We start from the raw sequence: 144,179 nt of genomic DNA on the forward strand, positions 1-144,179 counted from the left end.
GGGGCTTAAGGTGCCGCCCAGGACCGCCCATGTTCTCCAACACTTGCTGCTCCAGGACCGCCCAGCACTCCTTTTGCGGCTCGCAGCGTTCACGCCCAGCGCCGGCCTTCTCCTGCCCAGCTCACCTATTATTGGCGTCCGCAGCTCCGGGTCCGCCCAGCGGGCGGTGTCACGCCGCCCGGCGGATCAGTGTCCCTGAGGTTGGAGATGGACACCCGATCACCGGAGCGCAGTCCTGGGCTTTTCGGCGCCGACGCTGTCCTCTGACGCAGGCTTCCCTCTTCTGACACTGGCTCCGTATACACTGTCGGGGCGGCCGCCGGCTGACAGCAGGTCGGGACTCTCCGGTATGTGTGCACCTCTGTTTCCACTGCTGCGCAGCTCCGCCGTCACTAAGTTTCCCCCAGCACCGCTATCCACTGCTGCGCAGCTTCTGCTATCACTCCCTTCTCCTGGGCACTGTTCGTTTCTTCCGTTAACGGCTGGAGCTTTTATAAGATCATCCACGCGGCCCCCACAGTCTGCCATGGGCACGCATTCCTGGGGCTCGAGCACCCCAACTTTATTTATACTCAATTGCCACCATAATGTCCCCTCAAGGTTTTCCCCTGCAGCGCAGGAGGATTGGGGTAGTCTGAAGTCCTTTTGCATTTGTTATACATTCCGACCAGTCTAATATGTCACCATTGAGGGGTGTACCATGTCACATAACAGCATTGGTTATTCAAGTCACTCTCTGTGAGAGTCTAATATATTATTTCCTCTATGAGGGATTACAGTTCATTTTTTTAAAGTTATTATATATCAATTACCACATGTTCTGGTTATTACACACAACCCCCCTAGAAATTTGCGTGTCCCCACGCATACTTACATAAAATACTACAACTTATAAAACAGATATATAACAATTGCATACAAAGCTACTCTCTATAACGTAAGGGTAAATTACCTTTACTACTTCTCTCTGACCTTCTCAACTCTGGTACAGACACATCTATCTTTGACAAAACAATGCTATTCACATCATCACTTACAATTTCATGACGACTATAACATGAACTTTGCGAGCTTGAGCAACTAGTCCCCGTAATAACAGGCCCAGTCATAAGCATTAACATTGCCATGGGGTCAGTACGAGGATTGCCCCTTTCTTCTTCAGGGAATCGGATCCCCCTTTCAATTTCCTCTTTCGTAGTAGACGGTAACAGCTCAGTTGTGCACAATTTTAGTTGATTCCGATGCACCACACTATTGTATCCATCAGTTTGTCTCTCTATCCGATACGTGAATACATTGTCGTCTGGGACCCCTACAATTTGATAGGGCTCTTCTTCCCATCTGTCGTCTAACTTTCCAGAGCGGTGATTTTTCCTTTTCCACACGCGACTTCCCAGCGGTAAGGGAATCGCTCGGGCGTCTAAGTTATAATTTTGCTCTTGTCGCTGATGCACTGTCTCCATCTTTTGTAGCACAATTTCTTTAGCAAGTTTCATCCGATTTTGGTGCTCTTGTACCCAATCCGTTTCGGGGGGAAAAGAGTCATTTAATGCAGGTAACAGTTCCAAATCTTTAGGGAGCTTGCCCCTTCTGCCAAACAGTAAATAATACGGTGTGAATCCTGTAGAGCAGTGTTCGATGTTATTATATAAATAGGTAAGCTCTGGAAGGACACTTGGCCATCTAGATCTTTTTTCCATTGGAAGACTTCTGATCATCCCAATCAGGGTCTGATTAACTCTCTCGCACAATCCGTTTGTTTGAGGATGATAAGCAGTTGTCCTTAATTTCTTGCACTCATACAGTAGACAGAGTTCTTTAAACAATTGCGACTCAAAAGCAGCACCTTGATCTGTTAGGATGCGGTCTGGATATCCATAAGGACGAACAAACTTATTTAGAAAGACCGTTGCTGTGGTCTTTGCGGTCATGTCTTTCACTGGGACAGCCACTATAAACTTGCTGTAATGGTCGGTTATAGTGAGCATGTATTGGTACCCTTGCGAACTCGTATCCAACTTTACGTGATCCAGAGCCACTAGTTCAAGAGGATATTGGCTGGTGATAGGATGTAAAGGGGCCTTCTGCATTGGCCCAGTACCTCTTTTTCGGGAACAGACGGCACAATTCTGGCACCACTTTTCCACGTCTGATTTTAACCCTATCCAGAAATATCTACTTCTCAGCACGGCCTCGGTCTTTTGCATCCCAAAATGTCCAGATTCATTATGATATGCTGACAATAAATGTTCGACTTGTGATCTAGGCACAACTATTTGCTGGAGGTTTTGATGTGTTCCTGGATCGACAATGCTCCTAATCATTACTCCTTTCTTGAAATAGATTCTCTCACGATGCCTCAACAATTTTATTAACTCGGGGTCTGCGGTTTTCCTCTGTTCTTTGGTTAACCAGACGTCATTCTGTATCATACGCTTTACTTCTTGTATGGTGGAGCTTTGATTCTGGACTGCACTCCAATCAATTCCTGGAATCTCCTGATCCTCTTCTGTGGTGTTGACTTGAATGACATTCTGCCTGACTCTAGAACGACTAAATGGCGGAGTCTCTATATCTTCCAACTCATCCTCTTTCTCCGTTAACTCATCCGTGGGCAAGCGGGATAAAGCATCGGCAGCAGTGTTGGTTTTACCGCTACCATACTGGATAGTATAGTTAAAGTTTGCCAATCTCGATACCCATCTCTGTTCCAAAGCATTCAGGTGGGCCGTCGGAAGATGGGCCAATGGGTTGTTATCGGTGGTTATTATTACTTTGGCCGCGGCTAAGTAATTTTTAAACTTTTCAGTGATTGCCCAAACTACAGCGAGGAATTCTAATTTAAAAGTACTATAATTTTCGCTGTTTCTCTCAGTTTTTCTCAAACCTCTGCTGGCGTAGGCGATTACTTTGTTATTTCCATTTTCTTTCTGGTACAGGACGGCCCCCAGTCCCTGATGGCTAGCGTCTGTACTGACATAAAAGGGCTGTTCATAGTCTGGGTAAGCCAATAACGGGGCTTTCAGTAATGAAGATTTCAGTTGCTCAAAAGCTTCTTGATGCACCTCAACCCATCGCACAGGGATATTGCTTTTCCTATCCGCACCTGACTTTCCGCGTAAAAGTTCATGTAGTGGCGTGGCGATTTTGGAAAACCCTTGAATAAATCGTCTGTAATATCCTACAAACCCTAGGAAACTCCTAACTTCTTTAAGGGTTTTAGGAATCGGCCAATCTTCAACAACACGGGTTTTTTCAGGATCCGTTTCAATTCCATCGGCGCTAACTATATGGCCCAGATACTGTACACGAGGCTTTAGCAGATGGCATTTTGCTGGTTTTAACTTAAGTCCGTACTTAGTCAGTTGAGAGAGTACGTCATCGAGATGTTGCAGATGATCAGAATATGATTTAGAAAAAATGATGATGTCATCTAAATATAAGAGGACCATATCATAATTCCGGTGCCCAAGACAGTGCTCCATTACGCGTTGGAATGTCGCAGGTGCATTACACAGCCCAAATGGCATTCTGTCCCATTCGAAAAGGCCCATCGGGGTGGTGAATGCGGTCTTTTCTTGGTCCTCGATGGCCATTGGGATTTGCCAGTATCCGCTTGTTAAGTCTAACGTAGAGAAAAACTTGGCAGTTTTTAATGCAGTTAACGTTTCTTCAATACGCGGTAAAGGATAGGCATCCTTATGGGTTACCGCATTGAGCTTTCTATAGTCGACACAACACCGGAGACTTCCATCTTTTTTCTTCACTATCACTAACGGTGCTGCCCATGGACTACAGCTATCCCTGATCACTCCGGACTCTTTCATTTCCTCCAACATTGTGCGTACTGGCTGGTACAGAGCAGGGGGCAAAGGACGATGCCGTTCTTTAATAGGATGAGCTGTTCCAGTAGGAATATGGTGACAAGCTCCCAGGGCCTTGCCGAAATCGGATGCATGTTTACTAAATGCGGCACTATTTTTCAACACAACTTGGATCACTCCTTGTCTTCGTTCTTCTGAAGTGCCCTCATCACCAATCTTTACATCTTTCAACCAGGAACATTCAGTTGAGTGAGATTCATGCTCCTCGGAGGTTGCCCCCTGTTGCGCTACCGTTAATACTTCTCCTAATACTTCTTGGAACGTCACTTGTGAGATCTTAGCAACAGGACAATACCGAAACATCCGCACCGGATAAGACTGAGGATTTAGTATCCGAACTGGCACTCTTCCTTGATGTACTGAGACTAGAGCCCGGGCAGCCACAAATGGATTCTGGCCTTCATTGTCACATGGTTCAATCATTGCTTCATAGTCGAGCCCTCCTGGTCCCATTCGAGCCTTGCACCATACAACCGTTTCAGAATTTGGTTGAAGAATAACAGGATTCCGGTCCGCAATTCGGGCTTTTCCTATTTCCCCAAGCTTGTTAGCGAAATTTCTTTGGCCTTGTAGAAAACGAATGGTCTGCTGTAAGATTCTTCTTTCACCTGGCGGGACTAAAGATATCTTGGTCCTCAGGGCGTAAATAATCTCATCCGGACAGTTGCGTAGAACATTCATCCCAATGATGACAGGTGGGAAATACTCATTCTTATCAGTGGAGATTAGACAGCCCTGAGCTGGTAACTTAGTGTTTCCAATTTCTATCTCTGCTTCCCAATAACCACTACATGGGATGGGCTGGCCGTTACTTGCCACTAAATTCATCCAGTTAGTAGGGGGTGTGTTAATTTCATCCTTCTTCCAGTGTTTCATAAATTCGTCTAATTGAATTGTTGTCACTTGGGAGCCCGTGTCCAATAGCGCAGGGACTTTCACTCCCCTTATAGAAATTTCCAATGAAAGACACTCTCCCACGTAGTGTGGCCACCATTCCTCTGACGATGGACCTATTGCCTGGTCTCCTCCCGAGGGTTGGTCCCCTGCCTCGGGACCTCCGTGTTTAAAGCTTCCTGTTGACAATTGCGAGCAATATGTCCGCTCCTCTGGCACTTCCTGCAAATGGGCCTACCTTGAGAGTCAAACTGATCCGTAGGTAGCCTTCCTGTAAATCTAGGAACATCCCATCTTCGAGGCGGCATTCTTCGATCTGAACGCCACTCTTGCGGTCGGTTAGGCATCTGGTGTTGCTTAAGTTCTCTCAATTCTTGACAGACCAGGTCAAGGCTCCTGGTAAGCTGTGTCATTTGTCCCTCTAAGACCCCTACTCGGTCGGGTTGAACAGGGGCTTGCACTTGTTGGAGGACAGGAGACTCTTTGACCTTTGGCAAGTCGGCTTTATATACTGTGTGTTTTTTTTGTGGAACATCTGACTCATACATTTCGTCTGACTCAGAACTATCATCCTCATCCGGCTGTTCATCTTCCAAAATTTTCAGTACTGCCTCCTTGAACTCTAAAAACGGAGCACCTGGATTCTGAGATCGATACATCCGGAGTTGTTTTCTCACATCTTTACACCTGGCCCCTTCTACGAATACATTTGTCAATGTCTCATTTTCTTGTTGATTTTCCCGAGGGTCCAAAGCCTGTAACGTCTTGAGTGACTCTTGGAGACTCAACGCAAAATCTCTTAGTGTCTCATTGGGTAGTTGCTGTCTTGCGTAAAGTCGTTTCTTCAATGCCGCCACGGTTCGAGATTCAAACATGGCGACTAGTTTGTCAAAGATCCCATCGACGGTCTTGATTTGTTGGTCTGGCCATGACTTGACCTCCCTCTTGGCCGCACCCCTTAACTGTCCAATAAGCATTTGGACTTTCTGCTCCTCCTTCAATGGGTGGATGGTAAACATCGCTTGTAATTGGGATTTGAAGTCCTTAAAGGTGGTGGTGCCAGATAGTCGCACTTTGCCTGAATATGTGGGCATCCACGGAGCTCCATAATAGTAGGGCATTGTGATGGGCGAAGTTATCATCGTCGGGCCAGCCACATTTTCGTTAGGTACGCCTTCTCCTTGTGCTCCAGAAGCTGACGCTTGTTCCTGAGACATTTTTTTTTTCTTTTTGTTTTCCCCTTGCGCACAATTAACTATTCGTATCCTGTTCGTGACGCCACGAAAATTCCTGTGTAATAAACTGGGATTCTATTGTAATGCTCTGTTCCTTTCTGTTTTGCAGATTAGCTCTCCTTCGCAGAATTCTCTCAAAAACTGTTTTTAGTACTGGTAAGTATATTAGTTTTATTTTCCGAACAAATGTTGGTTAGCAAATTTACAGTATACAAACATATGGGTAAACTTTCACCTTTTGCAGAATCATCCAATGGTAAATGGTTACTGCTATCAACGTCATGTACAATTAACTTATACTGGCAACCCCGTGGAGTTGCTTTTGTAGATATGTGTAGAACTGCTGTGCTCCTAACTAGATGCTTATTTAAATCACTAACACGTTAAATACACTACCAACTCTAAGGTAATACGTCAAACTTAACTCTAAAACATTACACGGTATTACACCATACTTCTTTACAGAACCATATACTGCAAGTCCCAAAAGGAGTTTCATATGTATAGGCAAAAAGTCTTAACTTAGTCCAATTCTAATTTACTACAATGTTTCTGGGGCCCTCAATTACTCCCCTTTGAAGACTGGAGCATTCTCTATACAATGCATAATCCTGTGTGACAGTATGACACGTCCCTAATCCTTACTGGGGACAACCGAAGAAGTATGTATCTTGTTCCTTCTTTTATTTGTAATCCAACTTTGTAATACTCTGCTTAATCCTGCCTAATTTCCCTTTCAGATCAAGTGCTATTTGTTCCTGATGGCGTATGGAACTTTATTACAGGCAAGTGTGCTGATATTCTCCTCTCGAAGCTGTATCCTTTCGTAGCAGCTGGAATGCGACTATAAATAAATATATTTCCTCAGGTTAAACTCTTTACTGTCTCTGCATTATAATGAACATGCTCCCTCTTATAACCTGAACCAGGCTTGGTTGACTTCTCACACTGTTAACAGGCTCTGTCTGGTCTGTGCTCAAAGATCTGACAATCTTGTCTGTACAGGTGGCTGTATTATGGCTGCTATTATTGAGACTGGTCAAAGGTTATTGAACATAGGTTGCCACACAATGTCCAAAACTGTTTTTAGAAGTATGCTAACCAATTAGGGGACCATAGCTGTCCGTTGAATGCGGGGTTACTATCTCCCTGTTGCGCCTATACTGCATTCACTATAGTCTGTATTTCGCTGCAGCACGGGCAGGTGTCTGTCTAACACTTTCTCTCCGCCTCCTTGCTGCGTCCTATGCTGACAGTTGGCCTGCTCCTTTTTTCTCTAGGCCTAGCCTCCGTTACCACCCCCTCCAGGACAGCTGGGCCCAATTACTTGCCGGGAATCTAGCCGCGCCTCCCTGCTGTCCACAGCCTGCCTTCTGCTATCAGACTCACTGTTGCCGGGGCTTAAGGTGCCGCCCAGGACCGCCCATGTTCTCCAACACTTGCTGCTCCAGGACCGCCCAGCACTCCTTTTGCGGCTCGCAGCGTTCACGCCCAGCGCCGGCCTTCTCCTGCCCAGCTCACCTATTATTGGCGTCCGCAGCTCCGGGTCCGCCCAGCGGGCGGTGTCACGCCGCCCGGCGGATCAGTGTCCCTGAGGTTGGAGATGGACACCCGATCACCGGAGCGCAGTCCTGGGCTTTTCGGCGCCGACGCTGTCCTCTGACGCAGGCTTCCCTCTTCTGACACTGGCTCCGTATACACTGTCGGGGCGGCCGCCGGCTGACAGCAGGTCGGGACTCTCCAGTATGTGTGCACCTCTGTTTCCACTGCTGCGCAGCTCCGCCGTCACTAAGTTTCCCCCAGCACCGCTATCCACTGCTGCGCAGCTTCTGCTATCACTCCCTTCTCCTGGGCACTGTTCGTTTCTTCCGTTAACGGCTGGAGCTTTTATAAGATCATCCACGCGGCCCCCACAGTCTGCCATGGGCACGCATTCCTGGGGCTCGAGCACCCCAACTTTATTTATACTCAATTGCCACCATAATGTCCCCTCAAGGTTTTCCCCTGCAGCGCAGGAGGATTGGGGTAGTCTGAAGTCCTTTTGCATTTGTTATACATTCCGACCAGTCTAATATGTCACCATTGAGGGGTGTACCATGTCACATAACAGCATTGGTTATTCAAGTCACTCTCTGTGAGAGTCTAATATATTATTTCCTCTATGAGGGATTACAGTTCATTTTTTTAAAGTTATTATATATCAATTACCACATGTTTATATAGTAAATACCGTAAGTTAATAAACTATGGTCCCTCATAGAGGGAATAAAATATTAGAAACCAGAGACCTTTTTACAGAAAAGTATGTGAGTGTCATCAGAGACTGTTAGGTGAACTGAAATGCCCCTCACTTTAGGCATATTGGACTAGTCTGTTTGCTTAGTCCATGCGAAGGAATCATGGACTGAACTATTTCTCCTGCCACATAGGGGAGAAAATCTCTGAGAACAGCCACTGTGAAGTACTAATAAAGTTGGGGAGCTCATGCCACAAATCCGCATGCAGAGGCATAAAAAAAAGGCAGGGGGCTGTTTGGAGGTGACAGTTGACCAGTTAGAGAGGAGAGAGACTGCTGAGCGGCACAATATAGCTGAAATGGAGAGCTGCTGTGTAAAGCAGAGTAACGCAGTATAGAGGAAGCAGAGAGCGGCTGCTGGGACAGGAAGGCCGGTGAGAACTTGGAGAGGTGATACTTATCTGCCCGAAATCCGGTGACCGGGTGCCGGAGCCTATCGCACTCTGGTCCGCCAGGAGGCGTGACACCGCTCGCTGAGCGGACCCGGAATCGTGGCAAGAATCATTAAAGTAAGGAGTGACACTGAGGGGCGCAAAAGTAAACATTACAGCAGGAGGCGGGCTGTAGACGGTGGAGGAATGCAGCTGAAATCCCGGCAAGTAGCTGAGACCAATTGCCCTAGAGGTGGGTGGTAACTGAGGCGAGGCCTTGGAGAAAGAAACCAACGGTAAGCGCTTGAGGCTGAGAGGGGGAGGAAAGTGCTGTGACGCAGTTAGGCCCCCATGGCTGTCAGTGGAGTGGAGCCCCGGAGGTGTGCTGACGAATAGCAGCATCAGTTAACCCAGCGGTGAGCAGTTGTACCCTACCCCTGCCTCCATCCCCCTGGCTAGTGAGCTGTCTATAGAAGTTAGCAATTGCAATACAGTGAGGTGTTGGTGAGATTTGCCCAGCATAAGAAGAGCCGGAGTATAAGTACTATTCCAAATAAAGTAGCCAAAACGTATAGTCTTGAGACCCTGCATAAGGAGATAGCAAAGTATAAATTGCCAGTCGCAGAACTACAAGTGTCACACTAAACAGTTGAGAGGCTGGAGTCCTAGAGAGGAGCACCTTTATACAGTTCACAGTTCCATAAATATTGCAAAGAGGCGAAATAGATAGAGATAAAGTGATGAAGCAGTGGAATAAAGAAAGAAGAACTTTGCTAAGAATGTTATACAGTTAGATATTTATTCTACCTATAAAGGAAAGCATTTAGTGATGATTGACAAAACACTTGCCTGCAAGGAAAAGGGTTTTATACTTCAGGGTCTTCTCAGCTTCTGCAAATAAAAGTCAGACAAAGTAAAGCAAAGTCTTGTTCAAAGTGTGGGATTACAAGCTGGAAACAATGGGTTAATATTCCTTCTGTTGTAACCAACAAAGACTAGGAACTGGACATATTATAGGATAAGATAATCCATTGTTGCAAGAGTAGTTCTACCTTAAGGAGAGAATCGTTGTGAGGAGCAGTGCACAGTGTATACTCAGAACTTTGCGAGTAAATAGGATAGACTGTTACAAAATCTTTTGGGACTCAATTTATGCTGTTAGCAGAAGAGTGAAATATGCGTTTGAAAGTGGCAATGCCGACTACAGTATATTAGTTGTAAATGTGTATTGTAATTATGACGTTAGATGTATTTCGCCTCTTTGCAATATTTATGGAACTGTGAACTGTATAAAGGTGCTCCTCTCTAGGACTCCAGCCTCTCAACTGTTTAGTGTGACACTTGTAGTTCTGCGACTGGCAATTTATACTTTGCTATCTCCTTATGCAGGGTCTCAAGACTATACGTTTTGGCTACTTTATTTGGAATAGTACTTATACTCCGGCTCTTCTTATGCTGGGCAAATCTCACCAACACCTCACTGTATTGCAATTGCTAACTTCTATAGACAGCTCACTAGCCAGGGGGATGGAGGCAGGGGTAGGGTACAACTGCTCACCGCTGGGTTAACTGATGCTGCTATTCGTCAGCACACCTCCGGGGCTCCACTCCACTGACAGCCATGGGGGCCTAACTGCGTCACAGCACTCTCCTCCCCCTCTCAGCCTCAAGCGCTTACCGTTGGTTTCTTTCTCCAAGGCCTCGCCTCAGTTACCACCCACCTCTAGGGCAATTGGTCTCAGCTACTTGCCGGGATTTCAGCTGCATTCCTCCACCGTCTACAGCCCGCCTCCTGCTGTAATGTTTACTTTTGCGCCCCTCAGTGTCACTCCTTACTTTAATGATTCTTGCCACGATTCCGGGTCCGCTCAGCGAGCGGTGTCACGCCTCCTGGCGGACCAGAGTGCGATAGGCTCCGGCACCCGGTCACCGGATTTCGGGCAGATAAGTATCACCTCTCCAAGTTCTCACCGGCCTTCCTGTCCCAGCAGCCGCTCTCTGCTTCCTCTATACTGCGTTACTCTGCTTTACACAGCAGCTCTCCATTTCAGCTATATTGTGCCGCTCAGCAGTCTCTCTCCTCTCTAACTGGTCAACTGTCACCTCCAAACAGCCCCCTGCCTTTTTTTTATGCCTCTGCATGCGGATTTGTGGCATGAGCTCCCCAACTTTATTAGTACTTCACAGTGGCTGTTCTCAGAGATTTTCTCCCCTATGTGGCAGGAGAAATAGTTCAGTCCATGATTCCTTCGCATGGACTAAGCAAACAGACTAGTCCAATATGCCTAAAGTGAGGGGCATTTCAGTTCACCTAACAGTCTCTGATGACACTCACATACTTTTCTGTAAAAAGGTCTCTGGTTTCTAATATTTTATTCCCTCTATGAGGGACCATAGTTCATTAACTTACGGTATTTACTATATATACATGTATAACATTACCACATGTTCTGGTTATTACACATCTACCTTACAGCCCATGTCAGTTGACGGCTCCTACCGGTCACGCTCTGCAAATCCAGTCCTGGGTACTGCTCTGCTCCCCCGTCTGACGGTTCAGGCTGTCAATCACCGCCGGGTAGTAAGGCTGCGGCTGGGTCCTCTTCTCTGCTGCCTGCTGGGGGTAGGCGAAGGACACTACTTACAGCAGTTCCTGCATGGCCTGGTGCCGGGTGTCCGCTGCTGGTCACACTCCTGCACTGCCGGGTCAGGTAGGTGCCCGGCAGCTCAGTGGCTCCTTGAACTGCCGGGTACTTGAGGTTCCAGGCGCGGCTCACACTGGGTAGGCTGGCGGCACCTCAGCTCTCCCTCTCAGCACCCGATCCGCCACTTTTGGACGAGGTACTGTCTGCTGCTACACGCGGCCTCTCCGCACTGCCTGACGTCACCTCTCCCCGCGCTCCTGCGCCGTCATTCAGTCTGGGGTCAGCAGGGTCTACTCTGGAGGGACGCTGCAGCGGATCTGACAGCATGCTCCCTCTTCCTGTCCCGCCCCCTGTCCATAACGCTTGGCTCCCTGCTTCCTCCGGTGAGTGGGTTGCCTAGCAACCTGTTAGCACTGGTCTCCTGTGGGGTACTGGAGTAATGGTAGAGACTAGATCCCATGCAGTATAGGTTACAGGATGTGACGTTCAGTGAGGGCGGAAGTTGTTAGATGCCCTCACAACGTTTTTTAATTTATGTGTAATTCATGTAGGTGTCGGTTATTTTGTTTTATTTTTGCACCATTGTACCCTCGCGGGCTCGCTACGCTCGCACGCTTCGGGCACGGTGGCTCGCTTCGCTCGCCACAGATTTATATTCCCCCTCCAGGTATACGTGGACCCAGGGCATGATGGGAAAATTACCAAAACTGCATGGGATCTAGACACTACCCTGGAGTAATGGGGCCCCGGCCACCACGCGGTAAGAATGCCAGTGACTACCGTTCACATGTCAGGCGGCAGGCCCCACCCCCCTTTAGAAGTGGGCGGAGTTCAAAATCAATGGGGCCCACCGGGGAATCTCCCGGTCCACCGCCAGGCCAGTCCGAGCCTGATTTTGGACACAGGACTTTTGGAGCGGTTTACGTAAAAACGACTTCAAACCCTTTAATTCACATTTGTGAAATAGTGCCACAATATTAAAAGACAATACAGTATATTCCATCTGTAAGATTACCTATTATACTTACAACTGCTGAGAGCACAACATATGTAATGATTTAATTGTTTAAAAACATTTCACAATAATCACATACTGTACCTGTTAGATTAATACTAGTGTGCACAAGGTTACTGAGAAGTCTAGGTTGTACTGTTTCCATCAGCCAGAACTTGTCACAGCCTTAATTATCAGTAGAGACAGGAAAAAGTTCCTAAGTACAGTACATTGGAATTTATTGCAATCACTGGCGGATTCAGGGGGGGGGGGGGCACCCGGGCACGTGCCCCCCCTGTCATTTCAGAATTTTTTTTTTCTTTTTCTGCTGCCAGCTCCCCCGCTGTGCCCACTCCCCCGCTGTGCCCGGCCAGGAGAGAGATGTGCTACTGTATAAAATTCACTTCTCCTGCTGTGCTGGACCGCTAGCCAATGGGCGCTTGCGGTCCAGCAGCCAATCAACTTGCGGCTGCTGGACCGCAAGCGCCTATTGGCTAGCGGTCCAGCGGGAGATATGAATTTTACATAGGATAGGAGCACATTTCTCTCCCGGCGGGCGAGCGGGGAGACGCGGGCGAGCGGAGCGGGACGGGGCAGGGGGGTATGGCTGGCTGGCTGTCAGCACAGGCGGGGGGTGCACACACAACCCTCCCACCCTACTGCACCCACCCTGTTGCAAGCACCCTCCCACCCTGCTGCACCCAAGCAGATTCAGTCGAGCATGAAGCCCCTTGGCATCGAGCATGAAGCCCCTTGGCATCAAGAATGTAGGTAAGTGGCACTTATGTGTCAAATGTGTAATGGGCATTATGGTGTGATATATAGTATGTAATGGGCATTATGGTGTGTTATATAGTATGTAATGGGCATTATGGTGTGATATATAGTATGTAATGGGCATTACGGTGTGTTATATAGTATGTCATGTGCATTACGGTGTGTTATATAGTATGTGACAGGCATTACGGTGTGTTATATAGTATGTAATGGGCATTACCATGTGTTATATAGTATGTAATGGGCATTACGGTGTATTATATAGTATGTAATGGGCATTACGGTGTGTTATATAGTATGTGATGGGCATTACGGTGTGTTATATAGTATGTGATGGGCATAACGCTGTGTTATATAGTATGTCATGGGCATTACGGTGTGTTATATAGTATGCAATGGGCATTACGTTGTGTTATATACTGTAGTATGTAATGGGCATTACGGTGTGTTATATTGTATGTGATGGACATTACGGTGTGTTATATAGTATGTCATGGACATTACGGTGTGTTATATAGTATGTCATGGGCATTGCGGTGTGTTATATAGTATGTGACGGGCATTACAGTGTTTTATATAGTATGTAATGGGCATTATGGTGTTATATAGTATGTAATGGGCATTACGGTGTGTTATATAGTATGTAATGGGCATTACAGTGTGTTATATAGTATGTTATGGGGATTACGGTGTTATATAGTATGTGACGGGCATTGCGGTATGTTATATAGTATGTAATGGGCATTACGCTGTGTTATATAGTATGTCATGGACATTACGGTGTGTTATATTGTATGTCATGGGCATTACGGTGTGTTATATTGTATGTAATGGACATTACGGTGTGATATATAGTATGTAATGGGCATTATGGTGTTATATAGTATGTAATGGGCATTACGGTGTGTTATATAGTATGTTATGGGGATTACGGTGTGTTATATAGTATGTAATGGGCATTACGGTATGTTATATAGTATGTAATGGGCATTACGGTGTGTTATATAGTATGTAATGGGCATTACAGTGTGTTATATAGTATGTTATGGGGATTACGGTGTTATATAGTATGTCATGGGCATTGCGGTGTGTTATATAGTATGTAATGGACATCATGTGTGGGCTTATGTGTAATTGGAATTACAAAGTTCACTAAAATGTGCAATGGGCATTACGGTGTGTTATCATGTTGGTCCACGCCCACTTTTAACTGAGCAGGAGCCTCACCTACTACAAATTGAGAGGGAGGGGGGGGGGGGGGGCGCGAAACATGCCCTTGCTCCGGGCACCGTGGCACCTAGCTACACCACTGCCGCCGCCTTATAGGAGACAGACACTAGAGGTACTGCTATACCTCTAGTGTTTGTCAGAACAGAAGAGTGCGGCCAGCGCTACCCGGAAGTGTGGATTTGGGTAGCGCTGGCGCGCTATTTAAATGGAACCCTTCACAAGCATGCACCCTGGCTCCCCCTTGGCAAAAAAAATATCAATCCCATGGCATGGCAACAAGAATAAAACCCCTGGCAAGAAGCATGTAACCCCTGGCAACAACTGATATTCCTCTGACAATAAGTATGTAGGTAAGCAGCAATTAAATGGTATAATATGTAATAAGCATTATTATGTTTAATGGGCATTTTGGTATTGGCATTATGTTTAATGGGCATCACAAAGTATGGCATTGTGTTTTATGGGCATTACTTTGTTGGCATTATGTGTAATGGCCATTACAGTGTGTGACATTATATTTAATTGGTATTACGGTGTGTGACATTATGTGTAATGGGCATTACTGTGTACATTTTTGGCACGCTGACGGCGCACAATGTCTCTATTTATACATCATTATCTATACTATGGCTTAATCCATGTGGCGTTATCTGAATTTTGGCTTAATCCATGTGGCATTATGGAAATTTTGTCTCATTCTTTTTGGCATCATGTGTAAGCGGCAAGTATAATAGGGTCCACTTTTTTGTTGCATAATGTGTAAAAGTGGTATATGGTGTGGTACATTACACTCAAGGAATGGTCACGCCCCTTTTTAAAAAAATCCTTCACTTTTCACTCCACAGTGGGCCTGTGGACTTAAAGGGGGAAATTTATTAATATGAAAAACCTAGTTTTTCGCATTAGTATTTTCCCTACGACTGCATACGACTGTTTCAGTCGTATGCAAAGTCGTGTTCCGGAGGGGAAATTACAAAGCAGTCATATACGACTGCTTTGTAACCCTCCGATGTCGTATTCATTCGTATTAGCTGGCCATATATATGGCCGCTAATACAATTTTTTCTGGCAGTCTGCACGGATCAGTCAGATCCGTGCAGGCTGCAGTGTGTAAAAAAAATAGAAAAATAAATAAATAGAAAAATAAATCAGCGTGGGGCCCCCCCCACAGCTGTAACCAGCACCAAACTGAAAGAGCCGGGGCCGGTATTTAAAAATCAGGGGCTGGTTCCCAAAATACGGGGGACAAAATGATTAGGGGTCCCCCGTATTTTAAGAACCAGCCCCAGACCAAACCAGCCAGCAGGGTAATGCCACAGCCGGGGGACACTTATTATATAAGGTCCCCCCCCTCCAGGATTTACCTCACCAGGCTGAAGCCTGGTGCTGTCCCTGGTGACCCTGTGCGGTGGCCACCGGGCTGATAGTGGTGTAAAAAAAAAAGAATAAACTATTGTTTAATACTGGTGAACTATGAGTCCCAGCAAGCCTCCCCCGCAAGCTGGGACTTGGAGAACCACAAGTCCCAGCCTGCGGGGCATTAAAGGGCCCGCTGGCACTTGTAGTTCCACAGTATGAAAAATAGTAAAATAAAACACACTGACACACATTTAAAATAAAACTTTAATACATCCAAAGCCCTTACATACTGATACTTACCTATCTTCATCCCGTAGGTAGCCCTGGTCCTGATGTCCGGTCTCTTGGTCCTGTGTCGGCGTCTGTATCCATGTCGACCGTCGCTGTCCATGTCGACGTCGCTGTCGGTGTCCGGGTACGACGAAATCCATGGTGGAAGCTGTGGAAGGAAACTATACTCACCTGTCCCAGGGCGACGTAGTCCAAGGGGGTCTTGGCAAAATAACAAAGAGAGAACGCGAACCAGATGAACAGCTGAGAGCCGCACGGTGTTTGTGTACATGTGCGGCTCCGCCCCCGAATGCCGCTATTGGCCTACTTGGAGAGTCAGTAGCGCACGCAGGGGGGTTTCTGAGTACCCAGAAACCCCCCCAGGAATCTACCAGCCCTAGACTGAAAGCTGAGGGTCCCCTATTTTCATGGGTACAAGAATTTTAAAAATCGGCCCTGGGGAACTGGAGATATCTGACTTCAAAGTGGTCCCCATCCAAGCATGTTAATTGCTCTTCCCAGTCAGATATTTCAGTTTCTGTCTAACAGAGTTTTTCTGAGGGTATATTCCAAAAGCTGGGACTCTCCCCCTTTGATGCAGCCTAGTAGTTTGTCTCTACTGTGCCCAGAACCAGATATATCAGCCTTCCAGCAGCTGGTTACTGCTCCAGCTCCACACTCCTGGTATGTAGTTTTATATTCTCGTTGGCAGATTGCTCTGCCTCCTGAATTCTGATCCCCTAGTCCCCAATACCATTTGGTAGGTGGGATTCTGTAGTTTTTAATTCCATTAAAAGCTAAGAAATCTATTTCCGGGAACTGGAGATATCTGCAGTCAAGCAAGCTGTCCTCCCACCAGAAAATTATGAATAATAAGCCCACTCCACTATACACCCCTCCTCTGCGTATTAAACATCCTCTACCACCCTGGAAGTTATGTATCAGGGCCCCTTCATTCAGCCAAATGCCCCCTTCTCCCACCCCATCTCCCACCATCTGTACAGTAAAGGTGTAATTAGTGAAAATTACTGATCCAGGCCCTACATGCTGAGCGGTTGATATAATACCCCCTACCACCCACGGGACATCAAAGCTTCCGCTCATAGCACCACCCACCCCTACCACTGGAGGATAGGTATGGGCCCCAATACATTGCTATGCCCAGGGGTCTACACTGCTGTTATGTATGTATGTATGTATGTATGTATGTATGTATATACAGTATATATATATATATATATATATATATATATATATATATATATGTATATTATTATTATTATTTATATACATTTGGTCTATCTATAATACTTTAAACTGACCCGGCATATACTGGGTCACCTAAGTGTCCATCTCCGTGCTTTGCTCCGCCCCTTTCTGGAAACCCCCTTCTGAAAATCCTGCGTTTGCCCATGAGAGTTAAGGATGGAGTTATTCCTGTGAGATGTTTTACTTTATGTGAAAATTTTGCAGATTCAATGTACAAGGATCTTTTAGCAATTAGCGCCCATTTACCACTAATTAGTGGCCGTATTTTAATACGGCCGCTTAGTAAATTAGGAATCACCATTCTTTTGAATGGTGATTCCGGTCGTATTCTATCGATGGTGTATCCATTTGTATAAATACGAACAAAATACGAATGTGCCATCAATACGAATACGAATTGCTGTATTTTCGGGATAGTAAATCCCGAAAATACGAATATGTAAAAAATAGGTGTATTTCTGGATACAAAAGCACCTATTTTTTATGAATTTCCTTTAGTAAATTCCCCCCTAAGTGCTTTTTGCTAACACCTTTTATAAAAAAAACTTTTAAATGAATGCATAAAAAAAAAAAAAAACAAGATGCTTAAAAAATAAATAAATGTATATATAAATAAACACTGAGGGTATACAAACAAATAAACTCAAGAAGTGGCACCATAAATTAATAAATATACAGTAAATTTTAAAACATTTTTAATGAATCAGAAGATTGATTACAGTACAAATTGAATACTCTTAGAAATGGTTGCATCATTGATGGGGTTGACCATCATTCTCTTCACTGTCAGAAACATGACACCGGTATCCCAACAGTCACAATCCTACCCAAACCCAGCCTTCACACAATCTAACCCTCAAAGCCATGTTAACAGTAGTGTTGGCCCTGGGCAAAGCAATTTCATAGAGCCCCTAGCCACCGGCTGCTGCTTCTAACAACTGACTGTGCATGGCCGTTGCTTCCTTCCAGTCACTTTCCAGCCTCTTCTCCCTGGGGTGTATCCAGATGGCTTAGAGAACATAGGACCGATTCAGACCTCATCACTCCTGAGTGAATTAGCAGCGGCCAGTGAACAGGTAGATGCCACTCTGCTATAGTGAAATTGTACCATGCAAATTGATGTGTACCCCTAGCGAAGAATTCACAGCCAAGTAAAAATAGCCAAATGCCATTACAAGCTGCTCACCATTGAATGATTATTACACTGGGCATGAGTCAACTCAAGCTAGGAGCAGCCAGGACTCACTCGTTGGCTGCAATGAATACAGGTATACTGTATTGGCCTGGAGCTCACACACTCTCCAATGAAACGCTTGCATTTTCTAGGCACGGCAAGTGGTTTTTATGGCACACCTGCATTTTTCTTAGCACTCCCACTAAACGGCCGGCTACCACCCTCAGACGCGTACTTCCTGTCAATCACCTTGCGAACGGCTAACGAAGGAGGAAACTAGCAGGATGCCTTCTCTAGCAGACATCACACATATACGCATGCACAGTTCATCGATAATTGTCCGCTGTGCGAATTTTCTCAGCAGCGATAAGGTCTGAATCAGGCCCAATATCTAGGTCAACAGTTAATAGGTCAACACCAAAAGGTCAACATGCACATTGTTAACATTGTCTGCACAAGCATAGGGTTGACATGGAAAAGGTCAACACATGAAAAGGACAACATGTGCGCAGAGCCCAAAAGCACATTTACTGTTCAGCATTTATCCTGCTGCAGCCTCCGGCTGTGCAATTCCAACCTGGAATCCAAGAATCTACTGACTCCGCTGACTCAGCAATGTCATCATTGAGTGCTCCTTCACCACCCGTGCCAAGCCTGCTTTTCTCCTTGGCAGCACAAGCTCTTTTCCCACTCGTGCAACATCACTGAGGCAGCCTCCGCCATCCTTTCACATGGCAATATCTCTTGCCTCAAAGTAATGCTTACCGCCAAGGTATCCAAGAGGAGGGAAGCGGAGCAGCTGACCCAGGCACTCACTTTGCCCCAAGATCCTGCTGTCCATGCTGGCTTTCAGCATCCTGATTGGTGGGTTATTTTTTTATAAAATATAGTACTACACATATTTTGAAACTCTGAAAACAAGCAGGAACCAACCACGGTGAACTTTATTCAGATGTTTGATTTTTGTGAAAACCAGAATACAAAATAATATAAAAAGTTACTGCCATGACTTCAATTAAAAAAAAAGTTAACAGTATTTAAATGCTAATGTATTTATGTATTTCAGGTATCGACCTAAGCCATATCGACCTTCTGTGGTCTACCCAATGGATGTCAACCTTTGGTGTGTCAACCAAACTTCCTTATACCGTCTTACCATGAAACAACATTACCACTTACCAACATCTTTTATAATTGTCCTATTCATACCATACTGTGACATACAGTTTTACACCTACGCATGTCTCATTTTGAATAGCCCTTTTTTTTGCATTCTTTTGAAACTAAAAATAAAGATGTTTCTTCCTGTAGCAAAATAAGAGCTGGCAGCCAGAAAATGGCATAGAGAAAAGTGTAAAAGTGGATGTTTCCTTAAAGTTCTCATTGCATTGTATGTTATTAAATGTGGAAATGTGAGAGGTAAAATGAAAATAAATGGAAATTCCCAGTAGGTTTAGTTTATTACGAGGCTACTGTATGAACAGATAATCAGCAGTTGTTACTGAATGGAGCTAACCAGAGTTGAATGATACTGCGTTCATGTTCACTGGCCAGGAAAAACATCAGTACATAGAAGCATCACTCACTACCAATAGTTTTCTTGTCTGCCCTCTCACAATAACCCCGCCCAACTAAAATATACTGTAGCACTACTTGGACGGGCCTACTATTCAGAGCTGAAGTAACTTAAACATAGAAAATCTGTTTTGGATGTTTAATCCCAATTAAAAGCCGTTTTAATGAATTCACTTTATAATGGAAATCAGTGGAAGTCATTTGGCCTCTTTGATTTGTAGAATAGTTTCCTTCAACAACTCCAGCTCTCAGCCACAGCTAATGTTTTTCCATGCGTTACACTTAGGGATTCAGTGAAGGCTCCTTGACAGGTCCCTAAGAGGTATTTGGCACAGATAAGGGCTTGGCCATGTGACAGGCTCGGGATGGAATAAGTGATAGTGTGTGCATGAAGTGTGTCTTTCAGACATGATATTAAACAAGCTGGCAGACGAGAGTCCGGTATTAAGGCCAACCTGTTGCTGATATCATCACATAATGAAATATTATAACGAGTTGTGAGCTAAAAGGTCTGCTAGGAGATTCATTCATAATAGACATAGTACAACTAGTTCTCTCTTAATGATCAATAAATATATTATTACAGTACTAGTTAAAAAAAATGTCTGTCAAAATGACGGCTTAGTCCCTATTTGCTCCTACCTTCTCCCATCTCCGACTTCACAGCTCCCTCTCTCCATATCCAGCAAGTTTGACACATATCATTTTGGTTTCACATTTTGCTAAGGGGTAATTTGGTCCCTTGAGTGGCCTCTAGTGGTCACTGGTGGTACTTTACCTTAAAAGGGTGAGGAAAATGTATCCTTTTATATATAGTGATGATGAAAGAAAACTTCATCTGTGTGATTTCATTATGTATAGAATTGTTTGTTGCACTTCTTGAACCTGCATTTTAATAAATCAGGCACATATTGATGTGAAAAAGAATGTCTTCTTATTGGTCTAGACCAGGGATGGGGAACTTTCAGCCCTCCAGCTGTTGTTGAATTACACATCCCAGCATGCCTTGCTACAGTTTTGGTATTTGGCAATCCTAAAACTGTTGCAGGGCATGATGGGATGTGCAATCCAACAACAGCTGGAGGGCTGAAAGTTCCCCATCACTGGTCTAGACCAAAGGCTGGATACTGGATTGGATGCACCTGCAGCTATTTTTTTGACAGTATTGAGATGTACACCCACTCATTACTGGGTGCTTACACGGCCACACAATCCCATAACTCTCCCATGAGACAGAACAGTTCTGTGCAACAGTAGGGTTGCCTCCCAGAAATGCCCATTCCATCCAAAGAGTAGTCAATGGACAGGTTGTCTCTTATTCTGATGTGACTGGAGGTGCTATCAATGCTGCTTACATGGAAGCAGCAGTAATAGCACTAATATGGTAATGCAGTATCTGATCATCTTCAACACGATCAGCCGGCTGAGGGAACCATGGGGTCGCACAAGTTTGCTGCCGGATACTAAAGGTGGCCATACACACGCAGATTTATCTGCAGATCTGTCTGGTTGGAACAAAAACATGGTTATGGATGAGAGCAAATGACCATTTGCTTGGAAATGCTGGAAAACTGACAAACTGTCACTCATCCATAACCATGTTGTTGTTCCAACCAGCCAGATCTGAAGATAAATCTTACTAGTGTATGGGCACCTTAAGAGGTCACGAAATATCTGTCCTCTGATGAAGATATTGGCCTTGACCCTTCCCTGCAACTGCAGCATTGTGCCTTTGCCTCCCTGCCACATGGAACCATATAAACGCATCCTTATTAGAACCTGGGATAACATTCAGGTTTGGCAGTGTTCCTTGCACACAATTATGTTGTAATCTCTAAATCGTTTAGATCATTACCAGGCTAAGGCTGCTGTACAATGGCCACTATTAAGTTCCTTAGAATCCACACTGCTCTTCCCAACAGCCACCAACATTTTCTGAGTTTATTGCTCAGATCCACTGATCTCATTACATCTGGAGTTATTGTCAGAAGAGTAACCCATCAGTATCACCCAGTATCTAGTGAAGTATACAAACCGTTGGTCCTGACACTTATTTTGCATTATGCAGTTCTGCTTTAAATCAAATTTTCTACAACTTACTTGTGTCATCAGGAAACAATTAAGCGATGACCTTACAGCAGATGTAAGCAGTGGCTCATTGGTTCCATTCTGTCAATGCTTACATCCCCAAATTCTCTGTTTTATTGGATGACCAGCTGACAATCTGTCAATGCCTTAATTGAATGAGTGCTTTCACCATCATCCCCTGAGTGTTACATCCTTGTTCCTGTCCGCTAGTGATAGCATTTATCTGTGGTTTGCAGGAGCTGCTTCCCATTATAATGCTGCATGCATTCAGGGTCAAATACAGGACAAGTGCCAGTCAAATAAATGCAGTAAAACCAGGGCCGTCTTTTCGTATGGGCTTAATGGGCACTTGCCCAGGGGCCCCAGGTGTATAAGGGCCCTTATATAGCTGAGGATCCCCCTTTTCCAGGGATACCAGAATTTTGAAAATCGGCCCTGGGGAACTGGAGATATCCAACTTCAAAGCAGCAGTCCACATCCGACCTGTTAATTGCAATTCCCAGTCATATTACTCAGGTTCTGTCTGACTTAGAGTTTTTCTGAGTTTTATATTTTTGTCAATGGATTGCTCTGGCTCAGTCCTGATCTCAATCCTGATCTCTGATCCCCAAGTCCCCAGCACCTCCTGAAAGTTGTGACTCTAGGTTTTTATACTATTGAAGGCTAAGAAATCTATTTCCAGATAATGGTGATATCTGCAGTCAAACAAGCTGCCCTTCCACCAGAAAATGACGAATATTAAGCCCACTCCATTATCCAACTTTCCCCTGCATATAAAACACCCTCTACCTCCCTGTAAGTCATTTACAAGGGACCCTTCATTCAGCTCAGTGCCCCCTTCCACACGTTAGTGTTCTCCCTCCCACCACCTGTGCAGTAATGGAGTAATTAGCAGAAGTTACTGCTCCAGGTCCTTCATGTTGAATGGAAGATAGAGCACCCCCTGCCACCCGTGGGACATCAAAGCTGCTGCTGATAGCACCCCCCACCCCTAGGAGGGGAGAATGGGTAAGGGCCCCAGTGCATTGCTTTGCCCAGGGGCCCAAACTGCTGTTAAGACGGCCCTGAGTAAAATTGTCACCTTTCAATAGGAACTTGGCAGCTGCCTAAGTTTGAAACGTATCATTTTGGTTTCACATTTTGTCAAGAAGTAATTTGGTCCCTCGAGTGTCCTCTAGTGGTCACTGGTGGTACTTTACCTCAAAAGGGTGAGGAAAATGTAGCCTTTTATATATAGTGATGATGATACTGAAAGAAAACTTAATCTGTGTGATTTAATTATGTATAGGTTTGTTTGTTGCACTTCTTGAACCTACATTTTAATAAATCAAGCACATATTGATGTAAAAAAGAATGTCTTCTCATTGGTCTAGACCAGGCATGGGGAACTTTCAGCCCTCCAGCTGTTGTTGAATTACACATCCCAGCATGCCTTGCTACAGTTTTGGTATTTGGCAATCCTAAAACTGTTGCAGGGCATGATGGGATGTGCAATCCAACAACAGCTGGAGGGCTGAAAGTTCCCCATCACTGGTCTAGACCAAAGGCTGGATACTGGATTGGACGCACCTGCAGCTATTTTTTTGTCAGTATTGAGATGTACAGCCACTCGTTACTGGGTGCTTACACGGCCACACAATCCCATAACTCTCCCATGAGACAGAACAGTTCTGTGCAACAGTAGGGTTGCCTCCCAGAAATGCCCATTTCATCCAAAGAGTAGTAAGTTGTCTCTTATTCTGATGTGACTAGAGGTGCTATCAATGCTGCTTACATGGAAGCAGCAGTAATAGCACTAATATGGTAATCATCTCCAACACCATCGGCCGGCTGAGGGAACCATGGGGTCGCGCAAGTTTGCTGCCGGCTACCAAGGGGTCAGGAAATATCTGTCCTCTGACGAAGATGTTGGCCTTGACCCTTCCCTGCAACTGCAGCATTGTGCCTTTGCCTCCCTGCCACATGGAACCATATAAACGCATCCTTATTAGAACCTGGGATCACTTTCAGGTTTTGCAGTGTTCCTTGCACACGATTATGTTGTAATCTCTAAATCGTTTAGACCATTACCAGGCTGAGGCTGCTGTACAATGGCCACTATTAAGTTCCTTAGAATCCACACTACTCTTCCTAACAGCCACCAACATGTTCTGAGTTTATTGCTCAGATCCACCGATCTCATTACATCTGGAGTTATTGTCAGAAGAGTAACCCATCAGTATCACCCAGTACCTAGTGAAGTATACAAACCGTTGGTCCTGACACTTATTTTGCATTATGCAGTTCTGCTTTAAATCTAATTTTCTACAACTTACTTGTGTCATCAGGAAACAATTAAGCGATGACCTTACAGCAGATGTAAGCTGTGGCTCATTGGGTCCATTCTGTCAATGCTTACATCCCCAAATTCTCTGTTTTATTGGATGACCAGCTGACAATCTGTCAATGCCTTAATTGAATGAGTGCTTTCACCATCATCCCCTGAGTGTTCCATCCTTGTTCCTGTCCGCTAGTGATAGCATTTATCTGTGGTTTGCAGGAGCTGCTTCCCATTATAATGCTGCATGCATTCAGGGTCAAATACAGGACAAGTGCCAGTCAAACTTGGCAGCTGCCTATACTGTAGTGCATGTGCATAAGGCATGTCCATCATTCACTTACATCACAAATGTGGTGCACATACAGCAAAGGAACGCTAAACCATAGTACATAAATGTTGTCTGAATGCCTCTTTACTGCATATATTTTTCTAGCTGTTGATAATTAATCATAAACCCATTGCTCGCCATAGGATACGGGTGTAAAAAGAATTGAGAGCTGTATAAGCTTGAAAGAATATAAGCACCCTGTTTTATTGAGAACGTTCTGGTAGTTTGCAGCCTTTGGGGTCAGGTTTAGGTCACTGGCTAGTTCAAGGTGTCAATCAAACACCTTCCAATAGTGGTTCATTTAGGGGGAGGGCTTTAGTTAGGTTCATAAGCTTCAGCATGAGGTGACAACTTCCTCTTGCTGTTTTTTCCATTGGGATAATGAAATTTTTTTTATTTTTGATGGAGTACATTTTTCGTTGGAATGGTTTGAAATAATAGCCATTTCAGCAATACAGGCCACAGCAGGCAGAGAACAGGGTTCCTCGGTGGCTCAGTTTATTGCACAACTAGTTTGACTAGCATTTCCCCTTTGAGAAAGGCGACCTTAGGGGAGGATCAGGTCGCCATCTTATGGAGGGCTAGTACTCTGCCAGTTAAGGGGAAATAGTTTCTACCCAACACGGTTGTGCAGGGGGTGGTTTAAGTCACTCCCATTTTTGGTTAATTAAGCAATTTTATTTGCGAGCCGTAACCGAGGAGCTCTGCTCAGGTCGCCACCTTGGCTTTAATTAAAATTAATATAATTCAATAAATTTGGGCTGTGACCTTTAATTTCCAACTTTACTCAGTTGTCTGTGTCTTTATTTTATTTCAATGGTTAAGTAAGTTAGCAATTAATATATATGGGTGACTTACATATATATGTATATATATATATATATATATATATATATATATATATATATATATATATATATATATATATACTAGTAACCCATAAAGTTATATTCCAGTAGAGGGTATAGGCCATTGGGTCGACCCATATTTGGTCGACATTCATTGGGTCGACCACTGAATGTCGACATGGCTTAGGTCGACACATGAAAGAGGTTGACATGGCTAAGGTCGACATGGATGGAAGGTCAACACAAGCACTATATTGACAATTGCAAGGTTGACTGTCAAAAGGTCGACATGAGTTTTTCACTTTTTTGTCCTGAATGTCAACACAGTCAAAATGTAGCGCGTTCCTTTGTGTGGCTCACTGCGCTCGCCATGCTTCAGGCACTATTCTATTCTCCCTCTATGCCCTAGTGGATGGTAGCGCATGAAATACCACCCGTCGGCACAAAACTCATGTCGACCTTTTGACCGTCAACCTTGCCTTTGTCAACCTCATGCTTGTGTCGACCTTAGTCATGTGAACCTATTCCATGTGTGGACCTAAGCCATGTCCACGTTCAGTGTTCAACCCAATGCATGTTGACCTAATATGGGTCAATCTTAATGACCGTATACCCCAGTAGAATATAGGCTCAATGTACAGTTCAGTATGTGATAGAAAGTACATCCTGGATCCAATATATCTTATGTTACACAGAAACCAGACATCGGCTTCCTACACCAGATGTCTTGTGGCATGAGCAACACGTGTCCAATGCATATGACTATTACAGAGGACGGGGTTTGTTTCTCTGTCTATTGTCTGACAATATGTTACCTTCTATAACTATTCATTATGACGCTATTACAGGGATATAATCACAATAACCTACATCATACACAAGTTGTGTAGAACTGTCCTGCTTTCATCCCTTATACACAGGAGAAGTCAGCCAACAAAGTATATATATTATTATTATTATACCTCATGTTCTGTTACTTAATAGGCTTGTTTAGAAATTCCTTGCATGCACGCAATGCTCGGCTAAAACAGAAAACTATGACCCATTCATTGAACTAAAAATCTGAAGCCTGTGGGTTTAATACCTCACATATGTTCAGTATCCTGTCCTTGAGTTGCTTCTAAACCCACCTCATTACCACTTACTTTGAGGGCACACAAGGATATACCAGACTTACTGTATAGGAATTTAGTGAGTAAGTAATTACACTGCTACTTTCATCTATATCATTTTTTTTCAGAATTGTGACCCCTGAATCAGTTTTTGTTTGCTCTTTTCTGTGGGTGATTTACTTGATCCCTGTTATTAGGACGGTGTATTCGAGTGAACTGAGTGAAACATGTTTTTTAAACGCTATATATCTTTAAGATGTGGCATTTTGGCACAACACACTTAGGGGGTTATTTTTGTTCATTCGCTCCTCTGTGCGTTCGCATTTCATGTGCAGATGCAGGTTGCATGCAGCCTCAGCGAACAGGGTGTTTGCTGGGCGCATGCACTCAAGTGTGCGGGCATGTTGTGGCGGACAGGCAGGGCCACTGGAGGGCGGCTGTTTGCAGCAGGTCCCCCCCCATGTAGGTGAGTGGCACCGGCGGCGGCCACATCTCCCCCCTCCGGTGCGACTTAGCAGCCGCCACATCACCTGATCCCCCTCCTTACCCCTGGAGTTACTTAGTGGCTCTCGCCACATCACCCCCCCAGGGAATGACGCGGCACCCCCTGCCAAACTGTCCCTGTGGAACGCCGGGGAGCGGGTGAGCACCAAAGCGCCCCCCCCCCCCCGGGGCGCACCGCCACTGGACGCCGACCATCGAATGATGTAGGTGTTCCCCTGCAGCCTGTGAATGGATTCAGCCTGCAGTCTATCAATGGATGCAAGAGGGGGCAGGCGGGTTTCGGTGAACTAGCAGGGCTGCGATTTCACAGCCTTGCGAATCAACCAGAATAACCCCCTTAAACCATGAGGAATACTGCGAACTGGAAGAACATTTGTGTCAAAGGGGGACATTTATTAAGGTGGGAGCTATAGTTCAGATGAGATGTTGTTATGTTATGGGCAACCAATCAGATACTATCTATTATCTTCTACAAGGTGCTAATTAAATAAGACGTAGATTCTGATGCCCATAGAAACATCCCATGTGAAATAGATATCCCATCTTAGTAAATTACCCCCAGAGTCTGATTTAAATGGATAACTATTACCTAAAATAGAAGTACATGTACTGATAGTGTACCAAAGGTGCTATACACCCCAGCAAGCAATTATATTCAGAATATTTATTTTTCTTATTGTCTAGAAAATTAAAACAAAAATCTGATTGGTTGCAAGAGATTACCAAACCTTCTTATGCACTATTCTACAATTTACCTGTGCTCCAAAAACATTCCCCAGTTCATTTCTGTAATTATGGAGAGTGCCTAATCTGAGACTGCGTGTGCCTTGGTAAATCATAAAATCGATATAAGGAAACACATCGATGGTATAAGATAATAAACCAAATTCACTTGCGAACAGGGCTCTCCTACCATTTGACTGCCTGTAACTAACTACCCAGTTTGTTTTATCCCTATTTCTAATTGTAAAGCACAACAGAACCCGCTGCTCTGTATATGGAACTGTTAATAAAGAAATAATTGTCTCCAGAGTTGTATAAAATATAAATGATGTTACAATGAGTACCGTATATACTCGAGTATAAGTCAACCCGAATATAAGCCGAGGCACCTAATTTTACCACAAAAAACTGGGAAAACTTATTGACCCGAGTATAAGCCTAGGGTGGGAAATGCAGCAGCTACTAGTACATTTCCCTGTATAATAATACCAGGACACAACAGGCTGCTCTCCCTGCATAATAGCAGGACACCACAGGCTGCTCCCCTGCCTAATAGCAGGACACCATAGGCTGCTCCCCCTGCCTTATAGCAGGACACCACAGGTGGCTCCCCCTGCATAATAGCAGGACACCACAGGCTGCTCCCCCTGATCACCCGTGGGACATCACAGGCTGATCCCCCTGCTCACCCCTGGGACACCACAGGCTGCTCCCCTGCTCACCCGTGGGACACCACAGGCTGATCCCCCTGCTCACCCCTGGGACACCACAGGCTGCTCCCCCTGCCTAATAGCAGGACACCACAGGTGGCTCCCCCTGCATAATAGCAGGACACCACAGGCTGCTCCCCCTGCTCACCCCTGGGACACCACAGGCTGATCCCCCTGCTCACCGCCGGGACACCACAGGCTGATCCCCCTGCAAGCGACACCACACACGGAGGGGGGAGGGAGAAGCTGCCACTTACCTCCTCCAGCGTCCGACTCCAGGGGGTTTGGGGTGCACCGCTGACTGGCTCCACGGCCACCGCCACTGCCCTGCCATCCACTTCGCTGCGCGGCTCCACTTTGAACAAAGGCGCGGCTACGGCAACATGGGCGCCAGCCTCCTGCACTGAGGACATGTATAGTGCAAGAGGCCGGCGGCCATGTTGCCATAGCCGTGCCTATGTTCAAAGTGGAGCCGGTCAGTAAAGTGGATAGCTGGACGCAGGACAGAAGCCACTGACTTGAGTATAAGCCGAGTGGGGGCTTTTTCAGCTAAAAAAAAGGCAGAAAAACTTGGCTTATACTCGAGTATATACGGTAGTTACTAAATACACATATTGCAGGTTTTAAATGACCAATGTGATGTAACATTGATTATTATACTAATAGTTTTTGTGACATATCAGTCACAAGGTGTGGCATTATACAAAGTACAGTATATCGAGTTTCGATTAGTTTTGATCAGAGATGTGACTTTTTCCGTCATCGGTAGACTTCCTCCTCTTCTTCTGCTATTACCAATATTATTTTCAAGTACCCCAACCGGTCTGCAGTGTACCCTTAGGGGTACACGTATCCCAGGTTGGGAATCACTGTAGTAGAGAATATTAGCAACTCCAAAGTTACAGAAAGAAGGAACCCTTGTGCAGATGGTAAGTGAAAACCACTAATCACAATAAACTATTTAGAAAATTACTTACTATTAAGGGGGGTATTCAATCTCCCGCCGCTATTCCCGAAGGGGGAAATAGCGGCGGGGCCCTATTCAATGCTGCCTTCTTCGACAGCATTGAATAGGGATCTCGGCAGAACGTGCCCGACTTTACAAGCAGTCGGGTACGTTCTGCAGAGAATGGGATGGAGTTGACTAGATCCCGGCCGCAGCTCAATGATTTCCAGCCGCATCTCTGGACCACCCCCCCTTATCCCCTTTTGACAGGTGGGACATTGAATCGTCAGCTGCTGAGCTGACGTTGAGCCGGTCGAGATTGGGACCGGGTCACGGCTGTCGGGCTGGCCCGACAGTCATGATGCCAAATTGAATACCTCCCCTGAATGTTAAAGTATGATACAGCTACAGAAGGTGATTTGGTAGACTGCGATAAGCAAAACAAAATGTAAAGATTCTTAACCCTGCAAACTATCTCACAGAAGACTATATAAGTCTGAAGACGGTTAACCTTTTAAGCAGTGTTGGCTTTTCCATGAGATCATCCCCCGAGGTTTAGTTGTGGCCCAATAGGGATAAGGGCCCCATACACCGGAATGACCTTGGACCCGAATGCTCAATCTCGACGAGTCTCAAGATGGATCGCGTGTACATCATGTGTACTGTCCTTCTGATGTGCGGTCCTGCGGGTCGTGAGGGCGGCCCTCAGATCAGATGTGCTGCATATTTCATCCGTCGGCTCTCATTGCGGTCATGAGCAGATCGTATGTGCTTCATGGCTTTTATACTTTTATACTTTTTCTCAATGCTAATTCTCTTATCAATAACCTGCTGGTATGGGCCATATGGTCGACAGTAGTAAAGTAGACAGTCAATAGGTCAACCACTATTAATTGACAGGCCATACGTCATCACATGAAAAGCGTCAACACGCCTTAGGTTGCATCCCTAACCCACTGCCTTTTGGTTTACATTAGCCAGTGCCCAGCTCGCTGAGATGCGGGTGCGACTTGGCGTACCAGATGTGTCCGTGCAGCTGCAATGCAGCTTTGCTGAGCTTGGATACATCTGTACCTAGACACTGTGTGACTACAAATAAACACTCCTCAGCAGCCAGAAATGAAAGAGGAAACTGAGCAGCAATAGCAAACCTGGATCACACAAGTGAGACCACTTTGCAAACGCTCATGTAAGGCTTACATGCAAAACATAATGAAACTTAACGCTAAGTAAGAGATCAGCCAGCTGCCAAAAGAGGAAGCCAAGAAAGTGGAAATGGCAGCACAAAAGTAACTGATCCCTTGCACAAAAATAAAACATAGTCATTGACGCGAGTGCCCCAAGGTTTGAAAGCAATCGGATGTAAACTGACAAACTAAAATTCAAATGGAAAATCTAAGTGTTACAAATCTAGAATCGTTTTCATCGGATAATCCAGAAAATTGGTCAAGACTATGGTAAAATATTACTTCAAAATATGCGACAGTATATGGTAGATTTAATTAAGCACATGTCTTTTGATTCCTGGAACTCAAAATACAGCCTCAGAAACTGTACAGAGGCAGTTTTGCATTTATTTATTTATTTATTACCAGTTTCTTATATAGCGCACACATACTCTGCAGCGCTTTACAGAGAATATTTGAACATTCATGTCCATATATCCACAAAATACACATTTAGCACATAATACTTAATCATGTCTCCAGTGTGCAAGTTCCAGAAAGGTATGTTCATAGAGCAAGTATCCTTTAGAAGCTGTGATCCGCTGTCCAGATGCACTGATCGGCAGTCATCAATGATAGGTGACCCGTCGGTGGATTGGGCAAATGAAGCATGTTTAAAAGTCTGGGGATTGCCACAATAGACCACTGGTATATGGGCAGTATATACCGTAGAGGATTCACAAGGGAAAAACAAATCTCTATATACAGTATTAGAGAAGGCAGTATAAAGATATGTGTATTCTCGCCTCTCTCCGCCGGGTACCGCATTGTTACTAATCTTATATGCTCTAACATATGCGGTTAGTAACACAAAGGACAGCTCTTGTGACAAGTGTTGTCCTTTGCGATGCAGCGCTGTCCCTGGGCTTCTGGGTCTGAGACCCTGAAGTCCCTCTGTGCAAACTCAGAGTGATTGAATGCCCGCCGGACATGCTGAAAGGGATCCGTGACTGATCCCTCACACAGTGCTGCAGAGAGAAGCCCATAGGCATCTACAGGGTGTCACTGGCGATACCCTTTGCAACGCAGCTCCAGCGTGCGTGCTTTTAGAACATGTGAAAATGTGGTAAAAAGCCCACTTCTGCATCTCTACCTGTACCATCTTTCTACCGTCTCTTTACTTTTTTGGGGGGTTACAATTTATTTGATTGTAAAGTTTTTTTTTTTTTCATGGAAGGTGGATTTAAATCCTGGACCAAACAATTTAATTAAATACTACAGTGTGTTTAATTCCAAAGATTTTTTACTCTATTTTCCATTTGCACAGACGCCAAGTTTCCTGTTCTCTTGAACAACATAAAATGGAAATTTGACTGACATAGTATTATTCTCATTATAATTTAGAGCTTGTTTACTATGTGCTAGCAGTCCAATTTAGGGCATCACCTCTGCATTACACCCCTGTATTACAATTAAAATACAGAGGCACCAATATGCAGTATTCATTATATTATATTCATTTGGGAAGTCTTATGCCCCGCACACTTGGTTCAATGTGGTCTATTTTTCTATTCGATTTTGCTTTCTGTATATAAGCAAAATTTAATCGAAATTGAACGGAAATCGAATGTATTTCCCAGCGTCATCGAAATCGAAAAAAAAATAGACTCTCCAGGCAAGACTATATAGTAAAGATCTGTAATATACAGTCCAAATTTAATGCGTTTGCCTTGCCGTGTGATTCAATCCCGATTCGATCCAGATCGAAGAGGTATCGAATAGCACCCCTGTGTACACCCTTTTACAAAATACTTTAATAATAGAAGGATTTCACTCTATATGTACCAATAATATTAATGCTGAAAGATGTCGAAGATGAAGATCATCTTACTGTTTGCTGTTGACCGCGCTGTTGTCTCTAGATCAGTGGTTCTCAGACTGTGTGTCGTGACACCCAATGATGCCATGGGACACTTGAAAGGGTACCTTGGGTTGGTGGTCAAGAAATAATTCACATTGATATTGGTCAGTGTAATAGGAAAAACTAGTGATTCTGGCTTTCTATCATAAAATATGTGGACTAAGAGAAGCAAATTCTCACCACATAACTAACCCTCCGGATGACATCTAAACACAATTTACTTAATTTAATATTGTTTTCTATATTTCTCAATAAGAGACTTTTGGTCTAGGTATGCAATGAAAAATTCTGATACTCTTGGTTGCCATGATTCACAAAAGTTTTGGAGCCACTGCTTAGGAGATACTGTGTACATAAAAGATGTTAGGAGGCCACCTTGTGCTCCTCGTCTTGTGGAAAATCCATATCTGGTCCTCCATTACCCCCTTAATTCCCCCCCCCCCCCCCCCTCTCCTGTCTCTTCATTCATTTTGGTACAGATGGAGCCATGTTTATCTGTGCTCATGACGTGGCACAGTGTCCTGCCTCGGCACGCTGGTCACTGAGAATAGGGTGTTAGTGCATGTGAGATGCATGCGCACCCCATTCACAGCAGTGGAGCACGCAAGCATTCCACGTGCACGTGTGTTCCATTCTCAGCCATCGAGGCCCCAAGGTGGGATGCTGTGACGCACTGGTAGCACAGATAAGCATGGCTCCATATGTATATCATGTTGTTTCTTTACCTTGTTTATTTAATTAATGCCATGCAATCTGCATTAGATATCTTATAACTGGAACATGATACACATAGGAGGTAATTCTAGTTGATTCGCTCCCCCGCACGTTTGCACAGACTTTTGTTTTGTTTCTGAGCCACGAATAACCATTTAAGCACATGTGCAGGCTCTGTTGGTGAACGGACGCGGCAACTGCATAGTCACTGGCCCGTTCACATGGAGCAGTGCGGGCAGGGGACGTGGGGTGGCAGGCACGGGTAGCGCCCATGAGAATGCCCAGAGTTTCATTCCCAGAGTGTTCCCATGCAAACTCCGAGCGTTCCCATGCAAATGTCAGTGTGACATGGGTGCCGGAGTCGGGCAGCTAACGTCACCGGATGTCAGCTGCCTACCCTGTTCAGGGTGTGGTATGGGACTCCGACAGTTGGGATCCCGACAGTCATTATCCCGACGTCAGGATCCTGACTGCCCGGAGTCAGACAGCATGGCGAGCGCAAAAAAGCCCCTTGCGGGCTCGCTTCGCTCGCCACGCTGCGGGCGAGGACCCCCCTCCCCCACGAGGGAAAATAGCGGGTGGCCGTCGGGCGTTTTGACAGTCGGGATCCCGACGTCGGGTAAATGACTGTCGGGATCGCAACTGTCGGGAACCCGTCCGGCACCCCCTGTTCATGTAGCTGGGCGCCGCAAATCTGTCACCAGAGAGTGACTTACTGTAGATTTCCAAACGCTTAAGAAATCATTCGATGGTCCTTCTATGATAGCATTTTTAAGATTTAAATGTCATGGAATCCCATTCATGTCTTTCTGTATATACCATCATAATTTTTATACAATACTGTATGTCACTAAGCTACTTGTGTCAATAGGTGATTATTGTGATATTTGTATTAAGTATATTCAGCTACATTTTGTGTGTACTTACGCCATATAAATTTGCACAAGTGTATTTGCTTTGTTGATCTAAAGCTACCCATGTGAACTGTTTGGACTGGTGCATGGCTTACAACATTCCTACACGTTAACACTAAAACCAATGCTTTTAAAGTCATGTGTTTTGAATTGGCGTTTCATGGGTTCCTTTTCTCTGTGTGACAAATAGCTGCTTGACAAATAAAAATGTTCCTTTTGAAGCATAAAATAAATATGAAAACCAATTCAAACACAAACAATGCTCATGACACTTTTCTTAAAGACGTGAGAATGATAATCCATAGCAAAGGATTAGCATAGTCACCTGCAAGTTAGGCTCTTAGGGCATAGGGGTAAATTTAATGAGATGGGAGTTCTATTGAAGATGGGGTGTTGTCCAACCAATCAGAATCTACTGTCGACACTATATATATATATATATATATATATATATATATATATATATATATATACACATATATGGAAGAAAGGAATAGAGGTGTGCTGTACTAAAAACACCACTTAGTGGCTGTGTGCATACAAATAAATCAGTAATAATTTGTTAAAAACAAGTATACATTTATTGAAAGTTTTTCCAGCATATAGGATTTCATCCACAGTTTTGAGTTGTTAAAAATGCCACATATAGTACAAATCCGCGGCCCGACGCTTTTCGTCCATTAGGATTCATACATTGTGTAGAAGACACATTTGCATTGGACTGATTCATTGCCCCTGATGAAGTCCTAAGGGATGAAACGTGTTGAATGCACATCGATACCGAAATCGATATCGAATGCAAAAGTGCAGATCGGATGTGAATTCGAATGGAAAGCAACGGCCAAATCAAAAGGGGGTGGAATTGGGGAAATCAAAAGCAAATCAAATCAAAAGTAAATTGATGCGTGTGTATACACCTTAAAGTACTGTAGATACGGGAAAAAAACTACTTGAGCTTAATTTTCATATGAAAGTCCTTGCATTAACAGTGGGGGACAGGGTTGACTTAACTAACTTTAGGTTATATATGGGGGTGCCATACTGTGTTAACTTGTTTTCTCCATTTGCAATAATGTCTCTTCAGTTACAATTGGTGATAAGTTGAAGGTACTAAATCCATTACATTTAATGGTGCGCAAAGATGGACAGTGTATATATATATATAATTATGGTACTCTTTACCTAGAACGGCGCCCGCGATTAGAATCGCGGGCGTCGGGGGTAAAAAATCGCGGTCATCGCGGGCATCGCGGGTAAATCGCGGGTACATAAAAATCGTGTACCCGCGATCACCGCGATTTTCCCATAGGGAACAATGTTAAAAAGCCTGATTGACCGCGATTTTACTTTAAAATGCCTCAATGCCCGCGATTTTCACATAGGAATCAATGTTAAATGGGCTACAGAGCCCAAATAGTCACAATTAACCCTTAAATGTCACCCCAATTTTTGTACGCCACCCCACGATCCACGCGGTACGCGTCCTCCGACCTTTTCATGCCCTACTATCCACGTCGGCGTGGAGTTGAGAATAGAATAGTGTGGCGAGCGCAGCGAGCCACCGAGCCCGAAGCGTGGCGAGCGCAGCGAGCCCCGCGAGGGGACGCGGATACCTTCACAGTTATACGCATCCCCTCGCGGGCTTCACAGGTATCCGTGGCGAAAAGCGGACACCTGTGAAGCCCGCGAGGGGACGCGTTTACCTGTGAAGGTATCCGCGTCCCCTCGCGGGGCTCGCTGCGCTCGCCACGCTTCGGGCTCGGTGGCTCGCTGCGCTCGCCACACTATTCTATTCTCAACTCCACGCCGACGTGGATAGTAGGGCATGAAAAGGTCGGAGGACGCGTACCGCCGCCCCTCGCGGGCTCGCTGCGCTCGCCACGCTTCGGGTTCGCGTGGATCGTGGGGTGGCGTACAAAAATTGGGGGGACATTTAAGGGTTAATTCTGCCTATTTGGGCTCTGTAGCCCATTTAACATTGATTCCTATGTGAAAATCGCGGGCATTGAGGCATTGAATGCAAAATCGCGGTCAATCTGGCTTTTTAACATTGTTCCCTATGGGAAAATCGCGGTGATCGCGGGCATCGCGTCGCGGCCGTTTATGTACTGCCCGCGATGTCGCGATCACCGCGATGGGCGCCGTGCTAGGTAAAGAGTACCTAATTATATATATATATATATATATATATATATATATATATATATATATATATATCAATCCAATAGGTCCGGCACTGCCCACCAAGTTAGTGTGTCAAGCCTTGCCCGGGTGCTCGTCCTGTAGCTGGGGTGACCCCTCAGCCACATATAGACTCCGAATAAAGCACGTCACTCCAGATCTTGTACAAACAAAAGATAGTTTTACTGGGCACCCAGTAAAACTATCTTTTGTTTGTACAAGACCTGGAGTGACGTGCTTTATTCGGAGTCTATATATATATATATATATATCCAAAAAAGCATGCATCCATGTGTCCAACTCTAAAAGACCTCCTAAACAGGTAAGTCAAACCTGTAACCTATGCAGGTGTCATATAAACTACTGCAGCTGATATGTGCCTTGTTTTTGGCCCCATTTGAGCCTGCCTGTGGTCCAGTGCAAACCCAGTGCACAGCTAGTGCTGTTGGGTAAAATGATAAAGGTATGTTCAGGGTAGATGGCTGCAGGGTAACTGAAGAAAATAGAACATGAACAGATATGCTTGAGAAGAAGCTGAGGATACCAGGAGATGAGGTTATAAAGAGCAGGAAAAGGTTTGAGAGTAGTATAGGAGTCTAGAAGACAGAAGATAGGTTTGGAGTATTATCCCAAATCTGTGAGAGAAAGAACCAATGTGTGATGGTATGTCTGTGTCTATTGGGGATTTGGGGATGTATCTGGAAGCTGTGATTGGTATGTGTCAAGAGAACATTATGTGCTAAACTTTACCACCTGCTTTAGTATTATGATTAGGTTCATGCAATGCGTGTTGGTAGTTTCAGAAAAACCTCCTATAGATTCTCTGCATAACCTCTACTAAGGTTTGTAGCTCACCTCATGTTCCTGCATACTGTCCTGAAGTACAGTACATTTCCATAATGTTTCATCTTTTTACTACTGCTGTGTTATTTACTGCACGTCCTGGGATTTAATCAGGAAGAAACCTTGGATGGAGCAGGAATGCTTCAGTGTATTTTTTGAAGATTAAACCAAAAGATCTACTGAGTGTCAAGATGGAACCTATTGGTCATCTTTTAAATTGATCTATTTTTTAACAGCATATTTCACCTCCTCAGTCTACTGCTGCCATGTTACATTATTGATTTAATTTAAAACATAAATCTCATTGATATAAGTTTTTTGGTAAACGGGACTTGAAGGGAACCGCATTGTGCAAACATGCATTGTATGTGTGATCTTGGATAGATTACATTGAGCCTGTAACCCAGGCTGATATTATACAATTTAGAAATGGACAGATAAGATTTATGTTTGAGATATTTCAAAGTTGTCATTAAATAAGTAACAGAATACACTAAGCAGGAATCATATGTATGGAAAGCTTAACCCGAAATGCCTATTTTACTATAGATCAGAGTTACAGTAGCTCCTCAGGGATTCCTTTTTGGTTCATTGATGCCAAGACAATGTTTAGAAGCACCTGGCTCTTCCATAATCAAAACTAGAAAGTTGGTAATGGGTGGTCCCAGTTCCAAATATCAGATTTTTTAATCTGGCCTTGCTGCAAGGGGCATGGTCTTGCAGGAAAAAAATTACCTTATACTCCATACATTGGCCAACACATGAAGATCAGTGTACTATTGTACCCCAAATTCTTTACAATTGTAAATTTTTAATCCCCTGACATTAACACACCAAAATCACACGCACACTGGACTATGGGGTCGGCGGTCAGAGTGGAGGCAGAGTGGAGCAGCATCCAGCAAGGATTGGTGGCCGAAAAGGTGGGCTTTGATGGACACATACGTGAACTAGTCACACTACAATGTGGCGTGATGTCATTGTGTCATGTGCACATGTACACTTCCATTGCCAGTGTCTGTGGAGAGGGGGGGGGGGGAGAACAAGGAAGCTAATGCAGACTCCTGGTGGGTCTGCAATTGTGGGATGATGAGAGCTGTTGCATGAGATTAAACTAGGTTTTGGTCCAATGGGTGTACCACATCCCAGTTTCGCCTATGGACTCTTCACACTTGTTCCCTGCATCACAAGCTGATTGCATGTGCGAGTGCAGAGAAAATGGTGCCTCTAAACATTGTCCCAGCATAAATGGACCAAAGGCCTAATACAGCATGGATCACTTATTCAAGAATTTGCAAATCGAGTGATTATGGAGCGTCTGCGCATCTGTGCCATATACATGACACATGAACAAGGGGATTTAGCAATTGAAAATGCTTATGAATCGTAAATGCAATTAAGCTGCAGCTTGACTTACAGGAATCCGGCATTTGGGGATGGAAACCTGACATTTTCTGGTGCCCATGTGTTTTGTGACGTCAGCGATGACCCCTTCCAGCCTGTCTCAGTCGCAGGGGAGTGGAAGCCTCAGACATAGACGGCAAAGTCTCTTCGAACCTTTTGCGAATTTGACCGGGCATTTTCTCTTCCTTATGAGTGGCGGGTTTCTCCTTGTAGTCCACTGCATATTCTCTGATTAGCGATCCATGCTGAATTAGGCCCAAGTATCTGTTCCCTTGTGAGTCAGTGCGACTCTGGTTATGCAGCAATATGTGAATCGGTTCATACTGCATACCTTCAAATTCAATTAAAATTCAATATTAAAAATTCAAAAGTAAAATGACAATACACTTTTACAACTCCAGTAAAATATTTAAAACACAACCTGAGTTACTTACGGTATTTGGGAACAGGGAAGAAACATGAATTACATTTTATAAATCATGAAGACTTTTGCCCCCTTCACAAATCCTGTGTCCGTTTTACATTATCTGAGACCTAATAAGAAGGAAAAGAAAAGCCCAGTGCAGACAAATCATTAAATGTAGCCAACACCAGATCTATATAAAACAGGGAGCTTAAACCCCATACACACTAGCCGATGGGCGTTGTGGCTAATATAGTTAACCATATCGGCCAGGGCCATGGGTGGCCGATATTGTCTGTACACACTGAACAATATCGGCCACCGATATTGTTCATTGATGTCACTGAGGCCCGCTAAACATGCAGGTCGCTTGGCTATATAGCCAAAAATACCTGCATGTTTCAAAGACATCAATCATCCTTAAAAATGCACAAGAGGGTGCATAGTTAAATATTTTGAGTGTCCACACTAGACGATATTGTGAACAATATTACTCAGAAGTCCCTTTCGGAGCGATATTGTTAAAAATATTGCCTTGTATGTATGGGGCTTAAGAGGAAAACCATTGAGGTGAGTTCAAACCTTTTTTAAGCTGAGTCCACAAATTAGGTTAGGAGTCTACACAAGGATAATGCAGATATCACAACTGATAATAATGAGCACTGAACAGCCAGCAGGCTTGAGCCCCATACACACTAGCCAACTTTGGTAGTGTGTATGGTCAGAAGGGCACTTCTGAGCAATAGCTTTAAAAAAAAGGGTAGTGTGTATGCTCAATAGCGTTAACGATGAGCTCCTGCCCATCGTCGTCCCCCCGCATTCTAAACATGCAGAGCATCGATCACAACCTGTTCAGCTGGGTTTCCGTGACGTCATGGAAACATATCGTTAACGATATTGTTCAGTGTGTATACACAATATCGTCAACATGCCAGACCGCCAACATCGTTAAGAATATTGTTCAGTGTGTATATACAATATCATCAACATGCCGGACTGCCAGCATCGTTAACAAAATTGTTCAGTGTGTATACAAAATATCGTCCACCCATAGGACCACCCCCATTGTTAATGATAATGCTCAGTGTTTAGTCACAATATTGTCCACCCACCAGACGTCCGTTAGCGATATTGTTGGCTCGGAGAGTTCTCTAGTATGTATAGCGCTTTAGGTAACATTTTGTAACTTGTTACTCATTGCTAACATGATATATACTGAAGGGTAGTGTAGTGTTGTTCTCCAGGAACCAGACGCATTCTGCACCGCTCCATCAGACAGTAGAAACAACAGACAAACAACTAGGTAAAAAATAGGTACTTATGTAGTATCTGGGCTGCCGATTTCTAAATCGGGTCGAATCGGGCACATCGCATCGCATCGCATGCGACCATCGATGCGATGCGATGCGATGCGATGCGATGACCCGATTTTTCCATAGGAATCAATGTTAAAATGGACTGAGTCCATTTTAACATGGAATTCAATGGGAAAAAGGGGTCCTTTTCATACCCCTACTATCCAAGTGGGCATGGAGTTGGATATAAACCTGTGGCGAGCGTAGCGAGCCACCGAGCCCGAAGCGTGGCGAGCGTAGCGAGCCCCGCGAGGGGACACAGAATACCGGCCCCTCGCGGGGCTCGCTTCGCTCGCCACGCTTCGGGCTCGGTGGCTCGCTACGCTCGCCACAGGTTTATATCCAACTCCATGCCCACTTGGATAGTAGGGGTATGAAAAGGACCCCTTTTTCCCATTGAATTCCATGTTAAAATGGACTCAGTCCATTTTAACATTGATTCCTATGGAAAAATCGGGTCATCGCATCCGATGGTCGCATGCGATGCGATGCGATGCGATGCGATATCGCATCGCATCGCATCTGATTGTATGCCTTAACTTAAGGCATACAATCAAAAAATCGGCAGCCCAGATACTACATAAGTACCAAAAAATATAATGCATACCTCCCACCTTTAGGGTATTGCGAAGTAGGACCTGACACCGACTAAAGCTGGAAAGGGGGTGGGGCATTAGATGGAATGGGCGGGGCCTCAGGTGCGGGCCTGCCATCATGACCCCCTTATTGTAATTTTTGGGGCACGTCCAGTGCTTCATGTGGAGCTGGGCAGCCCCCTGCTACCCTCCCTGCACTGTTACCTATTTAGAGATCACCGGCTGCTTTGCTGGTCAGAGCAGTGGTGATCGCAAGCTACCCCAACTGTCCCCATGCCCGCGGTACACTGCAGCCTGTGGTGGGGATAGCCGGACAAGGAAGGACAAGAACAAGTACTACAATCTCTGAAATGCCACAGTTTGCCACAGGGAGCCTGAATGGAGGAGGCTGCGCACTGGCCTTCTCCTCTCTTAAAGGGCCCTTGGCTAGAAGCCTACAACTATCCTGGTTCTTTGTATCTAATTTATATATAATTGTACCAATTCAGTATCTTGCAATGCTGACTGATTGCACCTATGATGTAAAATAGAACAGAGCAAGGAAAATTATATTCATTTTATAATGAAACTGGAGTAGGGGGTTCTACTTCAGATTTAGAAAGATCATATTTTTGGGAGTTACATTAGTGAGAGCAGTGCGCTGCTGTGGTTGTCATGATCTAGGAAAGGGTTGGATATGTGAGCTGGGAGTATGATTCAGGTACAGTACGTATGCTAATGTGTCATTTGAACAGTGAGCACTAGGGAAAGATGGGCGAATCTAGGTGTGCGATAAAATTGGGATAAGAAAACAAAGACAATTGTTTTTAACTGTGTCACTTGCTGAGTGAAACTTCTTTTTTTTTAACTATTATTATTTTTTGTCTTTGTTTTCTTATCCCAATTTTATCGCACACATACATTTTTTTTCTTCTTTGTTTTCTTATTCTTATTCTAATTTATTTGCACACCTTATTCTGGTCCACTTGCAACACTGTGAAATTCGCTGCATTGCGTGTGGATGTAATGCCGCACATAAATTCGCATGTGCATGTACGGACGCTTAACATCGCTCCCCTGTACGTACACACAGGGGACCGTGTCAATTAGAATAACCCCCCTAGATTCACCCATCCTGCACTAGTGTTTGGTATTCAAATTACACCATAGCCTATATTATCCTAACTGAGCTGCTTCAAGAACCCTTTTTTTAATTTTTTATTATTGTTATTATTATTATTTTTCCAAGCTGAGTCTTTGTATGCAGCTACCGTGTGCAAGTATGCAAATGCCGCAGCCACTGAGATGTGTATTAAGAAACCCCTTAGATGGCCGATACTAGGAGCTGCAGACAAAGATGTAACATCAATCGCAGATGCTTTGAAATTCACCATCCGAGTAATCATTTGATCATGGGAACTGAGACACTGATGCCTTGTATTCTGGGTATGGAAATGTTATCTTTGACAGCACACCCTGAAAACCGTAGTGACACAACGTGCTAGCTCCCCCAAATGATCAATTAGTAAGTTTATCCTTAGTGCGATTAACATCGCTATCATACTAATAATCGCCCTGAATGAAGTAACTGGAAACAGTAGTAAGTAACAAATGATTAACTTGTATCGCTGGAGATGTCATTCACATGTGCTTGTGCATTAAGCCTGAGAACCCTGGGCAGCAGATACAGTAAACATCTGTGCTGTAAAAAAGCAATTAGACAGTGTTGGGCTGGAAGGTGATTGATTACAATATATTTTCCATTTCTCAAGGACTCATCAGATGAGAAGGTCTAGGTGGGTCTCACTGTAATATTGTTGTGTTACTGCTGTGCTAGGTAACATCAATGCGTGAGGTTCTGACAAATATGTTCAGAGGAAAATAAATATTTTCTGTATTATCACATTGTTATAACATGTCCCCAAATATATATTTTTTCTATTTTGATATATATACAGTACCATGAATAATGCAATTCCAGTATATACATATATATATATATATATATATATATATATACTGTCCACCATATTTCGGCACTCCGCACAATGTCCGCAATAGTTCCGACGCACTGACTGTAAATCACATGAAGTATTCCAAATTCAGAGGCACTCGGAGGGTAATAAATAAATTCAACACGGTCTGTTACAACATGGCTGTATTTGAAGCCAAGCGCTTTCGAGGCATACACCTCGTCATCAGGGCACATGCTGTAACAGACCGTGTTGGATTTATTTATTACCATCCGAGTGCCTCTGAATTTGGAATACTATATATACAGTATATATATATATATATAAATATATATATATATATGTTATAAAGGGGGAGCAGCATGTGTGGTCCTGTTATACAGGGGGAGCAGCCTGTGGGGTCCTGTTATTATTATTATACAGGGGGAGCAACCTGTTGTGTGCTGTTATTGAAAAAGGGGAGCAGCCTGTGGGGTCCAGTTACTATTATTATTGTAAATGGGGAGCAGCCTGTTGTGTCCTTTTATTATTCAGGCAGAGCAAGCTGTGGGGTCCGGTTATTATACAGGGGGAGCAGCCTGTGGGGTCCTGTTATACAGGGGGAACAGCCTGTGGGGTCCTGTTATACAGGGGGAGCAGTCTGTTGGTCCTGTTATTATTATTATTATACAGGGGGAGCAACCTGTTGTGTGCTGTTATTATAAAGGGGAGCAGCATGTGGGGTCCAGGCACTATTATTATTGTAAATGGGGAGCAGCCTGTTGTGTCCTTTTATTATACAGTAGGAACAGCCTGTGGGGTCCTGTTATTATACAGGTGGAGCAGCCTGTGGGGTCCAGTTATTATTCAGGGGTGCAGCCTGTTGTGTCCTGTTATTATACAAAAAAATATATTAATGTATGGGATGGGGGGGCGCCAGAAACATTTTTGGCAGGGGACACAAAATTTCTAGTTACGCTACTGTACACTAGGCATGTGTAGCAGCTCTGCTCTGTCCCTAATGCCCGGTACACACCAGGACGACCCGCTCACGATGCACATTGTGAGCGGGTCGTCAGTGTTTCATCTGACCCCCTCACGATCACGTGTAGCACACAACCCGCTCAGAATGTGCATTGTGAGCTGGTTCCGATCCGATCGCGACCCGCACCTGGGTGCATGGTCGTTTTCAGATCCTACCTGCTGCAGGTAGGATCTTAATAATGACCGACCGACCCGCAGGGCCGCGCATCTAATCGGGATCGGTTTGGAACAGGACAGAAAAGGGCCCAATCAACATACAATATACATTCAATCGGTCAGAATTGGATCTAGATTGATGGGATCGGACCCTTGTCGTCCTGGTGTGTACCCTACATTACACTGCATGCTGTGGTGGCAGCACTATTGATCAAATTTTAAACCAGTGCTATTGTCGTCATAATTTAAGGCACTTGCCAAGAGGAGCAGGGTTTCCGGGCAACCAGAAACCCCCCTGCGTTTGCCTATGGAGAGGACTGTTTTTTGACAGATACCCACAGATCTGTCTGGCTACAGTATATATATATTTATTTATTTAATTAAACCCACATATTTCTATTGGGATTTATTACTTGGAAACAAGGATTTATGCCCCAGTGTAAGCAACCACTGCAAAATATGACAAATACATAGAGAAGTTAAGGTTAATATTATATATTTACTTTGCCTAATTTGATTCTGATAATTATTGCAGATATTAATTGGCATTGATATTAATTGGTAGTCATAATCAATCTAAGAGATATTTTTTCCCCAGGAAGACACATTTGGAAGACTGCTTATTTAGAATTAATACACTATTAGTAGGAAAATATATTTTATTTCGGAAATGCAGATTTTACCTCGGATCACAGTCTGGAAAAATATCCATCATCGAGTGCCAGGAAGTTGTATGATTTAGCTGTGTTCCAGAGTTTCCTCACAAGTATAATTACCCTTCATTCAGTTTTGATTACTATTTGTAATGGCTGTAATTCCATCAGTCAGTCAGTACAATGGTTAATCCTACAATTACAATCAGAAGGATGAAGGCCCATAAATCCTTGTTTTTGAATGAAATACTGCACGGTACATGTTCTTGCATATTTGTCACAGCTTCCTCTGTCTATACATTTGTTTTCTCCATACATGTTTTGTCTTGGTGTTAAGATAACTAATTCAGGTATATGCAATGTGAAAGCTACCTTGCGCAAGGCCTGGTTCTGATTGGAGTAAATTGCTGCCAAAAGAAAACATACAGTACAAGATCAATGAATCCGTATGTTTAGAAAACAAGTTCAGTTAAGTGGTATTGAATTTTGTAGGCCAAATTGTAAATTTTTACAAATTTTCCCATTGATATACGCCTCATTCAGACCTGCTCGCTGGTTGCAGGTGTGGCAATCTGATAAAATGCACCCCTCCCCCACACTTCCCAGAAACTTCCTGACTGGTCAATAGAGATTCTTGAAAAAGTTTCACTGTTGGTATGAAATGTCTCAAAGAAAGAGACCAGCACAGAACTGGAGACTAGCAGCACTAGGCAGAATTATTTAATTATTCAACACCCACAATGAAGCGCACCGTCACCATCCACAAGGATAAGTCCAGAGGATAAGGTGGGGAAAGTGCCTGATAGGATAATGTAGGGAAAATGTAAGGAGTATAAGTTACGGAAAGTGTAAGAAGGATAAGGTAGGGAAAGTGCCAGGAGGATAAAGTAGGGATAGTGCTGGGAGGATAAGATAGGGAACGTGCCGGGAGGATAAGATAGAGAGCGTGCTGGGAGGATAAGGTATGGAATGATGCCGCGTAGGGTTCCCACATTGACCTACCTGCACAAAAAGTTAAGAACTCTTTCTTTTATCCACTGTCCATTTTTATGTGTATTTTATCTATATGTACATTCCATTTATTATAAACTTGAATTCATAACAAATTAAAACATTTTTTAACAAACCCTTTCTCATCTAACCTATTTTTGATATATATCAGTTTATACTTGATCACACTAGATCAGACTATTTATAGATACTGAAGGTCGCTGATACTTTTGTCAACCCTGTCTATACATTTTTCTGAGGTGACTAACCAAAACCTAATGGGAGAGAGAAAGAGAGAGAGAGAGAGAGAGAGAGAGAGAGAGAGAGAGAGAGAGAGAGAGAGAGATTTTACATTTTTCTTATCATTTGTTTTACCAATTATTAATTATATTACATACTCTACTGCCTATACACTTAAGTACATATTTAAGATCTCATTTTAACCCTAATATTTCTTTACATTTAATGAGAAGCTTAACATCACAAGTAGTGCAGAATACAATTATCTCTATTTATAGTGAAATGATATTGGACATACTCACTGGACTTAGGTTGTGGCAGAGGCCTGACTGTGTCTTGCACATTAACCCTTCTAGTAAATCATGAAGATGTACTTGCTTCAACATGTCATCATGACACTGCTCTCCTCTCCTCAGGTATTGTCTATTTCATTTACTTCAGATTGAGAATCACTTTTTTGCAGTTTTCCATGTTCCTTTTTAGAGTAATCCCAGCTCCTACCCACAAACTCTGGGCATTGATGTTTGCAGCTAGTTAAGTCTAAATGTTCACATACAGTAACAAAGGATAATGATTGATACTACTACTTCTAGTACTACTACTACTATTACTACTACTACTACTATTACTTCTACTACTACTACTACTAATAATAATAATAATTAAAATAATGTCATATAGTGCTTTTCTCTAGAAGGAAGGTGCCGGGAGGAGAAGGTATGGATAGTGCCGGGAGGTGAAGGTAGCAAAAGTTCAGGGTAGATAAGGTAGGGAAAGTGCCGAGAGGATAAGGTAGGGATAGTGCTGGAAGGATAAGGTAGGGATAGTGCCGGGAGGAGAAGGTAGCAAAAGTTCCGGGTGGATAAGGTAGGGAAAGTGCCGAGAGGATAAGGTAGGGATAGTGCTGGAAGGATAAGGTAGGGATAGAGCCGGGAGGATAAGGTAGGGATAGTGCCGGGAGGATAAGGTAGGGATAGTTCCGGGAGAATAAGGTAGGGATAGTGCTGGAAGGATATGGTAGGGATAGTCCCGGGAGGATAAGGTAGTGATAGTGCCGGAGGATAAGGTAGGGATAGTGCCGGAGGATAAGGTAGGGAAAATGCCGGGAGGATAAGGTCGGGATAGTGCCTGGAGGATAAGCTAGGGAAAGTGCTGGGAGGATAAGGTAGTGATAGTGCCGGAAGGATAAGGTAGGGAAAGTGCTTGGAGGATAAGATAAGGGAAAGTTCTGGGATAAGGTGGGGAAAGCATAGGCTTGACAGGTTCTGCCATTTTCATTCACAGCACCGGAGTGCTGCACAATCTCTGCAAAAAAGCTTAAATATTATTTTAGAGAGAGAGAGAGAGAGAGAGAGAGAGAGAGAGAGATTTTACCATTTATTATTTATATTATATACTCTACTGCCTATACATGAACGTACGTTCGTATTTAAGTGCTTATTTTTAACCGTAAAAGTTTAATTTAATGAGCAGCTGAACATCACCAGTAGTGCAGAATACAATTATATCTATTTATAGTAAAAATTATGTTGGATGTTATATAATGTTATTTTTATGTTATGTTATGTTGTCCTCCCTGCCCAGTCTAGATATACACCATCTCTCCCATTTTTCAGAAAATTTATGAGTGGCCCCACGTATTTTAAACATATGTTGTTCATGTCGTACTACTTCATTAACTAGCCCTCTCCACTTATTGATATTTAGAGTTTCTGATATAAACCAGTTTCTGGCTATTATTATTTTAACCATTGTTGTAAGACATAGCACATATTTATGCATACTTTTTGAAAATGTTTCCTCAATACCGACAACAAATAAACATATCAATGAATCTAACTCAGGTAGCATTGGGGCTGTTACCCGCACATCCCTCCAAACAGCACCCCAAAAATTATAGATATCTTGACATTCCCATATCATATGCCAAAATCCTGCATTTTCCCTTTGGCACCTAGGGCACTTAGAATTTTCTCCAAGGCCTGCCTTCTGGAGGGACAGAGGTGTCCAATATACCCTATGCAATATATAGAAAGCAATTTGTTTAAATCTGATACACGGGGTTGTATGCGTCGTGGACTCCAAGATCTGGTTCCACACCTCCTCCGACAGGGGTCCCAGATCTGTTTCCCATTTCACCCTCAACTTTCCAATTTGGTCCGACACACCTTTATCTATCTATGTAGATCTATCCTGGGCAGACCAATCAAAATATGTATGGGCTGACCTCCAGATTACTACGGTTTAACGGATTATATGCGGAAATTTACTTGGTGTCGAACCTAATAATAAAAATTGAAGAGGGGAAAAGGAAACAGTGGAGAAGGAATTCACCTGCTCAGCAATAAAGCCAGTAATTGTTGGATCTAGAGTACCCTTTACCCACTCTGACAAATACACCAATTGTGAAGCAAAGTAATATAATCTAAGGTTAGGTAGTCCCAAACCTCCCGAAGTCAAAGGCTTATATAAGGTTTTAATTGAAACTCTGGCCCTACCATTGTTCCATATATAAGACAATAAGAGGAATTTGGTACCTACCGGTAATTCCATTTCTCTGAATCCGCAGGGGACACTGGCGAGCTACAATGGGTATTAGAGCTGGGTTTGCTGGGAGCTGGCACACTATAACTTTAAGAAGTTGGCTCCTCCCCTCTAATGCCCCACAATCCCCAGTTAGGAAAATTGTAAGTGAGAGGAGAAGACACCAGGAAACATAAAAAACTCAAACATAACATTAACACTCAGCTACCACTCATAACCGGCAGAGTATACTGAGGAGAAACAGGTGAAACAAGCAGGTGACACGAGTAGGGCGGGAGGCCAGTGTCCCCTGCGGATTCAGAGAAATGGAATTACCGGTAGGTACCAAATTCCTCTTTTCTCTTTCATCCAGCAGGGGACACTGGCGAGCTACAATGGGGAGGTTCCAAAGATTACCCCTAGGGCGGGAGAACTCGTGGAATCCTGCAGTACTAGACGCCCCAAAATCATCCGAGGCTGAAGCAAAAGTGTCGAACCTGTAAAACTTTATAAATGTATTAACGGAGGACCATGTGGCGGCCTTACAAAGCTGATCCACTGAAGCCCCACGTCTGGCCGCCCAAGAAGCGCCCACCGCTCTTGTGGAGTGGGCTTTAACTGACGGCGGAGGCTTCCCAAGAGACACATATGCCTGGTGAATGGTTAATCTGATCCAACGTGCTATGGACTGCTTGGACGCAGGCCATCCCCGCCTCCGAGCGTCATATAAAAAAAAAAGAGATTGTCTGTCTTTCTAAGTCTCTTTGTCCTGCTGACATAGATTTTAAGAGACCTTACCACATCAAGGGTGGAAGGCTCCTGAGCCGAGTCCTGCAATGATGGAATAACGATCGGCTGGTTGATGTGGAAAGACGAGACGACCTTGGGTAAGAAGGATGCCTGCGTGCGGAGCTCCGCTCTGTCTCCATGGAACACAAGGAATGGAGATTTGCAGGATAAGGCCCCAAGTTCGGAGACTCTCCTAGCGGAAGCCAACGCCACTAGGAGGACGGTTTTCCAGGTTAGGAATTTGATATCCACAGATTCCAGAGGCTCAACCGTGGAAGACTGCAGGAATTGAAGAACCACATTAAGATCCCATGGGGGAGTAGGTGGTATGAAAGGTGGTTGGAGTCGCGTCACCCCCTGAAGGAAAGTCTGAATGTACGGCATCAAAGCCAATTTCTTTTGGAACAGAATTGACAACGCAGATACTTGAACCTTTAATGATGCAAGCCGAAGGCCTGCTTCCAGACCTGACTGCAAGAATCGAAGCAGTCGGGGTAACCTAAAGGATTTAAAAGAACATCCGCGGGACACACACCAACGTTGATAAGCCCTCCATATCCGGTGATAATGGGCCGCAGATGTGGGCTTTCTAGCCCTGAGCATGGTGGGGATGACAGAAGACGGAATCCCTTTCTGCCTCAGGACCTCGGTCTCAACAGCCACGCCGTCAAACGGAGTGGCCTGAGGCCTTGGTGGAAGAACGGCCCCTGCTGCAGAAGGTCTGGCCTGTCCGGGAGAGTCCAGGGGTCGTCCGCCAGAAGATTCTGAAGGTCCGAGAACCAACTCCGGCGAGGCCAATACGGAGCTATCATGATGGCCTGAACCCTTTCTCTTCGAATCTTCTTTAAAACTTTTCCGATGAGAGGAAGTGGAGGGAAGAGATACACTAATTGGAATGGCCATGGGATCTCCAGGGCATCCACTGCGTACGCTCCTGAGTCCCTTGACCTGGCGACGTACAGAGGAAGTTGATGGTTTTGGCGCGACGCCATGAGGTCTATCTGTGGCGTGCCCCACCGGCGTGTGATCTGGAGAAAGACGTCTTGGTGCAGAGCCCATTCCCCTGGGTGATAATGATGTCTGCTTAGAAAGTCTGCCTCCCAGTTTCGTTGTTCTGCCCACCGCAGAATCTTGTGAACTTCCCGCATGGCTCGTCTGCTCTTGGTCCCCCCGTCTGTTGACATAAGCGACCGCGGTCGCATTGTCCGACTGCACCTTCACAGGTCGGTTTGACAGGAGGTCTTCTGCTGCACTTAGGCCGTTGAAAATGGCTCTTAGTTCCAGAACGTTGATTGTTAACGCTGCTTCCCAGGGGGTCCACAGACCCTGGAGGCGACGAGACAGAACCACCGCGCCCCAGCCCATGAGGCTGGCGTCTGTGGTCAATAATGTCCAATCCCACACCGCGAAGCGGCGACCTTGAGCCAGACTCTGCCTCTGGAGCCACCAGGCAAGGGACAGCCTCGTGGCCCTGGAGAGCCGCACTGTCCGATGGATGTATAGATGCGACCCGGACCACTGGCTCAACAGGTCCAACTGTAGTGGGCGAGAGTGGAACCTTCCGAACTGCAATGCTGGGAAGGCTGCCACCATCTTCCCCAAGAGCCGGATGCACAACAGGATCTGGACTCTGTTGTGATGTAGCACTAGTCGCACCAGGGCTATGATTGACTCTATCTTGTCTTCTGGCAGAAAAATCCGCTGCTCCTGGGTGTCCAGAATTAGGCCCAGAAACTGGAGCCGTTGTGTGGGAGGAAGGGCTGATTTCTTGTAATTGATAATCCAGCCGTGATGGACCAGACAGTCGATGGTTGTCTGAACCTGATCCCTCAGAGTGTTCACCGATGGCCCCTTGATCAATAGACCGTCGAGGTAAGGCACCAAGGTCAGGCCCTGAAGCCGAAGGTGAGCCATGAGTACTGACAAGAGTTTGGTGAACACTCTGGGGGCAGAGGACAATCCAAATGGGAGAGCCCGGAATTGGAAGTGTTCTGACCCCACCTTAAATCTGAGGAAGATCTGGTGTGGTGGCCAAATGGGGACATGAAGGTAGGCATCCTTTATGTCCACCGATGCCAGAAATTCCTGAGATTCGAGCGAGGCAATCACAGAATGGATGGACTCCATTTTGAATTTCTGGTACTGGACAAACAGATTTAGGGATTTTAAATTGAGGATGGGCCTTGCAGATCCGTCCGGCTTTGGGACGAGAAAGACGTTGGAGTAGAATCCTCTTTCCGCCACCGGATTGGGTACTATCACTTGTGCCCGTAGAAGTTTATTGAATGGCTTGCTGGAGCAGCATTCTTTCCTCTGGAATTTGAGGAATCTTGGTCCTGATGAACCTGGAAGGGGGTCGGCCGATAAATTGTAGCCGGTAGCCTTCTGATATGAGAAGGCGAACCCAAGGATCCGTTGTTGTTGCGAACCACTGATCCTTGAAAAGTAACAGCCTTGCGCCGACCTGAGCCTCCTGTGCCGCATGCGGTGGGTAGTCATGCGGCAGGCTTATCCTGGGGCTTGGGCAGTGGGGTGCGAGCAGAGGACTGACCTCTGGCTCTACCTCTGCCACCTCTAAATGAAATGGAGGATCCCCTGCCGCGCCCTCGAAAGGACTGATGAGGGCAAAAGGACTGGAATGAGGGCCCAGGATATTGCCTGCGGGCTGGGGGAGGGGCCGTAGGCAAGAACGCCGACTTACCTCCCGTGGCCTGAGCGATCCATTTGTCAAGCTCCGGGCCAAAGAGCATCTCCCCGTTAAACGGGATAGCCTCTACCGCCTTTTTAGATTCAGCGTCCTCTGTCCAGGACCTCAACCAGAGGGCCCTGCGAGCTGCTACTGCATTTGCTGAAATGCGAGTGGCAATCATAGTGACGTCCTTGGAGGCATCTGCCAGGAAGGACGCTGATTCCTGTATGTGCTTGGCCAACACCTTAAGATCCTGTCTAGGGGTGCCATCCTCCAGACCCTGAATAAGTTGCTCAGACCATTTAGAAATGGCCTTGTGTATCCATGCCGACACAACCGCAGGGCGAAGCTGATAACCCGCAGCGACATAAATGCCCTTAAGGGTGTTCTCTAACTTTCCATCCGCCGGGTCCTTAAGGGCAGATGCCCCGGGGACTGGTAGTGCAGTCTTTTTTGATAGCCTGGAAAAGGAGGCGTCCACCGGAGGTGGCGTAACCCATTTAGCCAAATCAGAGCGGTGAAAAGGGTAATTATTAGAAAACTTCTTTGGTATTTGAAATTTTCTGTCAGGATTCTGCCAAGCAGCTGCCAACTGTTCCTGCTTAGGGAAAGGGAAAACAACAGGAGGCTTTGCTTGCACTGAAAACAAATCCATGTCCTGTGTGACTGGCTCAGGCTCCTCTGGAAAATTAAGAGTCTGCTTTACAGCTACAATGAGGGCTTCCACACCTGCCAGAGGTGGTTCCCCTTCATCTGCCTGAGCCTGATAATCCCCATCATCAAGATACAAAGCATCCTCTAAAAGAGGGGCTTCATCTTCAGATGAATCCTCAGAATCACGAAGGGCTTGCAAAGTGCGTTTTTGGCCCCCTGTATGGCCCCTAGGGGCGGACCCCAAGGAAGACACTAAATTGTCCATGGACCTAGCTAGGGTAGAGGCCCACGCTGGCTGAGCTGAGCGTGACTCTGCTATCTCAGAAGTTAATTTAGTCATGGCACCTGCCAGCATGTCAGCCCACTGAGGAGGGCCAGTGGGAGTCTCCTGTGAGGGAGAAGCTGCGCTGCATGCCTCACACTTAGAAGTAGTGCTATCTGCTTTCTGTGAAAACTTAGCTCCACAGGAAATGCAAATGAAAGCCTTCTGAGAGGCTTTTGTGGCTGCCTTTCCAGTCATGATACAGACAGGGAATACAGACAGATGAAACACCCACACACACACACAGTAACACAGTGTGGGGTGAGGAGTTCTGGGGACTGCCGGGCACCAGAGGGGAGACTAAGCCCAATCCCCAATAGCCCACTATATGATATATGTATATATATATATGTGTACCCACACAGAGAGACCTAAGTGTGTGTAACCAGAGATTACAGTAACTGAATCAATGCAGCAGGCTATAGAACTCCTGAAACAGCGCTGAGCACTCCAAGAAGAAGAGAAGTGTCAGGCATTAATACATGGATTGCAAAGCATATATCAGCATAGCTAAGCCTTACAATCCTTCCTCTCCGCCCGCTGCAGTACCTGTAGTGGCATTTATGTATTTCCAAAATGGCGCCCGCCACATGTAAAACGCGCGCTATAACGCTGGCAACGCGCCAGCCTTCTCCCTCTGCGCGTCCTCCGGGTGCCCATGTCTCCCCCACTACCAGAGGATGCCCTCTGTGTATGGGTAGCATAAAACCCCCGGAGCTGGCGACGGAGGGTGGCATACGCGCGTGAGCGCGCGTTTGCACGCTAGGTACTCACAATTACCGGCGGGGGATCTCTGTGTATGACGGTCCCTTTGGTGGGGGCCCGCAGGAACACCAAAAGTCGGGCAGGTGCCTTTGGGAGGGCCCTGACCGACTGTGCTGGCAGAAGTCCAGCGGCGCCAAGACTACACTTCTTGCTGCAGCAGCAGGAGTGTGTCTGTGATATAGATACAGCCTAAAGGCTCTTAGTTGAAGAGAGAAAGAAATAATAATGCTTTAGGGAGATTTGAAGTGGGAGCAGTGCTCCTGCGTGACCAGCTCCCTCAGCACAATTTTTCTAACTGGGGATTGTGGTGCATTAGAGGGGAGGAGCCAACTTCTTAAAGTTATAGTGTGCCAGCTCCCAGCAAACCCAGCTCTAATACCCATTGTAGCTCGCCAGTGTCCCCTGCTGGATGAAAGAGAAATTACATTTTCTATCTTACTAAATATTTGCTTTGGTATGTATATTGGGGAGTTCTGCAACGCATATACAAATTTAGGCTGCATAGCCATTTTAAATAAATTAATACGGCCCAAAACCGATAGTGGCAATTTTCTCCACGCCTGTGCCCTTTCCCTAAAATTTAATGTTATTGGATCTATATTCTGTGATATATATTCAGCAACCTGTGGTGTAATCCAAATCCCTAGATATTTAAACCTTTTAGTCCATGTCAAGGGATGACTAGTCCGCCCTGTTTCAGGTATCTGCCCTGATAACGGAAATATATATGATTTCCCCCAATTAATTAAAAGGCCAGAGAATACCCCAAATTTATCGATTATCTGAAGTGCAGCCTTAAGTGAACTCTCCGCATCCTGCAGGAAAAGAAGGGTATCATCTGCATACAAGGCCACTACATCTTCTACACCGCCAATTCTAATCCCGCAAACCTCTTTCCCATCTCTTAGCAGACATGCCAAAGGTTCAACTGCAATTGCAAACAAGATTGGGGAGAGGGGGCAACCCTGCCTCGTCCCTCTTCCCAATGTAAATACTTCTGACGTATAACCATTTATAGTCACTCTTGCTTTTGGATATGTATACAGTATTTGAACAAGCCGTATAAATCGTGGGCCAAATGCAAATTTCCTCATTACCTCCCATAAATATCGAAGGCCTTGGCGGCCTCCAAAGACACCACCACTGCCCCCGACTCTGCCGAATCCCCTCTGGAGGTGACAAAACAGTCTTCGTATATTCTGGCTAGTCGAATTTCCTGGCATGAAGCCCGTTTGATCTGGATGGACTATGGACCTAATACTTTTATTTATTCTAGTCGCCATGACTTTTGCTAATATTTTTATGTCCGTTGTCAATAATGAGATGGGGCGATATGATTCTGGGAGTGTAGGGTCCTTTCCTGGTTTTATTAATGCTATGATATTTGCTTCTGACATGGACCATGGCAGTGACCCCCACTCGAATAAAGTATTAAATAAATCTAACAGATATGAAGCAAAAAAACTCCTGAATACTTTGTACACCTCCACTGGAAGCCCATCGCATCCAGGAGCCTTTGAGGATGGCATTGATAATATGGCTTCTTCTATTTCCTCTTTCTTAAATGGAGCTTCTAAGGCCTCTGCCTCTATATTGGACAAACAGGGAAGTTTCACTAAATCTAAATAATCCCATAATTGCTTATCAGAGTATGATGCCCTAGATGTATACAATGCGTTATAGAAATCCCGAAATACTCCTGTTACTTCTGCCCCAGAATAGCACAGATGTCCATCTGAATTCCTTATTCCTTGAACTATATTACTACTGGCTAAATCAGCCCGTGACAAGTAAGCCAAATAACTACCATTCATCTCGGCTTGCAGATATTTCTCATGCCCAGAGAATAGGAGTCGTTGCCTAGATTTTTCATATAAATGATCTTCCCATTCCTGTTGTGCATCCTGCCATACCATTCTATCTATCTCTAATTTTGAAGCAATGTATTGGGACTCGAGCTGCCTGCTAACCACCTCCAATCTCTCTTCCTATTTTCTGCTATTTGCCTTGATTTGGGATATGCAATTGATGAATAAACCACGTAAATATGCTTTAAAGGCCTCAGGCCTAACCAAAGGATCTGTACCTGTTATGTTTTTCATTTGAAATTCTTCGCATAATGAAACTATTTCTTGACCCTCCCCCATAAGGGTTAACCAAAAGGGATTCAGTTTCCAAAACTTCATACCCTGATCCGGATTTACCCCAATAGTAAGAAAGATTGGGGAGTGATCTGATATTCCCGAGAGAGATAACCTACCTCAACTATTTCTGGCGTTAAGTTGGGGGTGAGTAATACCAAATCTATTCGTGAGAGTGTATGAAAAGTTGCTGAATAACAGGAGAACTCCCTGACCTCGTTATTTCGTTCTCTCCAAACATCAATTAATCCCATTTCCATCACAAATCTTGCAAATGCCGTGGGGGAAGGAATCTGAGTATTATTTAATGTTGTTTGTCGCCATCCATCCATTGCCCCATCCATAACATTATTAAAATCCCCCATACATATTATGGGGGTCATAGGTGAATTTGCAACAAATTTGACCGCTTGCCGCATAACTTCATTCGTATATGGAGGGGGAACATACACGGCCAATATATGCATTAGTTTACAATTTACATATGCCCGTAAAAAAAATGTATCTCCCAGATACATCAATTTCAAGCTGCTCTACCTGGAACTGAACTGTTTTTTTAATAATAATAGATACCCCTGTTGCATTGCTGGAAAACGTAGAATGGTATATGTGGCTTACCCATGGTTTTTTTAATGCTAATACTTTGCTACCAATCATATGGGTCTCAAATAAACAAATTATATCAGCTCCATATTTCTTTATTTGCGCCATAACCAATGACCTCTTGATTCTGTCGCCTAGCCCCCTCACATTCCATCCTACCACATGAATTTCTCCTCTCACCATGGTTCTGATAAAAAATAAACCCAAAACATTAAGGCCTTATTGCCGAGGGAGAAATAGCTATGTGTCTTTAATGACCCCTCTTTGACAACACAAAATTTATTATCTGTACTTATACCAATTTGTGATTTTTGCGACCTTCTCCAAGATATTTTTTGTATATACTTTCTTCCATTCAAGAGCCTTATTAACCATTTCTCATTGTGATAGTGATACCATACATCCAACAAAGAGTATAAAATAATAAACCCTCCCCATACCTTCCCTGTATAACCTTTAAATCCTAAGGTATACCTACATCCCCTATCCAACAAAACTTTTAATATACCATACACAAAAATAAGCCCGAAAAAAAAAAAAATAACATAATATAACATAAAATCTGGGGGGTTATACTATATATTTAATACATGGATAAAATAACCTGGAAGCGTGTATAGGGGTAGATAGGAGATGGGATGTTATCTCCTTATTCCCCCCTTTTTTCTTTTTCTTTTTTGGCCTTTATATCTGCATGTTCCCTCTGAGATAGTATATAGAGTATGTTTCAAGTTCAAGAGGAAAGATTAAGATATATAGGAAGAGAATGTGATAGGATAAAATTAACCAAGCAATATATAGGGATGTAGTGTATAGTATAAAACAGAATCAGCAGGGTTAAATTATTATTTTGGGGTGGGCTCTTTTTTTTTTTTTTTTGTTTGTCTGTCTGGTGGAACTGCTCTGGGACAGCTTGGTCATGGGCATGGGTGGGGAGATGCAGGGCGGGAATTAGAGGAGGGGAAGGAGGGGGGGAAGGGAGGTTAAAACAATTACACTACACTAATCACAAAAATACAAGTTATCACGTATACAGGGGTAGATAAAATTAACACACACTAAAACACTTACTAATAAACACAGAACCACACATAAAAATCACAAGGAAGGGTTACACAGATATATACATACATTAGTATACACTAAGATATAAGGGAGGGTGGGAGGGAGGGAATAGAGGGAAAAGGAAATAGCAAGAGAGGTAGGGGAGGAAGGCTTAAATAAGCCAAAAGATGGTAGGGAGCTCCTGCCCTGCATCTCTCAGCGAATGCGATATGGCCCAGAAATACAAGATGTAAGATATACGATAGACCAAATAGGTCAACAGAAGAAGTAAGAGATGTATTATGAGTCGCAGAAGAGACTGGACTGGATGTCTCAGTACAATGTACCACCGTTTTATTAGCCATAAACCAAACTACACCAACATACATATCTTCTCTTATCTCAAAATATCATCCAACACGACCTCTACGCTCCTCCCAAGATCTGCGTCTCTCATCCACACTCATTACTCACTCCCATTCCCGACTGCAGGACTTTCTACGGGCTCCACCCACTCTGTGGCATGCCCTCCCAAGCACAATAAGACTCTCCTCCAGTCTCCAAACCTACAAGCGTTCCCTGAAAACTCATCTCTTCAGGCAAGCTTATCAAATTCCAGAACCAGTCATAGAACCTTGCATTCTGGTGGAATCGATGCAATAAAGAATACAGTATCTATCCTTATGTATCAATGCCTATTTCCCTATAGCTTGTAAGCTTGCGAGCAGGGCCCTCCTACATTTTGACTGTCTGTAAATACCCTGTTTTGTTGTATCACTGTCCCCTTTGTAAAGCGCAACGGAATATGCTGCGCTATATAAGAAACTGTTAATAAATAAATAAATGTTGTGTTTTCCATTTTGTTGTGTATGATGTCAAATGTAAAATGACAATGCTTAATTATGTTTTTTATTTGATATATGGATGGAGAAAAAAAAAAGAAAATAAAGAAAACTTGATTTAAAAAAAAAATGATGTTGGATATAATCACTGGACTGAGGTTGTGGGAGAGGCCTGACTGTGTCTTGCACAGTAACCCTTCTAGTATATCATTAAGAATCATCATGACACTGCTCTCCTCTCCTCAGATAGTGTCTATTTCACTTACTTCAGATACCATGTTCTTTTTAATAGTACCCCCAGCTCCTACCCACAAACTAATGGCATTGCTTGACAATGATCTATACTACTACTGCTTATATTATTACTATCATGACTACTACTACCACTACTACTACGAATAATAATAATGTCATATAGTGAGGCAGCCATCTTGGGTGGACTGTGCTGAGGGCATGCAATCTGAAAACAGACCAATAATGAGTGTGGATGGGTAACATCGCTTTTGGACCAGAGAAAGGAAGGCCTTTATGTCAGACCAACTTTGTTCATGGCATTGTAGGAGTTGTTCTTTAGAAAAAGTAATAGGATTTGGAACAGGTAGGATGTAGGATAAAAGTAACATTACTATAATGATATATAGGTATGGGACCGAGATGCTGCATTTATGTATATAAAAATAATATAAAAAATTAGTTCAGTGACAAATTGAAATTCATAGAATTCTGTATTTTCCTATGCTGACTGATATGATATGCCATTTTAGCAGGGCTAGATTAAAGGGGGGGGGCAGAGGGGGTGAGTGCCCCTGGGCCCCCCTTTATCTAGAGGCCCCTGTAGTTGGCATGTATTAAAAAAAATTTAGCTAAAGTTTTTTTTTGTATGGGAGTGGGGTAGTGCTGCAGCGTCACCTATCTGCCAATGTGAAAATGATTAATGGTGCTGAGCATTGGGAGCAAAGGTGCACTGACTGCACAAGTGTGCAGTGTAATAATGGGAGTTGACTAAGTCCCATGAGACTTTGTATAGGAGGTCAGAGGCTGTGACACTTGTGCTGAGCTCTGCTTGGTGGAGTGCATCATATGCTTCTCAGGCCCATTGAGGACAGCAGCATCGGCCTTGTCATGGGAGGGTTTTTAATTAGAGGCAGCGCTGAGCCTGTCAGGCCTCCTACATATTTAGATAAAGAGGGACAAACACAGGTATTATATGGTAATATATATATATATATATATATATATATATATATATATATATAAAATAGTGGAAGACTGTTATATATATATATATATATATATATATATATATATATATTCCACTATTATATACATGGGGCAGCATTGCTTGTACCTATACTGAAAGCACCGGGCAAAAAGTTTATTTCTGGAGCTGAGTGACAGCGTTCTTGCATATTTATATATATATATATATATATATATATATATATATATATATATATATATATATTTAGCCAGGATACAAACAGCGGCACTCTTCTGGATTTTAAAGTGCTTTAATAGTGCTCCAACGTTTCGGGGTTCAAGCCCCCGTTTTCAAGGAGAAAAACAACTGTCTGTTAGAAAATCAAATATATTGTCATCAATCCAAGTGTTAGTATGTCCGATCCTCAACACAGCATCAACTTGACGCTTGATCCTGGGCATCGGGTTAAAACCCAGTTTCAAGTAAGTGTGTGAGTCAGACAATTGACGTCTCACCTCTGCATCATACTTAGCGGAGTCCAATATTACTACAGCCCCGCCTTTGTCGGCACTACGAATAGTTATAGCGGTGTTGTTTCTTAAATCCTGTAGAGCAATTCTCTCCGCACCACTAAGATTATCATGAGTCCTACATTGCTTATCATCATGCAGGACTTCATGATTAACCATTCTTAAAAAAATTCTTATACTGATGTTATTAGAATGGGGATCGAATGTGCTCCTGTTTTTAAACAGTGTATTAGTGGGTATTTGGGGTGCCTTATCCTTGCTGTCAAAGAATTCCCTTAATCTTAATTTCCTTCCCATTTTATGTAGGTCTACTGACCAATCAAATGGGTTCATTTTATTAGTTGGTATAAAGGACATACCCTTAGACAGCAAGGATTCTTCCGCTATGGACAAATGATGCGAGGACAAATTAAAAATCAATTCCCTTTCTTGCCCCTTCTGTTTCTGTTTTGCGATCCTACCCCGTCTAGGATGGGGTCTCCTGTTGCATTTATTCTGGACCTGGTTCCTGCGCCTAAAAAACCACTCGATGGTGGCTTTCCATCTGAGAATTCTCTATCGGAGGAGGAGGAGTACTGACTACTTGGCCCAGGGCGATCACCACGTGGTCGTCCTTGTCTTCTATTACCACCAAATTTGGGTCGCGTATTCTCACCGGATAACCAGCGGTATACGCCGTGATGTTTATAGTCCATGTCAACACTCTCTAATTTCTTCCTCTTAAAGGATATCAAATCTACCTGGAATATATATATATATATTAGAAAAAAGAATGAGAAGACAGCGCTCTCTAGTGTGGTAGGTTGAAATCCACAAATGGTTTCAAATTAAAATGTGCGTACCTTGTTCAAATTATATTTGTGCTCATAATAATGATGTCTGGTTATCCTGTCCTAGTGGGTTACCAAGATGTTCCCTGGACATTGCAATTATGCCTTTCAAGGCAGGATTTCCCCCACAGATTATTTGGATTGGATCCAGATGGTGCAACGCAGTCTCTCCTGACGAAGTCCAGCCTAGGTTAAAGGCGTGAGCGACGAAACGCGTTGAGAGCACTCCGTTATCCATTCTTTGTTCATGTAAGATTTTTATTCTATTTACTTTTTTTGCATCTTATTAAAAACTCCACAATTTTTTTTTAATTTGGAGTTTCTTTTCCTTATTCACTGCGTGGCACCATCTGGATCCAATCCAAATAACCTGTGGGGGAAATCCTGCCTTGAAAGGCATAACTGCAATATCCAGGGAACATCTTGGTAACCCACTAGGACAGGATAACCAGACATCATTATGATGAGCACAAATATATTTTGAACACGGTACGCACATTTTAATTTGAAACCATTTGTGGATTTCAACCTACCACACTAGAGAGCGCTGTCTTCTCATTCTTTTTTCTAGTACACATTCACTCGAGACGTCGCAACAACGCCTCAAAAGGAGAACCATTAGCAGCCACCTTTATTAAGGGTGTGTGGTCGGAAGAAGATCTTCCTGTGATATAAAGTGATCCGGACTTACATACAGACCTACCTGGGTTGTTTTAGCGCTTTACAGTACCTTCCCATTTTGAATATATATAAATGTATATGTATATATATATATTTATTTATATTTATATTAATCAACCCCCCCTGCAGTTACCCATTGTCCAATTTTATACTGCCTTTACTCTGTGTTTTGACAGCGTAATATTCTCCTGTGCAGTTTGTGACCAGTAATGACAAGTGGGAGGGGGCCCCCTGTCTTAAGTGACCCCAGGCCCCCTGAAGGTTTAATCCGGCCCTGCATCTTAGTATATGAACTGTGTATTACCTATTAAATTAAGGAGGACACTGTGGTCAGTTAATGTTGATTTTTTACGGCATGCTGTTTTTTCACATAGCATCTCCAAGCATGTATAGAAAGATTGAGAGCTCTTTGATCTGTAAAGCATACAATTACAATTCCTTTCTCAAAACATATCTGTGTTTTCTCCGTAAGCATGTGATGCCTGTTGACTATACCGTACTATTCTGTACACATTCTTGTCTATTCAAGAACATTTGCACTTGTTTTCATTTTCAGTCAAGGAGGTATGACTTCCAGGTGTCAATACCCTACAGCGTGATTAGGCCTCTGGAAAGTGATTGTTTAAACAAGAAGTAACTAGTTAACAAAACACAAGATAATCTGGAGTGCTGATTGACAGCTCTGTAGAAATCTTTATAAATCCATGGCAACCAATGTACATTTCTGACAATCTGTCAGAAGCTAGCCTCTGAATACCTGCAGGTGTTGCTGTGTAAACATTGTTACACAACTAATTATATAGACCGCTTACAAAACTAGAATGTGCTATGTTCTCCGGTGACTCAGTATTCAAATATTGGAAGGTTCAATTAGGCAAGAAATCTGTAGGTTTAACCTTGGTTATGGGCTAATGCAAAGGTACCTACAGCCTAAATTATGTTCCGAGCCCACATGTCTCTTTCCAGAAATCCTGGCTCTCATGTGTTGGATTGCATGTCATGTATATCCAAATATTTGTATGGTGTAATCAGAAAATGTAAGGTAAACGTTTCAGTGACTTGTCCATAGTAAGATGGTATTAGACCGCGCATAGCTTCTTTATGAAGTGTGTACTACTTGCAGAAGGCAATGTGTATGCTCTCTGACAGTGGTTTCTATCTAATCCATACATTTCATCCTGCTACGGACTAACAAGTTATTGTTATTGAATGAATGTTTGACCTTTTTGAAGCCCATTTTTGTTGCTTAGCATGGCTGCACCAGAGGTCATGTGAAATGTTTTCTTCTGTACCGGTTTTCATGCCTCTGTCTTTAACAAGGGATTTTCTATTGCAAAAGAAGGTGAAGAATGATACTTGTGGTCATATGTCTTTCAGCATTCTCTTACTTGTCTTGACTGCTGCTTTTCCTGATATCCTGATCCCTGCTTGTGGCACCAACTACTCTTTGATCACTGTTTGGACCGCCTTTGTATTTTTTACATTTTGTACAGAAGACTATCTGGGCTGTGTTTCTGATCTGTGTTTCACATCCCACCTGCATAATCATACCTTTTTGACCCTGATTCTGTAACTGAATGCTACCTACACGGACTCCTGGTTGTGATTTCAGCCATAAGTGAAACTAGAAAGTTGGTAATGGGTGGTCCCAGTTCCAAATATTAGATTAGTTAAAGAACACAATTTTAAATGGGCATGGTGCCGTGTCATGAGGGGATGTGGCCACACAAAATGAGGGGAGTGGCTACAGGAAAATGGGGCATATACTCATTATGCCACACACTGTAATGCCCATTTATTTAAAAAAATAAAGAAAATAGAGTGCACCACTGTTTTTGGGCACATGGTTGGTCCAGTGCGCCCCTTTGCATTCTGCTCTGCCTGTACTTATATCTTCTGTAGTTCTCTACATACAATTTTTTTGCATACAACTAATCTGCTTTTCCCATTGCTATTAAATTCAATGTTATTCATCTCAATTTGCATTGCTAAGTATTTGTCACTCTGCTCTTTACTGCTGAACTGTGGTTTATACTAACATTTGTATTACATTGTGCCTTCAATTCATCATGTTCTGCAGTTCTACTGATCTCTCTGCCACTCCTATTTCTATTATTTGCTCCTATTTACTTTACTAAGACTATGTTCATGCTGACAGCGCCTCAACACTTCTTGTCTACCTAATCCTTATTTTGCCCCATGTTACCTCCTCTTTCCTCTCCTTTGTCTCCCATTCTCCCCTCTGCTTTCCTTCCCATTTTCTCCTGTTACCTCAGTGGCGTAACTAGAAATGTTGCTTCCCCCTGCCAAACAAATTCTGGTGACCCCCTTCTCATTTTCCTGCGTTACCCTGAAATGTTTCTAAAACCTACCATTAATACACACAGGACATACATCCACACACATCACATACATACACACAGGACATACATGCACACATACAGTAATCGCACACATACCATACAGACACACAGGACATACACGCACACATACCATACAAACACACAGGACATACACGCGCACATACCATACAGACACACAGGACATACACGCGCACATACCATATACACACACACACACACAAGACATACATGTGCACATACCATACACACACAGAGGACATACACGCCAAGGACATACACGCGCACACACATGGCATACAGGCACAGATACAATACATACACACACACTGCACATTTATAAACATATACAAGCGAAAGACGCACATAGCATATACAAAGGACATACACACACACACACACATACTGTATCATAAACATATACAGTAGCATACACACAAAGTATACATACATACACACATACATAGAATACATGCACACACAGCATACTTACAAAACACCAATACTAAAGCAAATAACACCCACATACAAAGGAGGGCACTAAGTTTCCACATACCCAGTCCTCCCCCTTCCCACTGCAGCTACCATGACATCATAGTTCTCACTGGGCCAGCATACATTAATGGTGCCCACACTCTTTCATACCCTCCAACATGACCCATTCCATTAGGTACAAAATGCTCTGTTCCTGGACTTCCCTGCCAGTGGCAGTTGCAGAGTTTGGACTCCAGCACAGTCCAATATTCAAAGAGGGGGGTCACATTAACTGCCAGTGAGTCCAGAACAGTGATGTTTGGAGTGGCATTAGGTGTGGCTCCCCTTTTTGAATATTGGACTGTGCTGGAGTCCAACCTCTGCAACTGCTACTGGCAAGGAAGTCCAGAAACAGAGCATTTTGTACCTAATGGAATAGGTCATGTTGGAGGGTATGCTCTTTACCCTCCCTGCCCATGCACCCCCTGCCTACACACCTGATTCTGGGAACTTCTGGAGAGTCAGCCTGTCACACGTCCTGAGAGCTTCCTGTTAGCCGAGGAGATGTGTACAGCAGCGCCACCTACAGGCAGCTCAGCATTACATACACAGATTCCTCCCTACAGAGCTTACACAGGAGTCGGGACAGCCTTCGGCTCCAGAGTGCGTGACCCTGCTGCGCTCCGGTGGCGCCGGCTCCCCCCCGCGACCGCTGTGGCTGCCTACCCTTTGTTAAGCCACTGTGTTACCTCACTGTCACTAAATTCTGCCCAACCCCTCTGCCCTGCTCTCTCGCTTCTATCACTGTCACACCTCTCCGTTATCACACTGCACTCCCTCCGTGCCCGTCTCCTGCAATTTCCCTTCGGGATGGCCATCGATCATCAATGATTCGAAATCATTGATGGTTCATGGCCGATGTCGAATACTTTTGCCATCGATGGGGGAGATCCAGATGGTTTCCCTCCATCGATGGAACAGCAAAACGATGTTTTGCTTTTTTTATTTTTATTTTTTCAAAGTCCCGGGCACGGAGCATAGCTCCGCCCTGACACCCACGAAGCCCCGCCCCATGTTTTGATTGGCCCACGGATGACCATCGATATGTAAAAATATCAATGGTCATCCATTGCATAGTTTAGCACTATAGTTGCGGAATTGCCATCGATGGCAAAGGCAACGATGGCCATCCCTAATTTCCCTTCCTAGCTCATGGGCCAGCACCATCAGTACACCCTCTGTATATCAGCTTTCCAAATTACTCTCTCCTCAGTGCTATAGCAACCCTGATAAACTCATTCACGTCTCTCCCAAAAACTCATGTTCTTTATTCTGTGCCCTATGGAATGCCAAATCTATTTGTAACAAACTGGTCCCAACTAATGACCTTTTAATTTCAAACTCTGTCCATCTCCTAGCCATTACTGAATTCCATTACCTGTATTACCCCCTCTGACACTACTTCTACTGCTGCTTTAGCTACTCCTACCAACTCATACCCCCAAGACTTTCTCTCTATATTTATGGTCTGTGCTACTGTATATGCCTCTTCCAACCTGCTGATCTTCAACTTGCTGTCATTTACTGCCCACAGGCATTCCCTCAAAATTCATCATCAACTTTGCTTCCTTGCTTCCTGGCTTCCTCACTTCCTCTCTTTAGACATTCCCTCCTTTATTTTAGGTGATTTCAACATCCCTATTAATATCCCCACAGAATCCTCTGCCTCTAAACTCTTTAGTCTCATCTTTACTTGGTGTCTCCCAGTGGGCCACTTCACCCTTCCATGTGAAAATAATGGTGGGAATGGCTAAAGAGAATAAGTGAGGAAGCCAGGAAGCAAAGTTCATGAGAAATTTTGAGGGAATGCCTGTGGGCAGTAAATGACAGCAAGTTGAAGATTAGCAGGTTGGAAGAGGCATATACAGTAGCACGGACCATAAATATAGAGAATGTAAGGGAAAGTCTTGGGTGTATGAGTAACACCTCAACCTTGACACACCAAATGCACTGGATATCTGCAAAAATGTTCACGTACTGCTGAGCAACAGTGGAGGAACTCACGCTCTAAGGCAGACTACCTCCATTTCGCAGCCTTGCGAGTCAATTAGAATAAGGACCATTTAGGATAGGTTGTAGTCCCCAAAGGATCCATTAAAGATGGAAAATGGCAGTCCATATACCTGACTGGATGTAGGTGCCGCTGGAGGATGTTCCAATGCTAGGAAGACAACCTCACAATCTTTCGAATCAGCAATTCAAGGTATTACAGGTGGTGGTGTCCCAATAACCATGTTTGTAAAGCATACAAATGCCAGATTAAATGTGGGTGGCAGTTAGGAGCTGGTTCAATGCGGGAGTTTGCCCAAGTAGCCTCTGACCAATAAGTAAAAAGTTGTCCAGCCCCACCACCTGTAATACTTTGGATTGCTGATAGGCAAGATCGTGAGGTCATCTTCCTAGCATTGGCACATGAAATCCTCCAGTGATCCAATTGGTCCAACTTGATTTTATCAGAGCTCCACCATTTTGTATATTGTGTTTTACCACCCTTCTAGGGACCTGACCCACCCCTGTGTGAGCAGCTTAGCACAACATCCCAGTAGATGCCCGTTTTACCTTATTGGTAACTACTTTTTTTTTGCAGACACTGTAATCATGCCACTCTATGAAGTACAGTACTGGTTAGGCCTCACCTAGAATTCAGGGTGCAATACTGGACTCCACATTATGAAAAAGGACATTGTAGAATAAGGATCTGTCTTGCTCCCTTATTAACGTACGGTCTGGGGTAAGGACACATGGGCACTTGAGGAGAGTCAATTTCATACCCTCCAAAAGAAGGGGTTCTTTAGAGTTAAGGTTTGGAACTATCTGTCAGAAGAGGTAGTGCTGGAAGACACAATTAACACTTTTCAGAAGGAGCTGGACAAATTTCTAGCCAAGAACAACATACATGGGTATAACCATATTCCTATGTCTTAGTAGAGGGAGGAGTGTGAAAGCATTGACTATATAACCAATATAATAATTTACAATCAAATACCTATGCTGAGATTGGGAATACCAATGCTGTATCAATTTATTTAATTAGGTTGAACTTGATGGAGGAACTGCTTGGTTCAACATTACTATGTTAATATGTCACTGATGCAGCTATATTTATGTACTCTGTACTTATCCTCTATTGTATTCAACTGTAAGTCACTGTGTTGCTGATTTGTTTATACACTCTGTAATTGGGTGATGTGGATCACTTGTGGGACTATACAAATTAAGGATAATAATAAAATAATAAATGTGCTCTACTATCATCTACTCCATTAACTGTACAACATCACCTAACCCTTGGGATCTGCCCTGTGGCTTACTTGAGTTTTATGACCAGTGATGAAAAATGTTTATATATGTTTGCAGTGTTCTGTACTCTACGTCACCACTTTTTTTGTTTTGTTCTTATGTGCTTTTAAAGGCGCTGCAGACTCATTCTGGTGCCATATAAATAAAAGATAATAATAATTTTTGGACCTGGCATTCAGCTACTGAAGTATGCCTGCTGGTGGCCTCTGTATTTCTCTTCTGGTACCGTGGAGTGATATTTCAGTCTTGGGCATAACTAAGTACCACTATAAGGAAATCAGTTCCTCTGTCTCATGTCTCAGACAGTAATAATGCATTTAATGCAAATTAAAATATGTATTCAAAATACTGCATGTAATCACACATGGATAAAGTCAATGGGTCAACAATAACAATGTTGAAATGCATAATGTCAACAACACAACAGTTATGATTTCGACATTGTTAAAAAGTCGACAGACAACATATTGATACAGTATTCTTAGAATTTTTTAATGAAATGTTGAAATGTGTATCTTAACAATAGGGTTAGGCTATGGGGCAGGAGGGTTAGGCAGTAGGGGGAGGATACAGGAGGGGGAAGGTTGACTCAGATGACTCTACCCACATGACCGCCAGGACCTAGAAGAGACCAATGGAGCTGCTGCAGCTATCGGGATGGACACAAAAGGTATCTTGTTTGCAGCAACATTTCATGTTTTAATTGCTCATCATCAGGCTGGTCGAGCAATTAAAGCTCGAAACGTTGCTGCAAGCAAGAGACCTGTTGTGTCCATTATTAATATAATTTCATTGACAAGTCCATGGAGTGCCTTTCCCTGTTCAGATATGGCACTCCAAAAATAAGTCTCAGCACACAGGTAATTACAACGTTTGGAAGGTTTATTCCTTCATCATCAGGTCACAATACATAATGCAAAAAACAGACATTTATACTCACACCCCCCCCAAGTGTAGCCGTGTCAACCGCGGGAACGGGACTCCAGCGTCCGTTATCATCCATTATCAGCGTGCGTCGCACTACGTCACTCCGCACAGACGTGGATGCGTCACGAATCACGATGACCCAGCAGCCTCCTTTGCCATGGACAACTATAAACAAAATCCCTGATAGCTTTTGTTAAGCCAGTGTATAACAAATAAACACATACATACAGACAACACAAACAATTTAAAATTCAGTCTGGACTGAGTCCTGTAAAGATCATAAATATAATACACAAATTAGGCATATTATCAGTCATTTTGGCAATGATAAATTATTTGGAAACATATAAAATGATACTGCATGATTACCACTAACCAACATTATCTAAGCAATGTATATTTACCGCCTCCTTAATCAATACTAATAGACTACAAGAAACACTGTAGTCCTAAATGTTCATTGAGGCCCCGTAGGGCTAATGTGCCCAAAACGATAAATCCAACCAGTTTCACAATGTAACAATTTTAATGATCTATCCCCCCGTCTAAGAGACACCGGGATGCGATCAATCAGAATATAACGCAGCGAAGCAACACTGTGGCCAGCCATCAAAAAGTGGTGTGCCACCGGTTGATCACTGGAGCCCGTTACTAGGGCACTCTTAACGATGGAGAGCAATTAGTTCTCTAATTGTGCGATCGATTTTGCCCACATAGCTACGGCCGCATGGGCACGTCAACAGGTAGTACAAGTTAGTCTATATTTCATGTAGTACTTCTTATCAGACAATGGGTGACAAAAAAATGTGGATGCCACCGTGGACCTGTATGTTAAACACCCAAAGCATTTAGAACAGCCATTTTTTTCTAGCTAAAAAAAGCATTGCCTTGCACCTGACTACTGGATATCCCTGTAATATCAGTGTGGACCACCCAATCAAAGATGTTACGCCCCCTTTGATAACAGGGCATCAACCTGCTACCACCGAGACCAATTTTAGGGTCTGCCTCCACTATCGGCAACCATCTCTTTGCAGATTTAATGATGTCACCACTCTGTACATTAAAGTGGTTGACCCACGGGAGTCGCCCATCAGATACTTTTTGTCTGTTTTTTGTATTATATATTGTAACCTGATGACGAAGGAATAAACCTTCAAAACGTCTTAATTACCTGTGTGCTGAGACTTCTTTTTGGAGTGCCACGGATCGTATTGTTATATATAAAAATATAAAATGTATTTATAATGGGTGCAAGGTGTGCAAAGTATAGGGGCCCACACACCCTGTACCCAAACAATCTTGCTCCTCTCACCGTCTGTCTGGCAGCGCAGCAGAAAAAGTAAGTATAAATTGTAAGATTGCGAGCAGGGCCCTCCTACCTCTATGTCGGTTTGTTTCTACCCAGTTTGTTTAATCACTGTTGTTTCCAATTGTAAAGCACAACGGAATATGCTGCGCTTTATAAGAAACTGGAAATAAATACAAAAATAACTGGTAAAAAATGGCCAGCAGCCATTTTATGGTGAGTCACACATTCAAATCTAGGGAACATGGTGCAGGAGTGTGACCACATAATCTGCAATTGTTTAATCTGCAAATGTAAAGCACTTCTTATTAAGATGGATATGCTATATAACAATAATAATAATAAACATGATGTTTTGCGGCCATATAATAAACGTTTATAGAAGTAATGCACTAGGACAAATCTGGCCATAATAAAAAAAAAAAAATCCCATGCTCATTTCTGTGCAGATTTAGGAAACCTGAGACTGTCTGCAAGATATTATTATAGTGTAGTTTGGACACTGGTAGTAACATACATCACATCTGGCAATGTGAAGTTGAGGAAGCATCCTCCTGTGTCCCTCAATGAAAGCAGAAGCTTTTTCCAAGTAAGTTACCATGTTCTAGACAGTTAATAGAAAACCAAAACTTCTGGGTGCGATACTATTATCATTTCCTATACTGTTTCTCCATTATCCTGATATGGCACTCATCTTTGAAATTTGAGGTGAGGAGTAAACAAGAAGTTGGTGGAGTGAGACTAGTGAGGATCTGACATTGGGACTACACCTCTACACTTCTCCATTATATCACCCATCCCACAGACAATAAGTTTCATTGGGACCTATCGTAGACATTATTTTGTAACTGAACATTACGGACTTTTGGGCACACATTCTCAATTTATACACCAATATCCTACCCAAGAGCACATCAATATATGTTTTTCATTGTAGTAATAGGTACTAGAGGCATCTTCCGTGAGGGTAGACACATAGATCTCAAAGTGCCGTTGTACTTGGAATTATTGAGGTAATAGAAAACAACAATGGTAGTTGAGAGGAAGAAAAAAAGAGACACAAGCGAAGACTATTGGTATACACTTTGGTAGTGCAAATAATTTTTGGGTCTAGAATGGAAGTTTAGGATTTAGGGATCTATTCACTAAGCCTTGGATGGAAATAAAGCCCCAGCAAATCAGCCCCTAACTATCAATGTTCAAACACAGCCTGTAATATAACATATAGGGGCTCATTGGCTAGAGCTCTGTCTCAGGCTTAGTAAATAGACCATAAGTACTAATGTAGAGTTAACCCTTTGATTGCAAAATATCAGTGTCGCTAATATTTGTTATATAAATTCAAATAACAAATCTCCTATATATTTGGCTACATCTGTCACTCAAAGTGGGTGTCTGTGTCTATAACGCTCTGTTCCTGGACTTTCCTCTTAATGTGTGATTGCCTTCATCTGTGCTGAACACCTTTCTGAGAAATTAACCTGTTTAAAACAGGTGATGGCAATCATACATTAAGGGGAAGTCTAGAAACAGAGCATTGTGTCCCTCCTGGAGAGGGTCATGTTGGGAGGTATGTGACAGAGAACCAGCCCAGTGAGCCCACAGACAGTGCCAGACACCCACTGCCTTCCCATGTTGCCCAGCACTGCTACTCCACAGCCACCAGGTGAGCGCCCCCCTCCCGCGATTTGCGGAAAAACCTCCCCCCCCGCGCGCCCCCCCTCCCGCGATTCGCGGCAAAAACACCCGCTCCCCCGCGACCCCCCCTACCGCGATTCGCAGCAAAAACACCCCCGCGACCCCCCCTCCCGCGATTCGCTGCAAAAAGAACCCCCCCACGACCCCTCCCGCAATTCGCGGCATAACCACCACCCCGCGACCCTCCCGCGAATCGCGGCAAACCCTCCCCCGTGACCCCCCCCGATTCACGGAAACCCCCCCCCCGCGACCTCCCTCCCGCGATTCGCGGCAAAACCCCCCCCCCGCGACCCCCCCTTGCACGATTGGCGGCACCCCCCCTGCGACCCCCCTCCCGCGATTCGCGGCACCCCCCCCCCCGCAATTCGCAGCAGCCTCAGGATTAAATGGCACATGCAAAACACTGACATGGCTATGGTCGACAATGAAAAAGGTTGACATGAGTTTTTGAAGATTTATTTTTAATTTTTTTTAATTTTTTCATATTCATTGTCATGTGTCGACATGGACACCAATGAAGTGGCACACTTATGTCAACATTTACATGTGTTGACCTTTCTGTGTTGATTTTTTCTTGTGGCGATTCGCGGCACCCCCCGTGACCCCCCACTTCCCGCAATTCGCGGCAACCCCCCACCGGAACCCCTGTGAACCCCGCCCTCCCGCGACACCCACCCCCGCGACCCCCCCTCTCCCGCAATTCGCGGCACCCCCCCGTGATTCGCGGCAGCTCCAGAATTAAATTGCACATGGAAAACACTGACATGGCTATGGTCGACAATGAAAAAGGTTGACATGAGTTTTTGAAGTTTTTTTGTCATTTTTTGAATATTTTCATATTCATTCTCATGTGTCGACATGGACACCAATGAAGTGCCACACTTATGTCAACATTTACATGTGTTGACCTTTCTGTGTTGATTTTTTTCTTGTGGCGATTCGCGTCACACCCCCCGCAACCCCCCCTCCGGCGATTCGCGGCACCCCGGCACCCCCCCGCGACCCCCCTCCCGCAATTCGCGGCAACCCCCCGCCGGAACCCCCATGAACCCCGCTCTCCCGCAATTCGCGGCACCCACCCCCCGCAACCCCCCCTCCCGCAAATCGCGGCACCCCCCGCGATTCGCGGCAGCCCCAGGATTAAATGGCACATGCAAAACACTGGCACGGCTATGGTCGACAATGAAAAAGGTTGACATGAGTTTTTGAAGATTTATTTCATTTTTTGAATGTTTTCATATTCATTGTCATGTGTCAACATGGACACCAATGAAGTGGCACACTTATGTCAACATTTACATGTGTTGACCTTTCTGTGTTGATTTTTTCTTGTGGCGATTCGCGTCACACCCCCCCGCAACCCCCCCCCCCCGCGCGATTCGTGGCACCCCCCGTGACCCCCCACCTCCCGCAATTCGCGGCAACCACCCACCGGAACCCCTGTGAACCCCGCCCTCCCGCGATTCGCGGCACCCAACCCCGCGACCCCCCCCTCCCGCAATTCGCGGCACCCCCCGTGATTCGCAGCAGCTCCAGAATTAAATTGCATATGGAAAACACTGACATGGCTATGGTCGACAATGAAAAAGGTTGACATGAGTTTTTGAAGTTTTTTTTTTCATTTTTTGAATATTTTCATATTCATTCTCATGTGTCGACATGGACACCAATGAAGTGCCACACTTATGTCAACATTTACATGTGTTGACCTTTCTGTGTTGATTTTTTCTTGTGGCGATTTGCGTCACACCCCCCCCCCACAACCCCCACTCCCGCGATTCACGGCACACACACACACACACACCTCCCCCGCGATTCTCGGCACCCCACCCCGTGACCCCCCCTCCCGCGATTCACGGCACACCCCCGCGACCCCCCCTCGCATGATTCGCCGCAACCCCCGCCCCGTAACCCCCCCTCCCGCGATTCGCGGCACCCACCCCCGCGACCCCCCCTCCCGCAATTCGCGGCACCCCCCCACGATTCGCGGCAGCTCCAGAATTAAATTGCACATGGAAAACATTGACATGGCTATGGTCGACAATGAAAAAGGTTGACATGAGTTTTTGAAGTTTTTTTTTTCATTTTTTGAATGTTTTCATATTCATTCTCATGTGTCGACATGGACACCAATGAAGTGCCACACTTATGTCAACATTTACATGTGTTGACGTTTCTGTGTTGATTTTTTCTTGTGGCGATTTGCGTCACCCCACCCCCCCGCAACCCCCACTCCCGCGATTCACGGCACACACACACCCCCCCGCGATTCTCGGCACCCCACCCCGTGACCCCCCCTCCCGTGATTCACGGCACACCCCCTGCGACCCCCCCTACCATGATTCGCCGCAACCCCCGCCCCCGTAACCCCCCTCCCGCGATTTGCGGCAACCCACCCCGCGACCCCCCTCCCGCGATTCTCTGCAATCCCTCCCCTCCCGCGATTCGCAGCATCCACCCCCCCACAACCCCCCCCTCCTGCAATTCGCGGCACCCCCCGCGACCCCCCCTCCTGCAATTCGCGGCACCCTCCGCGACCCCCCCTCCCGCGATTCGCGAACACCTAAGTTGCAATACAGGGCATCTTTCATACAATTCTAACCATATTTCTCATATACAAACGTTCACAAATTAAGGGGGCGCAGCCCCTTACGACGGTGTGAAGAGCGCCCGTAGGGCGCGATGAATCACCTAGTGTGTAAAATATAAGGTAAACATTTCAGGTCATTATGATGAATAAAAATGTTTGCTTGGCAAATTTCACACCTATTTTGACAAATTCACTTGGCATGCAAAGGGTTAATATTATATCCATTTAATCAGGACCAGATATAAACATAAAGTTTTGCAGTAAGCTCCTGCCTGTACTGTTTGTCCATTATCCTGATATGGCATTAAAGACCTCTTTCCCTCTAAAGTTTTAGGCTGGAATTCAATTAGCCATGGTTAATTGATTGCCGTGAGCTTATTCAATTAGCCCCAATAGCAGACAGGCAAGATGAAAATATTCCCCGATAACTGAACCATTTTTGGGGCCACAAATGCAAAATTATATGGATCTGGGAATTTATTACCAATTCTCTGTTTTTCACAAGAAAACAGGACATTTTTTATGTGAAAAAATGGGACTCAACTGATTTGCCCAATAACACTATTGGAAAATAAATAGTTCTAATATGTCCCATTTTTTCAATTGAATTCCCCCTTAGGGCCAGATGTATCAAGCTTCAAAAGTGATAATGTGGAGAGTGATAAAAAAACAGCCAATCAGCTCCTACCTGTCATTTTTCAAACCCAGCCTGTAGCATGAAAGGAAGGAGCTGATTGGCTGGCTGGCTGTCTATCACTCTCCATTTTACCAGTTTTTGAAGCATGATACATCTGGCCGTTAATGTCAGACCTGTTTTATCATGTGCTGTAAGAGGAAATTAAATTGAAGCAGCAAGAAAAAATAACTCATGTAAATTTTACGTAGGTGGCTATTAATTGTGTAGAGTATTGGCAATGTATTCTGCTCTGTTGAACAAGTTAAAGAATCTCTTAGGGCACCAATTGTTATGTTTCTACATGCTCTAGACCTGGATATATATAAGATTGAGCAATAAGATTGACATACCCACCATATTTTATATGCATAAACTCATCTGTAAACTGTTGATTGTGGTTGTTTTGCATGGTGCTATAATCTAATACTGCTTTCACATTGCAGAAACGGGTATTGACCCTGTATTCTTAAATGGGACTTTAAAACGGGTCTGAACCTTAAGACCTTTCACATTGCAGGTAAAAACCGTTTTAAAAAGCATTTAATACGATTCACACATTCAACCTGTTTAACCCCCAAGGGACACGTTTCAAGCCATAGAATTAGAGCCATTCACACTGCCTAAAAAATGGCTTTGAAACGTGTAGGACTCTGCTTTTTAACCGTGTTGAAATACCAGTTAACTTTAACCGGTAAATCAACTCTGGCACCTTCACACTGCAGCCTTAAACGTTTTAAAATGGGAAAAAAACAGCAATATACCGTTTTAAAAGTGCAGTGTGAAAGGGGTAATAGAGATATTGCAATGATAAATGATAAGTAAACATAAAATATGTTGGCTGCATAAGGAGCATAATCTCTGCAAACAGTGCAGTAATGATACTGGAGGAATTATGGCATTACTAGATATTTGAAGCAGGGGGAGAAAATTAGTTTTGCCAGAGAATCTCATTGAGCTCATCTTCCAAACAGTAATATAAAATATACCAGGCTGTTTTAGCAATGATTACTAAGCTTATAAAATTATAATACTGAGAAATGTAGGTAAAAAGGTCACAGCTAAGATTAAATCCTACTTTCAGGTTATGTATACACAATGTGTTTTATACTTTGCCTTATACAAAAGAATATATTATAGTGTATAAATTGACAGAGTGATAATTCTCCAATCTGTGGCTCAGTTATAGGAGGTAGAAGAGCTGAATCCTATGCAGGAAGGAAGGCAACTTGTTATTTTGGAAACCACATATGTTCTTAGGTTGAGAAATATTGCTCTTTCCATTGATTTGATGTCATTAAACCTTGGCACAAAACTTATGACTGCTAAACCTGCAAAGGTTTTTCATTACAGGAAAAACAGCAGACTTTATGCCAATAGTCTATAGTCAGGAATATTAATGCATATCTCAAATATAAAATCAAGAGTAGATGCCCACAGTGGAATTGCAGCTGAAGAGTTGTTTCCACTGATTAAATCAAGGATTCAAAACACAATTTGAATTAAAAATAAAATAACGTATAGACAGATCCATATGACAACAAATAATATCATTTCTAATAACAATAGTTTGCTACTTTAGAGTCGAAGAATACCCAATTAAATATTAACTTTAACTGAGTCTATAAGGATGGGAACAAGGTTAAGAAGCTGCCTAAAGAAGCTTTGTTACTGTCTGATATACAGATGGAGCCCCTCTCTTTCATTGCTGGCGCTCGCCAGAACGTTCCCGCTGGGAAGTGCTGGTGGAGAGGTATTCTATTAGACTGGGATGCGCGAACGTCTCACATGCACACGCGTCCCAGTCAGTCGGTGGCTGGACGGCGGGACCCTGCCCCTCTCCGCTTCAGGGAGACGGGCAGGGTTATGGGGGGGTGCGTGGAGGTGGGGGCGCTCGGTGGGGACCGGCAGCTGGGACCAGTGGGGAGCTCCTTCAAAACGGGGCACGTGTGCTCCCTTCCGGCAGCTGGTGGGGCCACCGGAAGTAAGCATGCATGATGGGGGCTACATCTGTACATAGCCAGTTAGCTAGCCCTTTAAAACAGCCACATAATATATATATTTTATCTGCACTGTATATGTCCCTCTACACCTGCTTCTCACACTACTTACCCTAACTCTGTATTCATTTCTCTTCTCTCCATTTTGATACTATCTTTCTTAACTACACTACTGTACAGGAGCCATGGTTCCTCGATCCTGTGCTATACCTAGTCACTCTGCATGCTTTTTGCCCCCTAGCGGAGTGTGTTGTGGCATAGGCCACAGTGCAGGGCTGTTAGGGGTCGAGGGAGGAGGGGCTTCTTGCCTTCAGGTCGCCTTACCTGAACCTTGTTTCACCTGTCTAGGTCAATAGGTCGACCCTATGTGGTTGACATGTATTAGGTTGACAGATATTGTATAAAGGATCAATATGGTCAAAAGGTCTACAGTGCTTAAGGTACAAAATGTCAACGTGGTCAAAAGGTCTACATGACAATGGTCGGCACACAAATTTTTGATATAGGTTTTTTTTTTTCTTCAAGTGTTGACCATCACCGTGGTACTTTTTCAAGTTTTGACCATTCTGACCCTGTTGACCTTACCCACAATGTACCTTTAAATGGTTGACCTTTTTGACCCTGCTGAACTTTTTACCATGTTGACCTAATGCACGTAGACCATATTAAGACGACCTAATGCCTGTTTATCTAGACCATGCCGATTTTCTATATCACATCCCTCCAGATATTATAGAGCCAAGTTACGGTCATTTGAAAAGTAGAAATGATTGATTCAGATTTGATGCTGATAGTCAGTCATAGGGGGAATTCAATTGATGGGGAAATATTTAAAAAACCCTGTGGAGTTCTTCCTGCAGATGCCGGGTTTTGCTGTTCAGTTGCAGGACTGAAAATGAGATGCAATTCTATATAATTCACTAAATCTTTTTCCTTGCACCCCCAGAGCACGTTTGATAAAGGCGTTTATACATTTAATAGGTTTGAACCTTAACACACACTTTAAGCTAGCTTAACTAAAAATAACTCACACTGACACAATAAAGACACGGACACCAAAGCATTTAGATTTAAAGGCCATATGTATATTTATTACGTGGTATGACCCCTCTTCATAACGGGCTGGCAATAAGGCGCCACTTAATGTCCAGCTCTAGTCACATCAAAATGGTGGCGACTTAAATGCCCCAACTAACCTGATATTAACATGGGGACGACAGACGTCCCATCTGACTGAGACGCAACCTAATGTTGGGAAGTCTCACCACCCCTTATCTGGCCGGTGTGGACACTCCGGTGAAGAAGTGCCCAAAATGTCCCCCTGCAAAGGCAGGACACACCCGTAGTCTTTTCCAGGGGCAGTGCCTCCCAACGCTCTCTCATGCCACAAGTGACCGCTGGACCGTGACGCCCTACGGCCCGCCAGGCTCTAAGAGACAAACCTGGTGGGCTCTAAGAGCCGCCACATACCACCCAACGAAGATCGACCTAAGTGTCTGCTAAACATGAAAAAATATCCCCCAATAATACCACTAAAACCAAATTAGAAAGGTGGACCCCATTGTTGGCAAAGTACTGTGCGCTGGCCCGCACTAGCAAAGGGTGACACATTGCTGAGCCCCCTTTAGCTATTACAAATTTAGATACAGCAAAGTTAACCTTTTTCCTATCATTGTCAACCGCAGAGACATCAAGGGAACCCCGCCAAACTGCATGGGGAACAATATCCGACCAGAACCAACGGCACAGAACCTCAAGGAGGTCCACCTTATGTCACGACCGAAGATTCTGATGAGGTCGTGTGGTGCTCAGGGACTGAGGAGGAGGCAGTAGTAGGGTTAAAACGAGCAGGTTTAATAAAGGATGTCATACAGGACTCAAATACTTCTTTGAGAACAACTGTAAGAGGAATCAAAGTAAATGGCAAACGATAAATGTCCAGAAGACAATGGGGATAAATGTCCAGAAGACAATGAGGATGAATGTCCAGAAGACAATGAGGATGAATGTCCAGAAGACAATGAGGATGAATGTCCAGAAGACAATGATGAGGATTTATCCAGGTAACAATGATGAAGAAAATCCTGATGAAGAGATGAAAAGATGGTGGCAAATAGAGGATCCGGAACTGGAAGAAGATGGGAGGTGACTGCGGCTGGAGGTAGCTGAAGAGGAGGTCTTTGGGAAATCCAGGAGGAAGCACCCAAGGGTACCAGAGAGAAGCTGGCGACCAGCGTGACTGGAAAGGAGCACTGGATCTGAAGCCAAAGCGAGCTGACGGACACAGCTGGGATAACAAGGACACAAAGAGTCAGGAGCCTTCCAGGAAGTGCACGGCACAGAAGACTCTATGCACTGACACTGAGTTACCTGGGCAGATCCTCTATATGCATAGAAGGTGGCTGCCATTGGCTATCACAGTGAAACAGGTGTGCAGCTCTGACCTGGCCCAATCCCCTGTTTGCCCTTAAGCAAGATGGCGGCGCTGGTCTCACGGCACCCATAGCCTAGAGCGAGACCACGCCGCAGACTTCCATGCTGCCCTCCAACACTGCCGGACCTCTGCCTGCCGCCTCACCTGACATGGAGGCCGACACACGCCAGCCGACTGCGGACACGGACGGGTGAGTACAGGACCCGCCGTGTACCGCTGCGGCGGCGCGTGACACCTTAATTGCCAAAATGACTGCAATGCCCTTCGTCTGGCACAAATCGTTCCCTCCCAGGTGAATTACCACTATGGAGGGGCGACTCCAAGCCCTCTCCTGTCAAAATAATAGGGGCAGCAAACCAGACCACTTAAGACCCCTGACTACGAACCATCTCACTTAAACGTCCACCGGACAATTCGGAAGCTTTCCTAGCCGGTGGGTAAAGAAGAAAGAAAGTGGAGAATTGTCCCCTGATCTATGGTTAACATGAAATATAGCCTCCTCACATGGAATGTGAGGGGGATTAATGACAAAATTAAAAGGTCTCTTATTATGCGCTGTTCCAGAACCGGCTGATAAACAGCATTTTTGGGTCAGCGCAACAGGCTCCCTCCAACACTGCCGGACCTCTGCCTGCCGCCTCACCTGACATGGAGGCCGACACACGCCAGCCGACTGCGGACACGGACGGGTGAGTACAGGACCCGCCGTGTACCACTGCGGCGGCGCGTGACAGTACCCCCCCTTTTCGGGTAACCTCAGGACATTTGCGCTTCTTGTGAGGATTCTTCTGAAAGAAGCGCTTAACGAGACTTGGGGCATGTAAATCAGCTTGATCCACCCAGGAGTTCTCCTCCGGTCCGAAACCAGCCCACTCCACCAGAAATTGATGTCGAGAGTTGCGATAACGAGAGTCTATGATTCGTCTGACCTCAAACTCAGCATCCTTCTCGGTATTGACCTTTGAGGGTCGGGGTACTTTCTTTTGGAAGATGTTTAATTTCAATGGTTTGAGAAGAGATATATGAAAAGAATTAGATACCTTCATAGAAGATGGAAGCTGCAATCTGTAGGACACCGGGTTGATGACTTGGGTGATGGGAAATGGACCAATAAAACGAGGGGCAAGCTTCATTGAGGGTACACGAAGACGAAGATTGCGGGTAGACAGCCACACTCGATCCCCTACTTTAAATGGTGGAACCACCTTTCTTCGCTTATCAGCTGCTTTCTTATATCTGGCAGAAGCTTGAAGAAGAGCTTTGTGAACTTCAGCCCATATCTTTTTGAAACGATGAAGAGACATGGAAGCTGCCGGAACCTCCGGAGAAGGCAAACTTGAGAAATCAGGGGACCGTGGATGTTTGCCGTAGACTGTGAAGAAGGGTGTAGTACCTGAAGAGGAGTGGTAAGAGTTGTTGTGTGCATACTCCACCCAGGGCAATAGATCCTTCCATTCATCTTGAGAGGAGGACACAAAAAGTCGAATAAATGTCTCTAGGTCTTGGTTGACACGTTCGGTTTGCCCGTTAGTCTGAGGATGGAAGGCGGTGGAGAATTTTAATTTCACCTGAACGGCAGTACACAGAGCTCTCCAGAACTTGGCGACGAACTGCACACCCCTATCGGATATGATCTCTTTGGGCAACCCATGAAGCCTGAAGATGGTGGATATGAAGAGTTGGGCTAGTACTGGAGCCGAAGGTAATGATTTTAGGGGCACAAAGTGGGCCATCTTGGAAAATCGGTCGACTATCACCCAGATAACAGTGTAACCGCTAGAGGAGGGTAATTCAGAAATGAAGTCCATCGACAGATGAGTCCATGGTTCCGTTGGGATGGACAGTGGTAGCAAAGCCCCAGCTGGGGGAGTCCGAGACGTCTTGTGTTGGGCGCACTTGACACATGAAGATACAAAGTGTTTTACATCCTGTCGAATGGTTGGCCACCAATATGATCGTAGGAGGAATTGTAAAGTTTTTTGTACCCCGGAATGTCCAGCAAAGCGGGAGGCGTGGCCCCACGTCAACAGCTTCTTGCGTAAATTGGGCGGCACAAAGGACTTGCCTGCAGGTGGTGTAGGGTGAGGAGAGACATGAGCAAAGACGACAGGGTTCAGGATGGACTGTTTAAGTGGTTCAGAATCCGAGCTGGGATTGAAGGACCGAGACAAGGCATCAGCTTTATTGTTTAAAACACCTGGACGATACTTGATTTGGAAATTGAAGCGTTCGAAGAACATAGCCCAGCGAGCCTGGCATGAAGTGAGACATTGTGCTTGTCTTAAGAAAGAAAGATTTTTGTGGTCGGAAAAAACTGTGATCTGGTGACGAGCCCCCTCTAACAGATACCGCCACTCCTCGAAGGCTAACTTAACAGCGAGCAGCTCCTGTTCTCCAATAGGGTAGTTCTTTTCTGCCAGGAGAAATTTCTTGGAAAAGTATGCGCAAGGGTGAAGCTCTGCATCCTCTCCGTTTTGCGAAAGAACTGCTCCTACTCCGTCAGAAGAGGCGTCAACCTCCAGGATGAAGGGTCGGTTCACATCAGGTTGAAGAAGAATTGGAGCGGTGATAAATGCCTGTTTCAGTAGTTGGAAAGCCTTGGTAGCTGCGGACGGCCATTGGGCAGGATTGGCCCCTTTTTGGGTAAGAGCCGTCAGAGGTGCTGCTATGGTGGAGAAATTGCGGATGAAGCGGCGGTAGTAGTTGGAAAAGCCGAGGAATCTTTGCAATCCTTTGAGAGTGGTTGGGGGTGTCCAATCTTGAATAGCGCTGACTTTTTCAGGGTCCATCTCCAGCCCAGTACTTGAAAGAATATGACCCAGGAAGGGAATTGAAGAGACTTCGAAGACACACTTTTCGAGCTTACAGAAAAGCTGGTTCTGGCGAAGACGGCTTAACACCTCCCGAACGGTGTGCCGGTGAGTGCTGAGATTGGACGAGAAGATGAGGATGTCATCTAAATAGACAACAATGGAAATATATAACAAGTCCCGAAAGATGTCATTCATGAATTGCTGGAAACCGGCTGGAGCATTACACAGACCAAACGGCATAACGAGGTATTCATAATGTCCATCTCGGGTATTGAAGGCCATTTTCCATTCGTCCCCCTGGCGGATACGGATCAGGTTGTATGCTCCTCTCAAGTCTAGTTTGGTGAAGACCGTGGCCCCCTTAACTCGGTCGAACAATTCAGTGATGAGGGGCAGCGGATAGCGATTTTTAACGGTGATGTCATTCAACCCCCGATAATCGATACACGGTCTCAGGCTGCCATCTTTCTTCTTGACGAAGAAGAAGCCCGCTCCTGCCGGAGAGGTTGACGGCCGGATAAATCCCTTCTCCAGATTCTCCTGGATGTATGCCGACATGGCCTCTGTCTCAGGCAACGATAAAGGGTACGTTCTTCCCCGTGGTGGTGTCTTGCCTGGAATGAGATCAATGGGACAATCCCATGGCCGGTGGGGCGGCAATGTATCGGCACCTCCTTTACTAAAGACATCTGAAAAAGACGAGTATGGTGCGGGTATGGTGGAGGCAGGAAGCTGGGGAGAAAATGCTTGAGGTTTGCTCAGAAGAATAGGAATAACAGGAGATAAGCAAGAAGAAAAGCAGTCCTTACTTCAGGCCTTAATCTCCATAGTTAGCCAGTCGACATGGGGGTTATGCTTGGTAAGCCACGGCATCCCTAGGACTACAGGGTGAGAGGACTGAGGGAGGACCAAAAACTCTAACTTCTCTTGGTGCAGGGCTCCAACTTGAAGATGGATCGGTACCGTCTGTGAGGTGACATGGCCACTGGAGATGTGGCTGCCATCGACAGCTGTCAGGACCAGAGGTTGTTCCAGTGGTTGGAGAGGTATGGAGAGTTGTGCGGCCATGTCGGCCGAGATGAAGTTCCCAGCCGCACCTGAGTCCAGTAGAGCTTGCATGGACGTTTGTCCCCGAGGAGTACTCAGGGTGACTGAGATGGTCGAGTCTATGGTGGAGGGAGCAGGCGATAACACTGCTAATCTAGCCTCCCTCGTGGAGATTAGAAGCGGTCGTTTCCCGGACGAAGAGGACAAGAGATCAGAAGATGAGAAGATGAAGCGCAGTACATACAGAGATTATCTCTGCGACGTCGGTTCTTTTCTTCGGGAGAGAGACGGGACCGATTTATTTGCATTGGTTCTTCTGTGGCAGAAGGAGTAGATGATCCAATCTTTACAGGAGAAGTAACCACAGATGAAGAACGAGGTCGAAAACGTTCAGAACGAGTCCTTTCCAGTTGTCGCTCGTGAAGCCGCAGATCAACTTTATTGCACAAGGAGATTAGCGCTGTCAGAGTGGAAGGGGTGTCACGGGTAGCTAGTTTGTCCTTGAGACGGCTGGAAAGACCATTCCAGAACGCGGCGACGAGAGCCTCTTCATTCCACTCCAACTCCGATGCTAGTGTCTGGAACTGCACCACATATTGGCCCACCGATCTGCTACCTTGTCGAATTCTCAGAATCTCTGCAGCGGCTGATGACACTCGACCTGGTTCGTCAAAGATTCGTCAGAAGGAGGCAATGAAATCATCGTAGTTGTTTAGTAGAGGATCCGCTCTCTCCCACAGAGGAGAAACACACTCTAGGGCAGATCCCGAGAGGAGGGAGACAATGTAGGCTACACGCGCCTTGTCCAGGGCAGTCGAGAGGAATTCCGGGCCCTGGTAAAATGTTGGGGGCGTGGCCTGTGTGGAAGGTGTGAGTGCCTCCCGCACTTAGGCCACGCCCCCAAAATGTTTATAGGAGGGTGAAAGAAAACTCTAAAACTGTAATCTCAGCAGCAGCACACACCTACAGTATGTGCTGTGCTGACAGTAGGCTCAGCATGACCTCTCACGCTGTCAGTGAGACACTCATGCTGAGCCTGCCGTCAGCACAGCACATGCTGTAGGTGTGTGCTGCTGTTGCTACCCGGGAGGGATGGAGGGGGAAGGGAGGGGTCGGACCAGGGCCCCCGTGGGGCCCCTCCAGCAAGCCTGGGCCCGGGTAATTAGTACCCACTCCCCCCCCTCTCGGCTGCCCTGGCCTTGTCATTTGGAAAGTTGGAGGCTTGGAGAGTGAAGTGCACATCGCACTGATTCAAAAACCCGCGACATCCTTTAGTAGACCCATCGTACTTGCTGGGGGTCGGCAAATGTAACTGAGGGGAAATAATGGACCCGACTGGTGGTGTGGCGGAAACTCCTCCCGAGGATACTGAAGATGTTGCTGTAGCCGCTGGAGGGGCGGTTTGAGAGGAAGTCAGTGATTGTAAAAATTGCGCCACTTGCCGCTGTGAAGACTCCACTTTTTCCAGGTGGCCCATAATGCCTTGCAATACGTTTGCCAGAGATCCCTGATTTTCACCCGACTCCATCGGGTCAGTGCAAACTGTCACGACCGAAGATTCTGATGAGGTCGTGTGGTGCTCAGGGACTGAGGAGGAGGCAGTAGTAGGGTTAAAATGAGCAGGTTTAATAAAGGATGTCATACAGGACTCAAATACTTCTTTGAGAACAACTGTAAGAGGAATCAAAGTAAATGGCAAAAGATAAATGTCCAGAAGACAATGGGGATAAATGTCCAGAAGACAATGAGGATGAATGTCCAGAAGACAATGAGGATGAATGTCCAGAAGACAATGAGGATGAATGTCCAGAAGACAATGAGGATGAATGTCCAGAAGACAATGATGAGGATTTATCCAGGTAACAATGATGAAGAAAATCCTGATGAAGAGATGAAAAGATGGTGGCAAATAGAGGATCCGGAACTGGAAGAAAATGGGAGGTGACTGCGGCTGGAGGTAGCTGAAGAGGAGGTCTTTGGGAAATCCAGGAGGAAGCACCCAAGGGTACCAGAGAGAAGCTGGCGACCAGCGTGACTGGAAAGGAGCACTGGATCTGAAGCCAAAGCGAGCTGACGGACACAGCTGGGATAACAAGGACACAATGAGTCAGGAGCCTTCCAGGAAGTGCACGGCACAGAAGACTCTTTGCACTGACACTGAGTTACCTGGGCAGATCCTCTATATGCATAGAAGGCGGCTGCCATTGGCTATCACAGTGAAACAGGTGTGCAGCTCTGACCTGGCCCAATCCCCTGTTTGCCCTTAAGCAAGATGGCGGCGCTGGTCTCACGGCACCCATAGCCTAGAGCGAGACCACGCCGCAGACTTCCATGCTGCCCCCCAACACTGCCGGACCTCTGCCTGCCGCCTCACCTGACATGGAGGCCGACACACGCCAGCCGACTGCGGACACGGACGGGTGAGTACAGGACCCGCCGTGTACCGCTGCGGCGGCGCGTGACACCTTAATTGCCAAAATGACTGCAATGCCCTTCGTCTGGCACAAATCGTTCCCTCCCAGGTGAATTACCACTATGGAGGGGCGACTCCAAGCCCTCTCCTGTCAAAATAATAGGGGCAGCAAACCAGACCACTTAAGACCCCTGACTACGAACCATCTCACTTAAACGTCCACCGGACAATTCGGAAGCTTTCCTAGCCGGCCCAAAATATAAACGAATGGTCCACTACCCACATCTGTTCCGGGGGGTATTGAAGGGGAAGCTGAAAGAAAAAGGTCCTAACATCAGTAAGTTATACATTGCAATGCTTAGTACAGCAAGTAAGTTAGTACAATGGACCCAGGTGAAGTCAAAAACTTGATAAAAAAACCTCTTGTGTGTCCCGGAAGGGGGAGGTGGGCCGAATTAAAATTAATAAGGACCCACGGAGGTAAAAAATGCAAGAAAGTCCTTCACACCCCAATTCTGGAACACTAGCTGTTCCAGAACCGGCTGATAAACAGCATTTTTGGGTCAGCGCAACAGGCTCACTACATCTAAATCTTATCTAACCTTTCCTAAATGCAGCGGATTTCCATCATCCCATTGCCTGAATGGAGATTCAGGAAGCCCGCTGACCGCTGCACAGGTAGCTGCCCCAATGCAGAGTGCAATGAAGGAGTGCGCCCCATATTCCTCCTCTCTCAGACCTAAATGCCGCAAGCAACGCTTAAACTCTGCAAAGATAGAGATTGCAACGGGCGGTATAAAGTACATTACATAGCGAAAAGTATAAAGAGTATATTAGGCCCCGCTATCCATGATGCAGAATGTTCCATTATGACGATTAGATAATAAAAGGCGTGAATGGGAACCGTAAATATCGACATAACAGTCAAAAGATGACACAAATAAGCATGGGATGGCGGGACTTCCGCCCTATGCCAGGAAGATTTAATCATAATTAAAGCCAAATAAGCTTACTAAAGGTAATATATAACATACCGGCTATGGATGAAGCTGCATTACTTTAAAGGTTGTAACAAGGTAAAATGGGGGTGGCCTCCTTTTTTTTTTTTTTGAGAGAGGGGCGGTATATGGTACCATATTGACATAAGTACATTGTCCTGAGATGGATGAGTGGAAATAGGGGCATAGGAACCGGATAGGGAGGTAAAGAAGTACGCCCTTTTTTGCTCAGTCTATATGGAAACTCGGTAAAATATAGAGAAGGTGCTTTGGAGGAGGAGAGAAGGGGAAAAGAAGAAAAAAGGGGAATAGGGAGGGGTAAGGAAAAGAGAATGAAATACACTTCCCAAAGCTGAGAGGCCAGCTACTGGGGATCTCATAATTATAGGGTTCCTATACTGGAGCAGGAGAGAGCTCCCGGCTTGTAGCCATTACATAAATTGCCCTAAATGAAGAGCGTAGTTGGATCGATTGATAGAGTAGTGAAGGAAAGGTGGAAGGAGGTTGGGGAAGTGAGGCATGTCAGGGGGAGAAAAGAGGAAGGGCATGCAGGGTGGGGGAAGGGAGGGAGGGGAAAGGGGAGGGTAATCAGGTTAATAAGCCCGAATACAGGTACACTAATTTGCTCAGTATGTTTCATTTTGAGGTGGGTAAAGAAGAAAGAAAGTGGAGAATTGTCCCCTGATCTATGGTTAACATGAAATATAGCCTCCTCACATGGAATGTGAGGGGGATTAATGACAAAATTAAAAGGTCTCTTATTATGCGCCAAATCCGACAATACGCCGCTGATATAATATGCTTGCAGGAGACCCATTTAGTAGGAAATAAAGTTATGGCCCTTAAAAAACCCTGGATAGGATGGGCTTACCACTCCACTTTCTCTAACACATCCAGAGGCACCTCGATACTGATCCAAAGAGGAATCCCCTTTTCTCCAATAAATATTCAAATTGATCCAAATGGAAGATACATATTTATTAGGTGTAAACTGGGTCCCTTTGAATTTCTAATTATGACAATATACATCCCACCCCCCTTTAATTTCGAAATATTGAAAAAAGCAGCAGAGTTTATGGCACTGTCCCCAAGAACTCCGGTACTGATGTTAGGGGATTTTAATAACGTCCTCGACCCCATATTAGATAGGGATGGAAGTAGGAGGAAGATAGGAAATGGGTTTGCAAATCTTGTTAGAGAAATGGGTTTGGTTGATGCCTGGAGAACAAGATTCCCGGGGGAACAGAAATATTCCTGTTTCTCTAGTACACATAATACATTCTCAAGAATCGATATGGCACTGGTTAATAGAGACTGGATGCCTAGGATTCACGCTGTGCGTTATCACACCAGGGGTATATCAGACCACTCCCCACTAGAGCTCAGTGTTGACCTAGGAGAGGAAAGGGGATTCTCCCTATGGAAATTGAATGCGAAATGGCTTACTCACTTTAAAGTAGACGAGAACCTTGAACCCCAGTGGCATGATTTTTTTTAATTCAATCAAGGTTCAGCGCAGATAGAGGTTATCTGGGACACATTTAAAGCAAACATTAGAGGTACACTCATTAAGGAAGTAGCCAAGCTAAAAGCAAGCCATAAAAAGGAAGAACAAGTACTCGAGGCAAATTGTGACAGATTAGAACAACAATATATACAAGGGAAAACCCAAGAAAACAAAGAAGCCTGGACGAAAGCCCAAGAGGAATGGCGCAAAGCTTTGCAAGATAAAACAATTTATAGAGAATTATTCGCAGGACACACTAGATATATGGAGGGAGATAGGCCCAGGAGTTTTTTGGCAGGATTGGTAAGGGCAGAACACTCCTCGAGTATAATAACAGAACTTAGGGACGCAGCAGGAGGGGTATTAACACATACGCCCGAAATAGCCAATAGATTCAGGCAATTCTATGAAGAATTATACACCTCCCAGCAATATAAAACCCCAAATGAAATCCAGGCTTATCTTAGGGGCATACCACATCCGGTACTGGCAGAAGAGTCCAGAACTATGTTGGACAGTACAATAACCCTAGTCGAAATAGAAGAAGCAATAAGGGACATTCCTGGAGGCAAAGCCCCTGGTGTGGATGGTATCCCGCAGGAGTTATATAAGAGGCACAGTAAGTTCTTCTCGCTGAAGCTACTGGAGTTAATTCCGGAGCTTTATGCTGGAGGAGCTATATCTGCCTCTATGACAGAAGCTTTGATCGTAGTAATATTAAAAAAAGATAAAGATCCAAGCTTAGCTGAATCATATCGCCCGATCTCGCTATTGACAAATGATATAAAAATTCTAGCCAAGATATTGGCAAAAAGATTAAATAATGTAATAAGCGAGATAATTCACCCCGATCAAGCCGGTTTTATACCGGGAAGATCAACTACGACCAATTTAAGGAAACTTTACTGTCACCTCCAGACTCCGCGGCATGATAGTCAAAATCCAGCAGTGATTGCCTTAGATGCCGCTAAGGCTTTTGATTCTATCGAGTGGGAATTTCTCTGGCAAACACTGGAATGGATAGGGATAGGCCCAGTTTTCATCAATTGGATCAGAATAATGTATAAATCTCCGGTGGCAAGGGTCTCCGTCAATGGTTATATATCCTCAAAATTTGAGATGGGGAGAGGAACAAGACAGGGATGCCCATTGTCACCGGGATTATTCGTGATCGCAATTGAACCTTTGGCATGTATAGTGAGAAGTAGCTCTGAGGTGGAAGGTTTAAAAATAGGATCCCGAGAAGATCGCATTGCATTATATGCGGATGACATATTATTGTTCATTAATGACCATTACAAGGTGCTACCAATAGCCCTAGAAATAATTAACAATTATGGAGACTATGCTGGTCTCAAGATAAACTGGGCCAAATCATGTGTCCTCCCCCTAAGTGAAAATTCCCCCCCGGGCCACATAGCACATCTCCCTTTGAGATGGGTTGAGAAATTCCAATACTTAGGGATATGGGTCTCGAGAAGGACAGAAAATTTTGAAATGCTTAATGTAACACCGCAAATTGAATATGTCAAAACCAGGGTAAAGTCCTGGAGTAAGCTGCCCCTAACAATGACAGGACGAGTCAGCTTGGCCAAGATGATCATTCAGCCAAAAATAGCGTATATCCTGGGGCACTCCCCACAATATCTCCCTCGGAGTATATTTCTGTTACTGGAGGGCCTAATATCATCTCTAGTTTGGGGTGGAAAGAGAGCTCGAATCAGGAAAAGCGACCTCACGAAGCGAAAGGGGGAAGGAGGGTTGGCTCTTCCGGATTTTTGGTTGTGTTATCTTTCGGCCCATCTGACCCACCTTAAAAAATGGATTCAAAAAGGGGGCGAGTACGAGCTGATACATGAATTAGTGGGAATGGTATCTCCGGGCCATAACCCCTTGCACTTGCTCTTGAGTGGTAATATAAAACGTACCTGGCCACCAATGATTGCCCAGGGAATCAGAATATGGAAACATGTGGAGAAATTGCTGGAGAGCCAGGGGATAGACCCGGAAATGCCATTACATAATGCTCACCCCCTGAGAGAACTAAAAGAACTACAAATGGAAAGAACTTGGGTGCAAAAGGGTATAAAGGAGATTGGCCAGTTATATAATGGAGATGAGCTGCGAACATTCCAGTCACTAAAACTGGACTATTCGCTTCCTAATACCCACTTGTTTCGAAATATTCAATTAAGACACGGTCTGGAGAAACAATTTCAGGGATACAAACCAGAGATATGTGATTCCCAAACAAAAAAATTAATAAAAAAAATCCCAGCAAGACATGAGACTGCCTTTTGCTATAAAGCGTTAACTAACACCAAGCAGGGGAAGGGGCTGGAAAGTATAAGGAGCAGATGGGAAGAGGACTTGGGACTCATAACAGAAGAAGAGTGGGGAAAAGCCCTAAATAATGTTAAAACCGCTACAAATCAAGTACGTTTTCAGCAGATTCAGTTATTTTTACTATATAGGACCTATATGACACCGGAACGGTTATATAAATTCGGAGGTAGAAATAACACCAACTGCCCTAAATGTCAGGATCCCTCTGGAACTTTTTTACATCTGCTTTGGATGTGCCCATGTGTTGCGGTGTTCTGGGCCGGGGTCATAAATACACTTCTAATAAAAGGAATCCCCCGGGAGAGTTGTACACCCAGAGCATGTATATTAGCCATAGAAGAAGGGGGCCCATTGAGCAAAGGGGAGAGGCAATTTTTTAATAATCTCTGCATGTTAGCCAAGGTGTGCATAGCACGGAAATGGATGGCACAAGAAGGGCCAGAAGTAGCCTCTTGGAAGGTTTTAGTACAAGAGACCAAATTACACGAAAGGTACCTATATTGTATCAGGGGAATGGAGAATAAATACCATCTCATATGGGATAGATGGAGCGATTAGTGTTAAATTAAAATACGAGTTTGACCGGGCTAATGTTAACCTGGGGTACCTGGGGCAGGGGGGGAGGGGTGGATGGGAGTAAGGAATAAGATCTGAAATGTTTGCGTATTGTGCTCAGATTGTGAGCTGGGAGCTGCGGTGAGCTATCCATCTGTGGCAGGGATAACTGTAGGGGGCATGAATAGGAAAATGGGCCCAAATTTCCAGCAGGGTAACAACGTAGGGTACTAAAAAGAAGAGTACAAATTAAGTAGATGTATAGAGTAAAAGTTAGTAGATGCTATAATAGAATAACTAAAGTTGAGACACTGCAATTTATCTTAAGTACCAAGAATACCAAATAAGAGGTAAAATTGAACCTAAGTGCCCGACTATACCCACCTTAAGGATTTAATAAATAAATAGGCCATTGAGGGATAGGGCACCGCAGCGCCCCGGCAGCTAATAATGTATTATTGTAAAGAAAGAATGAGACACACGCGAACAATATTAATGTTCAATCATTGTGGTCTGCCTTGAGGCCTAGCAGCAGCATAGCTGGTGGCCAAAGCCATGGGGCACACCGCCTGCTCCTCATGAGCCCGCAGAGTGACCCACCTCCCGCGGTATAGCTGGTCCGTCCATCTTGTCCTCTGCTGTTGGTACCCCCAGCTCCTTAAAGAGCGACCCTGTGAAACTAAGCAACTCCTGGCAAGCCGAACCATCTTGTGTGCCCACAAAGAGAAAATCGTCCAGGTAATGCCCTCCTAAATACATCAGTGCAAAAACGTGCTAAATTTCTCAAAGTAGGCACAAGAGATGGAACAACCCATGGGCAGGCAACGGTCAATATAAAAATACCCCTCTAACTGGAACCCCATGAAATGAAATGAAGTGGGGTGAAGGGGCAAGAGGCGGAAAGCAGATTCCACATTGAGTTTGGCCAAAAGGGCATCAGAACTGAACCCCCGTATTACAGTATATCCAGGGCCTCGTCGAAGAGCTGGTAACGGTCCCTGCAACATTCAGCAGGAATGGCGTCATTACCAGACCGCCCGTGTGGATAAGATAGGTGCTGGATCAGCCGGTACTTGCCTGGTATCTTCTTGGGCACCACCCCCAGTGGAGAAATGCACAACTCAGGCAAAGGCTGGGAGTCAAATGGTCCGCACATGCAACCCAATTCTATCTCCGCATCCACCTTCTGTCTCGCCACATGGGGCAATTCCATAGCTGAGCGCAAATTCCTGTGCGAAATCACCATGACCCCCTCCCCGATGGGCAAACGAAACCCTGAAGTGAATCCCTCCAGTAGGAATTCTGCGTCCTGCCTATTCGGGTACCGAGCCAGCCACGGCGCCATAGCAGGGACACTAATAGGGGAATGGGCCTAACTTAGAGCCGGCAGAGGGCTCACTATGGACCGCTGTGGTGGCGGTGGACTTAGAATCCTTGGTGGGGTGACCTGCATTGCACACTCGGCAGGCGTGTCGGAACCGACAACTAGTGCCTCGTGTGCATTTGGAATCATTGTGCACTTTCCTTTTGCTGAAGGGGGCGTGGCCCCCTTCTTCCCTGGAAAGGGCTTCTTAACTAGTGATTCCAACGTGGGGGTCTGGCTGGTGACTTCCAGCCAAATCTCCACGTCCTTAAAACCTAGAGGCAAGGTGGTATTACCCTCCTGATTATGATGAAACTTCTCTTCTTAATCCCTCCAGACATGCCCCCTGTACTTCAAAAACATCTAATTAATCATGAAGATGTATTTGACGACTTTGGGGTCTTCCTCTGGTTTCACATCCAGATAACTGGATAAGAAAACCAGGAAACCCTTGAGCCAATGGTGGAAGCTGCGATACGCATGCACGCCAATTCCACCAACTCCTCAGTAATCGAGAAGATGTCTACGAATTTACCAGCCTTAACCACCTAAGTGGTATGCCCAGAAATTTTCCAGGCTCAGCTGCGCTGCTGTAGCGGGCTGTCCCGGAAAATTTCTGGGCATACCACTATGTAGTAGGTGCGCGCCAGTGGTGCCTCCATCGGAGCATCACTGGCGCACTACCTTTAGGGGTCCCCCCCTCCGTCACCCCCCACACCTCCTGTTGGTCCCCCCGGGTCCCTCTGCTCCAGCTTACCTGTGATCATACGCCGGAGCTCCCCCGCCGATAGCCGCCAATTATCCTTCTGTAGTGACGTGGGCGGCAGGCTCGGGGATGTTCGGGGCAGCTCGGGGGGACTCGGGAGAGTTCAGGCACCCGAGTCCTCCCAAGCTGCCGCGAAACATCCCCGAGCCTGCCGCCTGTCTGATGACTGACAGGCGGCTGGGGCAGCGGTGGCAGGGGAGCTCCGGTGTACTAACGCCGGAGAGACGGTGGGCGGGGGCGGCGGCATCTTATGATCTGTAGTGGGTTTTGCTGGGGCAGGACAAACCTGCCCTGGTAGGTTTGTCCTGCCCCAGCAAAACACACCACTCAAGGGGTTAATCTTATCCCTGACCCTCTTACGCAGACCCTTAGTTACTGTGGTGTTGGAGCAGTGTACCATCTCCGCGTGCAAGGGTGGTTCCTTTGGAGCTGCCGCCTTCTTAGGCGCGCCGGCCTTCCCTATTTTCTTTGCAACCTTGCAAGCAATTAGCTTTCTAATCTTACACGCTGAGCCCGACTCATCGCTGCTAGCGCAGTAAGCTCACCTGATCCTGACGGGAGGCCCTCAGCTGCTGGCAATGCGGAGGTCCCAGCTTCGGATGATTCAACAGCCCCCGACACCCCAGGGGAAGGAACGACGGTGGGAGGACCAGACATCGGAACCAGGGCAGATGGATTGTCTGACCCAACCAGCTCGGTGGAGGCCTACGGTGCCAGAGGAGAGAGCTGGCCGGGCCTCCAGAATGACAGCAGGGATAGCCGGAGCAGCAGCCTCGCTTAGATCCATGGTGGACAGTAAAGAAGATTCAGTAGCTCCAGCCGACAACCTGGATAAACCTACTGGGGAAACAACGGATGACACGTTACCGGATGCAGTAACCACGTAATCGGAGGACCGCAGCGGCAGACCTGCATTAGCCTGCGGCACCACCACTCGCTAGCACATTATAAGGTGGTACCCATGGGGGTGCCCCCCTGGGCCTGGGGTAGGTGCTGAACGCCTGCTGGCTAAACCCTTGGGGCTGCTGCCAGAAGTTTGCTGCTGCCACTGTCAGGTGGGACCGCAAAAGGGGAAACCCGCGAAGGACTGGTATGTCGGAGCCCCTAGTGTGGCATTGAAGGACCAAGTGGTCTGGGGCCCATAATAGGGGTGGAAGCGAGAGGTGAGCGACAGGGCAAACGACGGGGTCATGGACACTGGCAGCGTCTGCTGCTGAGAGGCATAAGCCTTCCAGGCAGAAACGCTAGGATGGAACCAGTTGCCCTGGCCGTAGCCCTTGGTTCGAGGCCGGTGATAGCCGCAAAGGTATGGCAAACATGGCCGATACCGCGGACTGGGCTGAAACCAGCTTGACCACCCTGGAAGCTGGCACCCGGGGGCCCCCTGCCCTGTTACCCCACCCAGACCCTGTAACCCTGGGGCCTGGCGTAGTGCGCCAAAAGACCCACCTGATGCCTTACTGCCCCCTGTTCCATTGCCGGGAGTGGCCGTGGCAGCCATGGGCACTTCCACCCCTGCCAAAGCAGAGGTAGGTGCTGAGGAAACGTTCGGCCCCACTTGGGGAAAAGCCGGGTAGGGGTACCCGGCCCCAGGCCCGAGAGGGGCCTGTACCAGAGCGTGTTCCATGGGGGAGGGGTGGAGATGCCACCAGGCTGTCCCCGATGATCTGGGCCCAGCTCCGTACAAGGGTTGGGTGAAACCCCTTATTTGATATGCCGGGGAGAGAGGTGGGGATGGAGCCTGAGGACTGGGGGCACCCACGGGTGACCATGCACCTGGGCGCCAGGACCCACGATTATGCTCAGTGACGGTGTCCTCAGTGCACGCGGGGCCCCCAGGAGCCCCAGCTAGTGTGTGTGCTGGTAGGCAGGACAACGAAGTTAGAGGAGCCCAGGGGGGCGCGCGTCCCGGAGCTTCCGGGATCGGGCATGGACGGATGGGCGGAAGTGACACCCGCTGCGTCATAGGCCTGTGCCAATGGCTGTACGGCAGTGTAGGCCGCACACGGTGGCTGGAGGCTGCCGAATGCTGGCAGGGGGGCACCTGTGCTGAAGGGGGCGGGTGTTAAGAGCACACCTTTGGGGCTAGGAGAGGAGGAGGCAGGGAGCCCGACGACACCACGGGGCCGTCCGGAACCGGGCCGGATCCAGGTGCATCCAGATCGGGCATCAGGTACCCGATGCTGGGGGGTCCTGGGAAGGGGGAGAGGCGACCAGCGGACTGGGAGCCCCTGACATGGACAAAGGGCCAGGGGGAGGCACTGTAAGGTCCTGGGAGGGGAAGGCAAGGGGGGAGGCAAGAGCAGGAGGTCCGGCACTGGTGAACTGAAGGGGTATGTAACCATCAATGTCGGGGAGGGGGAGCAGAGCGGCGGGGACGGGACATGGTAATTGCTTGACCAAGGGGCTACAAATATACAGGTGTACAGACAGGCACTTAGCTGAGGGTGAGCTTCACAAGGTGACTGCAAGGCTGAAAGAACTTCTGCAAGAGGAAGTACTTCCTGTAAGGACCTGCCTATATACCCCTCTCCTAATCTCACGCCCCTAAATTCACCCATAGGCTAACTACAAAACTGAAACCAACTATAAACAACTAGCAGTCATTAACTCCTTCCTGCAAACCCAAAAATGTAAGCCTCTTAAGTACGCTCTGGCTTAGGCAGCCCTCACTTAATCTTTACCTAAAATCTCTATTTTCAGGAAAAGTTATCAGGATTTGCTCTGGCACCCCAGCAGCACCCCCTTTCCAATTAACTTAATTAGTCTGTAATTACTGACCAGCATTGGGATCTAGTCCTCTGTAGCAGTGAGTACATGTAGGTAAAGCCCCGTACACACGAGGGAGATATATTGCTCAGCCATATATTGCTAGCAATATATGGCTGAGCAATATATTGCTCAGTTTCTCCTTTTCATCAGCGACCAGAGATGGTCTCCGATGAAAGGGAACCTCTGCTGGCGGTGCCGCAGAGGTAATCAGCTGGTCGCAGGAGCAAGCGATTATAACATTGCTGAAAATGGGAGTGCGTACCCGGCGATTTATCGCCGGGGCACACTCCCATCACTGGCAATATGGTTGCCTGCGACCATATTTCCAGCGATTTCAGCCCCTATCTCCCCCGTGTGTACACAGCTTAAGTGCTTTTGTGAATGTTGAGTGTGTTTAAGAGTGTATACAGATGGAGCATTGCTCATCTTTGGCTGGCATTCGCCAGATCCCTTGCACTGGTGAGCGCCGGCAATAGAGACTGGGACGCGCGTGCGTTTCACGCGCACACGCGCATCCCAGTATCATGGCGGCTGGGCAGGGTCTCCCTGCCCGTCTCCGCTTCCCTGGTAATGTAGGATGATCATAACCTGTGGTGAAACACCTTTCTTAACAATTAACTAGCTCACCACAATAGATTTCTCCCTCATGGAGATGGTCAGGTAGGCAAGTATGGTTTAGTGCATGGGTATGAAACTACAAATCCCAGCATGCCTTGCCACAGTTTTAACACTCCCTTATAGCAAAACTGTGGCAAGGCATGCTGGGATTTGTAGTTTCACAACATCTGGAGGACCACAGTTTGAAGACCCATGGTTTAGTGCAGGCATGTCCAACGTTGGCCCTCCAGATGTTGTGAAACTACACATCCCAGCATGCTTTGCCACAGTTTTGCTATTAGAAAATGCTAAAACTATTGCAAAGCATGCTGGGATGTGTAGTTTCAAAACATCTGGAGGGCCATCGTTGGACATGCCTGGTTTAGTGTGTACACATGGAGCAATATAATCGCTGGCATTATATTGCTCAGCAATCATATTGCTCAGTGTCCCGTTTTCATCAGCGACCAGAGATGCTCGCTGATGAAAATGATGGGTGTGGATCGCATGGTCGACCCGACTAAGGTCGACAGTCATTAAGTCGACACTTTTGGGTCGACAGGCAGCAAGGTCAACAGGGTTCTAGGTCGACATGGGTGATGGTCGACAGGTGTCTAGGTCGACATAGCAAAAGGTCAACATGGGTTTAGGTCGACAAATGCTTTAGGTCGACTTGGGTAAGGTCGACAGGTCGCAAGGTCGACATGGGTTTTTTTCACTGTTTTTTTACCCCAATGTCGACACAGTCAACATGGACACAGTTGGAAGTCAACTGCAGCACCTTGCATCGCTCGCTTCGCTCGCGATGCTTCGGGCACGGTGTCTCGCTGTGCTCGGCATACTATTTTATTTTCCCACCACACCCTAGTGGATGGTAGGGCATGAAATTCGGCACATGTCGGCTCATGTCTGCTCAAAAAACAGTGAAAAAACCCTTGTCGACCTTGCGACCTGTCGACCTAACCCATGTCAACCTAACGCATTTGTCGCCCTAAAACTATGTCGACATTGTCCCATGTCGACCTTCATCCATGTTGCCCTAGAACCCTATTGACCTTGTTGCCTGTCGATCCAACGGTGTCGACCTAATGACTGTCGACCTAAGTAGGGTCGACAATATGACCGTATACCCAAAATGACACACTGCTCCTCTGACCAGTGACCATTAGGGGTCTGACCCCGTGAGCACGCACCCAGCGATTTATCACCGGTGCACACTCCAAACGCTGATTTGCCCGTTTGAACGCACCTTAACATCTCCCAGCAGCCCTTTAGCATCTCAGCAGCAAATGAGCTGCCCGGCAGCCCATGGGACTCCCCGCAGACCCCTCCCCAGTGGAATGATGAAGGGAAGTACACAAGATGTTTTACCTTGCTAATCCTTGTTCCCTATTGGATTCCATAGGGTTTTTGTAAAATATTATATCAGGCCTATTTGCAAAGAAAATAGTCACTCAAAAAGACAAATCTAGCAAAAATAAAATTGACAGTTTGGATTGAACTAAATGAAACACCAGTACAATGCTAAAAATGCATGACTAAGGCTACATGCAAAGTATGCAAGAAATAGTATAAGTGCCTACACTGTATAATGAATCTGATATAGTACCATACATATTTTATCCTTCTGTTAAACAGAGAAAACAACAGACAAAAGAAATTAATATAGCACATACCTAAAATATGAATCCACTAGTGGGAACTGAATTAGCATATCTAAAGGTGCATACATACGGATAGATTTGACAAAAGATCTGGGCGTTCCCGACCGATTGAAACAACCAATCACTCAAATCGTTCCGTGTGTATGAACGATATTTCGGACGATGCGCGTACCTGCCGGTCGTTGGTAGAGGTCGCTGATCTTTCCTGCATGCAGAAAGATCAGCGACCAATCGTTAACAATCGTTTCATGTGTATGCACGATGAACGATTTGGTAAGGCTGATTGACTGGCTCCATCTCCCTCCACCATCGTTAAAGATCAATCCTTCATGTGTAATCTGTTGTTCAATCTTTCATCATTTGTTACCAATCGTTTGTGCGGGAGGTTCAGAGGATTTTTTTAACAAGATTGAATTGTTGGCCAAATCTATCCGTATGTACGCACCTTAACAAGCACAGTGTGTTCTTTATTGCTAGTTAAAAAACTAAATTGGTTAAGACGCTAGATTAGCAAGCTATCTACAACAATCGAACTGCTGTGACAAATACTTTAGTTCTGCAACTATAATATCAACTAATGCTGACACCTTGTGGACATTTAAGGAAAATAATAATATCATTGGAGTTACTTGCCCTCTGGTGGCCAATCACATGAAAGTCTTGTTCAAGCATACTGCATGTGATGAGAAAATTAGTTCAGTTACATGATTGTGTTGCAGTTATTTGATTTTTAGCACTTTTTACATATTTAATTTCTACATTGCGCTTTTTTTATTATTATAGTTTTATAGTGTTGGTTGCACTCATGAGACAAAATTAGAAGAAAACAAACCTGGCAGCAGTGTTACTAAATCTCATGAATAGAACTCTAGAGGTGTTGTCTGTAACATCCAATCAGATTCAATTATCATATATCTGGTACATTCTAAAAACAGCTAGAATCTGATTGGTTGTTCTGGGCAATACCTATTTCTTTTTAGAATTTTTTAGAATCTACCCCTGATATCTGTCATAATTCACTGAAAGATATTTACTTCATATACTGTACAAGAGCTGTATATCCAACTTCCTGTGCATGAAGGGCCATATTACTGACCACACTGGAACTTATTTGCCTATCCTCCAGGAAGCTGCAGGAAATTCATGATTTTTGAGGTAGTCCCTCAAAGCCCCAGAAAAGTAGGCTACTGCATCCTGTCAGGATGGTGTGATAATCACTAGCAATCATGGAGAAAGGGCGGGCTAAATTACTGGAATCATGCCATTTGATTCATGGAGAGGTGGTGGAACTTATTTCCCTCTGCCACCTAATTACCCACCCTTCCCATCACCCCATTAGGCAGAGCCATCCCTGCGAACTATAATGCTTTTCTGTTAGGATTTTAGAATCCCCCAACAAGCGCACACACACCTTTACCCCTGCTAACAGTGGACTGTAAATCTCTGTTCTTTTCCTTTGTTGGGGGCTGGACCTAATGACAACACAGTCTGGCCCATACCCAAAGTGGAAGGCTAACAAAGAAGGTAAGTATGTGGAGTGCCAATGAGCAGAACATGGTATTGTGATAAGTAAACAGCATGAGTAATTATGTGGAATGTAACACGATAAATGTACCTGCTTGGCATCTTAACAAAGGATATTGGGGGTTATTTTTCATCCACTCAACGTTGGCAAATGCCGCCGCAGCCCTTTGCAGGCTGAATTTAGCCGCACGGCTGCGAATGATGTTTTACATAAACATCCATTCGCCGACTACGGAATGATGTGTAGGTTACACGCAAACCAAGACACTCTAAGGTGTCTTAGTTTTGCGTGTATTCCTAAGGGGAAAATCGTAGCCAGCTGACATCCAATGCGAGTGCCGTGGCCTCTCGCACCATACACATGCACTTGCGCAGAAATGTGCATGTACAGTACAAAAACATTGCGCACCGTTGCGAATTTGCACCGTTGCGCATGGACCAGAATGAGGTCTATACTGCTGTATTGATATAGCAAATAGTTCACGTTGCCTAGTGTGTACACATGATGGGTTTCATGTGACATCGCCTGGTTGGCCGCGCTACACAGCAAACCAGACTATATTGTGTGCAGCATATCAAGGTAAATTCTAAAAAGAACACTGATCATACTAAATCAATTCCTAAAAAAGCAGCATTGTATACAGCTCTGTGCTAGGTATAATAGCCATGTCCTCATCATATGTACTGTACAGTAGTTTTTTTTTTTTAATTCTGAGTTTTGTTATGTTGATGTTTATTTTTACTATTTATCTTTTGTTTTGTCACCTTCCTGTTTATAGCTCATAGCTGTATTGATAGGTATGCAGACAAACTGTGTAGTACTTATTTATTTATTTAATTATTAACAGTTTCTTATATATATAGCAGCAGATTCCATTGGGCTTTACAGTTGTAAACAGAGATAGAACAAACTGGGTAACAACAGACAGACTTGGAGGTAAGAGGGCCCTGCTGCAAGCTTACAATACTACTTATGCATACATACTGTATAGTGTTACTAATAGTCTCAAGCAACAAAAAAATCTTTATTGTGTTATTAATATATGCACACATGCTTTTTTTGTAGTTATGTTTTTCACTGGCTAGTGGTTTCTATTTTAACTAATGTCATTATTTAAAAAATATTTAAATGGTTTTTGCAAATGTTTTACAACTAAAATCCACCAGATGGCGCTTACTGAAGACTACACATTGTACTTCACACGTGAAAAATGAATTATTAAATTACACATAGTGGGCATCAGTTAAACTAAAAGCTCCTGAAGTCTACCACTGCAAAACTCTCAGCTCAGAAGTGCGACTGTGTATCCTGAGAGATGAGGAATCAATGAATTACAGTCCAAGAAGCAAATGTATGAAATGTATTTATTTTTTAGTAGCAATAAAATGTATCAAGGTTAAAAATGTGTAAGGAAGTCACATGTGGTCTTACAAAGAAACTCATATTATAACTTATTTACATAGCAGATTAAGTGTACGAAAAACATCTCACGTAGAGTCTATAGGGAAGCGTTGGTTTCCCTCATCCAATTCCCCTCCAATTATTACTTCATTATAATCAGCACCAATTCACAGATACTATGCCTACAAATCTCCCAACTTTGCCACCAGTGGACAGGATTGCAGGACAAAACCCTCAAATTGGGACAGCCATGCCTACGGGGTTTATGCAAACCTGCACACAGGACCGCTGAGAGGTATGTCAGGCCCCGGGAATTTTTTTTTTTTTTTGGGGGGGGGGGGGGGGGGGGGTTGGCCTAATCAAGGGGGCATGACCAGCTCCCATGATTAGGTCATGCCCCCAAAATGTTTAGAGGGGGTGAAAAAACACTCTAAAGTTGAGGGGGGGGGGGTGTTATTGTCTCTCAGGCTGTCAGTGAGACGCTCATGCTGAGCCTGCTGTCAGCACAGCACATGCTGTAGAGGTGTGTGCTGCTGTTGCTCCAGCAAGCCCAGGCCCGGGTAATTGGTAGCCACTCCCCCCCTCTCGGCGGCCCTGCCTGCACATGCATATGGCCGTATGCATGCGTGAGGCCATCCTGCGAGAAAATCCAGCAACTTATTATTCCTTGGCCATGCGCAGGTTAATTGACAGAAAGCCAGCGTTTGGGATGGTAACAGGACTTTTACTGGGAGTGTCTTGGAAAACTCAGGTGTGCACAGTCCTTTTCAGCGAGGGTGTGTGATGTCAGCTACGGCCCCGATCTGCCTGTTTCTATCTCACTGGCCGAGTAGATCCTGGGAGGTCCTGAGTTATGCATAGACTGCACACACTGGAAAAATCATTCGATGGTAAGTGGTTGCTAATGCATTTGCAGCTAGTCACATGGCTGCAATATTTTTGCAAGGTTTTCGCAGACTTGCACAGAGTGTGATATCGCTCTGGCAGGGAAGCGATAAGCTCATTAAAGTACTCCAGTGATCAGGTCTGAGTAACCACCTATATTGGGAGACTTATCGGGCATGTTTAGTGTGACTGTGTTTACATCATAATGTTGAGCTAATTAGTGGGAGTAAGTTCTATTTATATGCATTTTTCTCTTATCATAGATATTCATTTTTTTATGAGTAGTATTTTTTCCTATCCTTGTACTTGTCATTAAAATGTATTAGTATTTTTTGCATTTCCCCACTACTGTTTTCTTCAGTTGCCATATTGTTTCTAGTTTGCTAGCACCCTCAAGATGTCTGACAATTTAAGTGCTGCCCTCAAGATATCTGCTGATACTGTCTGTGCTACCTCAAGATATGCTGTCTGACAGTATCTGAACTATCTCAAGATATCTGCTGTCTGACATTGTTGTGCTGTCTTCAAGATGTCTGCTGTCTCACACTTTCTGTGCTACCTCAAGATGTCTGCTGCCAGACACTGTCTAGGCTACACACAAGGGACCAAGGGCCTGATTCTGGTTCACTTGCAAAAGCAAATTGTCTCTCTAATGGATTAAACCATGTGCACCGCAGGTGGGGCAGATGCAACATGCAGATAGAGTTAGATTTACAGTAGGTGTTATTTTGTTTCTGTGCAGGGTAAATACTGGCTACTTCATTTTTACACTACAATATAGATATCAGTTTAAAGTACAACCCCCACCCAAACCTAACTCTCTCTGCACAATTTACATCTGCCCCTACATGCTGTGAAAAAAATACTCACCTAATTCCAGTGTAGATTGGTCCTCTTCGTTCCATAGTAGGGGTTAAAAAACAAACCACAAGACAAGAACCACTGAGGAACAACATGTGTGTTTACACATGCAGCTCTTTTCAGTAGATGACATAATTTCCCATAGACTTCCCATTGAATAGCTCTGGCTAAGAATTGGCTGCCCGCATCCAATAGAAGTCAATGTTATAAAAATAACATTGACTTCTATGATGGGAATAGGCACTTCAGCCTGACTGCAAAGTTAGTTGACGGAATTCCCAGAGTAATAGGGGTGACCCAAACACCTTATATTTGCATTCCAGATTTCCCATACTTATTTATTTCTTTTATTTACAGTTTCTTATATAGCATAGCAAATTCTGTTGTGCTTTACAATTGTAATACTTGATTAAGGAAATGCGATCTGCCCAAATTTCCTTATAAAAGGTTGCCAGAGTACCGCTAGCTGGCACCCCTCTTATTGAGTATGCGGGGAACAGTAGCAGCTGACTAGGGAAGGGGCAGGTTTAGGCACTAGTAGGGGAAGTTAGGGTTTGGCTGTGGGGAGGGGAAGGTTGGGGTTAGGCTGTGTTGAGGGAGGGTTAGGCACTTATAAGGGGATTTAGGGTTTGGCTGCAGGGTGGGGGGTAGGTTTAGGCAGCAGTGTACTAGGGTTAGGCGCTAGCAGGGATGGTTAGGGTCAGTCTGTTGCAAGGGAGGTTTGTGGGATGGGGGAGGGTTAGGGTGCCTATTGAGCCAATGTTGGTATTCCCTGTATTGGGATGCCAGTGTCTGTCTTTCGACCGCAGGCTAATGTATGTCTCCCTATTTACCTACACGCATATATGGAAATCCACCCTCACAGTTACAGTTACAAGTTTTCATACCCTAGCAGAATTTGTGATTTTATCACCATTTGTCAGAGAAAATGAATGATAACTGACAAACTATTCTTTCACTCATGGTTAGTGTTTAGGTGAAGCCATTTATTGTCAAACAACTGTGTTTACTATTTTTAAATCATAATGACAACAGAAACTACCCAAATGACCCTGATCACAAGTTTACACAACCCAGTTCTTAATACCATGTATTGCCCCCTTTAACATCAATGAACGCTTGAAGCCTTTTGTGGTAGTTATGGATGAGGCTCTTTATTTTCTCAGATGGTAAAGCTGCCCATTCTTCTTAGCAAAAAGCCTCCAGTTCCTGTAAATTCTTGGGCTGTCTTGCATGAACTGCACATTTGAGATCTCCACAGAGTGGCTCAATGATATTGAGGTCAGGAGACTGAGATGGCCACTCCAGAACCTTCACTTTATTCTGCTGTAGCCAATGACAGATTGACTTGGCCTTGTGTTTTGGATCATTGTCATGTTGAAAGGTCCAAGTACGTTCCATGCGCAGCTTCCGGGCTGATGAGCGCAAATTTTCCAAGCTGCATTCATCTTGCCATCAATTTTGACCAAGTTTCCAGTGCCTTTGTAGCTCACACATCCCCAGAACATCAGCAATCCAGCTGGATGGTATACCTTTCATCCAAGGCCTTGTTGACACCTCTCCAAATGTAACATTTATGGTTGTGGCCAAAAAGTTAAATTTTGGTCTCATCACTCCAAATGACTTTGTTCCAGAAGTTTTGAGGCTTGTCTCTGTGCTGTTTGGAGTATTGTCAGCGGGATGCTTTGTGGCATTTGCATAGTAATGGCTTTCTTCTGGCGACTCAACCATGCAGCCCATTTTTCTTCAAATTCCTCCTTATTGTGCATCTTGAAACAACCACACCACTTTTTTTCAGAGAGTCCTGTATTTCAGCTGAAGTTATTTGTGAATTTTACTTTGCATCCCAAACAATTTTCCTGGCAGTTGTGGCTGAAATTTTTGTTGTCTACCTGAACGTAATTTGGTTTCCACAGAATCCCTAATTTTCCACTTCCCTTTTATACACACACACACACACACTGATTACAAGCAAACAGATCACAGGCGAGGATGGTTACCTTTATTAGCCATTCAAACTTGTTTGTGTCAACTTGTGTGCATGTTATCAGGCCGAAATCTTCAGGGTAAGTAAACTTTTCATTGGGGTCATTTGGGTAGTTTCTGTTGTCATTATGATTGAGTGAAAGAAAAGTTTGTGAGTTATCATTCATATTCTCTGACAAATGGGCAGAAAATTACAAATTCTGCTAGGGTATGTAAACTTATGAGCACAACTGTATATAGCTATAGATAGATAGTCACACACAAAAACAAGCCACTCACCCAGACAGTTATACCCCTTTTACACCGCCGAAAAATCCGGGTCAGCGGCGGGTCAGACCCGGATCCGCGGCGGTGTAAATGGGGGGTATCCGTTTCCATTTACACGGGTCCTCTACCCAGGTCCTGACCTGGGTAGAACACGGATAGGACCCGTGTAAATGTCGGTGTAAATGGTCCCGCTGCGGGTGCAGGCACCCGCAGCGGGTCCACAGCGTGCAGCGCTGGGGAAGATGTTCCCAGCTGCTGCGGGAGGAGGGGGGTCCCTGCGGCTGCTGAGGAGAGGGGGGTACCTGTCAGCCTGCTGTGCTGGGGGTACGGGGGTGCTAGGGGTGCTGGGGGTACCTGTCCTGCCTGCGGTCGGATCTCAGCGGAGAAGATGATGTGCGCCGCTGCTGTATCACCCCCCCCCCCCCCCCCGCATCCGGCAGCCGGTCCCTGCGGCGTATGGAGTGTCAGTATCGGCGGTACCTCCAGCGCATAGGAGCTAGTACTAGTTCCCATGCGCCAGAGGGACCCCCGCCACTGACACTCCATACGCCGCACGCCGCAGGGACCGTCTGCCGGGGAGGGGGGGGGTGGTACAGCAACGGCGCACATCATCTTCTCCGCTGAGATCCGACCGCAGACAGGACAGGTACCTTCAGCACCCCTTGCACCCCCCAGCACCCCGGTACCCCCAGGTACACCAAGCACAGCAGGCAGGACAGGTACCCTCCGGCACCCCCAGCACCTTAAAAAAAAAAAAAAAAAAACACTTAACCTGGGTCAGCCCTGATATTATATTTCTATATATTATATATTATATATATATATATATATATATATATATATATATATATATATATTTCTATATATATATATATATTTTTCTATAAATATATATATAAAATATTATTTAAGGCAGGGCTGACCCAGGTTCAGTGTAAATGGTGCAGACCCAGGTCCGACCCAGGTCAAAGTGCTGTGTAAATGGGGTATAAAGCAGGGTCAGACCCTGGATACTCCAGCATTCAAAGACCAGGGTCCGACCAGGGTTTTTGGTGTAAAAGGGGTATAACTGTGTCTCTCTACTGATCAGTCTCTCTACTGATCCTACTGATCCTCCTTACCAGCAGTAACTCTAGATAGCTTCCTCTGCTGATCGCTCTCATCTCGTCTGCCTGCCCTGACCCGCCTGCACCTTCCTCCACTTGTGCTCACACAGGAGGAGGTATCATTAGTAGGGATGGCCATGGACCATTGATGATTTGAAATCATCGATGGTTTATGGCCGATGTTAAATACTTTTGCCATCGATGTGGTAGAACCAGATGGTTTCCCTACATCGAAACCAGTTTCTCTTTTTTTTCAATGTGCCGGGACAATGTGCCTCGGGCCATTCAGTCAAAGATAATGGATAACCATCAATAGCTAAAATTAACGACCGTTATCCATCAGATATCTTATGATTATCGATGGCTGTGTGCCGAATCACCATAGATGGCAACCATCGATGGTGACTGCACCGATGACCATCCCTAATCATTAGAGGCGTAGGTGGACACTGGATGCTGCCTGTCATAAAGTGTGACCGGCGCAGCGTCAGCCTTAGCAGCAGGAATGGGGAGGGTGCCTCTTCAGCCTGATGCCCCATTACGCTACATTCCTGCAGAGTGGGATCCCGGCCCTGTTGATAGGCTTGATAATCAGCATCCATTTCTGAGGCTCAGTGAGTGGAGGAAGATGGTGAACACAGGTCCTAAGAGGTCCAGAGGCAGGTATTAATGCAGTAGATTGAGATGCAGAGTGACTGGGTGCAGATACAGGCATCAAGCAGATTTCACACCTGGGAAGATGAAAGTACTGGTGTTATGAGTACATTTGGTAATTACACACCTTATGGACTGCTTGAAAGGGATCAGATAACAATAATATTAACATTAATTATATGCACCAATGTTATTATCGGGGCAGCTTTATCTAATTAGGGGGCTAATCTGGAGTAGCACTGACCATTCTGATAACTGCAGCTATCGATACCAACATGCAGCCCAGCACTGACCATACAAAAATGACTAACTTTATCAACAAAGCTGAAGGTCCTGCTGGGAGGAAATGGGTGATGCATGCACAGAACTTCCACTTACAGTAAGTATCAGTCATAGAAGCAAACAGAGGGAGATTTGAACCAGACAGACAGGTGAGTTAAATAGAAAGATTGTGTGTAGCACAATTAGCAGCAACTGGCATGGGGTAGTCACTCCCCGGTATAAAACAACAAATGTGAATTAAGTATATTGTGCCAACGCTGGCTGAATAAATTTGCAAGACGGTAATAAAAAAAATCACAATTTTTAATGACTATACATATATCATTTAAACATACAGAACATCTAAAATGCCACAGTGTCCATGTAAAAAAAAAATACACATACTGTATAAAAATCCCACTGGATCAATATTGATATTACCATTCCACAAGTAGAGGATAATATTGCTGATATGTTCAAAGTAGCAGATGAGGTGGGAGATGTGAAATCTTGCATTTATAGATAACGCTTCCCTTGTATCCTCATGAAATGCTTAAGAAATTACCTAGATTCTCTGGAGTATATTGATGAAGTAACTCGGTTGGCTGGAAAATTAGGAACAGATGCCAATGTCCCACATGCAGTGTCCAGTCGGAGTTAATGTTGTTCTTCTCAGCAATAATGAAGTAGATGGTGATGCCAGTTGTTCTTTTCAGCAATAATGAAGTGGATGGTGATGCCAAAATGAATTCATTTTGCTCCTGAGGAAGCCAGAGTACATCTAGGGAAACGTGTTGAGCCTGTTCAGTGATACCCCTAACTGGCATCTCCATCCACTTCATTAATCCCTAGATAACTTTCCCATAGTTTACCTAACCTCCTATCCACAATAAACCATACTTAACCATAATTAAATCCACCGAGTAGAATCAGGTTGGCAGTGATAGAGGCGGTCTGGACCAATCGTATCATCAGATGCTGCCATCTTGCTGTTAAATGCTGCAATTCATCCAGGGCTAAATGATACAATTGCAATAAAAGCACAAAATTAGGCGCCAGCTCCTCCCAATGGTCTGCAGATAAAAGTATATCTCCCCCATTATTCCCACTTCACTGGGATGTGGGCATTATTCAGGAGGGCTACCCACCCCACTCTTCTGGGGGTGTGGGGGACTACCCCAAAAATCATGTGTCTCCCTCAGGATTTGTGAATGTCACTTTGGGCCTTATTCTGGTTGGTGCGGATATGTCCGCGTGCGTTCGTTCCGCCGATGTTTTGTGTTTGCGCATGTGCAGAGGCATATCTGCGCATGTGCGAAAGGGACATACGTCCAAATTCCGCATGAATTGTTTACACTACGAACAGGGGGAGGAGAGGGGTGTGAAGGGCTGTTTGGGCTCATTACCATATGTGTACACCCCGCGTTTCATGGGCGTTCCCATGAAAACGCTGGGCGTACGTATGGTAATGCGGCCGTGACGCACGTGTAGGGGGCGGACATATGACATTGCCGGATGTCAGCTGCCCCCCCAGATCCCTGCTTTTGTACGGAGAAATGCCCGAGTGGTCTGAGCACGCGGGTGCTGCCTGACCATCGAATGATGGGGGAGGTTCTCAGAGATGGAGGAGGTGTATACCTGAGAAATCCACTCGTGCTCCGTGCGGTCAGCGGCTTACTGCATTCGGACGCAGTGAGCGATCCATACGAAAGGCGGGGTTTAGGACGCTTGGTCCTGGCCGCATATTCGGATCCGGCCGCACCAACCAGAATAAGGCCCTTTATTTGGTGGAATAATCGTTGGGACATACCAAAGTGTGAAAAGCATATCATTTTATAGAGGTGGCATCAACCCATATAAGTTATCAGCAAATGAGCCTATTTATGGAAATTGTCCTCCAATCACAGTTAACATTACGTTGTACAATTGTGAAGGGTGGTCAGGGATTTGTATTTCCGTAAGGTGGTTCATCTTAAAGCCTGATATCAATTCAAACCTACTTAATATTGCGTTCACATCAACACAGTAAAACTCAGCTATGTGATCACTGTGTATTTTATATGTTTTATGGGCTGTGCCCAAAATATTGTTTTTTCATGACCATATAATAGTTACAATGTTTGTAGTTGTTTATATCTGACACAGCAGCACATTCTATATTGATAGAAAAAGATTCTCTTTTCCTGCCATATATTTTCTATCACATTTTAAACTATATAACTGAACCCAGTATAACGACAACCAGGGCCATTGCAATCCTAAAAATAATTATAAATGATAAGGTAAAAGAAAAAAACAAAAAGGAAATAATATACATTCATGTGTTGTCCCAACCCAATTAAGGGATAAAATGAAATATTAAACATGTAAATCAGTATCATCAGCATTCCTGCTAAAAACAAGTCCAACAATAGAAATATGAATTATAATATTAGATAAGAAATCTCAGCCATCATCAGTCAAACCAGAGTAAGTTACAAATAAAGTTACTTGCTGCTTAAGGGGTATCAAAATACCAAGGCTTTCCATCATAGAAGATTGATAAGTTTGTGGCTATAACAACAGAAAACGTATTACTGTACAAAACAGTTCTTTGCACACCGGTGAGAATTTGAGAACAAAATTGTGGTATAGTTTACAGACATTGGCCCTTATTCTGGTTCACCCACAAAAGCAAATTCCTTCTCAAATAGACAAAACCATGTGCACTGCACCTCCTGATTTATCCTTTAATTCGCATTCCATACTGCTATTATACGGAGCCGGCATCTGCGAGCCAGAGGGAGACCTGCGGCGACACCCCTGTGGGTACTTGTTTCCTATCTGGGCGCCCACGATTTAAATCGCGGGCATCGGGGGTAAAATCGGGGCCATCGCGGGCATCGCGGCCGATAAAAAATCGGGTGCGATGTGCCAGACGCGATGCCCGCGATTTTCCCATAGAGAACAATGTTAAATGCCTCAATTTACCCACGATGACCGCGATTTACCATAGGAAACAATGTTAAATGGATCAATTTCCCCAAATTATCATAGGGAACAATGGGAAATGGGGCAAAAACACCCCTGAACATAAAAATGTCCCCCAAAAGTAGTTGACGCCACCCCGCCATCAACGTGAACCCGAAGCATGGCGAGCGCAGCGAGCCCGCGAGGGGCGGCGGTACGCGTCCTCCGACCTTTTCATGCCCTACTATCCACTAGGGCGTGGAGTGAGAATAGAATAGTGTGGCGAGCGCAGCGAGCCACCGAGCCCGAAGCGTGGCGAGCGCAGCGAGCCCCGCGAGGGGACGCGGATACCTTCACAGGTAAACGCGTCCCTTCGTGGGCTTCCCAGGTGTCCGCGTCGCCATGGACATCTGGGAAGCCCGCGAGGGGACGCGTATAACTGTGAAGGTATCCGCGTCCCCTCGCGGGGCTCGCTGCGCTCGCCACGCTTCGGGCTCGGTGGCTCGCTGCGCTCGCCACACTATTCTATTCTCACTCCACGCCCTAGTGGATAGTAGGGCATGAAAAGGTCGGAGGACGCGTACCGCCGCCCCTCGCGGGCTCGCTGCGCTCGCCACGCTTCGGGTTGGCGTGGATCGTGGGGTGGCGTTAAAAATTTGGGGGGACATTTAAGGGTTAATTGTGCCTATTTGGGCTCTGTAGCCCATTTAACATTGATTCCTATGGCCACATCGGGTCCATTGAGGCATTTAACAGTAAAATCGCGTCGGTCGGGCCATTTAACATTGATTCCTATGGGAAATCGGGTGCATCGTGTCGCGGGCATCGCGGGTACATTTATGGCCGGCCGCGACGCGACCGACGCGATTTCCATGTTTAACATGGGTTTCAATGGGAAATCGCGGGCATCGCGTCGGTCGCGTCGCGGCCAGACATAAATGTACCCGCGATCACCACGACGGGCACCCAGATAGGAAACAAGTACCCCCCTGTGCCTATTCCATCCAAGGCGCAGAGACCAGCAATTAGGTGTTGGAGCATAGCAAGTGAGTTTGCGGCTGGGTAGAAGTCACTCCCGACGCCGGCGCTCCTACATCAGCGCTACGCCGGTAGAAGAGACCGTCCCTTATATCATCTGCCGCTTTGCCTCCTCTCCTTGTTGTACTCCCGGCTGTGGGGCTGTCCATCCACTCCACGCCGATGAATTATAACATCATTTCACCTCATCATTCTTTACTATAAGTGCAATTATTTGATCTGGACCTATCACCATTCCACTTATCAGGAATCCAATATCATCTGGACTAACTCATCATACAATATCAATTTAAGCCTGTATTGCCTCATTACAAAATAAAACAGCTCCCCGCTCGTTTCATGGACATACCATCAACCAATGAGAGTGTGTAAGAGCACCATCGGATAATCAGTTATTAATGAACATAAATTATTTGACAATATCATGTGTGATTAAATTGAGCCTTAATACTTATATTGGTTTTATATATATTTTTATGTGCAATTAATTGTTGTTTTTTAAATAAAATTTACCATTGTGTGGACTATTCAGTGTGCTCTGAGAATTATTCTGAATAATTATATCCATGTTTTAAATCTGCCGCACCCGGTCACACAAAGCGGTTGCAAATGTGAACGCACAGGGGAGCAATTAAATCAGAATAACCTCCTTTATCCAAACTGCACAGTTGTAACACTAGAGGAAGCCTGCTCAGCATAGATCATACAGTGCTAGGTACATAGAGCCTGATACAGGTTGAGTATCCCTTATCCAAAATGCTCGGGACCAGGAGAATTTTGGATAACGGATTATTCCGTATTTCGGAATATTTTAATATTTCAATGATGTATTTTGAAGTATCTTGCATTTATGCTGTATAAACACATAAAATACACACAAATATATTTTATTACCACATAAAATACACACAAATATATTTTATTTTTTCAAAAAACAAGGTTTCAAAACATGAAACAAAATGTGTGTACTATCTCAGCACTGAATTTGAATGCCAAGCAATCATTGTCTTGTACATATATAGTGCCAGTTACATATCATGTCCCCAGTGATGCTGTTAAAAATGTCCCCAGTGAGTTTTTAGCAAAAAAATATTTTTTTTTTCACTTTCTGGAATGTCTGGTTTTCGGAATAATTCGGATAACGGATATTCGGATACGGGATACTCGACCTGTACATGTTTATTCGCAATTTTGCAAGGTCATCCACATCCTAATGTTTTAGGGACTGTGCCTGCGAATGCTCTATTATGCGCTTGGAAAGCCCTCCTCTGCGAATGGCTTTGGAGACTGGCATAGTCGCTGAGCTATTCGCAAGCACCAGGGCGGGGCGGATGGGGGGCAGGCGCATGGGGATGCCCAGCACTTCCTGCCTGGGGTGGTCTGCTAACATCACGTGACATTAGCGCCCCCCCCCCCCCTGTTCTCGGAGCCACACGCCGCAAATATAGGTCAGTCAAGACTGACTTATATTTGCGAACAGGGGAGAAATCATCCGATGATCGCCAACCATCAAATTATTTTGGTCCCATGTGCTCCCTTGCGAACGTATGTTTGTGCTAAATATCCATTCACATTTCACCGGGGATGTTCGCGAGGCGGCGGGTAGACATTCACTCACCCAGTGGGCGGCGTTAGAGGGCTCCATAGGGTGAAAAAGGGTGCAGGTTAATCCAATCGTATGTTTCCTAAGTAATGCACAAACCGCCATGTAGGAAAAATAATGCTAGAGGACCTGGTGACAAGTCCACGTTAAGATTTATAAATTGGCCATCTAGAACGGACGTGTATAATAGAGTGAGGCAGGAATTTACTGCCTTTCATTTGTGAGTTACCACTTGGCAGAATTAAAACAAGCATGAATAAAAAGAATTAAGATCTATCATCACCCAATAAAAGAAATCGCGCAGGTTTGATGATAGTCTTATTTCACATTCAAAAGCTACATTTCAAATTTCATATTTTAGGTGGAACAGTTTTACTATTTAACAGCTCTGCGCAGTCACTTCATATAATATTAGTCATCTTGGACCAAAGAGCAACAGAAAAATATGAATTAAAGGAAATGTTACTTAATAGTATTAAGCCATTGTTTGCGCTACTAAATTATATACAACACAGTTACCTTATGACATATTTTGGTTAAAGCATAAAACATTGGAATCCTTTCAAGTTGTTTTCAACATGGTTTCAATTTTTGCGATTTACAAATATGTCTCCTGCAACTGACACATTTATGTTTGGCAATAACTATGCCCGCTACTTTACTGAATAATACATAATTATCTCATTGCAAGGCTATTCCAGACTATCGTAAAAAGTCTAAGACCCCAATACGAATTATACTTACAATAAAGTGCAAATATTGTACGTAGGGTGAAGATACCTCTCATAGGATTCTCACAACAATAGTCTTTATAATATTAGCCTTAATATACCATTCTTGTGTGTTTGCTTGTGCTCTGATATACACACTCCTTGGTGTGCATATATGTACCCATGGTGAGCGTATGTCAGAGTGCAACAACACTGCGCACCTCAATGTATACCATGTTTTTGCCAGCCTGACAACCAATATTGTTAGGACAGTACGGGGTCAATTTTTCAAGATCGTATTGTTACTAATGAGGCATCTCCACCTGGAATCCCATATAAAAAATTGCTTGTTTAAATATGAATGAAAATCACAGCAGAACACCCATGTACAGATATAGCCAGCCTCAGCCAGCCCACCAGTGTGACTTATCCATACCGCTAGCAGTGGCTGGTGGGGGGCGTGGCCAGCGGACAGGGACGCGCAAGCGGCTCACTCGCTCACATGTCCCACTCTGCGAGGCGGCAGGGAGTGGGACTTAAGTCCATCTCTGCTTCAGGGAGACAGTCGGGGAGCATGGGAGAGCGAGGGAGACGGGCAGCTGGCTGCAGGACTTCCGACAGAATGGGGTGCTCGAACGTCTCGTGCACGTGTGCCCCATTCTGTTGGACTCTGGCAGAGGGACAGGGGACACTGAATAGATGCTATTCACTGCTACTCTGTTGACAAGGGCAGGCAGGGGAGACTCCCAACTGACCCCCACCACCACCACGGGACATTGAGTACTTTTCCGTCGTCTTTTTTGTGCTCCAAGGGGCCAATGCCCAGGATGCAAAGCTGTAGGTGGACACAGGGAATTGCATAGTTAAATAAAAAAAATTCAGTTGAAATATTTAGTTCCAGCTTTGGTTCTGACCCTAGTGTAATAATGTAATGGTTCATTGACTGGCTGTGGTGCTTTAACATATTATTTGATAGCAAAAAAAAAGCTGATTTATGTCCTATACTATGCATATACAAGCTGTAACTATCTAACTCGGGAGTAGATTTATTAAACCTGGTGAAGTGATAAACTGTCTGTTTGGTACTTCTTTACTTTCACGGCGCCAGCATGGCGCCGCGCTACTTCCGGGTTACGCTCGCCACAAACTAAGTAAAATAAATGAAGTTAACGCCATGCCAACATGGATAGTTCATACCTCCACTATCCATGTTGGCATGGAGTTGATTTTAATTAGCGTGGCGAGCGTAGCGAGCCACCGAGCCCGCAGCGTGGGCGAGCGAAGCTAGCCCCGCAAGGGGACTCTGACGCGCGGCACCATGCTGGCGCCGTGAAAGTAAAGAAGTACCGTCTGTTTTTTTTATCACCGGCCAATCAGCTCCTACTGTACCTGTGAAGTTAGAAGCTTGGTTTGAAAAATAACAGGTATAATAAATTAATTAATCTACCCCTTAGTGGGGGAAATTTACTAAGATAGGAGTTTTATGTCACATGGGATGTTGCTATGAGCAACCAATCAGAATCTATTTCTTATTTATTGAGCACCTTCTAGAAGATAATATATAGTGTATGATTGCCCATAGCAACATCCCATGTGAAATAGAACTCCCCTCTTAGTCAATTTCCCCCAGTATGTCAGTGTGCTGGGTGATTCAGTTGTTGATGTGCAATGCAAATTTTTTTTTTTTTTAGGAATACTATGTTTATCGCTGTGTTTGTTTTCATACAAAGATCGTGTTCGCATTGAAAGTGAAAGTAAAATATGTGAAGAGGCAGTTATTAAATAAGGAGACTTTTACAGGGAGTCCAAAAGACATCTCTGCTTTCAGCCAACAATGCACTTAAAGGGTGTTTGCAGTAACACTTCCTTCTCGTCTGAATGGTCTTTTCTCTAACGCTTACTTAAAAGGGAATGTTAGCTAATACCTGACCACATACATTTGCTGGAAATACTGGTGCATTATATAATGTAACATGAGATATTTCCTGTCCTAATCTCTTTTAATCAAGTTTATTTGCACAGCAAGTGTCTTTCTTTCACAAAGATGTCAAACGAATCTTAATTTCAGGTAATTCGGTAATATGACACAGTCTTGTGAGGCGAACGCGTTCCAAGGAAAACGACAAACTGCTTTGATAATTTTGCCACTGAAATATGAAGTTCTCCCAATTAGACTGTCATTCTGAATTATTTTGTCAAGGATCCAATTAAGCAGAAATTTTTTATAAAATAATATTCCAGTCCCAAAAAATTTCTTGACAGATTTCAAGAGATTGTACATGGTATGTTAATGGGAATAACGTGTGCACTGCTTTTGTAACTGAAGTTTGGCAAAGCATATGGAGATGGTTAATATTTCATTGTAAGATGACATCCTTAATACAATATTTTCTCAGCATTATAGAACGTCTTTAATTTCATAATTTCTGTTTTGTTAATGTCAATATCCCGTACATGTTATGGTTTTAGACTGGCTCCAATTTTTTATTCTTCTAAGACTAAGTTAATAGAGTTCAACCTTATGAACCCCTAGACATAATGCTCACTTCTATTAATTTTCATTGATACAAAACCGACACAAACTAAAGGTTAGGCTTTATCTATTAACTTCAAAGGATCGGCTGGGTGGTTCCAGTTCTCATTCCTCCGACCACGGAAGGGAAACTAAGAGATCCCTTACGTAGATGAAGAATCTAATGTCAACAGCTAACTTGTTACCAGAATTTGTCATACCTATCATTTTACATAGTTTATTCTAAGTGCAGGGGTGACAGCTTCAAGTCTGTAATCCATAATTTAAAACAATACGACTCATGTATGTCTATATGTTGTTTTGATTTTGTGTAATGAGAAATGATTGCTGCACTGTTTAACTTCCAATATTCAGATACTAGTTTCCAGCTCGTCAAAACGAAGCAGAGCATGTCAGCATGGTGGGATGTGTGCAATGTTAGGAGCAACACTTCAATTGTATGCTTGAGAATGGAATACTGTTTTGATGAGTTGTGGATCTATGGAAAAATGTCAGATACATTCCTGCCTTATCCTATATCAAACCTTTGAGAGAGATAAAGTGGAGAGAGATAAAGTGCCTACCAGCTTCTACCTGCCATTTTACAGGTGGTGTTTGAAAACTGCCAAAGCTGATCGGATGTTATGTCTACTCTAACAATAATGAATGATCTAATTTATCTCTCATCAAGGTTTGATACATCTCCCCCAACGTTTACAAAATTGTTGGTGAAGGACTCTTCAATTTTGTTTTGAACAATTTAGGATGCAAAGAGGGCAGCAACATTGAAAAGCCTTTTTTTTTACTTCTTTTAAGCTTTTAGCTTATGTTCAGCCAGTCCAAGTCCCATCCAACCCCCTCCCCCCCCCCCCCCACACACACACACACACCTATGTGCAGCAATGTCCTCCAGGCAGTGGAGATCCGGGCAGCGGAAGCCTGTAGTGCTATTTGCCGGGCGGGAAGCGCTGCTGTTTTTTAAAAGATTGGCCGGATGCTGATTGGCTGGATGCTCAACCAATCAGTGTCCAGCCAGTCTTTTAAAAATCAGAAGCACTTCCCATCTGGCAAATAGCACTACAAGCTCCCAGGAGCCGCTGCCCGGGTCCCCGCTGCCCGCCACCCGCAGCTGCAGCAGCTCCCCGGGGCAGTGTCTTCTTCCCCATTGGGGTGGGCCCCTAGAATCCTTGGGCACCTGCCCATTAAGCCCAATGGGAAAGACGGCACTGGCCCTTACCCTCTAGTGATGCCAGTGTGTGTCCCTGCATTACATGCCTGAGAGTCAAAAGTATAAACACTTCTAAACATTGCAGAAGTTGCCTATATCAAGTTCAACCAGGTTCTACTTATCAATTTATAGAATTTACTAGACATATGCTAGCTAGAAACTGGTTGCTATGAATCATTTCTCAACTTTGCCATCTTTTAAGTCTTTAGAAAGTTTGAGTTTGTTTATGATAGTTGATATTAAAAAAAAGTTAAAATTTGGGGATATTTTTGGCAATACTATATTTACACTGAAGTCGTGTTTGATTTTTATACAAGAAGCGTCTCAGTTACTTGCATATATAGATAAGCCAATGTACATATTTAGTGAAAAATTCCTTCTAAGCGCTTCAACAAGAAATTCCATATATAAGATGACTCATATTCCGCAACTGTACATTTTGGCACAGTGATTGCTTGTACCGTATAGAATCAAACACCATCATCTTACAATTCAATGCATACAAATCTGGCTATAATGTGCCGCTGTCACGGGAATGTGTAAACAAGGCGCACATCACATTTTTGTTTTTGAAGACTAAGAACTCGATCCAAGTCTGTGAGCTGAAAAGTTCCATTTTGTGTAATCAGGGTTTAGGTTTAACATGATTGCTGAATTGCTTTTAAATTGGAGACATATGTCCAAACACTGAACTCGGCTTTTCATTCCAAGATGGTGTCTATTAGGTTTGTATCCACTGGGGCCATCTTCGGTTTATGCCGTGTTTGATGCAATCGGTATTTTTGTGCAATGTGTGAATGTACAGTGTAAGTAGAAAAAGATTAAAAGAACATAACACAAGTACATAGGTGATGTTAAAGGTGATTTGTATGGATTATTCAAGCTCTTTGTCCCTTAGGCTGTTTGGAAGTGTTACCTTAAAGTCAATCATATTCATCTTTACAATTCAACAGCATATGCTTTCATTTTTGCACCTAAAATTTAGCATTAAGGAAACCTTAACCTTGCCTCCTTGTTTGTCCTGAAAGCATTCCAGGATTGTTAATTATACGTTGGATGATTACCATACCATATGCTGTTCACTTTTAATTTGTTTGACCTCACTGTTTTTTGAATAATATCATTGGAGACTTCACCCAAGCCTTGCTGCACAGCTAAGAGAATTGTTTTAAAGTGAGACATTATTTGAGTAAGTATGACTTGTAAATGTGATCCCTTGTATAGCAATTAGCTTTAAAAACACTTACTAGAGGTCTCGTATGTTCTCTGTTCTTGCTGAGTGAACAGAACCAGCTTTCTCTCCTTTTCAAACCTCTCTTCTTTCTCTTTTCTCAGAAATGTCAAGCTCCGAGACCAATGTTCCACTACTTATTAAACTGTGAGATTTATTCCTGGAAAACACAATTGGTCATTGGGTTAATTTGCGCTCCAAATGTGGGTTAGAAAATAAACACCCGAGGGGAAATAAAAACCTAAAAATACTTACATTTGAATCAGAGGGATCTGTAGAACAGGGGCAGGCAATGTGTGGTCCGCCATCTGCAGGACTACAAATCCTAGCTGTGCCCTACCACAGATTTGCTGTGACTTGATAAAGCTGTGGTTGGGCATGCTGGGATGAACAGTTCCACAGCAGCTGGAGTGCAGCCTGTGGGAAGCGGTCATTAGGTTGACACATGAAAAAAAGGTTACATGCATTTTGTCGACATGGTCAGAACAAATGGTTAACGTAGAAAAGGTTGACATGGATAAAGGTCTACATGAGTTTTTTTTTAAACCGACATGTTCACACTTTACCACAGTGGACATAGAGGGAGAATATAAAAGTATGCAGAGTGAAGCGCAGCACAGTGCCCAAAGCATAGCGAGAGCTTGCGGTACACTTATACGGTGTCCATGTCCACCCCTGTCAACATAGGCACTTAAAAATAGTTAAAAACTCATGTTCATCTTTTTCCATGTCAACCTTTTTGCTTGTGTCAACCTTTTGACTATCGACCTAAACACTGTTGACCTAACAACCCGTACCGCCACATGTTGGCTATGTCTGCTCTAGATGCTGTCAGGTAAGACACAGTAGTGCTTAAGATACAGGTGTGTGTACTGTACTTACATCTAAAGAAAGGATAGGGATTTGGCCTTACAAAATGAAAGAAAATTGAGAAAATGCAAAATATTGCATTACCCTATTTGTACATAACAGTAATGTAATAAAATGCTGTAAACTATCTTGGGTTTATTTAATAAGATGGGCGTTCTATTGCATACCCTTAAACATCTCAAGGGCAGTAATCGGTACAAATTTGGAAAGGGGTGTGTCTATGGGTAAAGGAGGCGTGGCAATGCCCACTTTCCTATGCTTGGTGATATGATGGACAGTTGGAGATCCAGAAACTCGGTACAAAGCTCATGTTGACTGGTACATGCCATAAAAAAGCACTAATGTACCAGCCAAAAAGGTACAGTTGGAGCAGAGGCGTAACTATTTTTTTTGCGCCCCCCCGCCGGACATTTCGGGCGCCCCCCCCCCGAAATATTAACCCCCTCCTTACCTGTCCCCATTGCCGCCGGCGCTTCTGCCTCTAACCCGACACGCAGATCTGTGTCGGGTGACGGGCGGTCCCCGGCTCCGGCTGCAGTGCTAATATAATAACAGACACTCGGAAAATGGCTGCCCCCATACAGCATTATGGGGGCAGCCATTTTCCGAGTGTCTCTTATTATATTAGCACTGGAGCCGGGGACCGCCCGTCACCCGACACGGATCTGCGTGTCGGGTTAGAGGCAGCGGCGCCGGCGGCAATGGGGTAAGGAGGGGGAGGGCAGGAGTCGGGAGCCGGGACCAGGTGGTAACTATAGTCCCGCAGATCCCCCAGGCGCCCACACCTGCCTAGCGCCTCCCCGCCACCGCGGGGGCTGCGGGACTATAGTTACGCCACTGAGTTGGAGTGTATGCTATTGAAGATGGGCAACAAATCAGATTCTATCTACTGGAGAAATTTACTAAGATGTGTATTCTACTTCACATGTGATGTTGCTATGGGCAACCAATCAAAACCTACTTCTTATTTATTTAGCACCCTCCAGAAGATAGTAGACAGGATCTGATTGGGTGCCCAACATCACATGAGAAGTAGAAGACACATCTTAGTAAATTTCCCCCATTATCTTCTAAAATGTGCTAAATAAAGGTGGAGCTAAGGATGCACGGACATTTTATTATGTTGTAACCATACTTACCTACCCTTCTGGAGGGGCCAGATGCTCCCAAAATCTTGGACGCCCCTCCCGCCACCATGGAAAGGTGGGCAAGTCCTTCGTAATACCCACAGTCCTCCGAAATCCCCCCTGTATCTGGTGGTGGGGGGGGGTGGTCCGAGGAGACCAGATTACATTATTCATGCTGAATTGCATCATGGTAGACCCAAAACCCGCTGTACAATGCCTATAATATCAGCATTGTGCAGTGTGGTCATGGCCACATTAATGTCATAGTGAGTGCATTACCGCTATACAGCCTCCGGAAGTGAGCTTCGTCCCACCCCTATTCATGTCAAGCCCTCTGGCTCCACCCCTTGCTTCGTGGACCTGGCTGCCCTCTCTCGTGAGCTATAAAATCAACAACCCTGGTTGTTATTATATGGACACGTTCTTCCTATGCTTAGCTTATGCTTATTTATTTACAGATTTGGTACTGCCAATCTGCTTGTCCTGGTTGAAGAAGACACCAAACTATTCTTTCGTTAACTACTGTAGTACCCTGCTATTAAATTCATGTTATGAATACTTGTTCAGTCTACTTCTATACAACAGGCACATTTCTATATATCTGCAATCACCGTGTTTATTTAATAACTTATTTATTTACAGTTTCTTATATATCAAAGCAAATTCTGTTGCACTTTACAATTTTAGACAGTGATAAAACAAACTCAGTAACAACAGACACACTTGGAGGTAAGAGGGCCCTGCTGCAAGCTAACAATCTATAGGGACATAGGCAGGAAACACAAGGACGAGCATCAGTAATAGCATAGCAGTCCCACCAAGTTGCAGGTCCAGAAGGGATGCTATATAATACATAAGTGCCTCGGAGGGTTATGCATGTAGAACTTAAATATGATAGGCTTGCCTGAAGAGGTCAGTTTTCTGGGAAAGCTTGAAAGTTTGGAGGCTAGCAGAGAGTCTTATTGTGTGTGGAAGGGCACTCCATAGGATGGGAGCAGCCTGATGAAAGTCCTGTAATAGTGAATGGGAGCTAGTGATCCGTGCAGAAGAGAGCCACAGATCTTGTGCAGAGCGGAGTGGTCGAGATGGGAGATATTTTGTGATAATGAAAGAGATATATGCTGGTGCAGTATGGTTATAAGCTTTATATGCGAGTAAAAAGTTTTTATATTGAATATGATTAAATACAGGCAACCAATGAAGGGACTGGGAGAGCGGATCAGCAGACGATGAGCGTCTTGCAAGGAAGATCACCCTAGCAGCAGCATTTAATATGGATTGCAGTTGCGAGAGTCTGTTCTTGGGAAGACCAGTTAGGAAATTATTGCAATAATTAATGTTGGATATAATGAGTGCATGGATAAGAGATTTAGTAGTGTCTTGTGTGAGATAGGGTCGTAATTTGGAAATGTTTTTAAGATGCATGTAACATGATTTGGAGACATATTGAATGAGTCATCAGTGCGACCATGGTGATGCCAGTGCCAAAATCGGTTCCTAAAGCTGAAACAGTCCTGGCAATGATAAAATGATTTATCCACTCCTCAAATTCAAACTTAGAAGCACAGAAAAAAAATTAATGAAGTGCTCCCATAATATAAAACATTAATATATTCTAATAATATCTATATGGCCAGGCAGTGATCTACATACTGTAGTTATAAATGGTAGAAATTAGCCTCTGCATATTCAGATTCATTATACATTACTTCCATTCCTGGTTAATGTCAAAAGGTTTGCGCCCACTGATTTTCCTGTTTCAGAGTTCAGTTTCTCTTTCAGCTTTACGTCTATTGCTTTCTTTTTTACATCTGTGTAATGTCCTGGCACATGTTAGATCATGCTATTGTGCAAAATGACAGGCGTTTTTACAGACTATACACATACATTAACATATTTACTATATCTACAAGAAACTAGCATGTTGCTAGGTGAGCATAGTGTGCATAGTAATGTAAGTTACAGGTAATTTGTATTATTGTTTTTCTACTACCCTACATTACTGAAAATCTTTTTCTGTCACATCTACTCTGACATATGTATAAATGCATGCATTGTTACTTTATAGGTATGGTGCACTCCCCACGACACTACCTCTAGGAATCGTGATGAAATTATAATAAATTATATCTTATCTGTGTCTGTTGTCTTTTCTGTCTTATGTCACTTCGCGTCCAAAACCCTTTTGGTTCCGCTAACATAAGAGCCCTCCTTATTCCAACCTATGGTATTTATAGTAATACTGCCCATAGCGGGACATAGCTGTTGAAGTTTCACGAGGGACAAACATGTGGCAGCCGTGGGAGAGAGAGGCTACCGGTAGATGATGGCGAAAGTGACTGAAGTTACTGTGGACGGTGCTGTGAACAGGAGTATGAGCTCCCAGTTTAAGCAGCAGGTGCCAGATGGAGACATATACTTGGGAGACCTTTGTATCAAGCATGGGTAATGTTTTTGGTTTGGGGCATGAACCCACAGGCTTCACCTATAATCGCCACTTTTGGAGGGGCGAAATAGGTTCACCCCAACTCCGGTGCAACCAGGTCTTAGGAGGTGATAAGGAGTTAGCAATTGTCAGAGGCAAGAACTGGGTAAGGTGACCAAGTCGCAAACACCAAAGACACAAGAAATGTACTACCTCCAAAAACACCTACCCTGTGAAAACTGAATAAACTGGATAACGTAAATAGGAGTACAAATGATGGTACCCAAAATGATCAATGATATAAAGTTCTGAGTGCCTCACCATGGCAGGGATTAACAGGACAATGTGTGACCTCACACTGGAAAAAAGGACCAGCAGACTTCCAGCAGCTGCAGGTGGAAAGAGGCAGGCGGTTAATGACAGGAACTGGCAGACAGGGCACAGGAACTGACTGTAACCTATGAGGACCTGCAGAGGGGCAAGTGAATACTTGAACCAGGCAATATCACCGGCGGGGCTGAGCAAGGCCAGATCCCTTAAAAGGGATACTCTGGCCAATCAGCCGCCACCGTCAGAACCTGCCCCCAACAACCTAATAAATTCAAGTGGCGCTCGGCATCCCCTGTAGCTATAGCAACCACCGGGGTGGCTGCAGGCAGATGTCGAGGGGCGGAACTGGCATCACACGGCCATGCGGAAGTGACGCTGGGAAATCTGACACCACCGGGTGGAAATGACATGTCCACCCTGCAACCCCAGGCACCGGCATTCTGCTGCATGGCTGACAGTACCCCCCTCTATCACCAGGTTTGTGAGGAAACTCCCCAAAGATCATTCTCTTGAGTCTGGGAGCATGTAAATCCTCTGCCGAAACCCACAATCTTTCTTCCGGTCTGTAACCTTTCCAATGGACCAAGAAACTAAAGGAGCCACGACCGAACTTGTAATCCAAGATCCTCTCCAAGAGAAAATCTTGTCATCCTTGGACATCCACTGGAGATGTCCCTGTGTTTAGCCTATGAGGGAACTTATAGGAAAAGAATACCGGCTTAAGAAGAGATGCATGGAAGGTGCTAGCAATTTTGAGAGACTTAGGTAGCAAAAACCGAAAAGCCACTAGATGAACTCTCTTGATGGTCTGAAATGGACCAATGAATCTTGGGCCAAACCTTGCCGAAGGTTGACGAAGCCGGATGTTCTGGGTAGACAGCCAAACCCAATCACCAGCCTTAAACGGACAAGCCGTTTCCTTAAGGGAACTATGAATTTTCTTCCAAATGACCATAAAATGAGAAGTACCAGAGAATTGCAAAAGATTAATTGCCTCTTTTAATGTCCAGTAGCTAGGACCTCACAATTTTTTTAAGGTATATTCTGTGTACATGGAAGATTACTGGAAAAAAAGAAAACAAAATATAAAAAGTAAACAATAAACCAAAATAAAGCCCCTTAAACAATTCACCTAAACCTAAAAATACATTTATTTAAAAGGCAGATTGTATAGAAACAAAAGTTTGTTGTATATTTTGGTACTACATATGACATAAATGTAAACTTTATGGCCATCTGGCAAATGCCAGAAGGGTCGATGGCCAGGTGGGCCGAATTTGACCTGTGCGAGCAGCTTCATTTACATAATTGCGTCATGATGCGGCTGCCTCGTGACGCGATTAAGCCTCCGGTCTGAGCAGGGAGGGGGGGGGGGAGTGATGTGCCGCACTGCTCCGGAAAAACAACTCAGTAGGTGGAGGATTCGGGAGCTAGGGTCAACTTCAGCCGTTCTGGGAACTCGCTCAGCGGCGGCAGCAGCAGACAGCAGCACGAGAGAAGGCCGGTTGGCTATGTGAGCTAAGGGAGTCGGGACTACAGCAGCAGGGGAGGTGAGCCGTAAGCGGCAGTGGTGAGATGGGTGGAGATGTTTAACTTTGTATGATGTGTAGTGTGCGTGTGTGGTGTATAAGGAAAGCAAAATGGGGCACTTACAAAAATTATATTTAAAACCTCAAAAATGACAAATGGTAATGTTTCAGCCCATAACAGACCTTTTTCAAGAGCTACTGTAGATATCTGCATTTCAGTGCAATAAATATGCCGGTGCTAAACACTATATTTTATGCTATTGATTGCCCCATTTTGCTTCTATTACATGAATCTTTACTTCTGTGGTATTCAGGCTGAGTAGCACCCCCAATGTTTCTTGAAGATGCATATCACGGATCTGGAAAGCCCCCCTTTACACTAGCTGCACTGGACTGATGTCTCAAAGGTGAGGGGGGGGGGGGCAGTTCCAGTGTTTGGGACAGTGTGTATTGTGTGTGCATATGGGGATTTTTTGCATATTTGGACTAATATGAACATATGTGGCTGTATGTATATAGCCATGATGTGTAATGGGCATTACGGTGTGTTTCATAATGTGTAATGCCTCCTTTTTTGATGCCACGCCTCCTTTCCATGATACCACACACCCTTTTTGCCACGCAGCTTTGCCGCGCAGGGGTTCCGCCTGCTTCAAGTGGGCCTGTGTGCTCAAAATGCCAGGGCCGATTTCTGGTCCCAGTCCGGCCCTGTGTGGCCAGCATTAGTAAATCCATGAACTGTACTCCTGTCCATGGAAAATACAATACTTACGGGTTGGATTGATAGTCAATTGATTAATATTTGTATGTTTGGCTATCTAAATTTTTACACCTGGGTTTTGCAAAAACAAGCAACACAAAACATTTGCATATGTTGGTGATATAAAACTTGATGTTACGAATAGTAATAATTCTAATAACTGACAAAACCTTAACAAGTAATTATATATTTTATCTAACTAATGTAGTAAAAATGTTAATGAAAACATGTGTGCTGCCTTATTATTTAATATTTAATTCACCTTACTACATTTATAACAGGAAATTCAAATCTCCACAATAGCAGCAAATTGCCTTCATGAATTGTCAGGGAAGGTGCTTAAGTATTTTCAGTATCCGAGCCAACTTCATATCCAGCAAGAATAGTTCGGCACACATTTCTACTACATATACCGTATTGTATACAGTGCTTCCGAGTCTGATAGATCAGATACTGTAAGTGTTTTTTATTTTGCAGAGACCCCTGAATTGCATTTGCTACTGGAAATTGGGATTTATCAGCACCATGGAGAAGATGAGTATATAGTGTCAGAGAGTGTAAAACATAGGGTTAAAATATATGGTGTGTGTGAGTGTGTGTGTGTTATAGTTTTATATCCTTTACAGGTGGGGCAAAGGTGCCAGCAGCCGATCGCATTTGAACAGAGTTACAATTGAATAGCTTTATTATTGTTATTATTATTATTATTAATAACAGTTTTTTATATTGCGCACACATATTACACAGCGCTTTGCAGAGTATACTTGAACATTCACATCCCTGCCCCAATGGAGCTTACAATCTACTACAATCCCTACCACATGTACACACACACATACACACACAGACATTCTAGAGTTAATTTTTTGGGAGCCAATTAACCCCTTTAGTGACAATCCTGAGAATTTTCCAGGCTGTGCCTCAGTGCCCGGATTTCTCGGGATTGCCATTGTTTAGAGCCGGTCAGTGTTGCTGAGTTAATCGATGAACTCAGGCAGCTTCATCGCTGCCTGGCTCCCTCCCCTCTGCCGCGCCTCCTTCTCCCTCCTCCTCGCCCTCCCCTTCGGCTTTTCTACTGAAGTCTCTGGTGCCGGCTTATGATAAGCCGGCTACTGGGGGTAGGGACGGGCAGCGGCTGATTGACAGTTCCCTAAAAAAAAACACCACTGAAGGGGTTAACCTACCAGTATATTTTTTGGATTTTGGGAGGAAACCGGAGTACCCGGAGGAAACCCATGCCTGTACGGGGAGAATATACAAACTCTGCACAGTTAGGGCCATGGTGGGAATCAAACTCAATACCTCAGTGCTGTGAGGCAGTAATGTTAACCATCACAACATCCGTACTACCCCATTCATTGGGGACCACCTGCTGGCTGTCGGTACACTTACATTTGAATTCCCCCCATAGTGTGACATCTACCTCAAGAGCTGGTCTACATAACTATAAGATACTAAATGAAAATAATTTTAAAATAACAATCCAAAATTCCAAGCTATTTGTAGAATAAATATAATTAATTTCTTTAAACATTTCTTTAATGTTTATTTATGCAGATTTTTTGCCCAGGTCTTTGTAGAGAAGTGTGCCATCAATACAACTGAGAAATTGCTGTCTTTCTGTTTATCTCTGTCTTTGATTTTATGACCCTGTTAAGAAGCAATAAAAATGACAGAGATATATTCTGCAGGAGAAAACCTTCTGTATCTGGTGTGGGTCCAAGACTGTGATAATATGCCCCATATATTCATGTACACAAATTGCAATCCTCCAATAGTGAAAATATCATTAGAAGTTTTATTTATTATACTTTAGGGTAAATTATCAATAATTCAGCTTTATCTTTTTAAATCCCATAAATGCGTCATTTATGATCTATGGATTCACTTCCACGCACAACTAGCATTGTGGATAATCATGATAACAATGTAAGCGTGTGTGTGTGTATGTATATTTATATATATATATATATATATATATATATATATACACAGCCTCACTCCCGGCACTCTGTTGCCCCTCACTTGGGGTGTCCTGCCCTGGTGCCCTCCGTGGTGGAATCTCCACTTGTATAACCTCCTCGTCGGCGGCGGCACTCAGGGACTCCAAACGCTTGTACTTAGTGAAAAGTTTTAATCTACATTTCGGAGGTCTAGCCCCCTTCGTCAGGATATGAAGATTAAAACTTTTCACTAAGTACAAGCGTTTGGAGTCCCTGAGTGCCGCCGCCGACGAGGAGGTTATATATATATATATATATATATATATATATATTTATATATATATATAACCAGCAGATTCCGGCACTCACTACGGCTCCCTTGATCAGTGCTCCGGTGCCCTCCTGTGACAGTTCGTCACTTTATGTAGTAGGTACAGGATCGAGGCGGCACTCCAAAGGCTTGTTGCAAAATCAGAAGTCTTTATTGAAAAAAGAGTGTCACATCCATGTGACATGGATGTGACACTCTTTTTTCAATAAAGACTTCTGATTTTGCAACAAGCCTTTGGAGTGCCGCCTCGATCCTGTACCTACTATATATATATATATATATATATATATATATATATATATATATATATATATATATACTTGTAGACGGTCCGGCACTCCTGCTAATATTGCAGCTGCCTCCGTGCCTTCTATTGAAATGTAGATACAATCACGTAGAAGTATAGCGGCACTGGAAGACTTCTCAAATTTCTTTATTGCTGGCGTGAAAACATACACAATGTCCCGACGTTTCGGGGATCAACCGTCCCCTTCTTCAAGGTGTGTGAACGGTTCACACACCTTGAAGAAGGGGACGGTTGATCCCCGAAACGTCGGGACATTGTGTATGTTTTCACGCCAGCAATAAAGAAATTTGAGAAGTCTTCCAGTGCCGCTATACTTCTACGTGATTGTATATATATATATATATATATATATATATATATATATATATATATATATATATATATATATAGACTGTGGAGTGGACCGGCACTCCGTCCCGCTTGCGGTATTTGCTGCGGTGCCTTCCAATACAATGTGGTAGAATGTAGAAGAAATGGCGGCACTCATAGACTTGTAGATAAAAACTTTTTATGTAACCATCACAAAAGTGCAAAGATAACTGACGTTTCGGGACTGTCCCCCATTTTCAAGGTGCAGAGTGTAACAACAAAACATGTGGGAAGACTCTTACCTTTAACAGGTATGAGAGAGCAGAGGCTGGGAGCCCGTCACCCACGTCCGTGGCCGGCGTGCAGCAGGAAGCGGCTTGTGTCTCACTTCCGGCCCTTCCGCCGGGAACACGCGACTTGGGTTACCATGGCAATATGTGTATACAAAAGTGTAACAAATACAAAATAAGATACAAATAATAGTGTTCGTTACATAGACAAAACCAGTGATTGTTGCAATAGATTATACATTTAAGAAAAATATACATATTTAAGAAAATATACATATATATACAGATGTAGACCTTGAGGACAGCACTCCGTTAAGTGCAATAAAAGGGTGCCTTCCGACCTAGAGATACCGTGAGGACATCCAGCATACAAATGTTCCACCGGCGGCACTCCCAAATAATGGACACACGATCAAAAGCATAGCTATGCTTTTGATCGTGTGTCCATTATTTGGGAGTGCCGCCGGTGGAACATTTATATATACAGATGTATATATATACAGATGGAGCCGGCCTAGTCTTTGCAGGGGCTGGTTAAAGTATTGCCAGCCCCCGCCAGCGGCCGGCTCCCACCAGGGGCGTGCGCACACGAGCAGCTCGCCGCCGGTCCCTCTCGCAGCCCGACACCCCCCCCCCACACAATGCTGCCCATCTCCCTGAAGCAGAGACGGGCAGGGAGACGCTGCCGTGATACTGGGACGTGCATGCGTGTGAGACGCACACGTGTCCCAGTCCCTATTGCCGGTGCTCGCCAGAGGAGAGGATCTGGCGGGCGCCGGCGTTGAGTGAGGCCAGTTCCATCTATATATATATTAGGGCGGAGTGAAAAAACTGAAATTGAGAAATTCAAAATCGGCTAGTGTGGGAAAGTTGTGACTTGACCTGAATAAGAAACGTGCAAAAGCATTTTGATCTGAGTCAACATCTTCTGTTCTGGCAAGAGGCCTAAAGTTTCACTTTTTAGGTGAAAATAATGAAACCTATGAAGATGCTCCGATCTAGTTATAATTATGTCAGGATGTCTTATAGTGGTTCATTAATATACTTTAGCATAGTAAAAAACAGTACAAGCTTGTCCAAGTGCAAAGTGACTGACTGGCGGGAGAAAAATTCCCTAATAATTGACCCATTTTCATGGTCACAATTGTGAATATTGTGTGTTTTCTCCTGAACGTGTTTATAATAGAAGAAGCACAAATACTCTAAATGGAATTTCAGTGACACTGTGTGAAATATAACACTGCATAATATCCCTTAATCAGAGCTGATCCCAGTACAAATTTGTTCTCAAAATGGGGAAAACAAATGCTGCATTGCAGGTGGGGCAGATGTAGTAGTAGTAGTAGTACGTTTATTTATAAGGCGCCGCAAAGTGTCCGCAGCGCCGTACATAGCAAACAAAAAAAACAAATTACAAGGTAACGTACAGGGTGTGTTGAAAGATACAGTATAAATAGGGGTATAGCTGGTCGAACTAAAATCAGCATCAGTTCAGAAGTAGGTGTCAAAATTGTCAAGGAGACTGAAGATGAAGTAGAGGAAGGGAAGAACAGGACAGGTGAGGTAATGAGGTAGGGTGAGTACGTGAGGAAGGAGGGCCCTGCTCATAAGAGTTAACATACTAAAAATAGGTGGGTGGACGAACGAAATACAATAGGATAAGTAGGAACGGAGGCAGGATAGGAGGATCAAAAGAGGTTAGGAGGAGGGATAGGCTAGTCGAAAAAAGTGGGTTTTGAGGGAGCGCTTGAAGGAGGTAAGGGAATCAGATAGCCTGATGGGTGGCGGGAGGTTGTTCCAGTGCAGGGGGGCAGCGCGAGAGAAATCTTGGACACGGGAGTGGGAGGAGGTGATTAGTTGAGAGGTCAGTCGGCGGTCAGCGATGGAGCGAAGAGGACGGGAGGGAGTGTGGATAGAGATCTGTGAAGAGAGGTAGGGAGCTGTGGAGGAGGAGAGAGCCTTGTAGGTGGTGGTGAGGAGTTTAAAGAGAACTCTGAAAGGAATGGGGAGCCAGTGAAGAGATAAACAGAGGGGGGAGGCGGAGGTAGAGCGGCGGGAGAGGAAGATGAGCCTAGCAGCAGCGTTAAGAATGGATTGGAGAGGTGCGAGGCGGGTGAGAGGTAGCCCAGAGAGAAGGATGTTGCAGTAGTCAAGGCGGGAGATGACAAGAGAGTGAATGAGAATTTTGGTCGCGTCAGTGGAGAGGAATGGTCTGATGCGTGAGATGTTGCGTAGGTGAAAGCGGCAAGACTGTGAGAGAGCACGAATGTGGGGGGTGAAAGAGAGGGAGGAGTCAATGATGACACCGAGGCAGCGCGTTTGGTCGGTGGAGGTGATCTCGGTTTCACCAATGCTGATGGAGATAGTGGGAGAAGAGGGGATGTTCGGGGGATGGAAGATTAGAAGTTCAGTTTTAGCCATGTTTAGTTTCAGGAAGCGTTGGGTCATCCAGGCTGAGATGGCCGTGAGGCATTCGGAGACCTTGGACAGGAGTGATGGGGATAAGTCGGGGGAGGAGAGATAGATTAGGGTATCATCAGCATAAAGGTGGTAATGAAAACCATAGGAGCTGATGAGGGTGCCCAGAGAGGTGGTGTAGAGGGAGAAGAGGAGAGGGCCAAGGACTGACCCTTGGGGAACACCGACTGGCTGGGGGGTAGTAGGAGAGGAGGAGCTCGGAGTGGAGACGGAGAAGGAGCGATCGGAGAGGTATGAGGTGAACCAGGAGAAGACCGTGCCAGTGATGCCAAAGGAGCGGAGGGTGTTGAGCAGGAGAGGGTGGTCAACAGTGTCAAAGGCAGCCGACAGATCAAGCTGGATGAGGATAGAGAAGAGGCCTTTGGATTTAGCCGATAGTAGATCGTTAGTGACTTTGGTCAGGGCAGTTTCAGTGGAATGTAAAGGGCGGAACCCGGATTGGAGGGGGTCTAGAATGGAGTTAGCAGTAAGGTGGCTTAGGAGACGATTATAGGTCAGACGTTCTAGGAGTTTGGAGGCAAAAGGGAGGATGTAACGTGCTGAGAGAGTTAAATTTGGGTGGGATGTGTTGAAACTGAAATCTAAATTGCAGTGTAAAAATAATGCAGCAGGTATTTACCCTGCACAGAAACAAAATAACTCAACACAAATCTAAAGGTGGCCATTCATCTACAGATCGATTGTCAGATCTGGCTGGTTGGAACAAATACCTGGTAATATCTGAATGACAGTTTTTGGCAGTTTTCCAGCATTTCAAAGCAAAGTGCTCTCATCCATTACCTGTATTTTGTTCCAAACAGACAGATCGGACAATAAATCTGTAGATGTATGGCCACATTAACTCCCTCTGCACATGTTACATCTGCCCCACCTGAAGCTGCATTACAGCATATAATTATGCCAAAGATAAGCCAATATATTAACAGTTAAATACATTAAAGTGCATTATGCTGTAATAAGTATTGCTGATCAATCCTGCCTAGCAGGGCCTTCTTTTTGTATGGGCTTAATGGGTACTTGCCCAGGGGCCCCAGGCGTATAATGGCGTATGTTGATAGCTGAGGATCCCCTTTTTCCAGGGATCCCAGAATTTTGAAAATCGGCCCTGGGGAACTGCAGATATCCAACTTCAAAGCAGCAGTCCACATCCGACCTGTTAATTACAATTTCCAGTCATATTTCTCAGGTTCTCTCTGACGCTAGCGGCTTGTCTCTATCATGCCCAGAACCAGAGATATCAGCCTTCAAGCAGCCGGTCCCTGCTCCAGCTCCAAACGTCTGGTGTAGTTTTATATTTTTGTCAATGGATTGCTCTGGCTCCTGATCTCTGATCCCCAAGTTCCCAGCACCTCCTGAAAGTTGGGACTCTAGGTTTTTATACTAGGCTAAGAAATCTATTTCCAGATAATGGCAATATCTGCAGTCAAACAAGCTGCCCTTCCACCGGAAAATTATGAATATTAAGCCCACTCCATTATCCAACCGTCCCCTGTGTATAAAACACCCCCTACCTCCCTGGAAGTCATTTACAAGGGACCCTTCATACAGCTCAGTGCCCCCCTCCACACGTTAGTGTTCACCCTCCCACCACCTGTGCAGTAAAGGAGTAATTAGCAGAAGTTACTGCTCCAGGTCCTACATGTTGAATGGAAGATAGAGCACCCCCTGCCACCCGTGGGACACCAAAGCTGCTGCTGATACCACCCCCCACCCCTAGGAGGGGAGAATGGGTAAGAGCCCCAGTGCATTGCTTTGCCCAGGTGCCCACACTGCTGTTAAGACGGCCCTGCTGCCTAGAAATGAACACAGTGATTGGCATATATGTACTGCTGGACACCACTCATAGAATGATTAACCTGTTATTTTTTGAATCAATGTTCTTGTTTTTTTCCCCTAAACATTAGATGTATTTGTTTATTTATTTATTTATTTATTTACAGTGTCTTATATAGCTCAGCAGATTCCGTTGCGCTTTACAATAGTAGACAGTGATAAAACAAACTGGGTAATGACAGACAGACTTGGGGATTAGAGGGCCCTGCTGCAAGCTTACAATTTATTACATCATAATACACTTCAACGTATTTAACAGTTAATATATTGGCTTATCTTTGGCATAATTATATGCTGTAATGCAGCCCAATCATGTTCCCAGTATAGGGGATGCAACACTGTTTTTCTGTCAATAAACAGAAGTGATATGTAAAATGATACATTAGACAGTTTACACTTACTTGTAATACTTATTGTAACAGTTACTGTTTTTCAATAACAGACTGCAACAGTTATTTCTTATTTATATACACAGGTTTGTCTATCTTTGTATATGCACTGCAAAGAGAGCAGCATAAATCCAATTTCATGTATTTCAGTGACACTGTGTGAAATATAACACTGCATAATGGCCCTTAATCAGACCTGATCGCAGTACAAATTTGTTCTCAAAATGGGCAAGAAAATGCTGGACTGCAGGTGGGGCAGATGTAACATGTGCAGAGAGATTTAAGGTGGCCATACATCTACAGATTTATTGTCCGATCTGTCTGGTTGGAACAAAATCCTGGTAAAAGATGAGAGCAAATGACAGTTGACCATTTGCTTTGAAATGCTGAAAAACTGTCATTCAGATATTACCAGCTGTTTGTTCCAACCGGCCCAATCTGACAATCGATCTGTAGATGTATGGCCACCTTTAGATTTGTGTGAGTTATTTTGTTTCTGTGCAAGGTAAATACCGGCTGCATTATTTTTACACTGTAATTTAGATTTCAGTTTCAACACACCCCACCCAAATTTAACTCTCTCAGCATGTTACATCTGCCCCACCTGCAATGCAGCATTTGTTTTGCCCATTTTGAGAACACATTTGTACTAAGATCAGGTCTGATTAAGGGCTATTATGCAGTGTTATATTTCACACAGTGTCACTGAAATTCCATTTAGAGTATTTGTGCTTCTTCTATTATAAACACGTTCAGGAGAAAACACACAATATTCACAATTGTGACCATGAAAATAGGTCAATTATTAGGGATTTTTTCTCCCACCAAAGTCATTCACTTTGCACTAGGACAAGCTCGTACTCTCTTTTACTATGCTAAAGTATATTAATGAACCACTCTAAGACATCCTGACATAATTATAACTAGATTGGAGCATCTTCATAGATTTCGTAATTTTCACCAAAAAAGTGAAACTTCAGGCCTCTTGCCAGAACAGAAGATGTTGACTCAGATCAAAAAGCTTTTGCACGTTTCTTATTCAAGTCAAGTCACAACTTTCCCACACTAGCCGATTTTGAATTTCTCAATTTCAGTTTTTTCACTCCGCCCTAATATATATATATATAAAACACACAAAAATGGTCAGGAATTGCGCTAGATACGGTTTTGCAACCAGCTGCACCTCTGGAGCGACTCTCCTGTTAGTGAGAGACAAAAGTAGAATGCACGGAAGGGGGGGGTGTCCAGAGTGCGCTCAAGTGATACCACTTAGCCACGGAACTAGACTAAAAGTCCCAATTCAATGTGATCCTGGAGTCACTTATAATCAAACGGAGTGTTCATGAACTTCATAAATGAAACCGAAGACCTCGAGTATAAAAACCAATTCTTTATTGGAAGCCAATAAAGAATTGGTTTTTATACTCGAGGTCTTCGGTTTCATTTATGAAGTTCATGAACACTCCGTTTGATTATAAGTGACTCCAGGATCACATTGAATTGGGACTTTTAGTCTAGTTCCGTGGCTAAGTGGTATCACTTGAGCGCACTCTGGACACCCCCCCTTCCATATATATATATATATATATATATATACACTAGAGCTTTAGAGTGCTGGGATCTTATTTACTCGTTTCCTACATGTTACCTTTTTATGGATGATGTCAGATGGGGAAGAAGGTATATGTAATAGGGACAAACTCATAAAAGACTTGGGGATTATTTTGGTTCACTCCTTCTGGCAAATTCCTTCTTAGATGTACAAAACCATGTGCACTACAGGGGGGCAGGTGTAACATGTGAATAGAGAATTTGGATGAGTTATTTTGTTTCTGTGCAGGAAAAATACTGGCTGCAATCTAGATCTCACTTTGAAGGAAAACCCCAACCAAATCTAACTCTCTCTACCCCACCTGCAGTGCACATGGTTTTGTCCATCTAAGAAGGAATTTGCCAGAAGGAGTGAACCAAAATAACCCCCTAGGTGCATAGCACATAATTTACAATTAATAGTACATTGCAAGTTATTATTATTATTATTATTATTATTATTATTATTATATTTTATTTATATTGCATTAAAAAGGTTCCTCAGCACCTAACAAAGTGCACAAACAAATGAGCAGCACAAGAAAACAGTGACTTACAGTACAGGACAATGTAGGACAAGTGCATAGTTGCTGCATCAGTGGTCATAACACTCAAATAAGATGACAGAATCCAAGGGTAAAGTGTCCAATGAAGGGAGAATCGAGTAGATGATAGTATAAGTAAGGGAAAGAAAGCAGATGAGGGAAGAGGGCCCTACTCATGAGAGCATCCATTCTAAAAAGGGAAGCACAGACAGACAGGGGTGACACAAATGGTATAGACAAGGGACATGCAACAGAGTGGTTAGGGAGATGGATGTTTTGATGAACAAGTTGGTTTTGAGAGCCCATTTGAAGAAGGCTACAAATGGTTGCATCGGCAAATTTACAAACGTACAATTCTGTGTGATTCATATTTTTACCTTTTGTAATTTTTAGGATTACTAAAAAATAAGAATACATACATCATTGATAGAATACTGCCATAAGGCCGCATTCTTTTCAATGGTACCGACAAATTTACTAATGATTCGTATTGGTGAATGAATTTGAATATGAATCACTAGTAAATACGAAAAGGCAAAAAGACAATGTTTTACATATTTGAGGGTCCTTCTCCCCATGGCTATAACCAGCCCCGGACACAAAGAACCAGTCCTGGTTCTAGAAATAGATGGGCCAAAAAGATTGGGTCCCCCTTATTTCTAAAACCAGGACCAGGCTCAAGGGCCAGTTCTGGTTTAAAAATACGAGAGACAAAATTAATAGGGGTCCCCGTATTTTGGCAAACAGCACCGGACCCAAAAATCCAGCAGGGTAACTGTTTTCACTAGTTCCCCTGGCCAAAGAATTATACCCCCTGACTGTTCAGTCCAGGCAGGGACTCTGTGGGAGTGGGGAACCCCCAATGAAGGGCCCCCCTCCAGGATACCCCCTGCCCCTGCCTGTCCCTGATACCCCAGGGCTGATCTTAATGTCTAAATAATAGATGATTTACTATCGTGTTCTGTGGTTGAACTACAAATCCCAGCAAGCCTGCACAGCCACAGCATGCTGGGCATTAAAGGGCCGATATCAGAAAATACGAATGAGAAGAATATGACAGCTTTGTAAATTTGACGTATTATTAATTTGTATTTACAGGTTGTAAATTTCCCCCAGGAGAGTCTTATAGAGAGAGAATTCCAGCGGTCGGGAGTGGGACATGCAAAATCTTGGAGGCAGGAGTTGGAAGCATATAACATAGTAACATAGTAATTAAGGCTAAAAAAAGATGATAGTCCATCGAGTTCAACCTATCTGACTTGTGACTACTAATCTATAGGATTCCCTAGTGGCCAATAATGTATCCAGTTTTGATTTAAATTCATTAACAGTAGTTGCTGTAATCACCCGCACCGGCAATGAGTTCCATGTCCTAAGAATAGGCTTGTTAGTGAACAAATCATGTCCCAGTTCCATATGAAGCAGATTGGAGATGTCAATGGGAGATGAATGGGTGAGGGCTTTGTAAGGGCATCCCCCAGTTCTCTGAAGCAGATCAGAGATGTCAATGGGAGAGGAATGGGCGAGGGCTTTGTAAGTGAATTTGAAACACTGGGCATCCCCATGTGAACACAGGCGGGCAGCTACCTGACAGGGGTGAGTACGTATCCACCCGCCCATTTCTTGGACTGGACATCGCAAGTCTAAGTCAGCCCAGACTGACTTACTGTAGATTTGTGAGCAGGGTAGAAATCATTCAATGGTCATCGACCATCAAATGATTTTGGCCCCGCACGCTACCCTATGAATGGATGTTTATGCAAAACACGGCGGGGGGCACATAGTGGTTGGCAGTGCTATTTTATTAGTTTACTTACTGACCTTGTTTGCATAACCATACCTTAGCCCAGATTTCCCCAAAATATGCCTTAAGGTGCCCACACACGGGGCCTGATTCTGGTTCACTTGCAAAATCAAATTTTCTCTCCAATGGACAAAACCATATGCAATGCAGGGGGGTGTGGGGGTGTGCAGATGTAACATGTGCAGAGGGAGTTAGATTTGGGTGGGGTGTGTACTTCAAACTGATATCTATATTGCAGTGTAAATATACAGCAAACAGTATTTGCCCTGCCTAGAAACAAAAGGACACCCAAATTTAAATCTCTCTGCACGTGTTATATCTGCCCCACCTGCAGTGCACATGGTTTTGTCCATTAAAGAGTGAATTTGCTTTTGCAAGTGAACCAGAATCAGGCCATTGGTGCAATACGCCCCGTGCCTTTTGTAATAGATCGCATCGCATTCAGTTCAAAATGCATGCAATATGCTACAAAAGCGTGTATTTTAAACTAGAGGCGATGCTATCTAGTACAAAAAAGTAGGGACTGCATATACTTTTTGTACTTTGTGGGAGTGCACATCGCATCACAAGGCAAAAAAACACTGTGTACAGATCACCATGCTCCACTGTGTTACTCCACCAGAGTCCGACAGAATGGGGCACGCGTGCACAGGATGCTCGCATGTCCCATTCTGCTGGAAGTCTTGTAGCCATCTGCCCCTCTCCCCCGCTCTCAGCCCGCTTTCTGCCCGCTCAATGATGCCCCCTGCCTGTCTCACTGAAGCAGAGACAGACAAGAACGCACCCGGACCCTGTTTCTGGCCGCTGAGTGAGTGAGATGCATGATTTAAATCAGACAGTTTTAAATCTGAGCACTCGGGAGCAGCCCGCCAGCGTGATGCTGCAGCAGCCAGTGAAAATTGAACGGGAGGGTGCAGCATTAACACTGACAGGACAGGCCCCAGCCGGGGCCCAGCACCAGCAGGCCCAGCCAGCCCAGACCAGACCATCATCGCCTCGCCCAGCCATCGCCTGCAGAATCGCAGAGGAGCCTGGCCCCCGAACGCACAGACCACAGCAAGACTACCACAGACAGTAAGTGAAGAGGCACATTTCATCTATTTTAACTACAGTATATTGCTTTTAATATATATTTGAATCACCCACATTGGGTGGTATTCAATGCCCTGTCGAGTGGCTGACAAGGGGAGTTTGGACGGCGAGGATGGCTTTTTTTGGTGAGGAAAAGTCATCATCGCCGTCCTGCCCCCTTGCCTGCCGCTCGCCCTACTTAATGTTCCAGGGGAATTCAAAAATTCAGCGAGCCCACTGCATATAGCAGTGAGCCTCATCGTTTTCATGGCCACACTCACGTTTCCACTTCACTGGGGTGGTCGCAAGCTCACTAAAAGCATTGAATATACCCAATTTACACTAAGTTTGATGGTGGTATCATCTGCTAGGGGGTGCAAACATACACAGGTGTATTGTCTGGGTTTGTCAATCGCACAGATACTAATCACTTACAAAGTACCCTGAGACTTCGTCAGAGGGACCTGAAGGTGGGTTGGTGGGTGGTCTCTGATCTAAAAGAGGTATATACAGTATATATATATATATATATATATATATATGCACCAGCGAACCCCCTGCACTCATTTAAAAACACCCAGAGCTGTGTTTAAAAAACATTAACTCACCACTGAAGGGTTTAACTGCCAAGCCACTCTCCATGGCAACACCAAGATTTTGCTCATGTTTAGTGATTTTCAATTCTGAACCCCAATCCTAAGTACTGTTGGTAGGCTATGCTGTATTCTTATTCTTTGACCTATCAGAGTTCAATCACAGGGCCAGATTCTCTAAGCTTCAAAAGGCCATTACTCACTATTTATTCTTCTAGATCTTTCTGCTGCGTTTGACACTGTCGATCACACTCTTCTCTTACAAACACTACACTCCCTAGGTCTTAATGATACAGCCCTTTCCTGGTTCACATCTTACCTATCTGATCGCTCTTTCAGTGTTCGCTTCTCTGACTCTACTTCCTCTTCACTATCTCTGTCAGTCGGAGTTCCGCAAGGCTCAGTCTTAGGTCCTCTGCTTTTCTCAAGCTATACCTCCTCCCTTGGCAAACTAATCAGCTCTTTTGGATTTCAGTATCACTTGTATGCGGATGACACTCAAATCTATCAACCCCAGAGTTGTCACCAGCGGTTTTGGGTCGAGTCTCTGAATGTCTCTCTGCCATCTCATCTTGGATGTGTTCTCGCCAACTCAAACTCAATATTTCCAAAATGGAATTACTTATATTCCTGCCAACTAAGAACAGTTACCATCCTGATATCTCCATCGCTGTTGACAACTCAACAATCTACCCTACCCCACAAGCTCCTTGCCTAGGGGTTACCCTTGACTCTGACCTGTCCTTTGTTCCCCACATTCAATCTGTCTCCAAATCATGTTACATGCATCTAAAAAACATATCCAAAATACGACCGTATCTCACACAAGACACTACTAAATATCTTATCCATGCACTCATTATATCCCGCATTGATTATTGCAATAGTCTCCTAACTGGTCTTCCCAAGAACAGACTCTCACCACTGCAATCCATTCTAAATGCTGCTGCTAGGCTGATCTTCCTTGCAAGATGCTCATCGTCTTCTAATCTGCTCTGCCAGTCCCCTCATTGGTTGCCTGTATCTTACCGTATTCAATATAAAACACTTCTACTCGCATATAAAGCTATTATCCATACTGCACCAGCTTATATCTCTTTACTTATCACAAAATATCTCCCATCTCGACCACTCCGCTCTGCACAAGATCTGCGTCTCTCTTCTGAGCGGATCACTAGCTCCCATTCACTATTACAGGACTTTCATTGGGCTACGCACACCCTATGGAATCCACTTCCACGCACAATAAGACTCTCCACTAGCCTCCAAACTTTCAAGTGTTCCCTGAAAACTCACCTCTTCAGGCAAGCCTATCATATTTAAGTTTCACACGTATAACCCTCTGAGGCACTTAAGCATTATATAGCTTCCCTTCTGGACTTGTAACTTGTTGGAACTGCTATGCAATTACTGGTGCCTGTCCTTGTGTTTCCCTCCTATATACCTATAGACTGTAAGCTTGCAGCAGGGCCCTCCTGCCTCCAAGTCTGTCTGTTGCTACCCAGTTTCTTTTATCACTGTCTACAATTGTAGGAATCTATGTGCTATAGTGGAAAGGATCATACTGTTATAGCTCTTTATGAGGAGAAAGGTCTCTGAGAGGTCTATGAACGTCTTGGATGTCAGAGAGGGAGAGTCTCTGTCAGACACCATAGTCAGTGCATCAGCCTAGTGCTAATGCACTGTGTCTCTCATCCCGGCCAGCTCAACTGGGCATGTGCAAAACCTCTCTACCATCGGAAGATCTTACCTGAAGCACAGAGCCAGCAGCTCTGTGAATAAGGGAATGGGAGTGAATAGGGGAACGACACCTGCAGCTATCCATATTGACAGGTCAGTGCCACTATCCATTCATACATTGCCCAGTACATCATAAGGCTATTTTAAGATAGTGATAATGACAGGGACGCATACATCAAGTAACACAAACCCCCCACAGTAATAAATGGGGCAGAACGAGCAGTATCAGTGCAAATAACGGGGGCTTATAACATTACACCCACTTCCATAACAACTAATAATACATCTTCCACTAAGGAACTGGAGCAAAGAACAGTTATGTATCATCTGCACAGCAGTAGTAGACCACGCCAAGTCTGATTATTTAACCCAATTGTTGTATGTACAGATGAGCCTCAGCCATTCAGCCGGGGGCTGGCAATATAATTGCCAGCCACCAGCCTCCGCCAGCAGCCGGAAGGGGGAGCGTGTGCACGAGATGCTCGCGTGCCCCGTTCCGACAGTTCTCGTCTTCGGTCACCGCTGCCTCCCTGCACCCCCCACCCAACTCTGCCCATCATCTCCCTTAAGCGGAAACGGGCAGGGTTCCTGATCCCAGCTGCTGAGTGACTGGGACGCGTGTGCGTGGGAAACACGTGCGTGTCCAAGTCAACTGTAGTCCCTCTCCGCCAGCGCTTGCCAGAATGCCCACTGGAGATGAATAAGAAGGGGCTCCATCTGTGTACTGCAAACAGCATGAAGGAAAGTATAGGGAAGGTATAGAACCCTGTGGAGAAAACTCTCTGATCTGACAGTGAGAAATTATTTGAACCAGCTCCATCCAGTCCACAGAAATGTGTTGCAAAAGAAAGAAAAGTGGCACATTTAGAATCCCATGGTCCATGGTATATTAATGTTTAGAGGCTGCAATATATACTGTATATTTGTAGTTATACAACATTGGAATATCTGTCATTATTTAACAGAAGTCAATAAATATATTTCAAACTCAATGGTAAGTTTGCGATGAGCCTATAGACGCCACAATTAACCAGCAATGTTGTTGAATTGTTTTGTTTTCTGTTGGTTCTGAATGAAACCAAAGACTCCCCTAGAATTTATTGCCCTGCAAAACCATAAATATCGTCCACAATCATTAAGCCAAGACCCGAAATGTGATCCTGCCCAGTTCCCAATCAGACAGCCATCTGGAAGATGAAAGGAGTCTATTTTAGTTTCAGAATGATCCAGACCCTAATTTGTAGTAACAGTCTTAGCAGGCTGTTTTGGAGACATTAACCAGAGGCCGTGCTCCTTTACTCAATGTAGGTGCCCTGTTTGCTGTCTTAAAACATTAGCAGCCAATACAACCATGTATTTTGTTCCGTCTGCACTCCTCAATTGTAGAATTCCAAAGGGTCTCACACATGTAGCCAGGAAACTATAAATTGCTAGTAGAGTAAATCATGCTTGGCCCCAATAAAATGGTCACTCAAAAGTCAATGGACCATAGTCTGTTTAGTCAATGTGTTGCTATTATTTTGGCAGCCTGACATTTGGACACATTTTTCCTTTAAGTGGACACTGGGATATGTTCCGATTTCACTAAAACATTTCTAAACCGCTATTTATTCCAAACATAAACAAACAGAACGTTTTGCTATGTTTTGGAGAGATTCTGGTGATCTATGGATAACATCAGATGAGATTCCATGTAACACTTTTGTTTAACTATAGTGCAGTATTATTTATTTATTTATTATTGTCCTTTTTTTACATGGTGTCAACATATGGCAGTATGAATGGTGTAATGGTTAGCATTACTGCCTCACGGCACTGAGGTCATGGGTTCTATTCCCATCATGGCTATATCTGTGAGGAGTTTTTATATTCTCCCGTGCTTGCGTGGGTTTCCTCCGGGTGCTCCAGTTTCCTCCCACATTCCAAAAATATACTGGTAAGCTAATTGGCTCCCAACAAAATTAACCCTAGCATGTCTGTGTGCGTGTACATGTGGTAGGGAATAAAGATTGTAAGCTCCACTGGGGCAGGGACTGATGTGAATGTTCAACTATACTCTGTAAAGTGCTGCGAAATATGTGTGCGCTATATAAGAAACTGATAATAAATAATAATATCGATAATCAAAGACAGTTTTTCAGTCACACTATTTGCTCATCTAATTTCCCTACCACAGGCACAGACACACATTTACAGATATCAAGGATGCTGCAAGCAATGATGTCACAAGAGGGGGAGCGGCCGAGGGGTGACAACAAAATACTGGCTGCTGCTTACTGAAAGGAGTCGGGTGCTCCACTGTAACAATACAAGTAGGACCTGGTACTGCAGCCAGAGAACTTCCTGGGGGCAGAACACATCTTCCGAAACACCGCAGTAATGGAAATGTGGGGTCTGGGACTCAAAATCCCACCCCTCCCATGAAGCCACACCCCTAATGTGAAGCTAAGAGCTAAGAGCCACAACATCTGTCACAAGTGCAAGTGACCCCTCTGGTTGCAAGAAGCCAAATACATTTTTTAGTATAGAATTTGGGGAATTAAACTGAAGAACTCAGAGGGAATGCACACAAACTATCCAGATTTGCAGCGCTGTCTCCTATCTACTTTACTTTACCTGCTACTATACAGTACCTAATAAACTATACAATCCCATAGAAACCAAGAATGTTTTCATTAATCAAGAACTAGATCAGAGACTCAAGGGCAGCACCGTTAAATGGAAGAGGAAATATAGTAGAAAGCAGGTAAAGGATATATTAAATGCTTGTATGATTGATTAATTTAACAATTGATTAAGAAAATGTAAGATGATTGATTAATTAATTTAAATGATTTGTTGATTCTAAAAATTTAAAATAATCTGGATAGCTCTGTAATAACAATTCAATGTATTGGCTTCTCTTTCAACTCTTGCCAGGATGAATTTCTTGTCTTTTAAAATTGTATTATTTTCTGGATAAAAATTTGGTGCAAATAAGTAATGTATTAGACCAATAACCAATAAAAATGTCTACGCAAAAAAGGAGGTAGAGGTCATACTCCCCTGATTCCTAATCTTCATCAGAGGTATTATCGGCCTCACACAATACTGTATTAACTAATCCACACTGGAATCCACTATGAAAGTCTCTGTACTTCAATGTAATTAATCAAAGGTCATCATTTTTGGGAAGTAGCCTCCTACGCCAATTGTTCACAAGGTTCCTGGCTGTGTTAAACAATCTTTCCAAGTTCAGACTAGAGGATGGGCAGCTTAAGTAAAGTAAAGCCAGTTTGTACAAGGGGCCCAAAACTACTGTATCATTTTTCCTCCCAAATAGTCATAGTCTGACATACCAACTTGTACATTGTCA

Source organism: Crinia signifera, chromosome 5, assembly GCF_055691185.1.
Source record: "Crinia signifera chromosome 5, ASM5569118v1, whole genome shotgun sequence".
Lineage (NCBI taxonomy): Eukaryota > Metazoa > Chordata > Amphibia > Anura > Myobatrachidae > Crinia > Crinia signifera.